Here is a 144,179-nt window from a genome sequence, read left to right on the forward strand (position 1 = left end):
TCTGTCCTCTGTTGATTTTCCTGTTCCAACAGAGTAAAATGTGGGTCTGCTCTCAGCTCTGCTGGATTTCTGCTGAAGCTTTGACCCCACCCCCACCCCTTTACACCTTCTGGAACAATAAAACATTCAGTGAATTGAGACCCAACCCACAATCTCCCAGTCTCTCAAACCAATCAGACACAAGAGTGTAGTCATAGCATGGAATCAAACACGAAAAATGAAACAAAGTTAAATATATATAGGTGTTGTGCTTATTTAGATTAGATTCCTATAGTATGGAAACAGGCCCTTCCACCGAAAAAGTCCACACTGACCTTCGAAGAGTAACCCACCCAGACCCATTCCCCTACATTTACCCCTATCTAATGCACCTAACATTATGGGCAATTTAGCATGACCAATTCACCTGACCTGCACAATGTTGGACTGTGGGAGGAAACAGGAGCACCCGGTGGAAACCCACTCAGACCCAGGGAGAATGTGCAAACTCCACACAGAATCAAACCCAGGTCCCTCGTGCTGTGAGGTAGCAGTGCTAACCACTGAGCCATCATGCTGCCCCCAAATGTTTGTTCATTAGGAAGTAAACCAGAAATAGAGCTTTCCCAGGATTCTTATAGTGCCCTACTTGAGGAATACTCTCTCCCTTACATCTATTAGTACCCAGCTATGATTTACAACAATATTTACACCTATGTAAATAAAGCATCTGTTATCAAATAGACATAGAGATATACAGCATGGAAAGAGACTTTTTCTCTCCCTCATGCATGCATGCACACACGTGACTGACAGGAAGTTCTAGGATTTACATATTATTGATACCTGTAACCCATTCTAAACGATGAAAGTCTTAATCCAGGTCTGTTCAATATATCATTTCAGTGGCAGGACACTGTAATGTTTTTCCATGAATTCTGTGCCTTCTGATCTTATTCTCCACAATCACCTGATGAAGGAGCAGCGCTGTTAACACCAGTCCTTCCAAATAAACCTGTTGGGTGTTTGATTTTTAACTTTGTCCAGGTTAGGTTGGATTGGCCAAGCTAAATTACCCGTAGTGCTCAGGGATGTGCATTAGTCAGGGCAATAGGGGAATGGGTGTAGGTGGGTTACCCTTCGGAGGGTCGGTATGGACTCCTTGGGCCGAGTGGCCTGCTTCCACACTCTGGGAATTCTCTGAAAGGAAGGGATTACTCTATTGCAAATTGCAGGGTAGCGCAGGCGCAGTGCGCGGAGCTGTTGTCGGCCTTTCCCCGCCCCCTCACTTCATCTATGACGTCATAACGCGGAAGTGGCCCTGTCCGTTTCAGAGTGAAACTCCCTCCCTCTGGGCAACTCTTCATCCTGGGAGGGAGTGGGGGGAAAATCTGTTCACTTGAAGCAACCGGAGTGATTCCAGGGAGGGGGCAGACTCTGCAAACTCAGGGAGGAGGGACGGAGGGATGGGATGGGATGGGATGGGATGGGATGGGGCTGTTTTCCCTCCCGCGCCAGAGACTTAGGGGTGACCTTATAGACTTCTAGAAAAGCACGAGGGGCATGAATAGGGTAAATATACAAGGTCTTTTCCTTGGGATGGGGGAGTCCAGAACCGGAAGGTAATAGGTTTAAGGTAGGGGGAAGATTTAAAAGGGACCTAAGGGGCAACTTTTTCATGCAGAATGTCTGTAAGGAATGAGCTGCCAGAAGAAATGGTGGATGCTGGCATCTGGATGGGTGTTTGATTAGGAAGGGTTTGGAGGGATATGGGCCAAGTACTGACAAATGGGACTAGATTGATTTTGGGTATCTGGTTGGCACGGAAGAGATTGACCGAAGGGTCTGTTTCTGTGCTGTGTATCTCTATGACTCTGACTTTCTACGTACATATATACAGTTTCTGTCTGGTGTTGGTGTTAATGCTTTGATGTCTCCTTTCCCCCTCACTTCCCAGGGACGTTAATGTGAGAACAGATGGGGAGAGTGAGATGGTGCTTTCAATTTTGTGGAATAACTAAAGAAAAGAACGTTCCCCCAAAAGTAGAAATGCTTGTTCTGAACTTCCACCCTGGACTGACACTGATGACTTTTGTAATCTCTTTTTACAGAGTATTTGGCGATCTGAGGACGGAAGTTTCAAAATTAACAGATGAAGGGCTTATGCCTGAAATGTCGACTTTCCTGCTCCTCAGATGCTGCCTGACCAGATGTGCTTTTCCAGCACTGCACGTTTCGGCACTGACTGTCCAGTAACTACAGTCCTCACTTTGTTGTCAATGTCTGACAGTCATTCAATCCATCAAGACTGCAACAATTTTTGACTGTGATTCTGTGAGAAGGAGCAAAGCTTTTCGGTTCCTGTTTGAGTACGTTTTCAGCATCAGTGGGACTGGATAAAAGTCCCTACTGTTGCAGCGCACTGAGTGTGGAGCCAGAAACAGTTATACAGCCTGGAAAGAGGAATTCGCAGTGAGGAGGGGCTCTACACGCATTTGTGTACAGCTGAAGTTTCGGCCATGGAGAAACCTGAGGAATCCCATCCCGTGGAGGAATCGTGGAAGTGTGGCGACTGTGGCAAAGGCTTCCGTGTTCCATCTGCCCTGGAGATTCATCGGCGCAGTCACACCGGAGAGTGGCCATTCATCTGCCCCAGGTGTGGGAAGGCCTTCAGCAATTCCTCCGCCCTACTGAGGCACCGATGGGTCCACACGGGGGAGAGGCCCTTCAGCTGCCCCGATTGCGGGAAGGACTTCAGCTATTCTTCTGACCTGAAGACCCACAGGCGGGTCCACACGGGGGTGAGGCCGTTCTCCTGCACTGTGTGTGGGAAGGCCTTCAGCACCTCCTCCACCCTACTGACCCACTGGCGGGTCCACACTGGGGAGAGACCATTCACTTGTTCCGAGTGCAGGATGGGATTCTCTCAGGTGGGCAAGTTGCAGACGCACCAGCGGGTCCACACTGGGGAGAAGCCTTTCAGCTGCCCCGAGTGTGGGAAGGCCTTCAACGATTCCTCTGCCCTTCAGACCCACAAGTGGATCCACACACAGGAGAGGCCTTTCCCCTGCACAGATTGCGGCAAGATCTTCAGCAATTCCTCCACCCTGCTGAAGCACCAGCGGGTCCACACAGGGGAGAGGCCCTTCAGCTGCCCCGAGTGTGGGAAGGGCTTTACCCAGAAGTCGGTCCTGCTGATCCACCAGCGGATCCACACGGGGGAGAAGCCTTTCTGCTGCCCTGAGTGTGGGAAGGGATTCACTCAGATGGGCAACTTGCGCACGCACGAGTGGGTCCACACCGGGGAGAAGCCCTTCATCTGTCCCAAGTGCAGGAATGCCTTCAGCGATTCCTCCACCCTACTGAAGCACCAGCGGGTCCACACGGGGAAGAGGCCATTCCCCTGCCCCGAGTGTGGGAAGGCCTTTAGCAATTCCTCTGACCTACTGAAGCACCAGCGTGTCCACACAAGGGAGAGGCCCTTCAGCTGTCCCAAATGTGGTAAGGCCTTCAGCGATTCCTCCGCCCTGGTGAAACATCGGCGTGTCCACACGGGGGAGAGGCCCTTCAGCTGTCCCGAATGTGGGAAGGGCTTTACCCGGGCAGCCACCCTGCGGAGGCACCAAGGAGTTCACGTGCCATTGCAGGGGGATTGAAGGAATGACTGTCGAGTGCCATTATGGACTGGGCTATCAACCCAGTTCTGGAACTCCCAGGTTTGAATCCCACCGCAGCAGATAGCGGATTTGGAATTCAGTCAGAATCTAACAATGAAACCATCGGGCGGGGTGGGGGGAAGCCCCATTCTGATTCAGTCATGTCCTTTTTAGGGAAGGAAACTGCTGTTGTGGCAAAGGATTCACTCAGTCGTCCAAGCTGCATCCTTTCCCTGGTCTGGCCTACACGTGACTGAGACCTACAGCAGTGTAGTTGACTCCACCTGTTTCCCCCCACTTCTTTCCCTCCCGGCAGATGGGGGGGGGGAGAAACTTACTTGGAGACAGGGTATGGGTTGAAATCGCTGAGTGAGGCAATACTTCCTCCGGATTAAGGCTGTATAAAGGATCCAGTTACAAAGGGACAAGTCAGTGGTGACCAATAGTAAAGAAAGTAGGGGGTGTGGGGAGAGGGCTTTGACCTTGAGCTGTTTAAAAATCAGCTACGTTTTCAACTCCTTTTTGCTGAGGTGATCTGGAGCTGTAACAAAGTTGGGTTGCAATCAAGGTAACCTGAACTTACTGCTGGGCTCAGACTTTGAAAGCTTTGAGCTCCAACAGGTTTTTGTTTTAAAGCTGCTCATTTCTTTCAGCCTCCTGCACTAAGTTTCCAATGTCATGTATCAGATGGAGTCGTGAATGAGTAGGTGGTATCGTTAGAAATTGTAAATTTTTCAGGAGTGCAGAGTGCGTCGTTTCATCGGCATTGTAAAGTTTACTGGCAGCACCGGGAGATGTGGTCTGTGTTCACGAGATATGATGTGGAGATGCCAGCATTGGACTGGGGTGGATAAAGTTAAAAATGACACAACACCAGGTTGTAGTCCAACTGGTTTCTTTGGAAGCACTAACTTTCGGAGCGCTGCTCCTTCATCAGGTAGCTGTGGAGGAGGATCATAAGACCCATGTTTTATAACAAAAATCACAGTGTCATGCAACTAATAGGATATATTGAACAAACCTAGAGTGCTGTTAAGCCATTCATCTTTTAGAATGGGTTGCAGGTTTTAGTTCGTTAATACGTAAATCCCAGAACTACTTTTAAGTCATGGTCTTGAAATGACTTAAGGTTTTTTTATTTAAAAAGTGATATCTTAGCTCAGACAATGCATTACAGGTGTGAGCTTCGAGTCTGTCAGTATCCCAATCTTGAATCAGACTGGTTCTATTTCCAAAGTAGGAATTTATAAAATATTACATGCATTGACTGCCTGCAGATTCTGTGCTTTTTGAGCAAAATTGAATGTGTCTGCAAATATAATTCTGCCAATACAAATTCACCCCATAGAATTGTGTGTGCATGAGAGAGTGTGATTGTGTGCATGTCAGTTTGTGCATGCGAGTGTGCGTAAGACTGTGTGAACATTTGGTAAAGTGTGAGTGTGATGGAGTATAAGCCAGTGAGTGTGTTCGGGGGGGGGGGGGTATGTACATGTATATGACTGAGAGAGAGCGTGTGTGTATGAGAGAGGTATGAATAAAAGCGAGTAGTTGCGTTTTGCTAAAGGGCAGGACTTGTACAGTTAATGGTAGGGCCCAGGTCATGTTGTAAAACAGAGACATGGGGGGAGTTAAGGTACATAGTTCTTTGAAAGTTGTATCACTGCTAGACAGGGTGGTTAAGAAGGCATTCAGCAGCATTGCCTCCACTGTTCACACCATTGATTTGGGACATCTTGTTGAGGTTGTACAGAATGTTGTTGAGGCCACTTTCCGGGTACTGAGTACAGCTCTGGGTGACCCTGTAAGAGGAAGAATACTTCAAAGTTTGTGAGAATATTTGTAGCTCGGGTGCTCGTTGTTGTGGTTCTGTTCGCCAAGCTGGGAATTTGTGTTGCAGACGTTTCGTCCCCTGTCTAGGTGACATCCTCAGTGCTTGGGAGCCTCCTGTGAAGCGCTTCTGTGATGTTTCCTCCGGCATTTATAGTGGTTTGTACCTGCCGCTTCTGGTTGTCAGTTCCATTTCTAACCTTGGATAACCCAACGGAGACATTTTTATTGATAGCTCCATAATTATTTTACTGCTGGATTTTTTTTTTCAGGGCAAATAATTTCTGGGAGAAAATTTCTATCCTGGGAAGGCAGGGAAATTTAAAGAAAAGGCTGTTAAAAGCATTTTAACTGGCCCCACGAGCTCTCGTGGGACAGTGCATTTGCCATAAACATTTCAGAGAAATTCTGTCTAACTGTTGGACTGAAAACAGTTTCCCCATTGAATGTTAAACAGCTATTGAGAACATTGCACATTATAAAGTGCGTTCTTGAGGAACGGAGGAGGATTGAACTTGCCAACGTGAACCACATTTTGCAGAGAGAGGAAATTTCTCAGGATTGAAGAGGTTGGTAGATGTCAACAATTGTCAAATTATTTCATGAAAAGTACAGCTGGTATGGGGAGATGACTGTGGATCACAGAAGAGGAGTATCTGTAATGAGCACATAGAAACAAACCCTTCAGTCCAGGCCAACCAGATATCCTAAAGTAATCTAGTGATCCATTTGCCAGCATTTGGCCCATATCCCTCTGATTCCTTCCTTATTCATCTCCCCATCCAGATGCATTTTTTTCTTCTTTGGAGAATACTTGGGTGAGAGCCAAGATATTGCTATTGCTCATCCTTTCCGCACTGTGCCTAACCTTCCCTTCGTGCTAATTGTAGCTGGAGAAGCCTGAAATCTGAAAAGGATTTCCTGGAAAAAAAACATTGATTCGAGGTTGGGCTCAGTGATGGATTTTCTACAGCTTTAGTATTGTAGTTTTCAATTTGACAAAAGAATTTTCAGTCATTGTTGTCCAAGACAGAGTAGATATTCATTTGAGATATATATGTTCTTTACAATGTTTTTCCTTCATTACCAGTGATTGTCTGTCATTTGGTACATTGAGCATCATCTTTTTGTGATTCAACAGATATGATTTCAAATTAATTCTGTAAGATGGTTTTGTATTTTATTTAACTTTGTGTTAAAGATTTCCTTTTCATGACTTTATTAAAATATCTTAATGTATTATAATGAAGCAGCTAATTTATTCTGAAATTATTTCAATTAGTTGGTCAATTGCCAAATAATAGCTGCATAACTGTTGTAAATATTGACACCCAGGAAAGCTATTTTGTTTAATATATTTGTAAAGATCTTATCAAAACTATAAAATTGTTTTTCATAGGAAATAAAATTTGCAGTCTTTTACTAAATGGTTGAAAGTAACTTTGCATTTAATTGCTCTGTTTGGGATTAAACATTGTGACTTTGATAAAAATAATCTTTCAGAGTTTATGGTGAGTGTATTAACAAACAAATGTTGCCATTTGCTCTTGAATTACCTCAAGCTCAATTTGAAATTCTTGAATGAGTTGAATAAGGGGTACACAGTGAATATTTATTGCACTTTGCTGAAATTCTCTGCACTGCCAATGTATTTGGTTAAACAAGATATGTATCTCTCCTGATAACTTTGTAATTCTTTGATATTTTATTTGTCAGTGCTCGTGCCCAAACATCCTAAAAAAAAATGTTTTGGCATTTGGTGAATTTGTGAATTTTCAGTCTGTTTCACAATTAAATGACACAACCAATCTAAAGATTAAATACATATAACAACGTCAAAGAGATTGTGATAATAGAAAGTCAACATGTCGAATTGCCAATGAAACATAAACCGTGGCTGCTCTTAATTTGGTAAGACTGAATATCAATTGAAATGATCAGAATTAGTAGACATGATGGCATTGTGCACAAACTGTGAGTAGTGTGAGTTCAGAATTTTTCTGATCACTTAATTCTGACATATGCAGTGATGGCAGCATCATAATCTGTTTTATTTGTTCATGGAATGAGAGGATCACTGGTAAAACCAGTATTTTTCATCATCCCTTAATTTCCCTTGAATATTGGGTGAGGACAAGATGAGGTTGAGTTGCAAGGCCTACTGGCTTACATTGTCCCCTGACAAAACAGAGACTTTGGGATGAAGTTTACTTAAATATTGATGCTCCCATTTATATCTCTCAACAGGCACTTGTTTGGTCCATCACATTTGTAATGGCTCTTCTTATAGAGTCATGGAGATATACAGCACAGTATTCTTCCAATAACAGAGTGACCAGACCTGTACTGAGTACTCTAGAAGTGGCCTCACCAACATCCTGTACAACCTCAACATGATGTCCCAACTCCTATACGCAGTGGTGTGAACAATAAAGGCAATGGTGCTAAATACCTTCTTAACCATCCTGTCCACCAATGATGCAACTTTCAAGGAACGATGTATCTGAATGCCCCCTCCACACCAACATTTCTCTGTTTCACAACATGATCCAGCCCCGACCATTAACTGTACAAGTCCTGCCTTTCCTTGTTTTAGGAAAATGCAAGCCCTCACCTTTATTCATACCTCTCTCACAGCTAACCGATGAAGCAGCAGTGTTCCGAAAGCAAGTGCTTCCAAATAAACCTGTTGGATTATAACCTGGTGTTGTGTGAATTTTAACTTTGTCCACCCCAGTCCAATACCAGCTCCTCCATATCGTTTCTAGTGAATACAGCCCACCCCTCCCGGTGCTGCCAGTAAGCTTTACAACGCTGATGTAACAACACAGTACCTGCACTCCTGAAAAGTTTACAATTTCTAACGATACGAGCTCCTCATTCACTGCTCCATCTGATACACGACATTGGAAACTTAGTGCAGGAGGCTGAAAGAAATGAGGAGCTTTAAAACAAAAACCTCCTGGAGCTCAAAGCTTTTAATGAGAGCTTGAGCCTGGCGGTAAGTTCAGGTAACCTTTATTGTGACACAACTTTGTTACAGCTTCCGATTCCCCAGTAAAGAGGCATGGAAAACGTAGCTGCTTTTTAAACAACTCTGGGTCAAAGTGCGCATACACCACCCCACCTCACTTCCTTTACTACTGGTAACCACCAAGTTGTCCCTTTGTAATTGGAACCTTGGTACAACCTTAATCCAGAGGAAGTATTACCTCACTCAGCAATTTCAACCCTGACCCTATCTCCATGTAAGACTCTCCCAGCCCATCTGCTGGGGGAGGGTAGTTGGAGATTTGGGAGAGTGTAGAGTCAACAAGACTGCTGTGGGTCTGGAGTCACCTGTCGGTGAGACCAGGTAAAGGATACAGCTAGGGTGACTGAGTGAATCCTTTCCTCAAAAGGATGTGAGTGAATGAGATGGGATTCACCGCACCGCCCCCCCCTCCACCCCCCACCCCCCACCCCCAACCATGAAAATGGTTTCATTTATAGATTCTGAACTCAAGATTTCCGACAGAATTCCAATTCCACCAACTGCCACAGCAGAATTCATACCTGGGAGTCCCCGGAACTGGGTTGATAGTCCAGTCAATAATGGCACTCGGCCATAACTCCTTCCCGAGTGCGGGAAGGGCTTTACTCGGGCCTCCACCCTGCTGACCCACCAGCGGGTCCTCACTGGGGAGAGGCCCTTCAGCCGCTCAGAGTGTGGGAAGGGTTTCACCCACTCCTGCCACCTGTGGAGGCACCAGCGAGTTCACGTGCCATTGCAGGGTGCAGGGGGTGTCAAAAATAGCTATGGGGGAAGGCAAGAAATTTTTTTTAAAAATATTTTTATTCGAAACTGTTTCAAATCTCTCACAACACCTCTATATACAAAAGAGAACAATACCAAAATACAAAAAATAGCAGAATGACAATATCATATTGTGATACTATTGATAATGAGCTACCTATTATTTTACTAGAACAAACTTAGCTTAAAACTAAACTACAATCAAATTGAATAAAAATAAAATGAAAAATAATTTAAGTTAATTTGAATTCTATCACATTACTTTATTCTATTTTGCTCACCACATCTCTATTAAGGCTCCCATCCATTGGAGCACCAGTTATTGTACCCGTATTCTTTTCACCCAGCCTTGCCCTCCCAGGGCCCCATGAGCGCCCAGAATGATTCCCACAGCTATACCACAGCTCTAATTAATTCTGCTGATCAGTCTGCATCAATATAATTTAGAAAGGGCTGCCACGTCTTGTTAAACTACTGTTTTGTGGTGCACCATATTTGTGAGGTCATCTTGGGGGGGATGCTTCATCACCAGCATATGCCACCACATAAGCCCTGGAGGTTTTTCCAACGTCCAATTCATTAAAATGTTCTTCCTTGCACAGTGCGTAAGAATGTTACACAGTCTGTTCCTTTGTTCTCTGACAGAAGGCAAATTTGGCAACCCCAGAAGAAGAAACACCGGATTCACTTTAACTTCAATCCCCCAGGACGTCCTTCAGCTCCCTTACTGTAGCACTCCAGCATCTCTGGATCTTACAACATGACCAATAGCAGTGAGTGAGTGACTATACTAATTTTACATTTGGGACACCCTGGTGATGCTCCTCTCTTGAACTTAGCTAGCCTCTCTGGCTCCACATAAGCCCTGTGTAAAATCTTCAATTGCATGCCCTGTGCTTTGTTACATATTGAAATTTTCCTTACATTTTCCCATATATCTTGCCATACTTCTAATGAAATATCCTATCCTAGCTCCCGACTCCACATCCCCTTCTGTAAATGACAACATACTAACTGAAAGAGCGCCTGTACACCAGAGTACTCTTTACTCCACATTTGACCTGTAATGCTGAGCCAGGAGTGTGATCTTCCTCTGTATTTAATCCCTTTGCTGAAAGTACCGGAAAAGGTCCCTATTAGACAATGCATATTTCTGACTTAGATGGCTAAATGACATCAAGACCTAACCCTCGAATAAATCTTCCCTACAGGAGATTCCCTTATTCTCCCATGACTGAAAGCCAGAGTCCATTGCCCCAGGTTTAAATCCTTGGGCTGCCACCAGTGGGGTAATCAGCGAGGTCTTCAGCCAATTGCCCTTGTCTTGCCTCATTACCCTCCAGGCTTTCACTGTATTTAAAATGATTGTACTCTTACACTGCTCAGTCTCGGATTTCATCTTATCAATGAATATTAGATTAATGAGGGGACATCTCGACTGCAATGCTTCAACGTCAAGAAAAATCGACCCCGAGTCCCCCCGTGCACAGTCACCCACATATGCTAAGAAAGCGCTTATTTGATATCTCTTCAAGTCCAAAAGGTCCACTCCGCCTCACCCTGTGAGAGCTGCAATTTGGTAAACTTAATTAGGGGGCACATGTGACACCAAATAAAAGAACCTAGCCAACCATTGAGCCTCAGTAAGACTCATCTGGGGAGCAACAACAGGAGCATTCTCATGGGGTACAACAGGCGAGGAAGAACATTCATTTTAATCAGAGCTATTCGGCCTAACCATGATAATGGTAATCCGTCCCATCGCTGCAAATCCCGCTTTATCCTCTGCAGTATTTGTACAGTCATGAACTGTTTTACTTTTTATGCAGGAGGCGCACTAGGACCACGCGGGTCTGCGGGTCCGACCTGGACCTGCACATTTCGATCCGGTGGGCCCGCTCCACACTCAACAGGCCAGACTTCAACTTCAACCCCAGGAATCCAATAAGGTCTTTGCCTTCATCGCATTCCGGAAGACCCACGAGCTGGAAGATTGTTCTTCTATTTTAGTTTTCCAGGTCGTCCACTTGCTCCTGAAGGACCCGAACCTGGTCTTCTTACGTTTGGTTCCTTCCTCCTGAGACCTCCTCCATGGTCCTCTCCTCTGCTACCTATTCTCTTCGGGCCAACATTTGAATTTCCTGTTTATGCTTTTCCAGCGTGGCAGATAGTGGTTCCACTGCTGCTTCAATCTTTTCTCAGAGTTTGGCAAACTCAGAGAGTAACTGCTGCTGCCCCATTAAACCCAAATTGTCTGCCCTGGGAGTTTGAGTAATGGCTCCAGGCACCCCCGATGCAGTAGGGGAGTGCCCTGCCTGCTGCACCCCTGTCAGCCTCTTTCCTTCATTTGCTTTCATTCTGGTCCTAAAGCTGTCAAACCACAATGATAGCAGCTCCAGACGTTCACTAAGTTCATGTTAGCAATTCTTTTCTCCTACAGATGGTTAATGAGGTGGGGGGGAGGGGGTAAAGGTCCACCTTGCCGGGGGTATGGCACAGAGCCCACCACAGCAGACCACTTAAACCACCGCCATCTTGGATTTCCAAGAAAATGGTTTTAAGACCAGTACAGAACAGCTACAGGGTCATACAGCACAGAAATTGACCCTTCGGTCCAACTCGTCTATGCTGACTATGTTCTCAAACCCAACCAGCCCCATCTGCCAGTAATTTGCCCATATACCTTCGAAACTTTCCTATTCATGTACTTTTCCAAATGTCTTTTAAACATTGTCACTGTACATGCATCCACTTTCCTCTGGACACCCATTCCACACACAAACCACTCTCTGTGAGAAAAAAATGGAGCTCTTCATGTCTTTTTAAAATCTTTCTCTTCTCCCCTTCAAACTTTGCTCCCTAATCTTGAAAGCCCCACCATAGGGAAAGGACACCTGCCTTTCACCTCATCTGTAACCCTCATGATATTATAATCCTCTTTCAGGTCAGCTCTCAATTTCCTCTGCTCCAGTGAAAGAAATCCTAATCTATCCATCGGGCTGTAGGTATATTCATATCCACTTATGATCTGTTCAATGCTGGTGCAGGCTCAAATGGCCAACTCTTGCTCCCAATTCGCTCACTCTGTCCAGGACAGCATTGGGAGATTGGGAAAGGGGAGGGATAGATATCATGTTTGTTTGTAATTTTAAAATGCACTTGATTCCCACAAATAAAATCAACAGGTACAAGTACAGCACATGCAGTATTCCTCATTGCAGCTTCAAGGTTTTGTGTCCTCTTCTTCTGCATTGGCTCCAGCACATTCGGCTTCTTTCCCCTCCCCTCCCATCCCTGCCCTGAGCCGTTGATGCTTTCATTGTTTATAAAATCAAGAGAGGGATGGATAGGGTAAATAAACAAGGTCTTTTCTCTGGGAGTGTAGAACTATAGAGTAATAGGTTTAGGGTGAGGTGGCCCGACGAGGGTGCAAGGGATTTAAAAGGAACCTAAGGGGCAATTCATGCAGAAGATGGCACGTGTAAGGAAAGAGCTGCCAGAGGAAGTAGTAGATGCTGGTATAATTATGACACATTGAAAGGGCATCTGGATAGGTTTATGAATAGGAAGGGTTTAGAGGGTTATGGGCCAAATGCTGGCAAATGAGACCAGATTCGGTGAGGACATCTGGTCAGCACAGACCAGTTGGACCAAAGGGCCTGTTTCTATGCTGTATATCTAGATGACACTGGTTTGCCACGCCAGTCTGTTCAATTTCTCTCTGGTGTCATTGCCTTGATGTCTCATTCCAAAACTCCCCCACCCCCGTGGGGGCACGTTAACCATTTTGTGTCTGATTGGTTGTCAAGAAGCTGCATTGCAGGTTCATCCTGAATTTACACATTATATTTTTGCTTCCAAAAATCAGACTTGCTCACTCTCAACAGTATCCCAATGTCGACGAAGATATTAATTTTCAGGTGGAGGTATCCAAAATTCAAAGAGGTGTCAGTTGTGACTGTTTTGGTCTTCTGTCCCTGTCAGATCCTGAATCAGCACTGAACAGAGAGAGAGAGAGAGAGAGAGAATGTTCTGCAGAAAGTAGAATTGCTTGTTCTGAATTTCTACCCTGGACTGATAGTGATGACTTTTGTAATCTCTTTTCAGAGTATTTGATCTGAAGATGAAGTTTCAAAATCAACAGATGAAGGGCTTATGCCTGAACCATTGACTCTCCTGCTCCTCAGATGCTGCCTGACCCACAGTTTTCGACTCTGATTCTCCAGCATTTGTGAGTCACTCAATCCATCGGGACTGCAACAATTTTCAACTATGATCCAATTGGTTCCTGTTTCAGTACGTTTTCAACATTAGTGGGACTGGAAGAGAGACCCTACTGTTACAGCAACGCACTGAGTGTGGAGCCTGAATCAGTTATCTGTGACAGCTGCAACATTCCAACTCCTGTACTCAGTGCTCTGACTGATGAAAGCAAGCATGCCGAAAAAGTCTTCTTCACCGCCCTGTCTACCCATGACTCCACTTTCTAGGAGCTATGAACCTGTACCCCGACATCTCTTGGTTTGAAATACTGCATATGAAACAGATTTGGTGCTTGTTGGTATGTGTGCTTATCTCGACTCTAATTCGGTAATTTATACTGAATGCCATGACTGATGAAGGCCAGTGTGCCAAAACATTTCTACCTGTGACTCCACTTTCAGAGAACTGTGAACCTGTACTCCAAGAACCCTCTGTTCCACTACATTCCTTAAGGTCCAACCATTCACGATGAAATTCCTACATTGATTTGACTATACAAAATGTAAGACCTCACACTTATCTATATTAAACTCCATTTGCCATTAACCTTAAACCTATGCCCTCTAATTTTGGACTCCCCCACCCCAAGGGAAAAGACCTTGCCTATTTACCCCACCCATGCCCCTCATGATTTTATAAAATGTCTTTAAAGTCACCCCTCAGCCTCCAAAGCTCCAGGAAAAATAGCCCCAGTCTATTCAGCCTCTTCCTGTAGCTCAAACCTTCCAACCCTGGCAGCATCCTTGTAAATGCTTTCTGAACCCTTTCAAGTTTCACAACACCCTTCCTGTGGCAGAAAGTACAGAATTGCATGTAGTATTGCAACAATGATGGAACCAATGTCCTCTCTGAAGAGAATTTTAAAACAATATTTAGAACTACAAGCAAATCAGGTTAGTTGGGCATGACTTTCCCATAGCAGTTTTTTTTTGGCTGTCCTTCATTAATCTATCCTTTATAATATATATGAAAATATTTTGAGGGTTGGGATTGTTGCTAGCCCGTCCAACATTTGCTCACCATCCCTCATGGCCTTTGGACTGAGCAACTGGTTACATGCTAGAAGGCAGTTGAGAGTAAACCAGGATCAATTTGAAACTCCAGATGTAAAATCCAGTAACAATGCCCAAATGTCACCAACTCCCTACAATTTCTAAGCTTCCCAACACTGACTGGTCTGTAATTGCCAGTTGTATCCTTTTCTATTACTATTTACTATTCAATTCAGCCCATTGAGTTGATTAGATTAGATTAGATTACTTACAGTGTGGAAACAGGCCCTTCGGCCCGACAAGTCCACACCGCCCCGCCGAAGCGCAATCCACCCATACCCCGACATCTACCCCTCACCTAACACTACGGGCAATTTAGCATGGCCCATTCACCTGACCTGCACATCTTTGGACTGTGGGAGGAAACCGGAGCACCCAGAGGAAACCCACGCAGACACGCGGAGAAAGTGCAAACTCCACACAGTCAGTCGCCTGAGGCGGGAATTGAACCCGGGTCTCTCGCGCTGTGAGGCAGCAGTGCTAACCACTGCCACCGTGCCGCCCACAAACTGCTATTTATTCAGAAGACGATTATTCTAGTAAACATTTACTCCACTTTCCTGCCATTGTCCCATAATCCTCAATTCACTTACTGATTTAAAAAAAAACCAACAATCTCTGCCTTGAATGCAAACAACAACCCAGGCTCAACAGCCCTGTGTAGTATCAAGTTCCACAGATTTACTGCCCTCAGGAGAAATTCCTATCTGTCCTAAACATGCAATCTCTTATTTGGAGGTTCCTTCCTCTGGTCCCAGACTTACCCACGTTTCCACATCTAGCCTGTCAAGTCTCCTCAGAATCTTGTACATGACAATAAGGTTACCTCTAATTCTTCTAACTTCTAATAAGCACAGACCCAACCAATTCAGTTCTCCTCATAAGACATTCTTTCCATCCCTGGTATCGTCATGGTCAACCTTCTCTGGACTGCCTCCAATGCCAATATATCTTTCCTCAGGCAAAGGGCCCTAAACTGTTCACAGTATTCAGTTGTGGCCTGGCTAATGCCTTACATAGGTTCACTATAACTTTCCTACATTTATACTCTATTGAAAAAGCCAACCTCCCATTTGCTTCCCTATTACTCACTGAAATTGGATGAAGAGATTAGTGGGTGTGATTCCAAATCCCTCTATTCTCAAGCTTTCTCCATTTAATATTCAGTTCTTAAACTCCTGACAAACCGCATTACCTCATTTTCCCATCTGCCAAGCTTTCACTCATTTGCTTAACCTGTAGATATCTGGAGAGGGATATAGAATGTCATGCTCACTACCTGCTTTCACATCAACTGTCTCTTCTGCAAATTTAGCAATAGTACATTCACTTTACTTATCCAAGTAATTCATATATATATATATTGTCAATAATGTTGGCCCCAGGGCTGATCCCTGTGGTACACCACTAGTTAGAAGTTGCCATCCTGATCATGCCCCTTACCACAACTGTGGTAGTTAGCCAATCCTCTATCTATGCTAACATACAGCCTCCCAACACCGTGGGCTCTTTGATTATTTCATGAGATGTGAATATCATTGACTGTGCCAATAACTCTTCCCAAATTGTCCTTGAAAATGTGGTGTTGAGCTGCCTCTTAAATTGCATCACAAATATGAAGTCGACTACAACAACGTTCAGGAGTGAGTTCCAGCATTTTGGTCAATAACAAAGAAACAATGCGATATATCTTGCAGTCGGAATCCTGTGTTCACACTTGTCTGTTCTTGGTGGTTGAGGCCATGGCTTGGAAGGTGCTTTTGAAGAACCACCACTCATGCAATCAAGTCAGACTGATAAGATTGTGGCCCCAGACTCTGCCATTTGATTTTCCTCATCAATCTACATTCTTTTCAGCCATGTTTCAGTCTCAAACTGCCACGCAATGCCTTCTGTTATGGCTTAAAGGTAAGAATACACAAGACAATCAATCGTATTTTGGGTTGTATAAATCTTAGCCTGCCAGAATTATTTTCTTAGACTTTAATTAAACTTTAATTGGCTGCATGAAATGGTTTGTTGGTCAGACTTGAATCATCATGCTCAAAGGAGACAATGCCAATAATATCATTAAACTCCTCTTTTTGTTAAAAAAGGACAAGCTCTTGATTAATTTTTACAACTTACTGGTATTCACACCTGCACATTCAATGTCAAACTCAGATATAATAAATGAAATTACACCATTAATTTTGTTTTACAACAATCCAACAGATTAATTAATAATACAGTGAACACCAAGGCTGATTATTGTGAAATTAAATTTGACTGAAAATGTAAAATCAAGATGTGAGATAACAAATGGAGGAAGGGCAGAAGGTAAGAAATGCAGCATCACAGAAGGTGCTCCTCCAGGGAGTGTATTTTACCAACTACAACTGCTCAATATAAACAAACACTCTGACATGATCCTCCGGTTTTAATGTAAACCATAGCCCCATACAGTAGGTACCATTTAAATAAGTTAATAGATACAAGCCTTGAGCAAATCCAGCCTCCAGCCGGACCCCCCGCTTCTTGGAGCTCGGACCTTCCTCCAGCTCCGGGGGGTTGTTGAGCTCCTGGGCTCCGGCCGCCGCCGAAGAAGCCGCGGGCGCCGGCTCTCTCTCCTCCACCGCCGACATTTTTAATTTGTTTTCTCGTTCACCCGGTAACCGTCACCTCCCCCTTCCCGGGCCCCGGAAATTATACAAAAATAAACAATAAACCCCACCGGGGACTGTCTCCTTTTCTTCACAACTTTTGTTTGAAAAGTTCCGACTTTAATTTGAAATGTATTTTAAAGGTATTTTCTGAGGTAAACGATGCCTGTCTGCCCCCGTCCGTCCGTCAGAAACCGCCCGCTGAGTCGATGAGAAAACCGCAGCCTCGCGCCGCCATCTTTGTTTTTCTTCTTCTTTCCGTCTCCTCCTTCAGTGACGCGCGTCATCCACGCTCCCTCCAATCAGAGCGCACCTCACTCCACCTGACCAATGGCGGCCGGCTTTGCTGTTAAAAAGGAAGCCACAACCCGGAATGTCGCTCTCCGATTCGTCCGCACCGACCGCAGCCTTTGGGATTGGTGGAGAGGTTCGCAGGCCCCTCACTGTCCCCGCCCCTTTACTACAATGGGCTCGAGGGGTTCAGGAGGAAGGTGTTCTCACTCATTCATTCAACAGGAGATGGGCTCAATTTACTGTAATGGGCTGTGGGGGTACAGTGGTCATGTCTCATGTTGAGGAGGAAGGTGTTTCCTCTAATTCAACAGAAGAGGATCGATTTACTACAGAAGGTTTTTTCGTGATGCAGCTGTAGTCTCCCATAGAGCCCTGAGGCTCAGGTTTAAATCCCACTGCTCCAGTATGTGTAATAACATACTCAATGTTTTTCAGTCATAAGTCACACAACTATAGTCCAACCCGTCTATTTGAAATCGCACCCGCTTGGAGTGTAGCCTCTTCATCAGGTGAAGACATGGAAAACAAAACGTGCAGGAAAGAGAATTCAGATAAATGATCAGCCATGGATGGTGATGAAAGACAGAGCATCTCAACAGTCAATTACCTATTCCCATTCCTATTTCTGATCTTCTTCATACATGACAGGTTGTATATTTTCCAAACATTATTTAAATGAATAAATAATGAATATTTAATGAATATTTAAGAATGGTCAGTTTATTCTTCCTCACTTGAGCACATTGTGACCCACAACTATTTAGATACCACTGTTAATATCATAGCCCTTGTCATGAGATATCAGAGGAACAATTCATAAACAAAATTTGACACTGAGTCACTCGAGTAGACACTTGAACAGAGAAAGCGCCCGACAGATATTGGGAATCTGAAGGTTATTGAAGTGAAATGTTAAGAAGAGCAGGTGCACACCCCCAATAAGGGAACTCACCTGACTGACCTAATTATAATCACCACAGTATCCAGTGCTCCTCTTCACCGAACACTGATTACTTTCCTTTTCAGTTTAATGATCCAACTATCTTTTGAATGCCATAATTGAATCTGACTCCAACACACTCTCTCGCAGACCATTCCAAAGGTCAAAGATTTTCAATCATGAATGAAATATGTTCTGGATCTCTCCCAAAACACAATTCATATGGATCTTGCTTCAAATCATTTGCAGTAAGTTCTTCACATGGACAAATTTGCAGCTTAGAGCATTTGTTTAAATTTCATATCATATTGGGGTGGCACAGTGCTTGGCATTGCTACCTCAGCACTAGGGACCCAGGTTCAATTCCAGCCTCAGGTGAGTGTCTGTGTGGAGTTTGCATGTTCTCCCTGTCTGCATGGGTTTCCTTCCACAGTCCAAAGATGTGCAGATTAGGTGGATTGACCATGCTAAATTGCTCTGTGATGTGTAGGTTATGTGGATTAGTCATACTAAATGCAGGAGAACGGGATGATCCTGGGTGGGATGGTCTTTGGTGTGTCAGTGCAGGCTCAATGGGACAAATGGCCTCTTTCTGCACTGTCAGGATTTTATGTATCTCTGTCTGATTTCTTGCACATGCTACTTTCTGAAAGGGACATTTTACTGTCATGTTCAGTCCTGCAGTCTCTATAATTTCATACATACCTCTAAACTCGGTTTGAATGAAATCCTCCCATTTCACTGTATTTTAGCTACCATTCCCCCCCACCCTTTCCATTCCTTATTCATTTTTCCATTACCTGTGTTATGATCCCCTCCTCTTTATATATATATTATTGTAGACAGGCTAAATCTAGTTACCATGTCTCTAAAATATGAGATGAAATATGATCGCATACTTTGAGTCCATTACTTCAGCTTGTTAAGGTCTCTTGCCAAAGAGAACTCTTAATCCGGCATCCTTCGGTAGGATTATATTAGGATATCTGGTCAGCATGGATGAGTTGGATTAAATGGTTTGTTTCCGTCCTGTGCATCTCTATGACTATGACGATCGAATAAGGGCCAGGAGCAGGCAGGTGGGACTAGTTTAGTTGGGGATCATGTACTGAACGGTCTGTTTCCAGGCTGTATGACAGCACAGCCTCAAATGAATGGGGATCAATCCCAAAGAGATATTAAAGGTCTCAAGCACCACCTGAGGCACATGTGAGGACAACTTCCAGAAAACTGAGAGCAGTGGGGCACTGTGAAGTTCAGTACATCAGTTAGCCAGCATGTTCTCTTCGGGAGACTTGTCTCGAGAAAGAGGAAGCGGCTTCCTGACCCATCAACTGGACTGTGGATCAGTTTGGAGCAGGTCCTATATCTCTGACAACATCGGTGGACAGAGTCGAGAGTGTGGTGCTGGAAAAGCACAGCAGGTCAGGCAGCATCCAAGGAGCAGGAGAATTGACGTGAGGCTTGTGGGCCGGGAGCGCTGAGAGATAAATGGAATGGGGGGGGGTTGGAGTTGGGGAGAAGGTAGCTGAGAATGCGATAAGCAGATGACGATGATTGGTCGGAGAGGAGGGTGGGGGCGGATAGATGGGAAAGGTGATGGACAGGTAAGGAGGGCGAGTGGAGGCTTGGGGCGGTCATGAGGTGGGGGGGAAACGAGGAGGAGGAGGAGGAGGATACATGAGGAAACTTTTGAATTCCACATTGATCCCATGTGGTTGCAGGGTCCCAAGGTGGAATAAGAGGTGTTCTTCCTCCAGGCGTCAGGTGGTAAGGGTTTGGCGATGGAGACAGCCCAGGACCTCAATGATCTTGATGGAATGGGAGGGGGAGTTGAAGTGTTCAGCCACAGGGTGGTGGGGTTTGTGGGTGTCCCAGAGTGGTTCTCTGAAACAATCCACAAGTTGGTGTCCTGTCTCCCCGACGTAGAGAAGACCACATTGGATGCAGTGGATGACAGTGGTGGAGTTACAGGGAAATTTCTGTCAGATGTGGAAGGATCCTTTGGGGCCTTGGATGGAGGTGAGAGGAGTGGTATGGACACATGTTTTACACTTCCTGTGGTGGCGGGGATGGGGCCGGGACTAGGGTGTGGACTGGTTGTGGGCGCATGAACCTGACGAGGGAGTCGCGGAGGAAATGGCCTCTCTGGAATGCTGGTAGGGGTGGGGAGAGAAAAATATACCTGGTGGTGGGGTCCGTTTGTAGGTAGCAGAGGCTGATGTGTTGTATCCTGAGGTTGGTGGGGTGGAAGGTGAGGACGGTTGGGGGTTCCGAAATCCTGGCGTTTAAAGCCCTTCCCACACTCAGGGCAGAGGAACGGCCTCTCCCCAGTGTGGACCCGCCGGTGGGCCAGCAGGTTGGAGGATTTGCTGAAGGCCTTCCCGCACTCAGGTCAGGGGAAGGATCTCACACCAGAGTGGACCTGCTGGTGTGCCACGAGGGTAGAGGCCTGGGCAAAGCTCTTCTCACACTCGGGGCAGGAGAATGGATGCTCCGCTGTGTGGACCCGCAAGTGGACCATCAAGTTGGAGGAGTGGGTAAAGCCCTTGCTGCACTGTGGGCAGGTGAATGGCCTCTCCCCAGTATGGATCCACTGGTGGGCCAGCAGGTTGGAGGAGCTGGTAAAGCCCTTCCTGCACTCGGGGCAGGGGAACGGTCTCTCCCCGGTGTGACTGCGCTGATGAGTCTCCAGGGCAGACGGGAAACTGAAGCCTTTCCCACAGTCGCCACACTTCCACGGTTTCTCCATGGGGCAGGATTCCTCGGGTTTCTCCATGGCTGAAGCTTCAGCCGCACACAAACGTGTGTACAGCCCCTCCCCGGTGTGAATTCCTCTTTCCAGGCCGTATAACTGTTTCTGGCTCCACACTCTGTGCACTGCAACAGTTGGGTCTCTCATCCAGTCCCACTGATGCTGAAAACGTTATGAAACAGGAACCAAAAAGCATTGCTCCATCTCACAGAATCATACTTGAAAATCTTTGCTGTCCCGATGGATTGAGTGACTGTCAGACATTGATGTGAAAATGATGACTGCAGACGCTGGAGATCAGAGTCGAAAAGTGTAGTGCTGGAAAAACACAGCAGGTCAGGCAGCATCCAAGGAGCAGGAGAGTCAAGCATAAGCTGCTGATTTTGAAACTTCCATCTTCATATAATCTGTAAAAAGCGATTACAAAAGTCATCATTGTCAATCCGGGGGGAGGTGGGGTCGGAATGAGACAACAAGGTATTGACACAGACACCAGAAAGAAACTGAACATAGAGACGTGGCAAACATGAGTGGCAAGCCAGAGTCAGAGAGAGACACAGCACAGAAACATACCCTTTGGTCCAACTCATCCATGTCGACCAGATATCCAAAATTAATCTAGTTCCATTTGCCAGCATTTGGCCAATAACCCTCTAAACTCCTCCTATTCATATACCTATCCAGGTGCCTTTTAAATGTCATAATTGTACCAGCAACCACCACTTCCTCTGGCAGCTTTGTGCACACACCACCTTCTGCATGAAAACTTGCCCCTTAGGTCCGTTTCTAACAAATTGCTCTCAATCTAAACCCGTAGTACTATGGTAATCCCAGTGTATATTTGAAAAGTTAAAATCCCTAACAATAACCATCCTATTACTCTTACAGGTAACTCAAATCTCCATACAAATTTGTTTCTCAATTTCCCACTGACCATGAGGATGTCTACAACACAATCCCAAAAAGGTGATCATCCCTTCCTTATTTCTCAGTTCCAACCAAATAACCTTCCTGGATGTATTCCTAGGAATATCCTCCTTAAGTCCAACAGGAATACTATCCCTTATCAAAAACACCATTCCCCCTCATCTCTTGCCTCCTTTTCTATCCTTCCTGTAGCATTTGTATCCTGAAACATTAAGCTGCCAGTCCTGCCCATCCCTGAGCCACGTTTCTGTAATTGCTATGATACCATATCCCATCTTCCTAATTATGCCCTGAGTTCAACTGCCTTCCCTGTTCGGCCTCTTGCAATGAAGTAAATGCAGTTTAATTTGTTAGTCCTACCTTGCTCTCTGCTTTGTCCCTTCTTGACCTGACTGCTTGACTCACTCCCTTTCCCAACTGTACCAGTCTCAGATTGATCTCTTTCCTCACTATTTCCCTGGGTACCTCCCCACGCACCCACCTTGCTAGTTTAATTCCTCCCGAGCAGCTCTTGCAAATTTCCCAGCCAGTATATTAGCTCACTTTCAATATTCAGGTGCAATCTATCCTTCTTGTACAGGTCACATCTACTCCAGAAGAGATTCCAATGATCCAAAAATGTGAACCCTTCTCCCATGCACCAGCTCCTCAGCCAAGCATTCATCTGCTCTATCCTCTCTATTCCAACCCTCACTAGCTCATAGCACTGGAAGTAATCCAGATTTTTCTTGACTCTAGGACCTCTTTTTTAAAAAATTTGTGCCTGACTTTCTACACTTTCCCTTCAGAATCGCATCCTTTTCCCTTCCTTTGTCATTGGTTCCAATGTGTACAATGACCTCCAACCGGTCCCTCTCCCTTTTGAGAACATTCTGCACCCTCTCGGAGACATCCTTGATCCTGGTACCAGGGAGGCGACACACCATTCTGATCGTTCGCTGCTAACCACAGAAGCGTCAGTTTGTACCTCTGACTAGAGAGCCCCTTATCACAATTGATCACTTGGAACCCGACGTACCCCTCATTGCATGAGAGCATGTCTCCAGACCAGAAACTTGGCTGTTCGTGCTACATTCCCTGAGAGACCATCACCCGCTACATTTTCCAAAACAGCAGACTTGTTTGAAATGGGGACAGCCACAGAAGACTCCTGCACTACCTGCCCACCCCTCCTACCTTTCCTGGAGTTAACCCATCTCCCTGACAGTAACTGCGGCTTTTCTCCCTTCCTATCATTGCCAAACCATCATAGCCCCAGATCTTGTAAATTCCTCATTACCTCGAACTGTCGCTGCAACTTATCCACGCAATCCCATAGGATTTGCAAGCAAACACATTTACTGCAGACAGAATCATCAGTAACATGGATACTCTCCCTAATCTCCCACATCTGACAGGAAGAGCATATCACTCTCATAAAGGCCATCGTTGCTCCTTCACAATCTACAGACCCAGAAAATAGCACCGTCTTTTTGCTGTCTCTGGGACAGACAGGCTGAGGGAGCAAAAATGGTTCATTTTTAACCGTCCCTTCCGTGTTGGACTGCCTGCAGTCCCTCAGCTCAGGGCCGTGGGGATGACTCTCAGTGAGTGAAGGTTTCACACGGATTCTCTTCATCTGGGACACTTGGGGCTCAGATGTTAACTGCTGCGCGGTCGCAGCAAAGAAAGCGATGCCCACTTTGCAAAAGACTTTCCGTAAGATTGCTGCGTGAAGACGATTTCTGAACACCAAGCAGGCTGCACAACAATGTGAATTTACCTGGGCGAAGAGTCCTCGGTGTTCATTTCTCTCTGTCCTGCCAGCACAGCATCTTTCTGTCTCTCCGATAACAGACCTTTGGAGAAAGTTCACAATCAAAGTTGTTCATGTTCCCCGCATTAATGTAACTGACACCTCTCACCCCAAGAGTTTCAGAGAGAGAGAGAGAGAGAGAGAGGGAGAGAGAGCAGAAGAGCGAATGGACTCTTACCCTCCCCCAACCCTACATTCCCCCACCACCCTCCCCCCAGAACAACGTGCAAGTAGAAATAAAATGGTTTAATTATCCGCCGGTGGAGATAGTCCAGTTCCTGGGGATGAGACAAACATCAGCCCCACGGGGACAGAATGACAAGCAGATGTTCTGGAAAGGCTTTGCTGCTTGCAATTCTTGCAGCAATGTGGAATGTACTTCACACTGAGCAAGTTTCAGCTGGCTCAGAGTCTCCAATGTTCATTGCTGTGTTTGCCACCAGATCAGAGAAAGAACAATATGAAGGACGTAGGAGTGAATAACGATCCGCGTGACAGGGCGAATAACTGTTAATGGAGACTGTTAGTGGCTAACAATACGTCGTGTGTCATTGCAGACGAGGTGATAAACAGGAGTCTTTCGTGTGGTAGGGGTCAAGGACATGGGGGAGTTCAGGCCCTATAGTTATAGAACTCGATATTGAAGACCGGCGGGCTGTCAGGTCTCCAAGTGGAAAATGAGATGTTGTTCTTTCATCTGGAGCTAGAACACTGCTGCAAGCCTGAGACAGGGATGTTGGCCAGGGAACAGGGTGATGTGTTAAAGTGGCAGGCAACCGCAAGGTCAGGGCCTTTAGTTTCTGCGGGCAGAAGCGGGATGTTCTGCGAAGCAGTCACCCAGTTTATGCTTCATGCTACGCTGGGGAAACGACACTGTGAGCAGCGAATGCGGTGGAATGAAATAGCAGCAGGGAGACTGGATGAGAAGCAGCTGTTCGGGAAAGTCTTTGCCGCTTGCAATTCTGAGAGCAATCTCAAATGTATTTCACACTGAGCATGTCTCAGGTCGCTCAAGAGGTCTGGGGCATTACCCGCGTGCGTGCTTTCTGGCTCGTTGGTCTAGGCGTATGATTCTCGCTTTGGGTCTGTTACTACGCTGACTTGCGAGAGGTCCCGGGTTGAAATCCCGGATAAGCCCGTGTTTTTTTTTTAAACTTGACTTGTGCAAAACTGCCTGATTGACTTTCTCAAAAAGCACCTTCGTGAAACCAGCGTGGGCTGCCTGGAGTACGAATGAGGCAGAAAACAGAGAAATGAAATGGTTGGAGATCGTGTTCAACAAGCTACTTGGATGCTGCCTGAACTGCTGTGCTCTTCCAGCACCACTAATCCAGAATCTGGTTTCCAGCATCTGCAGTCATTGTTTTTACCATAGTGCTCAACAGGTTGACGTGAGTGGTGCGGTGTTTGAGGAATGTCAGCAATCAAGGTAGATTGGAAAATTGGGACAGCTCTCCTCGGAGAACCGAACTTTTCCAAGTCATGAGGGACCTAGAAACAGGAAATAATGTTGTGAAAATGCTCCCACGCCTGAAAGGATCCATAACGATTCGGCAGAATTTTAGAGTCACGAGGAAAAGAAGTAAAAGTGACATTAGGAAGAACGTTTTCGTACAGGGAGTGGTGAGGGTCAGTAAGTCCCTGTCTGACATTGACAAAGAGGAAGATTCAATGGACCCAAAAGGGAATTCGGTGGTCACGTTCAGATGTGCAGATTTCCGCTGAGAAGGCGAGAGAATGAAACGACTAGAGTCACACGTTTACTTAAGTGTAGAACCAGCAGAGCGAAGGTGGGCCGCATGGCCGCCGTCTGCGCTGTGACACATGTTGTGATTCAGTGTGAAATCACAGTTCGACCGACAGAATGTGGGAATTTAGAAAAAAGTTTATATTGACACAGCCTCCATACGTCTGCGAAACAGCATATCACACGACAGCAGTGGAGGTCTTTGACATCAGGCTCGAAGGTGCCTGCCGCGTGCCAGACAAAAACCTGAAGTGTTCTGTGCAACCAGCTCACCACGCGGCAGCAGAGTGGCGCAGCGGGAGCGTGCTGGGCCCATGACCCAGAGGTCGATGGATCAAAACCATCCTCTGCTATCGTTCACTGTCACCTTGATCTGCTTTTCTTCAGCAAGCTGCCTTTGCATCTACTTGCCGATGTTCATGTCGATCCACTCCATTCAAACGGCATGGTTTTTAGAGGTCTCAGTGGTATTCTGTTCTTGGTCGGTTTCCTCTGAACTGAATCGCAAAACCAATTCTCTACGATGCTAATGAGCTGGTAAAGTTGAAACCCATGCCTTGCGGTTTCGGCCATTCCCTGCAGTAATTCGCCACCCTGGTTCAGACGTGAATGACAAGCATGTCCGAAACCGCATCACGACTCAGACATCGTCCCCCACTATGAGGACGGATACCACCGATTGGGAATAACCTCAGAGAGAGAGAGAGACAAGTGATAGACTATCGCCGTGGAATCGATGGGCTGAACGGCTTCTGTCTGCACGAGAATGATGCTACGTGTTTATGCCGTCCCACTGCCTGGCTCTGGGACCGGAGGGCTGTAAGGTCTCCAAGTGGAAAATGAGGTGTTATTGTTTCATCTGGAGCTGGAACACTGCTTCAAGCCTGAGACGGAGATGTTGGCCAGGGAACAGGGTGGTGTGTTAAAGTAGCAGGCAACCGCAAGTTCAGGGCCTTTTTAGTGAAATTGACACCTCTCACCCAAGGGATTCAGAGAGAGGGAGACAGCAGAAGTGCAAAAGTGCTAGATCACTTTTCCACATAAGCATCTTCGTTAAACGAGATCGGATTGCCAGAAGTAGGGGATGGGGCTGAGCTACCATTGCAGCGAACACAGCGAAGGGCAACACTTGTTCAAAGTTAGAACATGTTTTGCAGATTGTTCGCCCACACAATCCGAGTCTGAATGAATTCTCCAGCTGCGTTATTGCTCAAATCTGAGAGTGAAATTTCAGGAAGCGGGGAATTGAAGTGATTGGAGACAGCGCTGAACAGGTTGTCGTGAATTGTGCCGTGTATGAGGAATGTCAATAATGAAGGCAGATCGGAAAGTTGGGACAGTTCTCCTTGGAGAACAGAAATTTGAAATCTGGCCCAGTTGACGTTTTCCAAGACATGAGGGGTCCAGACAGAGAAAATAATACAATGAAAATGGTACCACGCCTGAAAGGATCGCTAACAATTAGGCAGAGTCTTGAGCAAAGCAAGTAAAAATGACATTATGAAGAACGTTTTCGTGCAGAGAGTGGTTAGGGTCAGATTTACACAGTTGCACTGTCACCCTTGTAGAGCTCTGAGTTGTCTTGTCCTCTTCTGTCGCTGTGTTCTGATCTCAAGTGTGAAACCTCTTCCCTCAGATGGTAATGAACTGGTGAAGTAGAAACACATGACTTGCTGTTTTTGTCCATTTCCTGCAGACGCCCTTGTAACAAAATACTTTCTGCAGGATTGCTGTGTCATTTCAAATTCTGAACACCAAACAGGAATTTGTTGCAATGTGGGGTTGAAGTGTTTTAAGTAAAGTGTTCTGAGCAGGAAGCCTAGTGAAGGGTTAGGTGGGTTTTTGTTTTAAACTGCTCATTTCTTTCAGCCCCCAACAATGTACTTCCAATGCTGTTCGAAGGAGCGGTGAATCAGTAACTGGTATCATCAGAAGTCTTACGATTTTCAGTACTGCAGGTATTGCATTGTTGTATCAGCATTGTAAAGGTCACTGGCAGCAGCGGGAGGTGTGGGTTCTATTCACTGGAAGCGATGAAGCAGTTAGATAACACATATATGAGAGGGCAGAGTGGGACTTGTCTTTCAATTTGCAGAAGTTGGGAGGTTGTGGGAGCTGTGGTTCTGGGCAAACACAACTGCAGTAAATCATAGAAGCCCTACAGTGTGGAAGGAGGCCATTCAACCCATCAAGTCCACAATGACCCATCGAACAGCATGCCACCCAGACCCACCCTATCTCGTCGTTTCTGCTGGTGGGTTAGACTAGGTAAAAGAATTAGGGGTAGGTTTAAGGCAGAGGAGGAGGGACTACATTTCCTGCAGAGTGGTGAATCTATGGAATTCTTTGCCCGATGAAGCAATAGAAGCAGGCATATTCAAGACACAGTTCGATGGGATTTTGGATGGTAGGTGAATTTAGGGTAGTCAGGATAATGCAGGTAAGAGGAGCTGAGATGATGGATAGATCAGCCATGACCTTAAAGAATGGCGGAGTAGGTTCGATGGGCCAAATGGCCTCTTTCTGCACTGCAGGGATTTTATGATTGCTTCATATGGTGTATATCTGATATTCACTGTTGTACACGCTGCATGGCTATGATTTTTCACCTTCTAATATAGTAATGGAATTACATCCTGTATTTCTTGTATTCATTTTTATTTAACAGGTCAGCAGGAAGTCTTTCAGCAACTTTACTGGCTTTCTTTCCTGAAGCAGCCTTGACATTTCATTTTCATATCCTTGATTCAGCTCCATTTCCAGCACCTTTGTAGGAAGGTTGTTCCAGGTCATTGTCACCTAAATGAAGTTTTCCTCTTTATATACCTAATGCTACCTTGCTGAATGAGGGCTTTCAGTTTTCTGTGTCATGGATAATATATGATTAGCAGGTATCTGGCAATCGAAGGAATTGTCACCGATGTTATGTTCATTTGACTGTACTGACCGTGACTTATTTCGTGATTTCTTTTGCAGGAAGACATGGGGAAAGAAATCTGAAACCAAAAGATACATCAGCTTCTGACAGAGCCACTTGATTCATTGGGACTTGAATATCAGCAGCCATTCCAGTGGAGAAGAAATGATTGCTTTTGTCTGCTTGGACACTGGTGTGGCAGGAAGAATACTGATACACCCGAATGAGGGAGATTCAGTGCAGTGACTGTGAAAAGTACAGTACTTCACACCACTTACTCACCTTGGAGGATCAAAGAGACCGTTCACTTGCTCTCTGTGCGGGAAGGGCTTCACCCGCTCCTCCCACCTGCAGAGACATCAGTGAGTTCACCTACCATCGCAGGGGGATTGAAGGAGCTTCGGCCGAGTGCCGTTATCGACTCCATTAATAACCCAGTTCTGGGGACTCCCGGGTTTGAATCTCACCAAAACAGATGGCGGATTTGGAGTTCAGTCAGAAATCTGGAGTTCAGAATCTCATTATGATCTTCGGGGAACAAACACCCCAATCTGATTCACTCATGCTTTAGGGGAGGAAACTGCCGTTGTGGGAAAGGATTCACTCAGTCGTCCCAGCTGCATCCTTTCCCTGGTCTGGCCTATATGTGACTCCAGACCCACAGCAGTGTGGTTGACTCTTGACAGCCCATCTGCAAATGCACGGGGAGAATCTTACTTGGATACAGACTTATGGGTTGCAATTGCTGAGTGAAGCAATACTTCCTCCAGGCTTAGGCTGCACCAAGGATCGAATTACAAAGGGACAACTCAGCTGACCAATAGTGAAGAAAGTGTGATGCAGGGGAGTGTGTGTGTGTGTGTGTGTGTGTGTTTATAAAAAAGCTACTTTGTGTGCACCTTTTTGCTGGGACGATCTGAAGCTGCAACAAAGTTGGGTCCCAACAAAAGTTACCTGAACCTACCGTCGGACGCTGACTTTACCAAGCATGCACACATGCAAACACACACTCTCGCAGCCAGACTCAAGTGTATGCACACAGTCACTCACTCTCATTCATGCACACATAGATAAGACTATGGGGTGAATTTGCATTTTCAGAATTATGTTTGAAGATACATTCTATTTTGCTCAAAGTGAGAGTGCGCAGGATAAGTCTGTGAGAGGATGTGTGTGTGGGTGAGAGTGTGGGTGGGTACATGTGTGTGCATCTGAGAGAGCGCATATATCTGAGAGAGTGCCTGCGTGAGTATGTGAGAATGTATGGCTGTGTGTGAGAGACAGAGAGACAGAATGTGTACAGTGTAGTGGGGTCACCTGTAATGTAACATGAACCCAAGGTCCTGGTGGAGGCCATCCTCATGGGTTCCAAACTTGGCTATCAGTCTCTGCTCGGCCACTAGAAATGATTAAGCAGTTACACAATAGACACGGGAGGGGGCAGGGTGAGACTTGTCTTTCGATTTGCCAAAGGTGGAAGGCTCTGGATGATGTGATCGAGGGCAAACACAACTTGGAGGACCTTCGGCTCAGAGAGGTAGAGCTGGAAGCCAGGTTGCTGACACGCTGGGAGGGCAAGGAGGAAAGTTAATCAGATGCTTTTTATTCCGAGAGATGGTCTTTCCATCCGGACAGAGCCTTCTGATGGGATCTGTGGACAGGGTCAGGAGGGTGTGAGCCTGGGTCAGGCAGGTAAAGTGGACCTGAGAGAAGGCTGCAGGGGAGAGGAGCTAACTGTGGGGTGGTGGGAGTAAGAACAACGTTAGGGAGGGGGAGATAACGGACAGAATAGTGACGGGGATTGCCTCCGTTCTCTGCAGTTGGCAGCAGAAGCACAGATGGCATCAGAATCTGATGCCAGGATTCAAGAACCGCTGTGCTCTGGGCTGCAGAAGTGGGAAAGGGAAGTGCAATGGGTGTGGTCCAACAACGTCAGCAGGACACAGCCTCTGCTGAGGCTGCATGAGAAGATAAAAGCTGCAAAGACAAAGCAGAACCTCAAAGCACTGGGTGGGATGGTGGCTCAGTGGTTAGCAATGCTGCTTAATAACGCCAGGAGCCTGGGTTTGATTCCACCATTGGGTGACTGTCTGTGTGAAGTTTGGCATGTTCTCCCCCTTGTGTCTGTGTTGGTTACCTCTGGGTGTTCTGGCACTTTAGGGTGGATCAGCTGTGCTAAAGTGTGCAGGTGAGCTTGCATCTTGGATGACCATGTTAGTTTTGGTTCCTTCATTTGTAAATCCCAGAACTTTTTTAAACTTACATTCTCAGGATAGCTTTTAACAATAGTTGTCATCTCAGCTCAGATAATGGATTGAAGGTGAGACATTAAAGTCTGTCTGTGTCCCAATGTTAGGTCAGACTGATTCTATTTCTAAAGTGGGAGCTACAGAATCCTACATGGATTTATGCAGTTTTTGAGTAATTCGGAATAAATGGAATTCTGCAAGGAAGTGTACAAACAACTGACCAGGAACACGATAGGCAATTACCAGCTGATCTGACCAAAGAGCACAACCGTGAACTGACAGCATTCATCAAGACTTCTGATCCAATCCTTCCAGAAGCTCAGCATCCACGGACTAGTTGAATCCGTGGGTGTGTCAGTACTTTGCACCAGCATTCCTCATGACGATGGCATCACGGTAACAGCTTCAGTACTCAATACCAACAACTGCCAATCTCTGAGCACTGTCCTACAACTCATCTGCTTCATTCTCAACAACCACATTTTCACCTTTGGCAACCAGTTCTTCATCCAGACACATAGAACAGCCATGGGGACCAAATTTACACCCCAGTATGCCAACATTTTCACGCAGAGGTTCGAACAAGGCTTCTTTTCTGCACAGGACCTCCAACCAACACTATACACCAGATATATTGATGACATTTCTTCCTCTAGACCCATGGTGAGGAGTCACTGAAACAACGATACTGTGATATTAACAAGTTTCATCCCACCATCACACTCGCAACACTCTTTAGTATCTGTCTCATTTTTGAACACATGCAGCTCTATCAAGGATGGATATCTCAGCACTTCTCTGTACTGCAAACCCACGGATAACCTGATAGTGCTACACTTCTCTAGTGAAACATATTAAAACAGCCACCCCCTCTGGACAAGCCCTTCACATACATAGGATCTGTTCAGGTGAGGAGGAACATGGCAGACACTTGGAAGTACACAAGCATGCTCTCATAAGAACGGGGTACAATGTTCAACTCATCAACTGCCAGTTCCAATGTGTCACAGCAAGAAACTGTAATGACTTCCTTTGGGAGACAGACACGAGCTGCAACCAAAATGGTACCATTTGTTGCCCAGTACTTCTCAGGAGCCGAAACACTACGCCATGTTCTTCACAGCCTGCAACACATTATTGATGAGGATGAGCACCTCGCCAAGACCTTCCCCACGCCTCCACTTCTCGCCTTCAAACAACCGCCAAACTTTAAACAGATCATTGTTCTCAGAAAACTGCCTGGCCTTCAGGACAACATAATACAACTCTGTCACGGCAGATGATGAAAGACGTATCAGAATGTTGACACGATTACCACCATTACACGTGGGGACACCACCCACCATGAGTGCAGCAGGTACTCATGTGACTCAGCCAACATTGTTTATCTCATACGCTGCAGGCAATGATGCCCTGACTCTTGGTATATTGGCGAGACCGAGCAGAGGCTACAGCAACAGATGAATGGATACTGCACAACAATCACCAGCGAGGAGTGTTCCCTCACAGTCGGGGAACACTACAGCGGTCCGGGACATTCAGCCTTGGACCTTCGAATGACCATCCTTCAAGGTAGACTTCAGGATAGGCAACAACGGAAAGTGGCTGGGCAGAGGCTGATAGCCAAGTTCAATACCCATGGAGATGGCCTCAACCAGGACCTTGTGTTCATGTCACACTACAGGTGACCCCACGATAATATACATTCTCTCTCTCTCTCTCTCTCTGTCTGTCTGTCTCTCTCCGTCTCTCACACACACACAAGCATGCATTTAGACAAATAAGTGCTCCTCCAAACCAACACACTCACACAGACTCTCTCTCATACACATGCGCTCTCTCAAATGCTCTCTCTCACACACACACACCCTCTCACAGACTTGTACCCCATTACACTCTCTCACACACACATGATCACTCAGTTTCTCCTGCACACACTCACACACATAAAAGTTTGTGGGTTGAATTTGTACTTGCAGAATCGCATTGTATTTTGCTCAAAAGCTCAGACTCGTAAGATTCTGTAATACCACGATAGAAATAGAATCCGTCTGACCTAACATTGGGACACAGACAGACTTTAACTTAACACCTTCAATGCATTATCTGATTGAGATGACACCTATTGTTAAAAGCTATTTTGAGAACGTAACTTTTGAAAAGTTCTAGAATTTACATGTGAAGGAATCAAAACTAACATGGTCATTCTAAAAGATGGTAGAGGTCAGCTAAAGTTGTTTGATATTCCATTCCATGACACTGCAATCCTGTTGCTATAAAGTCTGTGTGTTATGATTCTGCTCCACAACCAACCGATGAAGAAGCAGCGCTTCGAAAACTAGTGATTCCAAATAAACCTGTTGGGCAACAACGTGGCATTGTGTGATTTTTAACTTTGAAAATCTGTCAGTAATGCCAACATTTCCATACTGCGCATGTGTCACGGTGTCAGCAAAGCACTACGCATGCTCACGCAACAAGGGGAAACACTCCGTGACCTTGTTTTGATGGACCAATGAGAAGCTCTGGAGGACCGGATGGAGACTGGTCCTCCTGCCAATCACAGCAAACCCATCGTCTGGATGCGGAAGTAGGACCATGAACTTCTGAAATTGCTGCTGCTGCTCCTCTCTCTCTGAATGAAGATTGAGCTTCACCCCAGACTGCAACTTCCTTCCTCTGTCCAACATCTGTGAGTACAACACACTCTTTTCTCAACCCCTTTTCTATTCTGGGGTTGAGCTGTTGACTTGCAGGAACTGAAGGGAAACGGAGTGAATCCAGGGAGAGGACAGACTCTTGGAAAGTTAGTTCAGGTATTTTTTCAATGGCAAATACAGGAGAATTGACATTTCAGGCTCGAGCCTTTCATCAGCAATGATGTGTGGATGAACAAAGGGGCCTCTGCGTCCTTCTAATCCAGTCAGTGCAAGTTGTCAGACAGGTGAAGCAAGTAGTGAGCAAGGCAAGTGGTATATTAGCAAGAGGAATTGAGTTCAGAAGTGGGGCGCCTTCCTGCAGTTAGGGCGTAACTGAATATATCCAAGGTTGAGTTCATCTGATTTTTGAACAAAGAAGTGATGGTTATGGGGGAAGGCAAGACCAATACAGATCAGTTATAGAAACAGACCCTTCACTCCAACTAGTCCATGCTGACTATGTTCTCAAACTAAACTGGACCCACCTGCCTGTGTTTAATCTATATCCCTTTGAACCTTATATATTGGAGTCCTAGAGAGGTACAGCACTGAAACAGACCCTTCGGTCCAATTTGTCCATGCCTACCAGTTATCCTAATCTAGTCTATTTGCCAGCCCTGGGCCCATATCCCTCGAACCCCTTCTATTATATACCAATCCAAATGCCTTTTAAATTCTGTAATTATACCAGTCTCCACCACTTCCTCTGGCTGGTCATTTCATACATGCACTACTGTGTGAAAAGGCTTCCCTTAGATCTCTTTTATGTCTCTCCCAGTTCGCCCAAAACCTTTAGTTCTGCACTCCCCCACCCCAGGAGAAGACTTTGTCTATTTACTCTATCCATGCCTCTCATGATTTTATAAACCTCAGCCTCAGCCTCCGACGCTCCAGGGAAAACAGCCCCAGCCTATTCAGCCTTTCCCGAGAGCTAATTTTTTCAAATCTGGCAACATGCTGGTAAATCTTTTCTGAACCCTTTCAAGTTTCACACCGTCCTTCTGATGGGCAGGAGACCAGAGTTGCACGCAATATTCCAAATGTGGCCTCACCAATCTCCTGTAGAGCTGCAACATCACCTACCTCCCAACTCCTTTACTCAGTGCTGTAACCGATAAAGGAAAGCATACCAAATGCTGCCTTCACTATCCTATCTACCTGGGACTCTACCTTCAAGGAACTATGAACCTGCACTCCAAGGTCTCTTTGTTCAGCAACACTCCCCAGGACCTTAACATAAAGTGTTTGCGTCCTGCTTTGATTTGTTTTTCCAAAATCCAGCACTTCACACTTATTTAAATTAAACTTCATCATTCATGTACTAATTCAAATGTCTTTTAAATGTTCTAACTGTATCTGCATCCACCCCATTGTCTGGAAATTCATTCCACACGCAAACCACTCTCGGTGGGGGGGGTGGGGGGGGATGGCGACCGTCATGTCCATTCAAAATCTTTCTCCTCTCTCTCTTTCAAAATTTGCTCCGTTGTCTTGAACCCCCAGCCTAGAGAAAGGATTTTGGCCATTCACCTCATCTATACCCCTCACGATTTTATAATCCTCCTCTGCTCCAGTGGAAAAATTTCCAGCTTATTGACCTGAATGTAGGTATATTCATGGCAGGTCAGGCAGAATCCGAGGAGCTGCCTGACCTGCTGTGCTTTTCCAGCACCACTCTAATCTAGACTCTGGTTTCCAGCATCTGTAGTTTTTACCTTTTACGTCAGTATTCTCAGATCTACTTATGATCTGTTCAATGCTGGTGCAAGCTCGACAGGCTAAATGGCCTATTCCTGCTCCCAATTTGCGCACACCTAGTCCAGGACAGCAAGAGACCATAAAACACAGGAGCAGAAATTAGGCCTCTCAGCCTATCAGGGCTGCTCCACTATTAAGTTCTGGCTGATAAGTTTCTCAATCCCATTCTCCCACTTTCTCCCTGTAACCCTCGATCCCCTTGATACTCAAGAACCTATCTATCTCCATCTTAAATCTACTCAGTGACCTGGCCTCCACAGCCTTCTGTAGCAATAAATTCCACATATTCACCACTCACCGGCTGAAAACATTTCACCTTATCTTTGTTCTAAAAGATATTCCTTTTACTCTGATGCTGTGCCCTCGGGTCCTAGACTCTCCGACCAATAGGAACATCTTCCCCATGTGCACTCTCTCCAGGCCATTCAGAATTCTGTCTGTTTGAATTAGATCTCACCCCTCCCCGAGTGTGGGCCTGTTAATCAGCATGAACCACACCCTTCAGGATGAGTTACAGCAGGAATTAGGTTCAGCAAAGTCAGAATGGAGGAAGTGTGTGTGGGATGGAGATTCTCAGCTTTTGGGGGATGAGAGAGGAAACGAAGTTCAATATAAATTAGAATTGATCGGATGGGCTGATGGGCCCAGGAATGGCAAAATGAGTTAATTTAGATAAATGTGAGGTGTTACGCTTTTTAAGGCAAATCAGGGCACGACTTACATGGTTAATGGGAAGTGTTGCTAAACAAAGTGTCCTTGCAGGTTCATCATTCCTTGAAAGTGGAATTGCAGAGAGACAGGATTGTGAAAAACGCATTTGGTACACTTTCCTTTATTGATCAGAGCATTGAGTACAGGGGTTGGGAGGTCATGTTAGGCCACTTTTGGAAAACTGTGTGCAATTCCAGTTGCCCTCCTCTGGAAGAATGTTGTGAAACTTAAAAGGGTTCAGAAAAGATTTACAAAGATATAGGCAGAGTTGGAGGGTTTGAGCGATAGAAAAATGCTGAATACGCCAGGGATAATTTCCCTGGAGCATTGGAGGCTGATGGGTGACCTTACAAAAGTTTATAAGGGGTATAGATAGGTTGGATAGCCAAAATCTTTTCCCCATGGTAGGCGACTCCAAACCTAGAGGGCATAGGTTTCACCGTGAAAGGGGAAAGATTTAAAATGGACCTGAGGGGCAACTTTTTCACACAGAGGGTTGTGCATGTTTGGAATGAGCTGCCAGAGGATGTGGTGGAGGCTGCTACAATTACAACATTTAAAAGGCATCTGGATGGGTAAATGAATAAGAAGGATTTAGAGGGATACAGGCCAAATGCTGGCAAATGGGATTAGATGAGTTTAGGATATCTGGTCGGCATGGATGAGTTGGACCGAAGGCTGTGTTTCTGTACTGTATGACTTTAATCATCTTGCATGAAAGCAGAAGTGTTGTGAAGACTGGACTTTCAGAGCAGCTTTCAAAGATGTTTTGCCTTTACTGGAAGCAGAAGAAGTGACAATGAAGTATTTCATTGGTGAGACAGCAACTGAGTATGTGAGTACATCTAGGATTTTGGTGGAAAGTGGGAATTCATTGCACTGTGGGGGTGAAGTGCTTTAAGGCTTCCCAGCAGGAAGGACAGTGTGCTGATTGGGGTGCCCAGTGAAGGGTGAGGTGGATTTTTGAGTTAAACTGCTCATTTCGGCCAGCCTCCAACATTGTATTTCCAATGCTGTCCATCAGAAGGAGCTGTGTGTACCTGGTATTGTTAGAAGCCTTACGGTTTTCAGTACTGCAGGAATGGCATTGTTTCATCGGCATTGTTTCATCAGCATTGTAAAGGTGACTGGCAGCAGAGGGAGGTGTGGGCTGTGTTCACTAGAAACGATTAAGTATTTAGATAACATACAAATGAGAGGGCAGGGTGGGATTTGTCTTTCGATTTGCAGAAGGTGGGAGATTCGGGGAGCTGTGATCTGAGCTGTGAACTGCGGTAAATCATAGAAGCCCTACAGTGTGGAAGCAGGCTATTCAGCCCATCAAGTCCATTCTGACCCCTCCGAAGAGCATCCTGCTCATACACCCCTCCCACCCTCACCCCTTAGGGAATCAGGGGTTCGGGATAATGCAAGTAAGAAGAGCTGAGATGATGGATAGATCAAATGGCCTACTCCTGCTTCTATTACTACAAAACTATAACCCTGCATTTCCCATTGGCTAACCCACCTAACCTGTACATCCCTGGCCACTGTGGGCAATTTAGTATGGCCAATCCAAATCAAGGCAGGTGAGCAATGTAGTGATGTGGAAAATGGACGTCAGAGAACAATAGAAAGGAACAACGAGAATAAACGTACCAGCAATTAAAACTGGATTCAAAAGATTACAAACAATAAAACTAAAAGGTCAGTATCTGAATGTGTGCTTGTTATGAAGGGGTAGAGGTACTGTACCTTTAAGAGAGTTAAAAAAGCGAGCAGAACAAAGTGTTCTAAACAAGATGAGATTGTATTATTTGGTCAACACAAATAGAGCAACTGGGTTGCCATGAGGCACAAACTAATTCAAATTTGGCCAATCAGTTTAAATTTTGCACCAAAATACCAAAGTCCAATCAAGTTTGAATTAAGTATTTTGATAATATTAACACCAATAAAATGATCCGATGTTTTGGAGTATAAAACCAGGCATTTTTGTGAGTTTTAACACTCTGTGTTGGACATAAAGAGTAAAGTTGTTAATTTTTACTTTAAATATTTATATTACTGCATGGGGTGAATAATTTCTGTGTTGATGGTCTAATTTAGCAGAGGGGGTTACCCTGTGTCGTAACAGTGCTGCAACGTAACAAAAGTGAATGAATTGACTGCACACATTGAAGAGAATGATTTTGATCTGGGACTCCTTACAGAGACATGACTTCAGGATGACAAGGATTGGATCCTAAATATTGAGGGGATTTGTGGCATTCAAGTCGAATGGGAAGCTAGGTAAAGGTAGAGGGTTGACACTGCTAATCAAAGCACTGATCACAGGGTCGTCTGGTGTCAGCTCGGATTTCAGGTCCTGGTTTCTTTGTCCTCTATTGATCTCCCTGTTCCCACACAGTTGTTGTCCGTTCTCAGCTCTGCTTCATTTCTGCTGAAGCTTTAACCTCCTTTGACACCTTCCGGAACAATAAATCATTCAGTCAAAGTCCAACCCACAATCTCCCAGCCTGTCAACCATCCAGACACAGAGTATCATACCAGAAAATATAACAAAAAAGATGAAAAGTTAGAATTAAATAGGTGCTTGTGTCTGTTCATTGGCAAGTAAACTAGAAATAGGGGTCTGCCAAAAATCTTATAGTGCCCTAATTGAAGAATTGTCTCTCCCTTACATCTAGGTATTAGTACCCAGCTATGATTTATAACAATATTTACATCAACAGAAATAAAGCATCTGTTATGCAATAGACATAGAGATATACAGTATGGAACTAGACTTTTTCTCTCGTGTGTGTGTGTGTGTTCACACACACCAAGGTCTATGGGGTGAATTTGTATTTGCAGATACATTCCATTTTGCTCAAAAAATGCACAATCTGCAAGCAGACAATACATAGAATATTTTATAAATTCCACTTTGGATATAGAACCAGTCTGACTCAAAAACTGGGATACAGATAGACTCTGGCCTCACACCTTTCATGCATTGTCTGAGCTGAGTTGTCATCTTTTCTTATAAAGCCTTAAGTTATCTCGAGTAGGTGTCTTATAAGAAGTTCTGGGATTTACATATTAATGACACCAGCAATTCATTCTAAAAGATGAAAGACTTTACAATCCAGGTTTCTTCAATGTATCATTTCAGTGGCATGACTCTGTAATGTTTTGCTGTAAACTCAGTGTCTTATGATCTTATACTCCACAACCACCTGATGAAGGAGCAGTGCTCCGAAAGCTAGTGCTTCCAAATAAACCTGTTGGATTGGCGTCATGTGATTTTTATCTTTGCCCAGGTTAGGGTGGATTGGCCCTGCTAAATTACCCATAGTGCTCAGGGTTTTGCAGGTGTGGGAGAATTGTTAGAAGCGATTTGATTCCACCTTCTCGTGACTGTCTATGTGAGCTTTGGTATGTTCTCCCCCTTCTGTTTGCGTGGGTTACCTCTGGGTGCTCCGGTTTCCTCCCACAGTCCAAGGATCTGCGGTTTCGGATGGATCGGCTGTGCTAAAGTGTCCAGGGATGTGCAGGTTAGAGTGGGTTAGCCATGGGGAATTGCAGGGCTGTAGAGTAAGTTGATGAGTCTGGGTGGGATGCTGTGTGGAAGGTTGGTGTGAATTTGATAGGTGAAATGGCCTGCAGGGATTATATAATTCTCCTGCTTTAGCCATATGTGGATTGAGAAATGACTGCTGTGGGAGGAGTAGGTTCCAGTTCATGGGACACTGCCCCAGTCCTGGGGAAGGTGGGAATTGTGCTGTCTCTCTCCCCACCCACTGCCCCCATCCATTCTCTCTCGCCCCGCAACTCTCTGCCCCCCATTTTCTCTCTCTCCCCCTCATTCTCCTCCTCCACCCTTTGACCCCCGAGTCTTTCTTTTCTGCCCCCACCACCCTCTGTTCCCCCCAGTCTCTCAATGGCCCCCACACTCTGTCACCCTGTCCATTCTGTATCTCTTCCAACTCCCACTAAACTTTCTCATGCCTCGAGCTCTCTTTGATCGCTGTATCAAGCTCATCTCAGAAGAGAGAGAGAGAATGGTTGGTGATGACACTGCCTGGGAGATAGGGGTGCACGAGAAATGGCTGATCTTTCAAATTGAGAATAGATAAAATAATATATTCAGAAACAGCATTAAAGTTTGAACGCATGTTCAATTGTATATTAAGACAAAGCTGCAGCCATCTTTCTCAAACTTGCTTTGAACTATGTGCAGTTGAGGACAGGCTGTTCGGGGTGAATGAGGCTTTTGCCCGAAATGTCAATTTTCCTGCTCCTTGGATGTTGCCTGACCTGCTGTGCTTTTCCAGCACCACATTCTTGACTCTAATCTTCAGCATGTGCAGTACTCACTTTCGCCTGTTAGGGGTGAATGGCCGATTCCTAGTCTTGAATAATTGGTTCTGTTAGAAGGTGTATTGGTGTATTCTACGTGCAAGAGTTGAAAAGTGAGCAGAACCACCTGACATAGCACCAAGCGTTCTGAACAAGGTAATAATTTAACATTTGGTGGAACAGCTGGGTTGCCTGGAGACAAAAACATACTCAATTTTGGCCAATCGATTTAGATCTTGCCCTAAAATACTGAATTCCAATCAAGTTTGAATTTAGTATTTTGAGAATATTGGTTAGCACTGTTGCCTCACACCACCAGGGTCGATTCCAGCCTTGGGTGACTGTCTGTGTGGAGTTTGCACATTCTCCCCGTGTCTGCATGGGTTTCCTCTGGGTGCTCCAATTTCCTCCCACAGTTCAAAGATGTGCAGGTCAGGTGAAGTGGCTATGCTATATTGCACGTAGTGTGCGGTGCATTCGTCAAAGGGAAATGGGTCTGGGTGGGTTACTCTTCGGAGGGTCGGTGTGGACTGGTTGGGCCGAAGGGCCTGGTGCCACACTGTAGGGAATTTAATCTAATCTAATATTAACACCAATGAAATGATTTGATGCTTTGGAGTACAAAATCAAAAAATACAGTTGAACAGTTACAGGAGAACTGCCAAAAGACCAACAAATGTAGGCTGCTAGTGAGAACTCTGAGAGGTACCTGTCCAGACAAGGAGTCTGCACAGAGAAAAAACATCGACACCGACCTGGAGAGCAAATCTACAGAGGAAGATACAAAGAGAAGATTTAACAGCTGGCTGGTTTTGAAGTTTGAATCTTTCGGTAAATCTTAATCAGGGGTTTTTATTGATCTGGTATCATACAGGGGAAGTTAGAAGATAGGTTAGAGAAAGGAGTTGTAAATAGTTGTTAATTAATTATTCTCCGTTAGACTTTAATAAATAAAGTTGTTAATTTTTACTTTAAATACTGACCTTTGGAAATAGTTTCTTGGTTCTTGAATTTTCACAGATTACTGCATGGATTAAACCTTCTCTATGTTACTGGTTTAAATTAGGTGGGGGAGGTTGCACCCAGTGTTGTAAAATTTGGGGGCTTTCGTCAGAGATTTGAACTGGTTTAGACAGATTTGAATAGATTTGGGGGTATTAAAAATCCCAGCAGATTTAAACACTTGCAAGTTAGTGTGCTAGATCATTAAATAAAACTTTAAATAGTGACTTTTAGAAACAGTTCCTTACCTCTTGAATTTTCACAATACCACATGGGGTAAATCTTTTATGGGTTTAAATTAGTGGGGGGTGCAGTCCATGTCATAACATTTCTGACTATGTAGAAATAGAGTCATAGAGTAGTGGAGCATGGAAACAAACTGTTTGTTCCATGCCAATCGGATATCCTAAATTAATCTAGGCCCATTTGCCAGCTCTTGGCCAATATCCCTCCAAACCTTCCTGTCCAAACCTTCCTGCCGTGGATGGCACAGTGGCATAGTCGTTAGCACTGTTGTCTCACAGTGCCAGAGACCCGGGTTCAATTCCTGCCTAAGGCAACTGACTGTGTGGAGTTTGCACATTCTCCCTGTGTCTGCGTGGGTTTCCTCCGGGTGCTCCGGTTTCCTCCCACAGTCCAAAAATATGAAGGTCAGGTGAATTGGCCATGCTAAATTGCCCGCAGTGTTAGGTGTAGGGGAATGGGTCGGTGTGGACTTGTTGGGCCGAAGGGCCTGTTTCCACGCTGTAAGTAATCTAATATACCCATCCAGATGCCTTTTGAATATTGTAATTGTACCAGCCTCCACCACTTCCTCTGGGAGCTCATTCAATCCACGCACCACCCGCTGCGTGAAATAGTTGCCCTTTAGGTCCCTTTTAATCCTTTCCCCTCTCACCCTAATATAAATCAATTGCTGCTTTTTCTGAACAGACTCAGTGGCTGGCACTGCTGCCTTATAGCGCTAGGGACCCGGGTTTGATCTCAGTCTCTGGTAACTGTCTGAGTGGAGTTTGCACCTTCTCTGTGTAGGATTCCTTTGGGTGCTCCGGTTTCTTCCCACAATCCAAAGATGTGCAGGTTTGGAGAGGGCACTTCTTGAGGGGAATTAACTTTCACACTTTTTTTCTACTCCTTAGGTCCCTTTTAAATCTTTCCCCTCTCACCTTCAACCTATGCCCTCCAGTTTGGGAGTCCCCTATCCTGAGGAAAAGATGAGTAGTCAAATAAAATGCAAAAGGAATAAAATGTCGAGCCGCAGGATAAATATAAAATGTGACTCCAGCCTTTCTTGTCTCCGATTGTCATTTGGGCACAAATCCTGTCAGTAACACCAGCAACTTCACACAGCATCTTGCGCATGCTCCTCGGTGACAACACACACTGCGCATGTTCGCCGGTGTCAGCAAAACCTGCGCGTTGGGCCAATAGAAAGCCCTGGAGGACCGGAAGGAGCGTGGTCCTCCTGCTAATCAGAGACACCCCTATTGTGTGTGTGTGTCTCTCTCTCTCTCTCTCACTCAATCTCAATTTATGGAGGGGACAGATTCTGGAAAAGTTGGGCCAAGTCTGTGTCTCAGTTGGCAAACTCATGGAAAATGCAGTACCACGATGTGAAGTGATAGCATTCCCTGTTGGGGGGTAAACAGCAGAAAGGAGATGCATTGTTTAAATGGTGATATATTGGGATGTGGAGAAAATGAGGACTGCAAATGTTGGAGATCAGAGTCAAAAAGTGTGGTGCTCGAAACGCACAGCAGATGAGGTAGCATCCGAGGAGCCGGAGAGTCCGCGTTACAGGCACGAGCCCTTCATCATAAATGTGTATAAAGGGGCCTCAGTGTCCTTCCATACCAGTCAATGCCAGTTGTCAGATAGGTAGGAGCAGCAAGCAATGAGCAAAGCAGGTGTTATGTTAGCAAGAGGAATTGAGTCCAGAAGTGGGGATGTCTTCCTGCAGTTATGGGATCATTGAATATATTCAAGGCTGAGTTCATCTGATTTTGGATCAACAAAGAAGTGGTTGTTTATGGGGGAAGGCAAGAAAATGGTTTTCAGACCATTGCAGAACAGTTACCGAGTCAAACAGCACAGAAACAGTCCCTTCAGTCCAACTACTCTATGCTGTGTTCTCAAACTAATCTAATCCCACCTGCCAGTGTTTGGCCTATATCCCTCTGTCACAAAGCTGGTCCTTTTACTAAAAGCTGGTCCTTCTCAAGGATGCTGTGTCCTTAGTTTTTATTATCAGAGGGGTGATTAAAACGATCCGGGCTCCAAAGCGACTGGTTTAGTACAGAGATGAAAAACGGTATTGGGAGGCATTTTTGGTTATATGTGAACAGATGAGACTTGAGGCCCAAGTTTTTGTTTTAGAAGTGACCTGTACAATGAAAGGGGAGTGGTCAGTCCTGAAAGCTGAAGTCTCGTTTGGGTGAGTTAAGCAGTGGACTATGTGGAGAAAGGCTGCTAACACTGTCTCCTTCTGGCCTTCTAACTTCAACTGTAAGCCTCTGTTTCAGTTTTACTTTGTTTAAGGGGTTTGTTTTTTGGTACTGTTGTGTACCATTGCGAAGAGTGTTAAGAGTTTCTCGACAGCTTGTACTGTACTTAATAAAGTTTGGTTGTTCACAGAAGTTGGCGTATTGCAGTGTAAGAAGCTCAAGCAAAAGAACTTAACAAAGGAACCTAAGGGATAAGTCTTTCATGCAGAAAGTGGCGTGTTTAAGGAAAGAGCTGTCAGAGGAAGTGGTGGGTGCTGGTACAATTATGACATTAAAAGGCATCTGGATGGGTATACGATTCGGAAGGGTTTAGACGATGTGGGCCAAATGCTGGCAAATCGGCCGAGATGAGGTTAGGTTATCTAGTTGGCATGGATGAATTAGACTAAAGGGTCTGTTTCTGTGCCTAATATCTCTATCACTCTGGCTTGCCACTAACATTTGCCACATCTAGATGTACAGTTTCTCTCTGGTGTCAGTGTCAATGCCTTGATATCTCATTCTTAACCGGACTGGCAGTGATGACTTTTGTAATCTTTTCTTACAGACTATCTGAAGACAGAAGTTTCAAAGTCAACAGATAAAGGGCTCATGGCCAAAATGTTGATTCTCCTGCTTCTCTGATGCTGCTTGCCGTGCTGCACTTTTCCAGCGACGCAGTTTTTGACTCTGACTCTCCAGCGTCTCCAGTCCTCACTTTCACGTCAGTGTCTGACAGTTACTCAATCCATCAGGACCGCAACAATTTTCAACTATGATTCTGTGAGAAGGAGCAAAGCTTTCTTTTTGGTTCCTGTTTGAGTACGGGGGCACTGGTTGAAAGACCCTACTGTTGCAGCGCACTGGGTGTGGAGCCTGAAACAACTCTGCTGCCTGGAAAGAAGAATTCATGGCGGGGTTGTACACGTGTGTGTGCAGGTGAAGCTTCGGCCATGGAGAAACCCGAGGAAACACAACCTGTTGAGAAACCATGGAAGTGTGGCGACTGTGGGAAGGGCTTCCGTGTCCCATCTGTCCTGGCGGCTCATCAGTGCAATCACACTGGGAAGAGGCCGTTCTCCAGCCCCGAGCGGGCAAAGGGCTTTACCTGCTCTTGTGTCCTGCTGGCCCACCAGCATATACACACTGGTGAGAGGACGTCTTACTGCTCCGTATGCGGGAAAGGGTTCACTTGGGTGGACAACCTCCAGACCCACCAGCAATTCCACACAGGGGAGAGGCTCTTCAGTTGCCACGAGTGCGGGAAAGCCTTCAGCAATTCCTCCGACCTGCTGAAGCACCGGCGAGTCCACACGGGGGAGAGGCCATTCAGCTGCCCCGAATGCGGGAAGGCCTTCAGCGACTCCTCCAACCTGCTGAGGCACCGGCGGGTCCACACGGGGGAGAGGCCCTTCAGCTGCCCAGAGTGTGGGAAGGCCTTCAGCAATTCCTCCAACCTGCTGGCCCATCAGCAGGTCCACACGGGGGAGAGGCCCTTCAGCTGCCCAGAGTGTGGGAAGGCCTTCAGTAAATCCTCCAACCTGCTGGCCCATCAGCGGGTCCACACGGGGGAGAGGCCCTTCAGCTGCCCAGAGTGCGGGAAGGCCTTCAGCAATTCCTCCGACCTGCTGAGACACCGGCGAATCCACACAGGGGAGAGGCCATTCGCCTGCCCTGAGTGTGGTAAGGCCTTCAGCAATTCCTCTGACCTGTTGTCCCACCGGCAGGTCCACACCAGGGAAAGGCCATTCAGCTGCCCCGAGTGTGGGAAGGGGTTCACCCGCTCCTCCAAACTGCTGGCCCACCAATGGGTCCACACCGGGGAGAAGCCGTTTGCCTGCCCCGACTGTGGGCGGAGGTTCACATTGTCCTGCAACTTGCAGAGGCACCAGCGGGGGCACCAGTGCATCCAACAATCAGATTCCACCAGTGACGCTGCAGTGGGTCACCCACAGGGCTGAACCTCCTGCCCATTCTGACAGTGGGTGTAGTGGGTTTTTTTGTTTTGTGCTGGACTCACCATCCCCCCCTCCTCCCCACCCCCCGCACCCCCCGCAAGCCCACCTATGTGGCTCAGGGGTGGCATGGTGACTCAGTGGTTAGTACCATTGCCTCACGATGCTGACCTGGGTTCAAATCCACCCTCGGGATGACAATCTGTGTGTAGCTTTCACGATGCCCCCCCCACATCTGTATGGGTTACCTCTGAGTGCTCCGGTTTCCTTCCCCGATCTAAAGGTGTGCAGGTTAGTTTGGATTGGCCCATCTAAATTGTCCCATAGTGTTCAGGGATGTGTAGGTATGGTGCATTAGTTGGGGTAAATGTAGAGGAATAGGGATAAGGGAATGGGTCTGGCTGGGTTACTCTGCGAGGGCCAGTGTGAACTTGTTGGGCCAAAGGAACTGTTTCCATACTGTAGGGAATCTAATCTTAAAAAAAAGATTTCCTTCAAGCGATACTGTCCATCAACACTAAGCCCATTTCCCTGCACTTGGCCCATTTCCTTCCATACCTTTCCTATCCACGTATTTGTCCAATGCCTTTTAAATGTTGTTAATGTACCCACCTCAACCACTTCCGCTGGCATCTTATTCCATATGTCTACCACCGTCTGCATAAATAAAGTTGCCCCTCACGTTCCCTTTTATACTTTTTCCTCTAACCTTAAACTGATGCCCTCTAGCCCTCACATCCCCAACCCTGGGGTAAAAGTCTGAGTGCATTCACCCTCTCACGATCTCTTCATTTCTCTAAGGGCCTTTCTCAGTCTCTAATGCTCTAAATAAAAATATCTTAGCTTGTCCAACCTCTCCCTTTTACACAGACCCTTGAGTCCTGGCAACATCCTTGTATATGTCTTCAGCACTCTTCCAAGTTGAATAACATATTTGTTATAGACACTGCCCTGACTACATATTTTGTTGGAGAAAGAGGACCAAATATTATCCAAACTGGATAATCTGGCTGATGGGACAGGAAACCACTTCCTTTCTTGAGACAAGTCTCCTGGAGAGAACTAGCTGGCTGACTGATCTACTGACCCTCACAGTGCCCCACTGCCCTCAGTTATCTGGAGGGAGTCCACACATTTGCCTAAGGTGGTGCTTGAAACCTTTATCATCTTTGGGATGGATCCCCATTCATTCCGTGCTATGGAGTCATGCAGCCTGGAAACAGACCCTTCAGACCAACCAGTCCATGATCCCCAACTAAACTAGTGCCACCCATCTCCTCCTGGCCTGTATCCAGTTTGTTAATAGTTTTATTCATTTGTTCACCGTGACAGTTGGATAAATAAATTGCTGATTGTTGATTTTAAAGTGTTGGGGATTTATTCTTATCACTAGAGCAGGTTACACCACTTTTCATGCTAATTTTACAGATTATTGGGCGACACGCTCCTCTGGGTGTTTCTGTTTGAGAAAGGCGGTGCTGTCAGCCTTCGCTTTATAAGAGTATTGACGTGATGTACTGCTGAATACAATGGAGTCAACATGAATCGCAGCCTCTCACTGTGGTTGTGGGTGAATCACCTTAATTTGGCTCTTAACTCAGAAACTGCACACAATTAACTGCTGAAACAATGATTTACACTTTGTTGTATGTAACAACACAAATAAAACTCCTCAAGTAACCAAGTTCAACCTCACTCACAACTTGGCTATCTCCCAATTGATGGCTGAATTTAACTGAGTTTCCACCAACAGTTTATGTCTCTGGAAGTGGTCAGGGATTCAATGCAGCATTCTTCTTCCAAGTACTGCTGCTACATCATTCTGAGGTTGAATTCTGGTGGAGATTCCTCACTTTCAAATCTGTGATGTGATGTTTCTTTCGATTCTAACACCACCTCCCCACACTTCTGGAGATCTCTGGTCTGTAGCTTACCTTCTTATCCTCGAGGTTTAGTGCTTTGTTTGATACAGCCTTTCCTGCAAAAAACCCTTTTATGTCAGGGCCTTCCTTCCACAGACAAACTTAATTGTCCTTTTGTCATGAGGTTATTAAACACTTAGCTCATCTGTCCCAGGAAACAGTTTGTTGTTTTGCGTCCTTCTTCCCAGGGATGGTTAACTAGCAGAAATTAGGCCATTCAGTCTGTTCCACTATTCAATCATTGCAGATACGTTCCTCAACCCAATTCTCCCCGTAACCCTTGATACTTAAGAATGATTAAGTCAGCTCCACCATTCAATGAGCTGAATGGCCTAATTTCTGCCTCTGAGATCTTCTGATGTAGCAGTTTCTCAGTGGCCCTTTTGTTTCTTGGTCCAGAAAGAGTTCCTGCTGACTCAGGGAGTTTGGAAAGTTCTGCAGTTTAAAGGACCACACCACATTCCCCTCTGCCTCCTCTTGCGATAGTGGCAATTCCCAAGATCCCTTGGTATCCCTGAAAACAATCGAGGTGTCTGGAAATCTCTGCTGCTACTCTGGAACAGAAGGATTATGGGGAGAAAATTCAGAAATCTGATGTGCAAAGAGACTATGGAGTTCTACTCCAGGATTCTCTCAAGGTAAACTTGCAGGTTGAGTCAGTGGTTAGGAAGGCAAATGCAATGAAGGCATTTATTTTGATCAGACTTGAATATAAAAGCAGGGATGTACTTCTGAGGCTCTGTAAGGCTCCAGTCAGGCCACAATTGGAGTACTGTATGTAGATTTGGGCCCCATATCTCAGGAAGAATGTACTGGCCCTGGAACGTGTTCAGAGGTGGTTCAAAAGAATGGTCCAGGAATGAAAAATTTAACATAAGAACATTAGAGGACTCTAGGTTTATACTTCATGGAGTTCAGAAGGAGGGGGTTGGGGTGGGATCTAATTGAAACCTACAGAATAATGAACGGTGTGGATGTTGGGAAGATGTTTCCATTGGTAGGACAAACTAGAACCTGAGGGCTCAGCTTTCCTGTCAAGGGAAGACCCTTTAGAACAGAGGGGACAGAAACTTCTTCAGCCAGAGTATGGTGAATCTATGAAATTCACTGCCACAGAAAGCTGCGGAGGCCAAGTTACTGAGTATATTTAAGACTGAGATAGCTAGGCTCTTGAGTATCAAGGGGATCAAGGAGTTCGGGGAGAATGGAGTTGAGAAACGTATCAGCCGTGATTGAATGGCGAAGTAGACTCAATGGGCTGAATGGCCTAATTTCTGCTCCTGTGGTCTTATGGTATGCTGATTTGAGGAGGGGGGAAAAGAGATGAAGAGAGAAAGACAGTTAAAGTGAAGCTCGATAGAGATGAAGGAAATATGAGAATTGTATGATAAATGGCAGAACACACAGGAGCACTGGCATACAGAGGGATCTGGGCATAGTGGTAATGCAGGTGGGCACGGTGGTCAAGAAGGTACACAGCACGTGTCCTTGAGTGTAAGAGTTACATTACAGCTGTTTATTCTGGCCACATTCGGAATATTGTGTGCAGTTCTGGTCACTGTGCTACTGGAAGGATGTGGGTGCTCTGGCTGAGGATACAGACAAGGTTCACCAGGACATTGCCTAGTCTGGAGGGCTCTCGTTACGAGCAGAGGAGGCATAAACCTGGATTGTTTTCTTTGGAAAAACAGAAGCTGAAAAGAGACCTCGACAAAATGATGAGAGACACAGATTGGCTGGACAGGGGTGGCAGGGTAGCTCAGCGGTTCGCACTGACACCTCACAGTGCCAGGGACCTGCGTTAGATTTTAGTGTCAGGCAACTAGCTGTGTGGAGTTGGCACATTATCCCTGCACCCCACCTCCCGTGTCTGCGTGGGCTTCCTCTGGCTGCTCCGGCTTCCTCCTAAAATCCAAACATGTATAGGTTAGGGTGGATTAGCGATGCTATGTTACCCATATTGTCCAGGGAGAGGCAGGTTAAGTTGGATTGTCTGTGTGTAAATTGCCCCAGTGTTCAGGGATGTGTAAGTTCGGTGCATTAGTCAGGAGTAAATGTAGCTAATAGGGGTAAGGAACGGGTCTCCCTGTGTTAATCTTTAGAGGGCCGGTGTTGACTTGTTGGGCTGAATGGTCTGTTTCCACGCTGGAGGGATTCTGTGATAGTCAGAGGCGTTTTTTTTCCCCTCCAAAGTGGAAAGGTCAACTAAAAGAGGGCCCAGGTTCAAGGTGAGCGGGGGACTGTTTGGGGGAGAGGTGGTGAGGGTGGGGAAATCACACAGAAGGGTGGTGGGGGTTCCTGGAACGCACTGCCAGTGCAGGTAGTGGAAGCAGGCACCTTAACAATGTTTAAGGTGTATCTTGATAAACACATGAACGGGAGGTGAACAGAGGAACAGAACCCACACATGGGCAATAAATAGCAGGTCTAAGTAAGGATTAAGAATTAGCACAGGCTTGAGGGTGTGTGTGTGCCTAAACCAAGTGAGACGGGCCTGAGATTGTGCTGTATTGTATTGATGCAGCTTTCCCCCACTTTTTGAAAGTAGAGTGTTCCTTTCATAAGCCGAAATGGCCTAAATCGAAGAAGCAATTACCATGAGTTAATTTGTATTATGCCTTTCTTTGTAAAAACGACAATCCTCTTCAGATTTCTTTCGGTTTGTGGGAGTAGGTATTAATGTAGGTCTTTTGTAAAAGTGAAGTAGTGTAAAGCGAACTTTGGAAAAGTGGGGGATACCTTTATGCTGATGGAGGGGAGATGGGGGAGCAATGAAGAGGGGTGGATGGAGGCTCAGGTGGAGAATAAACACAGAGACCAATTGAGCAGCTTGGCCTGGCCCTGTGCTGGAGACTCAATGGGACAGAGACAAATGTATCTATTTCAGGTATACCTGCAGAATGCTCCATCCAGGATAAAAAATGTCCTACATCTGCTTCAGCATACAGGGCAGATGAGCAGTTTCTCCCCGGTGCGGACCAAGAGGTGATGCGACTGAGTGAAGCCTTTCCCGTGCTGAATGCAGGTGAATGGCCGCTGCCTGGTGTATAAATGCTGATGAATATCGGGCAGGCGAGGAAGGGAAACCGTTCCTACATTTTCATGATTTCTCCATGGTGCAGGTGTCCTTGTATTTCTCCAGGTTCAACAATCAGTTGAAACTCGCTCACTCTTACAGCATGTGTGTGGTGTTACTGGTGAACCCGCTGATAATTGGAGGACTCTCATTCAGTCTGTAAAGCATATTCCAGTCACTGCTCTGGTGTGTGGGTGTGTGAGACTCTGAGTTTCCAGTCACACTGACGTTTAAAACCTAACAAAGCAGGCAGACCTTCTCCCCTTTGTTTTCAAGGCCATCAATATCCAAGTCCTGGTGAATCAAGCGACTGTCAGACTTCGATGTGATGTTTGGTCTGAGATTTCTGCCTCCAAATTCTTCTCTTGTAATATTCCTGTGGAAAGAGATTGCAAAGGTCATCGCTGTCAGTCCACAATAGAAAATCAAAACACACAATTCTAGTTTCTGTGGAACATTCTTTCCTCTCTTAATACCCAAGATCTTTGTGCTGATCTATATGTAAATGTATACAGCAGGGTAATGTGGTGGATTGCATACTCCATGAAGAGTTCACTCAAGTTGCTGAATGAACATCTATCATGCAGTATTGACGTTCTTACTGAAGATATACAATATTCTGCAGTACAATATTATGAGCTCAGAAACAACTGCAAATCAGGCTTTTAGAGCCATAAACATTCCATCAAATACGTAACATATACCCCAGACTTATCTGTCTTATATTAACGCACGATTGTCTTACATTTCCAGAAGACTCAGATTTAAGTTTTAAGTGTGACTTTTTGTAAAAGAAGCCGTCTTTTGGACTCCTTCCATGCCACACTGACTCTATTACTGGAAATACATCCATACTACACCAGGATTCATGGATCAATAACGTGAGGCTTATCTTTACCCTCTTATAATTTTCTGTTGCATAAATGTTTCGACGAATGCCAACGCTTTTCACCAGTCATAGAGTCAGAGACATAAAGCACAGAAACAGACCCTTCAATCTAACTTGTCCATGCCGACCAGATATCCAAAATTAGTCTAGTTCCATTTGCCATCACTTGGTCCATATCCCTCTAAACCCTTCCTATTCATATACCCATCCAGATGCCTTCACCACTTCCTCTGGCAGCTCATTCCATACACTCATCACCCTCTGCAAAAAAAGGTTGACTGCAAGGTCCCTTTTAAATTTTTCCCCTCTTGCCCTAAACCTATGCCCTCTAGTTCTGCACTCCACCTATCCCAGGGGAAAGACCTTGTCTATTCACCCCATCCACACCCAAGTTTTTATAAACCTCTTTAAAAAACACACACTCAGCCTGCGATGCTGTAGGGAAAACAGCCCCATCTTATTCAGCCTCTCCTTGTGGTTCAAACCCTCCTACCCTGGCAACAGCCTTGTGAATCTTTTCTGAATCCTTTCAAGTTTCACAACATCCTTCCGATAGGAGGCAGACCAGAATTGCACACAATTTTCCAGAAGAAGCCAACTGAAGCTGACTGCAGTGTCTGCTCCCTGCTTGGATTCATACTCTCTGCCTCCTGTTGCTGCAAGTGAACAGTGCTTCCCCCCTTCTCTCTCCCTCCCAGGATAAGGAATGGAAAGGGGGAGACATTGCTTCACTCCCAGATTTTGCCCAGAAGAGCCCCCCTATTGTCTGAATGCACAAGTTGGACAATGAGCTTCTGAAGCTACTGCTGCTCCTCTCTCTCTCTGAATGAAGATTGAGCTTCACCCCAGACTGCAATTCCCTTTCTCTGTTCAAACATCTGTGAGCTCAGCACATCTTTGTTGAAGTAAGGCATCTTTCCTGAATATTACAATTAAAGGGATGGTCAGTCAGAGAAGGACCATGCCTTGTGTTGTGTGACATGTGTGACGTGTGTGACAGTTGCAACAGGATATCCCAACTCCTATGCTCAATTCAAAGTTTGTGAGAAGATTTGTAGCTCGGGTGCTCATTGTTGTGGTTCTGTTCGCTGAGCTGGGAATTTGTGTTGCAGACGTTTCATCTCCTGTCTAGGTGATATCCTCAGTGCTTGGGAGCCTCCTGTGAAGTGCTTCTGCATTGTTTCCTCCAGCATTTATAGTGGTTTGTCTCTGCCGCTTCCGGTTGTCAGTTCCAACTGTCCACTGCAGTGGCCGGTATATTGGGTCCAGGTCAATGTGTTTGTTGATAGAATCTGTGGATGAGTGCCATGCCAGAGAACAGCCAGGGAATTCCTAGAGGTATGGCCTCTCGGCATTTTTCCAGCACCACATTTTTCAACTCTGGATCTGGGACAAGGTGTGTGGTGTGGGGGTGGGTGGAGGGGGGGGGGGGGGTGGAAATAAGGAAACTGGTGAAATCTACATTGATCCTATGCAGTTAGTGCGTCCCAAGGCAGAAGACGAGGTGTTCTTCCTAAAAGCGTCAGGTAGCTAGAGCTTGGAGGGGGAGGCAGCAGAGCACTTGCATGTCCTTGATGGATTGGGAGGGGGAGTTAAAGCGTTCAGCCACAAGGCGGTGGGGTCGTTTAGTTTTGGCGTCCCACAGCTGTTCCCTGAAATGTTCTGCAAATTGGCGTCCAGTCTCCCCAATGTGGCAGAGACCACATCGAGAGCAATGGACGTATAAATAAATCTTATAAACAAATTGTACAAATCTTAGAATGCCAGAGTTATTTTCTTTAATTAAGTTAAAGAAAATTTTAATTAAATTGGGTGACTACATGAAACGGTTTGTTAGTCAGACTCGTCATCATCCTCAAATGAGACAATGCCATTAATATCAGTGTGGGATATAGGTAAATTAATGTTACTTCTGCAATTCCATTTTACAAAGTAAAATGAACTCACACCAGTGTGTAATTGTTTTAGCCACGAGCTGAGTCAACAGAATGGAAACAATGTGGAGGAAATATATAATTGTTTCAGTCTTAGCTAAAATTGTATGTCAGAATGAGATGTGCCAGTAAAACAATGGCAGACATTACGGGCAAATAGATAAGATGTGGTGAGGGGATGAAGTTAAGCTAGATATGCCTGTACAAACAGTAGGTATAAACATCTGCTTCCCACTTTTACAAAAACACAGGAACAAACCCCAATTAAAAGGGTCATAGGGATCAGAACAGCCTCGGGAAAGGCACAGATGAAGGGGGTAGATAATGATGAAGAAAGAATATGCCTAACAATGACCTACAGCAGGATGAGGTCAAACAGCCTTGTGAAGCCAGGAATAAGCATTTTGTCACAGACAAGGCCGGATAAGGCAAGAGATAAACAGGGGTAATGGGGGCCGGTCTTAGGGAAGTGGAAGATGTAAGCAGGGGAGGAGCAATGTAAAATAAAAGACATCAAATCATATAAATATTATGTATAAATTGAACTTGGTGTGTGTATGTCCTCTGCCTTATAGGCACTGGACATCTCACCCACTTGCAAGTGTAAAATAAAGGACACTGCTGATTCAGATTTTGTCTCAGACTGAAATTATTGAGGTGTGTGAGCTTTGTTTCTCACAATTGGGGGCTGTCCAGGATTTTATTTTCCATTACCGGGGGGTGTGGCTGGCCTTGGACACTGGGAAGACACGTCCTGTTCCCCATTGAGGAGCGGTCTCGTGTCCTGGTTTGGTCTGCTCCCTTGGGCGACTGGTACGAATCCCATAAGAGAGACATCTGAATCAGACAGGGATAGGCGTTCGATAGTAAACACGGCGACAAGGGGCCAGGCAACTCTGTGGACAGACCAAGGTAAGAAACCTGACTTTTAAGTATTGCCTTGGTGGCCGGGATTGAGTTTTAGTAGTTAATAAGGGACTAACGAAGGAACTCAATATGGGTTGTGCCGTGGGTAAGGAAAAAGCCTCCGGGAAAACAAAAGAAGGAAAAAGCAATGGGAATGGAGGCGGGGTCCCTTACAACATACCTCCAGAAAGTCCTTTGGGGAGGATGTTGTGGAATTGGCAAAATAATACTTGTACAAGGGAAAAAGATGATTAAATATTGTTGCTTCGTATGGACTAAGGAATCCATTCTTCGTCCCGCCTCTTCTGGCCAAAATACAGGTTGGACAAAGACTGGGTTTGTAAATATCTGAATTTATTTGTCAATGAGTGAGAGAGAGAGAGAGAGAGAGAATGAAAAGAGCTGTACAGCTGGTAGAAAGTTTAACCCTTTGTGATTTGGTTTGAATACACATTTGTTTGTTGGTGATTGAATGTTTGCGTTTTATTCCCTGGAGTTTGAGTTCCGGGACTGTTTTGAATCTGATTTTTATTATGGAAACTTAACATGATTTCTTTAAAGGTTAAGGATTCTATAGAGATTATGAAAAAAAAGAATGTTCTTCTTACAGGTCATGACTGCCTTACTATCAGTTTCTAACTAATCTCTTTTATCTTTACATGAAAGCGATTTATGGAGGACAGTTGAAGTTTCAGTTCAACATTAGATTGTAGTAAAAACAAAATTCTTTGGTTAATATCTGTGACCTTGGATTCGGCCATTGTTCATGCATTAGAAGTTTTTTTTTTAACGTGAATAGACAAATTCTTTTAAGGCAGCTCTGATTATTTCACGACCTATAGTATTGTACTTGAGCAATGATTGGTCAGCACTACTTAAGAAAACTAATTTTGGATTTAAATTAAGGGACTAAAACTGGGTGATTACAGTGGATTTCAAAATTGAGAACTGTATGCATTTTACAATTTGAATATTAAATACTGAATAAATGAATGTAAATATATAAATATATTTACAAGTTTGGAACAGGCTTTAAAGTTAGTCAAGCATGAATTGATGAATTGGTGTTTGAAGTTATGGGGAGCTATAAATATTGCAATATTTCTTTAAAAAAGAAAAAGGGGAAGAACGTAATGACTTATCCCCTTCGGGAGGTACCAATAGGGGACAAAGAGATTGGGTTTGTAAGTGTCCCCCTCAGCAGTGGGGAAGTCAGAACATTTAAAAAAGAAATGAAGGTCCTGGTTGAGGATCCGGTAGGGTTGTCTGAACAAATTGATCAATTTTTGGGGCCCAGTCTGTATACCTGGGCTGAGTTAATGTCTACTTTGAATATACTATTTACTGGGGAAGAAAGGGGACTTATATGGGGAGCAGCCATTAAAATATGGGACAGGGAACACCCCATTGGAGATGGAGATGCTGGACAGGGAGAGGTGAAGTTTCCCCTCAGAGACCCCCAGTGGGAAAATCAAAATCCGGAGCAGAGAGAAGAAATGAGGGAATTGAAAGACCTGATTCTAAAAGGAATAAGAGAGGCAGTTCCGAAGTCACAGAATTTGACTAAAGCCTTTGAAGTTAGACAGGAGAAAGGTGAGACTCCCTCAGCTTTCTTCAAAGATTAAGAGACTCAATGCAGAAATATTCTGGAATGAACCCTGAGGACCCAGTGGCACAGGGTCTTTTGAAAGTACATTTTGTGACAAAGGAATGGCCAGACATACAGAGAAAGATACAGCAGATAGAAGGGTGGAGTGAAAAGCCATTAGATGAATTGTTAAGAGAGGCACAGAAAGTGTTTGTAAAGAGAGAGGATGAGAGACAGAAACAGAAGGTGAAAATGATGGTAGCTGCGGTTGATGAGGTAGTTAAGAAAAGAGTGGAACCAATAGTGACCAACCGGAGCGGTGGGTGGCGGCATGTCCGACAGAAAGGACAAGGGGGAGCGTTTGATAGAGGGTTCGAGCGACAGGGGCAGAGCTGGAGGTCTCCACAGGCAGGATGCTATTATTGCGGAAAGATAGGGCACTTTAAGCGGGAGTGTCCTGCTCTGAAAAGGGAAGAGAGGGCAATTCCACTTATGAATTTTGATGAAGAATAGGGGTGTCAGGGGTTCCTGCCCTCGGGGGCCCACCAGGAACCCTTGATAAACCTGAAGGTGGGACCCTGTAGGGAAGAGGTAGTCTTCCTAGTAGATACGGGGCAGCACAGTCATCGCTGAATTTTAAACCAAAGAAAGTAGGAATGTCAACACAGTCAATTACTGTTTCGGGGGTAAAAGGGGAAGGATTTACTGTTCCAGTATTTGAACCTATGATGACAGAAGGTCCTAAGGATAGGATCACAGGGGAACTGTTGTATATCTCTGATATAGGAAGTAACTTATTAGGGAGAGACTTAATTATCCTCTTAGGACTGGGGATTGGAATTCAGGAAAAAGAATTAGTTGTACAAAGGCAATGTTGACAGAGGATGTGGAGAGAGAGATAGACCCTATTGTATGGGCTAGGGAAGGGAATTGTGGAAAACTACAGATCCCTCCCCTTGAAGTAAATTTTAAAAAAAGGAAAAGGGGACGTTGTCTGTGAGCGACAATATCCCATTTCCATAGAAGGTAAACGAGGACTGCTGCCAGTAATTGAAGGATTGATTAGAGATGGACTGTTGGAGCCATGTATGTCTCCTTATAATATCCCAATTCTACCAGTGCGGACATCCGATGGAACTTATCAATTGGTGCAGGATTTGAGAACATTAAATTGAACAGTACAGATCAGGCACCCAGTGGTGCCAAACCCCTATACCTTATTAAGTGAGATCCCTCATGACCACAAATGGTTTAGTGTGATAGATTTAAAGGATGCCTTTTGGGCTTGTCCCTTGGCAGAGGAAGGTAGGAATTTGTTTGCCTTTGAGTGGGATGACCCTAAGACAGGACAGAAACAGCAATACCGGTGTACTGTGCTTCCCCAGGGGTTTACGGAATCCCCGAATTTATTTGGACAGATGTTAGAACAAATTTTGGAGAAATTTAGCAGCCCCAAGGGGACTACCCTGTTGCAGTATGTAGACGACCTCTTAGTAACAGGAAAAAAAAGAGAAAGAGTAGTAGAAGCCACTAACAAATTATCGAATTTCCTGGGTCAGCAGGGACTGCGAGTATCTAAAAACAAACTACAATATGTGGAGCAAGAAGTGAAATACTTGGGACATTTAGTTAGTGAGGGAAAGCGAAAGATAAGCCCGGAACGGACAGAGGGAATAGTGGGGATGCTACTGCCCCGCACTAAACGGAAGTTACGCAAATTTTTTGGGTCTAACGGGTTATTGCAGATTGTGGATTGATTCCTATGCACAGAAGACTAAGAAATTACATCTCAAACTATTAAAGGGGGAACCAAAATGTCTAAGTTGGGATGATGAGGAAAAAGACCTAGTTGAGAAACTCAAAAGAGATCTGATCCATGCCTTACCTTCTCTAGATAAACCTTTCCACCTCTTTGCTACCGTGGATAAGGGAGCGGCTTTGGGAGTATTGACCCAGAGGTGGGGAGGAATGAGATAACCAGTAGCATATCTTTCGAAGCTACTGGATCCAGTATCCCGGGGGTGGCCTGAGTGTGTGCAGGCCATGGCTGCCACTGCACTGTTGGTGGAGGAAAGCAGAAAGCTTACATTTGGGGCAGCCCTAATAGTAAGCACTCCACACCAAGTGAGAACAATCCTAAACCAAAAAGCTGGACGATGGTTGACAGACTCGCGGATTCTGAAATATGAGGCAATATTAATAGAAAAGGATGATCTACTGTTGGTCACTGACAGTTGTTTAAATCCAGCTGCCTTTCTTTGGAAAGGGGAAGGAGACTCTCCTCAGAATCCAGGGTACGATTGCTTTGACATTATAGAATACCAAACTAAGGTCCGCATGGACCTGAGAGATGTTCCACTTCATGCAGGGGCTAGACTTTTTATAGACGGATCATCCCGGGTGACTGAAGGGAAAAGACATAATGGGTATGCAGTCGTAGACGGGACAAACAGTAGTGTGGTGGAGGCAAGACAGTTGCCAAATGGGTGGTCAGCTCAGACTTGTGAACTCTATGCATTGGAAAGAGCCCTTAGGGCATTAGAGAATAAAGAGGGAACAGTATACACTGACTCTAAATATGCATTTGGTGTTGTGCACACTTTCGGTAAGATATGGCAGGAACGACGGCTGATCAATAGCCGAGGGAAAGAATTAGTACATGAAGAATTGATTAAACGGGTCTTGGAGTCCCTATTACTTCCCTGAGAAATAGCAGTAGTGCATGTAAATGGTCATCAGAAAGGAAATGAACTAGAAGTTAGGGGAAATAGATTAGCCGAGGAAGTGGCTAAGGAAGCAGCCCTGAACCCACAAGAAGTGGTGATTCATTCCCTAATACCTATTGTCCCAAGTCCTAGGGAAGCTCCTATATTTACTGAAAGCAAAGAAAATGAATTGAGAGATTTAGGGGCTGTAAAAACAGCAGACGGGCATTGGAGGTTACCTGATGGAAGGGAAATGTTAAACAAAATGATGATGCAAGAGATTATGGCTGTCCTACATCAAGGCAGCCATTGGGGAGTACAAGCAATGTGTGATTTAGTTCTTAGGGAATATGGATGTAAAGAAATATATACAATTGCTAAACAAATATGTGAGGGATGTATAATATGCAGAAAGGTAAATAAGAAAGTTTTGAGAAAACAGACCCCGGGAGGAAGAGACCCAGGATTGAGACCTTTCCAGAGTATACAAGTAGATTGTACTGAACTCCCCAGGGTAGGAAGACTAAAATATATGCTAGTCATAGTAGATCATCTATCTGGTTGGGTTGAGGCATACCCCCTAGCTACTGCCACTGCGAGTGGAGTGTCTAAAACAATATTGGACCACATAATTCCCCGATATGGGCTCGTGAACCATATTGCTTCCGACCAAGGAACTCACTTTACCTCTAAAGTGTTACAGGGGGTAATGAAATGGTTGGGAATTTCCTGGGAGTTCCATAATCCATGGCACCCGCCATCATCGGGAAGGGTTGAGAGAATGAACCAAACACTCAAACGACAGCTCTCTAAATTGATAATAGAAACCAGACTCCCTTGGACCAAATGTTTACCTATAGCTCTCTTGCGAGTACGAACAGCCCCAAGGAAAGATTTGGGACTATCCCCCTATGAAATCTTATTTGGTTTACCTTACTTGGGAACGAATGGAGAATTGCCAATTCCCGAAACTAAAGATTTGTTTTTAAAGAAGGACATACTGGTCTTGTCCTCCTCTTTGTTTTTCCTCAGGAAACAGGTTTTATTGGCACAGACTCCACCCCTTGAATTCACCGTTCATCCCATCCAGCCGGATGATTGAATCTTAGTAAAACCATGGACAGAGACTAAATCGCAGCCGGACTGGGAAGGGCCGTACCAGGCTCTTTTGACTACCGAAACGGCAATAAGGACAGCGGAGAAAGGCTGGACTCATTACACTCGGATCAAAGGGCCAGTGGAATCTCCAGTTGAGGAAGAAGTCTGGACAGCCGAATCAACGCAAGGTCCGCTGAAACTCAGACGAAAGAGACTTTGAGGAACTAATTATACAGTGGCGACGCGAGCGCGGGATTATTTCTGTAAGATTGTATATTAAGTCTTTTTGTGCTTCAGCATGATGTTTAGAATACTGGGAATGCTGCTACAATTATGATGCTAGCCCTTTTAGTATTGGGATTTTGTCAAATATCATTTTCATATGTATTATTAATGGTTCCTGAATCTGATAATCCACAAGTAATAGACGCTGATGTATGCAGCTTAGTAAATTGTGGGGATGTAGATAATCAGAGACAGTACCGCAGCTCTGAGATACATCTTAAGTCCTATGGGGATGACCTTGGGGATGGTACTTAGTATAATGGTCTCGTCACAGTACACCGGGCCCCCTTCCGACCAGCTCGTGATTGTCCTGATAAAAAGTGTAACCCAATATACCTAACGATAAGGAAAACTACATGGCACGAAACAATCCTGGCGGGGGTGGGGTGGGGGGGGAGCACCTGTGAGATACAATGAAATGAAACGTTTGGGATAGAAATGAAAGCAAATGGGAAGGATTTCTTGGGCTATTGTTCTTCAAATAGTGTAGGACAGGGAAAACGGGTAGAACTACTGGGTAATAAGATACAATCTTTCACCCCTCCCAATGATCCTAAAGTCGTAAAATTTATAGAGGTAAAGGACTTGAAACAGACCATTGAAATAGAAACTGGGTACGGGGATGCAAATGCCTGGGTTGAATGGGTAAAGTATACTGTGAAAAGTCTGAACAAAAGCAATTGCTATGCACGTGCCTCCGGTAGGCCAGTGGCCCAGGTGGTTCCCTTTCCACTCGGGTGGAAGTGAGACAGGAAGGGCATGAAATGTATGATAGCCCTGTATCAGGATGAGACTGCATGGAATGATAGGAATTGTACCTCCCTATCTCTGATGTTCCCTCCCTTGGAGAAGAAAGATGCAAAAGGTCCCCCCCTGTTTTCTGCAGCAGTTGGAAATCACACATCATGTGTGCGTAGACGAGGTACAAGTCGGTCGTAAGATTTGGGGGAGCTGAAATTATGTACAGAGATTAAGAATGTTACCGAAACGGAGAAGGGAGGGTACTACTCAGCACTAAAGGTTCCCCGAGCGGATCTGTGGTGGGACTGTGGAGGCAAAATATTGAGACCCACGCTACCTCCAGATTGGAGAGGGATATGTGCAATTGTACAATTGGCAATTCCATTTACCCTGGCATTTGAGAAGGAAAACATAGGAGGGAAAAAGGGAAGGGGTAAGAGATTACTGTTCGACACTTCTTTCGATGACAGGATTTATCTCGATTCTGTAGGAGTCCCGAGGGGGGTACCTGATGAATTCAAGGCTCGTAACCAGATTGCAGCAGGCTTTGTGTCAGCTCTCTTTTGGTGGGTAACAATTAATAAAAATGTAGATTGGATAAATTACATTTTCTATAATCAACAGCGATTTATAAATTATACAAGAGATGTGGTTAAAGGAATATCAGACCAGCTTGATGTGACAAGTAGGATGGTATGGGAAAACAGAATGGCCCTTGATAGGATTTTAGCAGAAAAAGGGGGTGTGTGTGTGTGATGTTAGGAGGAAGCTGTTGTACCTTTATTCCTAATAACATTGCACCTGATTGTTCAATTACTCGGGTCTTAAGTGGATTGACTACCTTAGCAGAGGAACTGGCTGAGAATTCAGGAGTAGATACATCTCTCACAGGATGGCTTGAATCCTGGTTTGGAAGGTAGAAGGGGATGGTGGTTTCTATCCTTACTTCCCTGATAGTAGTAGTCGGGGTATTAGTGGCCATTGGCTGTTGTATCATACCCTGTATGCGAGGGCTCACCCAAAGACTGATTGAAACAGCCTTGATGAAACAGGTGCCCCTAAAACAAAAATGCAGAAGATAACAAATGGTAATTAAAGAAAAGGGGGAAATTGTGGGATATAGGTAAATTAATGTTACTTCTGCAATTCCATTTTACAAAGTAAAATGAACTCACACCAGTGTGTAATTGTTTTAGCCACGAGCTGAGTCAACAAGAATGGAAACGATGTGGAGGAAATATATAATTGTTTCTGTCTTAGCTAAAATTGTATGTCAGAATGAGATGTGCCAGTAAAACAATGGCAGACATTACAGACAAATAGATAAGATGTTGTGAGGGGATGAAGTTAAGCTAGATATGCCTGTACAAACAGTAGGTATAAACATCTGCTTCCCACTTTTACAAAAACACAGGAACAAACCCCAATTAAAAGGGTCATAGGGATCAGAACAGCCTCGGGAAAGGCACAGATGAAGGGGGTAGATAATGATGAAGAAAGAATATGCCTAACCATGACCTACAGCAGGATGAGGTCAAACAGCCTTGTGAGGCCAGGAATAAGCATTTTGTCACAGACAAGGCCGGATAAGGCAAGAGATAAACAGGGGTAATGGGGGCCGGTCTTAGGGAAGTGGATGATGTAAGCAGGGGAGGAGCGATGTAAAGCAAAAGACATCAAATCATATAAATATTATGTATGAATTGAACTTGGTGTGTGTATGTCCTCTGCCTTATAGGCACTGGACATCTCACCCACTTGCAAGTGTAAAATAAAGGACACTGCTGATTCAGATTTTGTCTCGGACTGCAATTATTGAGGTGTGTGAGCTTTGTTTCTCACAATCAGTGAACTGCTTTTTTGTTAGAACCACAAGTTCTTGATTTATTTTCACAACTTACTGATATTCACATCTGCACATTCAATGTCAAACTCTGACATCAGAAATGACATGACACCATTATTTTTTTCTTACAATAATCCAACAAACAAATTAATAACACCGTGAATACCGAGTCTCATTAATATAAAATTAAATTTGACCAAATAAAATGTAAAATCGAGATGTGAGATAACAAATGGGGGAAGGGCAGGAGGCAAGAAATGCAGCATCACAGAAGGTGCTCCTCCAGGGAGTGTATTTTACCAACTACAACTGCTCAATATAAACAAACACTCTGACATGATCCTCCGGTTTTAATGTAAACCATAGCCCCATACAGTAGGTACCATTTAAATAAGTTAATAGATACAAGCCTTGAGCAAATCCAGCCTCCAGCCGGACCCCCCGCTTCTTGGAGCTCGGACCTTCCTCCAGCTCCGGGGGGTTGTTGAGCTCCTGGGCTCCGGCCGCCGCCGAAGAAGCCGCGGGCGCCGGCTCTCTCTCCTCCACCGCCGACATTTTTAATTTGTTTTCTCGTTCACCCGGTAACCGTCACCTCCCCCTTCCCGGGCCCCGGAAATTATACAAAAATAAACAATAAACCCCACCGGGGACTGTCTCCTTTTCTTCACAACTTTTGTTTGAAAAGTTCCGACTTTAATTTGAAATGTATTTTAAAGGTATTTTCTGAGGTAAACGATGCCTGTCTGCCCCCGTCCGTCCGTCAGAAACCGCCCGCTGAGTCGATGAGAAAACCGCAGCCTCGCGCCGCCATCTTTGTTTTTCTTCTTCTTTCCGTCTCCTCCTTCAGTGACGCGCGTCATCCACGCTCCCTCCAATCAGAGCGCACCTCACTCCACCTGACCAATGGCGGCCGGCTTTGCTTGTCGTGTTGGCCCCACCCTCTGCAATATCCATCTCTGAGTCGTCGGTACCGACCACAAGCTTTGTGATTGGTGGGGAATTTCACAATCACGTCAGTGTATCCGCCCTTTTCATTCCCATTCATTCATTGAACAGCAGATGACCCAGTTTACTGCAACGGGCTCTGGTGCTATAGTGGTAGTGTCAGATATTCAGGGGGAAGATGTGATTTTTAACGTTATCAACCAATTCAACTCTGGCACCTTCACATCCACTCATTCAACCGAAGAGGGCTCAATTTAGTGTAATGGCTCTGAAGGTATATTATTTGTATCCCATGTTGAAAAGAAACCTCTTCCCCTTCATTCAATAGAAGAGGGCCTATTTGCTGCAGAAGATTTTCTTTAAGGCGCAGTGGTAGTGTCCCTATCTTCGAGCCCTGAAATCCCACAGCTATGAGGATGCGTAATAACAAATTTTGTAGTCATAAGTCACATGACACCAGGTTTATAGTCCAGCAGGTGTGTTTGGATGGGATCTTAGAGAAATATATTAAATTATGAAAGAAATAGAAATAGGATTTTCTACTGGTAGGTGAGACTAGGATAAGGGCGCATGGCCTCAAAGATTAGAGGTAGCAGGTTTAAAACTGAATGGGGAAGAAACTTCTTCACGGGAGGGTTGTCAATCTGTGGAATTCCTTGCCCAGGGAAGTATTTGACACTACTTCAGTAACCACGAGAAGATAATTCTTTTATTTTTCAAAAACGTAAGGGATATGGTGAAAACGCAGGTAAGTGGAGCATAGTCCACGAAAAGATTAGTCATGATTTTAAGGGCCGGAAGGCCGACTCTTGCTCCGAGTTCTTATGCTCTTATGTTGAAATCACAAGCTTTTGGAGTGTAGTCACTTCAGCAGATGAAGTCATGAGAAAACAAGTACAGGAAAGAGAATTTAGATAAATGAAAGACAGAGCATCTCAATGGTCAATTACTTACTCCCATTCCTATTTCTGATGATCTTACCACACAGCAAGTTGTGTTTTCCAAACATTAATTTTATTTCCATCATTTAAAAAACAAATATTTAAGGTGAACAGTTTGTGTCCAAGTGGAGGAAAAACATTGTGACCCACAACAATTTATACAGCACTGTGAATGTCATAAACCCTCTCATGAGATATCATAGGAACAATTAATAAACTAGATTTGTCACTCAGTCACTCAAGTAGATACTAGAAAGGAGAAAAAATCCCAACATGTGCAGGATGCTAATGAAAAGTTAGCAACCTGAAATGGTAACAGGAACAACCCCAATCAGGAAACTCATTCTGACGTCCACTACAGTACCTTGTACTATTCTTCACTGAAGACTGCAATTGCTTTCCTTTTCAGTTTAATGATCCACCTCTACTTTGAACGCCATAATCGAATCTGACTCCAACACACTCTCTGGCAGACAGTTCCAGAGGTCAAAGTATTTTCAAACATTAACGAAATAAGTTTTGGATCCGCCCCCAAAGACAATTCCGATGGACTTTTGTTTCCAAACATTTACAGTATGTTCTTGGTATGGACACATTTCCAATTTAGTGTGTTTATTCAAATTTTATAACATATTGGGGTGGCACACTGCTTAGCATTGCTACCTCTCAGCGCAAGGGACCCAGGTTCAATTCCAGCCTCAGTTAACGGTGTCTGTGTGGAGTTTGCATGTTTTTCCTGTCTGCACAGGTTTCCTTCCACAGTCCAAAGAGGGGCTTTGGTACATCTGTGTGGACCTCCTCCAGATAACAGAGGGCACTGTAAGGATCAATAGATCAGACAATCAAATCAGTCAGCAAGTTCTCTCCGGGAGACTTGTCTCAAGAAAGGCAGCGGTTTCTTATCTCATCCATTCTCCTCCCCTCCACAAACTCCACAGACAGTCACCCCAAGGGTGGAATTGATCCTTGGTTCCTGGTGTCATGAGGCAGCAGTGCTAATCACTGAGTCACCATGCCCCCCCCTGAGCCACCGTGGGGTTGCAGTCCAACGGAAAACAAATAGAGTGCACCAACTCTCCCACTGCACCCACTGTCAGGAGAATCAGTCCTGGGGGGGAATCATGGCAGCACCAGCGGCAGAATCTGATTGTTGTGAGCGCTGGTGCCCCCGCTGGTGCTTCCGCAAGTTGCGGGAAAATGTAAACCTCTTCCCGCACTCAGGGCAGCTGAAGGGCCTCTCCCCAGTGTGGACTCGCTGGTGCTTCAGCAGGGCAGAGGAATCACTGAAGGCCTTCCTGCACTCAGGGCAGCTGAATGGCCTCTCCCCCGTGTGGACCCGCCGGTGGGTCAGCAGTGTGGAGGAGCGTGTAAAGCCCTTCCCGCACTCGGGGCAGGAGAATGGCTTCTCTCCGGTGTGGACGCGCTGGTGCCTAAGCAGGGCAGAGGAATTGCTGAAGGCCTTCCTGCACTCGGGACAACTGAAAGGCCTCTCCCCTGTGTGGAACCGCAGGTGGGCCACGAGGTTAGAGGAAACAGCAAAGCCCTTCCCGCACTTGGGGCAGGAGAACGGTTTCTCACAGGTGTGGATCCGCTGGTGGGTCAGCAGGTTGGAGGGCTGGGTAAAGCACTTTCCACACTGGAGGCAGGAGAATGGCCTCTCCCCAGTGTGGACCCGCTGGTGCCTCAGCAGGTGGGAAGACCTGCTGAAGGCCATCCCACACTCGGGGCAGCTGAAGGGCTTCTCACCCGTGTGGACCCGCAGATGGGTCAGCAGAGCAGAAGAGCGGGTAAAGCCCTTCCTGCACTCGGGGCAGGAGAACGGCCTTTCCCCGGTGTGGACCCACTGGTGTCTCTGCAGGGTAGAGGAATCACTGAAGGCCTTCCTGCACTCAGGGCAGCTGAATGGCCTCTCACCTCTGTGGACCCGTTGGTGCTTCAGGAGGTCCGAGGATTTGCTGAAGGCCTTCCCACACTCGGAGCAGGGGAAGGGCCTCTCCCCGGCGTGGACGCGCTGGTGGGCCAGCAGGTGGGAGGAGTAGGTGAAGCCCTTCCCACACTCAGGGCAGGAGAATGGCTTCTCCCTGGTGTGGACTCGGCGGTGGTCCAGCAGGTGGGAGGAGCAGGTAAAGCCTTTCCCGCACTCGCGGCAGGAGAATGGCCTTTCCCCAGTGTGACTTCGCCGATGAATCTCCAGGACAGATGGGGCATGGAAGCCTCTCCCGCAGTCGCAACACTTCCACGGTTTCTCCACGGTGTGGGATTCCTCTGGTTTCACCATGGCCGCAGCTACAGCCGCATGTACGGCCCCTGCCCGCAGTAAATTCCTCTTTCCTGGTCGTATAACTGTTTCAGGCTTTACACACAGTGCGCTGTAACAGAAGAGACTCTCATTCAGTCCCACTAATGCTGAAAATGGTCTGAAAAAGGAACCAAAATGTTTTGCTCCTTCTCACAGAATCATAGTTGAAAATCGTTGAGGTCCCGATGGATTGAGTGACTGTCAGACATTGATGTGAAAGTGGGGACTGCAGACACTGGAGAGGAGTTGAAAAGTGAGGTGCTGGAACAGCATGGCAGGTCAGGCAGCTTCCAAAGAGCAGGAGAATCGACGATTTAGACATAGGCCCTTCATCTGTTGATTTTTAAACTTCAGTCTTCAGATCTTCAAATACTCTGGAAAAAGAGATTACAAAAGTCATCACGGTCAGTCCAGGGTAGAAATTCAGAACAAGCTGCTCCAGTTTCTGCAGAACATGTTTTTTCTTTCAGGATATTGGGATATTGCTGAGAGTGAGCAAGTCTGATTTTGGGAGCAAAAGAAGTGTAAATTCAGGTTGAACCTGCAATACAGCTTCTTGATAAAAAAAACAGACATGAATTGGTTATCGTCCCTGTGGTGGGTGGGGGTGGTGGTGATGATATGTGGTGGGTGGAATGAGACATCAAGGCATTGACACAGACAACCAGAGAGAAACTGAACATACAGACATGGCAAACGATCGTGGCAAGCCAGAGTCAGATCTACAGCACAGAAACAGCCCCTTCGGGCCAACCAGATATCCTAGCCTAATCTAGTCCCATTTGCCAGTACTTGGCCCATATCCCTCTAACCCTTTCCTATTCATATACCTATCCAGGTGCCTTTTAAATGTCATAGCTGTATCAACAACCACCACTTCCTCTGGCAGCTCATTCCTTACACACACCACCCTCTGCATGAAAAGGTTACTCCTTAAGACCCTTTTAAATCTTGCCCTCCTCCACCCTAAACCTATTACCCTCTAGTTCTGGTCTCCCTCACCCCAGGGAAATGTCCTTGTCTATTTACCCTATCCATGCCTCTCATGATTTTATTAATGACTCTCAATCACCCCTCAGCCTCTGGTGCACGAGGAAAAACAGCCCAGCCCATTCAGCTCAAACCCTGGCAACATCCTTTTAAATGTGTTCTGAACCCTTTCAAGTTTCACAACAACATTCTGATAGGTGGGAGACCAGAACTGCACACAATATTCCAGAAGTGGTCTACCCAATGTCCTATCAGCCACAACACAACTTCCCAACTCTTATCCTCAGTCAGAGGATTGGGAAAAAGTTTTAAAAACCCACAAAAGACAACCAGGAAAGAATGCAGGGACAAACCAAATTTGAGGGTCAGCTTGGAAGCATCAATGAGAAATTGGCGGACTGGGTTTATTGGGGATCCGTACTTCTTGAGTACATATACGTATTTCTCTTCTGCTCTTCGCAGTTCCTCTGGGCTGCAATGTGTGGTGGCTCGCTAAATAATCTCCTGATGCAGCTTCGTTTGTGGGTGTTGTGATGATTGCTTCTGTAGTTAGGTATTTGGTTTGTGTGTATTGTTTTTTGTAGACACTAGTTTGAAGTTCCCCTTGACTGTTCGCTCTACTGTGACATCTAGGAATGGCACTTTGTTGTTGTGCCCTTCCTCTTCAAACCAGGAGCACCCCTCAGGCCCATAGTCTCACTACCTGGAACACCAGTATACAGACTAGTCAAAGGCCTCCACTGAGGACTAAAACACTGAGTAGAAGATTCATGCCACTCCATTCACTCAACCCAAGAATTCCTGAACACCAAAGACACCAAGATAGAAGAGGATGAAGTAATGCTGTCCTTTGACATAACAGCCCCGTTCACATCCATTATCATCAACGTGGCCAAAGACACACTGACTACACTACAAGAACCACCAAAGACACAAACACCAAACAGCACCAACTTCATCAGCAAAGGTAACATTGTCAAGCTTGTGGACCCGTATCTTATCACCCACTTCACATTCAATAACAAGCCCTACAAACAAATCAACAGAACACCCATGAGACCACCAATATCAAGGTTCCTAGCAGAAACAATAATGCAGAGACTCGAACAAACAGCCCTCCCAACGCTCCAGCCCAAACTTTGGGTCCGCAACAGTGATGACACCTTTGTCATCACAAAATGAAATAAATTAGAGGAAACCTACAACACCATCAACAATATCCTTACTGGCATAAAATTCACAAAAGAGAACAACAACAAAGTGCCATTCCAAGATGTCAGTAGAGCAAACAGTCAATAGGGAACTTCAGACTAACGTCTACAGGAAAACAACACACACAGACCCAAGTACCTAATGCAGAAGCAAATCATCCCAAACAAATCTGCATCAGGACACTATTTCAACGAGTCACTACACACTGCACCACCCAGGAACTACAAAGAGCAGAAGATAAATACTTATACAACATATTCAAGAAGAACGGGTACCCAATAAACCCTGTCCGCTGATTTCTCAACAACAAACTCAAACAAGCAGACACATGCGCAGAAACCCTAGCCACATTACCTTCCATCAAAGGTATCTGTGAAATCATGTCCAGACAACCCAAACCTCTCCGCATCATGGTAGCCCATAAACCTACCAACACACTTAAGCAGCAGCTAACGAACCTGAAAAAACAAATGTTATTTACAAATTACCATGCAAGGAAGTGTAGACATGGACTCTGCCCTCATAGTTCTCTGTGGCAAGAAATGCTGGGATGAGATAAGAAAGGTTTTTTTCAGTCAGAAAGAGGTGACTCTGTGGAACTCATTGCCACTGAAACGAGGCAAGTAACTGAGTGCTTTTAAAACAGATAAAGATAGGCTCTTGATTAGTAAGGGAATCAAGGGTTACAGGGAGGAGGCAGGAGAATGGGGTTGAGAAACATTGGCCATGATCAAATGGTGGAGCAGACTCAACAAGTCGAATGGACTGATTCTGCTTCTGTATCTTATGGATCTGTGACCACAAAGATCTGACTTAATTTTCACTACTTTTTCTGTGTTCCTGTCGTATTTATGGCAAGCGTGTGGCAATATGTTGTAGATTTCTCAAGCTAGATCTTCTAATTTCATATCAAATATTGATAATTGGAGCTAATATTAGAGAGAGTAAAGGTGTTTATTTCTTGGATAAATAAACCTGTCATGCATTTTAAGCTTAAACCTTGCATACTTGTGAAATTAGAGTTGCCATTTTGCCCGCTGTCATTAAATCTCCAATAATACTTCCCTTTTACTTGATAACCCATTTTGGGAAACAAACATAACTGAGGTTTCGTGTTTTATGCAAGTGCTTTAAGCCTTTGATATAATGATTTTAAGCCATCTACACAGAGTGTGATTGAATTTCTAAACGCAAGTAACAGCCTTAAAGTATTGTTATTTGTGTCACTCACATAACTTTAATGTAAATATTGAATTAAACTTATTGAAAAGAACATACTTGCTGAATTAGAGTCAGCATTGTTTTCATTGCTTTGTCCATTATTCCCTTTCACCTCATTACCTATTTTAGAGAAAGGAAAAGATTGCATATGCTGGAACATTTACTTTGTTTTGGCAATATTATAAAATGAAGAAAGCAGTTCAGTCAACTTCAATCTTCATCCAGTCACTTTTTAGAAAAGGTTTTGAGCACAGTTATAAAATAATAATGCAAGGTTACCTAATTTGCAGCATTGCTTGAGACAGATTTAATAGTACAAGAAGTTATGATCTCCATTCAGTAATGTCTTGATTTGAAAATAGTTTAAGTTAAGCTAAGGGTGTTGCAGAAATTGAAGTCATTGTGAAAATGTTACCAGGGAAAACATTGGATATATAAAAAAAAATTCTGGTTTGAGTTTCTTCTTTGGGTATAAACAGATGCTGGATCCAAGTATCCTCCCAATATTCTAAAAATATGCCCACAAAATATACACAATGCAACCTAAATAAATCAGGCCCAAAAGAAATTCAGAACCCACACTAATATGGCAAGGAGGAAAGTTTTAGACTACAGGACAATAAAGATGGGTTGGTCAGATGAGCAGAACAATGACAGATGGAGTTCAATCCTGAAAAGATTGAGATGATACATTTCAGGAGGATCAACATGTTAAATCACAAGAACTTAGAATGTACTGAAGATCAGAGTAAGGTATATGTGTTCATAGATTCTTGAAGGCAACAGGACATGTGGATGAAATGATTAAGGCAGCATATGAAATACTTGCCCTTAATAGTTTTTTTTAGATTACTTACAGTGTAGAAACAGGCCCTTCGGCCCAACAAGTCCACACCGCCCCGCCGAAGCGCAACCCACCCATACCCCTAATTTACCCCTTACCTAACACTACGGGCAATTTAGAATGGCCAATTCACCTGACCTGCACATCTTTGGACTGTGGGAGGAAACCGGAGCACCCGGAGGAAACCCACGCAGACACGGAGAGAACGTGCAAACTCCACACAGACAGTCGCCTGAGGTGGGAATTGAACCCAGGTCTCTGGCGCTGTGAGGCAGCAGTGCTAACCACTGTGCCACCGTGTTGTCCCCAAATGCATTGAACATGAGAGCCAGGAGATCGTGATGGAACTGTACAAGACATTAGTTGGGCCACAGCTGGAGTACTGGATCTGGTCGTCACATTATTAGAAGGATGTGATGGCACTAGAAAGGGTGCAGAAGGGAATACTAACCCAGGGTGGTACATGTTGGTGGGTTTCAGCTATGAGAGTGATTAGATCAGCTGAAGGTATTTTCCTTAGAGCAGAGAAGGCTGGGTGAGGACCTGTTTGGAGTGTACAAATAAGACACTTAGGGTCTAGATAGGAAGAAACTTTTCCCCTTGGTGGACGGCTTCAGCAACTAGGGGGCATAGATTTAAGGAAAGAGATAGGACATTTTAATGGAATTTAAGGAAAAATATCACCTAGAATGTGCTGGAGATGGATGAATTTATTTATGGGAAGAATTGGTTTGTTTGAAGGGATGGATATAATGAAATAAAACTAGTTCAGAAGATCATTATAATGTGCTAAGAAAAAGAACTGGAGGGAGACCTCGAATAGTGGAAACAATCTAAAGAAGTTTCATTGTCCCATCTGAGAAAAACAATTCTGCTAAACTTCTCAAACGAACCCGAACATGTGTCAAAACTTGTTTGTTTAAAATCAATTGAACCTATTCCAAGTATTTAGGAAACTGAGAATCATCTTTAATCCTGGCCCTATTGTCTACAACCGAAAGTGATAGAAGCTTTTTCAGTTTTATTGAAATGGAGCTGTCAGAGATATTGGCTCATTAGAAGAACAGAAGAGGGTTGTTTGAGCTTATTGAGCAGTTTGTAGACTCAAACAAGGATCCAGAAAACAATTTTCTGTGGTACAGAAGCAAGGACAATTAACAAGGATTGATGTTGGTATTGTGTGTCCAAGTGTCTCAGTCTTCAAAGTTCTAGATAAGTTAAACTTCTGAAAAATTGAAGGTGTCAAAGGAAGATCAGTAGGGAATCAAGGGTTTTGGGGAAGAGACAGGAAAATGGAATTGAGGGTTATCAGATCAGACATGATCTCACTGAATGGTGGAGCAGAATGGCCAATCCTGCTATACCTTGCGGTAAATCGATCTGGGAGTTGATAAAAGCTTTTGTCTGATTTTTCTTTGTAGTCAGCAACATTTTGTATTTGGAAGAAGTTGGCTTTTGTGTTGGATTTCAAATAACGCTCGAGGCTCCACTGAGGGTTGTTTAGCAACTGAGGTTACATATTATCAAGTTAAATCAAAATAAGCAGCAAAATATATGGTAAAAGTGTAGGTGTGACTGCTGAAGGCCAAATAAAACATTTTCAGTAGCAAAAATGTCTTTACTCCATAATGTTTCGTTTTACATGCAGTCAGCGACAACTCAAGCCAATCAAGGTGTCGCAGAGTAAAGTTAGGTCTCATCATGACAGCTGACATGTCTGTACAATACTGTTGTAGCGCTCTTTAACCACAGGGTATATACTAGTGATTCATTTATTTTGCACTTTCCCCAACACCCCAAATTAGGTTGAGGTTTGTTACAGCATCCTGATGGGAAGCCCGATGTAACGTGCTCAGATTCTGCTGCAGTAGTGTAATGTGTTAAATTCCCATGATTTCCAAAAAAAAAGAGTGAAAGGAAGTGGTTGCATGTGTTGACCCCACAGGTATTATTGATATTGGCTTTGAGATAGGGAACAACCATCACCTCCCAAATTGTGTTTTGTTTGCACAGTATGAAAAGCATTCTATTTTTAGACGGCCTAAATGCCTACATAGTTTCTTATCAGCGTACCTTAAAATCAACATTAAAAAGCACAAACAATTCATTTTCACTGTAAATTACATATTTTAAAATCAAATATTGCAAGACATACAAACACATCAAGAAGTCAAAATTTGTGAAGAAAGCACATCTTTTCTGACAGTTCAGACAGGGAAAAACTTTGTGCTTGTGGTGGTCAATGGAGACTTACTCGATCAAATATTAACGACCAGTGTATCTCACATAGATGCTGTATAAAACCAAGATCTTATTGATCACTGTTGACAAAATTAAACCTATTGACCTGACTCTTTACAAAATAAGAACATATTTTAGTACATAACATTTCCCCATAATACAGACATTTGCAGTCGTGCAGTTATGTGAAAAGAAACTGCGTTGTTAATTTAGTTTGTTGCTCCACTTCAGGAATGTTGTTTTCATTTATTTTGAAAAATCAACCCTTCCACTCTTTCTAAAGGTACATGACACTTTAATTTTTTTTTTCTTTGCCAATTTTTTTTCACCAATAAAAGCACTCACTTTTTTGGCATTGGGTGGGGGAGCTCTGCCAGATGCCAATTTCTTGCTGAAATTGTTTCACTTGACATGAGTCTTGCCAATAAATGACAGCAACAACAACAGCTAATACTGATGATAACATTTCGACAAGAGTATACCAAGGTGCTTCACATTATGTATCAACCAAGTTGGAGAAATGTGAGGATCTCCTTCTCGGCCTTTCCCCTCAGCTAAGGTGTGGTGACCCTCAAGATAAACCACCACCAGCCATCTCTAATGAGAGAGAACAGTCTAATCCTCTGGGAAGACTGTGATGAACGTGTTTAAAGTTGAAAGACTGTTGAAATATAAGGGGGTGGTACGGTGGCTCAGTGGTTAGCACTGCTGCCTCACAACACCAGGGACCCGGGTTCAATCCCATCCTGGGGCGACTGTCTGTATGGAGTGTGCACAATCTCCCAGTGTCTGTGCTGGTTTCCTCCGGGTGCTCTGGTTTCCTCCCACAATCCAAAGATACACAGGCTAAGTGAATTGACCATGCTAAAAATGCCCATAGTGGTACATAAGTCAGGGGTAATTGTAGAGGAATGGGCTTGGCTGGCATAATCTCGACAGGGTCAGTATGGAGCTGTTGGGCCGAAGGGCATATTTCCACACATAGGGATTCTTTGACTGTAACAAACACTACATCTGACAAACAGGTATAAAACTAGCCACCAGGATATATGAACATCAACGAGCCACAAAAATACACGATCCACTACCACTAGTATCTTTACGCACAGACAAAGGAGGACACCATGTTGACTGGGACCATACATCCATCCTATGGCAAGCCACCGTCCTATAAGCCAACGAGAAACACACACAAGAATTCCTTGGAACATGTCATTCCAACTGGAAATCTATTGATTTGGACCCCATCTACCATGCTCTGAGAAAAAGAACGGAAATGATATCACCCACCCTAAGAAACCAAAAGACATAAATAGAAAGCAGGACATAATACCAGCGCTTCACTCAACTCACTGATGATGTTACCTGGTACGGTGATGAAACATCTGAAAATGACCTTCCAGCTCAGCGAGCAAACTTACATCCAGAATGAGAAAATTCTAGTTGACACAAAGGCGACCACAAAGTTGGAATTCTCTCCCAGAAATGACAGTTGATGGTGCCCTCACCAAGATGGATGCTCGCGCTCCCCGCCCCAAGACAACTTGCGTCTTGCCCTCACGAATATGACGTCCGGTTGCCCCCAAGAGGTCCTTCCCCAAACAAAGTAAACACTGGGCCTGTGGAGCTTTTATTCGTGGCCTCAGGCCTCCCCTTGAAGTTTATAAACTCCCCAGTCTCCCTCCTCCCACGGTTTCCAATCCTCCCCATAAAAACAATGACTGCAGATGCTGGTCACCAGTCTAGATTAGACTGGTGCTGGAAAAGCACAGCCGTTCAGGCAGCACCCGAGGAGCAGTAAAATCGACATTTTGGGCAAAAGCCCTTCATCAGGAATAGAAACAGGGTACCTACAGTGTGGAGAGATAGATGAGAGGAGGGTGGGGATGGGGAGAAAGTAGCAGAGAGTACAATAGGTGAGTGGGGGTGGGAAGAAGGTGATAGGTATGGGGGGAGGGGGTGGTGGAGTGGATAGGTGGAAAAGAAGATAGGCAGGTAGGACAAGTCATGGGGACAGTGCTGAGCTGGAAGTTTGGAACTGGGGTGAGGTGGGAGAAGGGGAAATGAAGAAATTGTTGAAGTCCACATTAATGCCCTGGGGTTGAAGTGTTCCGAGACGGAAGATGAGGTGTTCTTCCTCCAGGCGTCTGGTGGTGAGGAAGCAGCGGTGAAGGAGGCCCAGGACCTCCATGTCCTCGGCAGAGTGGGAGGGGGAGTTGAAATGTTGAGCCACAGGGCGGTGTGGTTGATTGGTGCAGGTGCCCCAGAGGTGTTCCCTAAAGCGTTCTGCTAGGAGGCGTCCAGTCTCCCCAATGTACAGGAGACCGCATTTGGAGCAATGGACACAATACAATGATATTGGCGGATGGGCAGCTAAAACTTTGATGGGTGTGGAAGGCTCCTTTAGGGCCTTGGATGGAGGTGAGGGAGGAGGTGTGGGCGCAGGTTTTGCAATTCCTGCCGTGGCAGGGGAAGGTGCCAGGGTGGGACGGTGAGTTGTAGGGGGGCATGGACCTGACCAGGTAGTCACAGAGGGAACGGTCTTTGCGGAAGGTGGAAAGGGATGGGGAGGGAAATATATCCCTAGTGGTGGGGTCTGTTTGGAGGTGGCGGAAATGTCAGCGGATGATTTGGTTTATGCGAAGGTTGGGAGGGTGGAAGGTGAGCACCGGGGCATTCTGTCCTTGTTACGGTTGGAGGGGTTGGGTCTGAGGGCGGAGGTGCGGAATGTGGACAAGATAGGTTGGAGGGCATCTTTAACCACGTGGGAAGGGAAATTGTGGTATCTGAAGAAGGAGGCCACCTGGTGTGTTCTGTGGTGGAACTGGTCCTCCTGGGAGCTGATATGGCAGAGGCGAAGGAATTGGGAATACGGGATGGCATTTTTGCAGGAGGTAGGGTGGGAAGAGGTGTAATCCTGGTAGCTGTGGGAGTCGGTGGGTTTATAAAATGCTGGTGTCAAGGCGGTGTTTATTAATGGAGATGGAGAGGTCCAGGAAGGGGATGGAGGTGTCAGATGGTCCAGGTAAATTTAAGGTCAGGGTGGAATGTGTCGGTGAAGTTTGCTCAACCTCCTTGCAGGAGCACGAGATAGCACCAATGCAGTCATGAATGTAGCAGAGGAAGAGGTGGGGAGTGGTGCCGGTTTAATTACTGAAGATTACGTAGCCAACGTAATACGTTCTACGTAGCCAATAAAGAGACAGGCATAGCTGGGGCCTACATGGGTGCCCATGGTTGTCCCTTTGGTCTGGAGGAAGTGGGAGGATTCGAAGGAGAAATTGTTAAGGGTGTTCGGCCAGATGAATGAGTGTGTCGGTGGAAGGGTACTGTTGGGGACGTCGGGAGAGGAAGAAACGGAGGGCTTGGAGATCCTGGTCATGGCGGATGGAGGTGTAGAGGGATTGGGTATCCATGGTGAAGATGAGGCGTTGGGGGCTGGGGAAACGGAAGTCTTGGAGGAGGTGGAGGGTGTGGGTGGTGTCTCGAACGTATGTGGGGAGTTCCTGGACTCGGGGGGATAGGACAGTGTCGAAGTAGGTACTCACTGTCTCCTCTCCCCGGGCGCTCAGGCCTGGCGACCTCTCCGGGATGTTTCCGTTCTGAAGGAGGATCACTGGACCCGTAACGATTCCTCGGATTCTCTTGACACATGCAGCCAGGGATGCTCAGCTTTTCCAGCGGGTCCTGTTCTTGTTCCTTAAGCCGCCGGCGCCATTCCTCTCCCACACTCAGTAACACTGCCTTTGTCCCACTACATGGCCTACACTGCACATGCGCCAGCTCACAAGGGGCTGGGTGACCAGACCGTGACGTCACCCCGCGGGTAGTGGGCGCGGTTCGACGAGGCATCCAACCAATCGGAGACAATGGGGGCGGGGCGAATGTGTTCCCTGCTCCCCTCGCCAGCCACCTGAAAGGTGGGGTTTTTTAAAAAACTACCCAAGTTTTAACGTAGTTTTTAAAAAATTTTCAGTCTTTTCCGAAATGTTATTGCAGCCCTCGAAGGCTAAAACATTGGAAAACTTGCAAACGTAAACGAAGGGGTACTAAAAAAATGAATAAAGATAAATTACGAAAGAAACCTAGCGCAAAATATCAAAAAGAATAGCAAAAGCTTCTGTTGGCATGCTCAAGGGAACAGAGTCGCTAAGGCCCCATGGAAGATGAAATCGGTGAGTTAATAGGAGGAACACTGAAATGGCAGAGATGCTAAGTCAATCCTTTTCCTCAGTTTTCAAGCTGGAGGACAATAGTGTCATTCCTATTGGAACGGGCAAGTCAGAGGTGATAGAAAGGATAGAACTTAATCAACGTTGAGAGGGAAAAGGTACACAGCAAACTATTAGGATTGAGGACAGACAAGTCCCCTGGGCCTGACGGCCTACATGCCAGGGTACTATATAGACTTTAGTAAGGCTTTTGACAAGATTCCCCAAGGGAGACAGGCTCGCAAGGTTAGATATCATGGAATACAGGGAGAACTAGCCATTTGGATACAGAACCAGCTCACAGGTAGGAAGACAGAGGGTGGTGGTGGAGAGTTGCTTTTCAGACTGGAGGCTTGTGACCAGTAGTATACCACAAGGATGGGTGCTGGGTCCACTACTTTTCATCATTTATATAAATGCTGTGGATGTCAATATATGAGGTATAGTTACTCAGTTTGCAGATGACACCAAAATTAGAGGTGTAGTGGACAGTGAAGATGCTTATTCTGGATTTGTGGTGCTGGAAGAGCACAGCAGTTCAGGCAGCATCCAAGAAGCTTTGAAATCGACGTTTCGGGCAAAAGATGCTTAGCTCAAAGGATAACAGGATCTTAATCAGATGGGCCAATGGGCTGAGAAGAGGCAGATGGAGTTTAATTTAGATACATATGAGGCACTGCATTTTGGAAAAGCATATCAGAGGAGGACTTATACACTTAATGGTAAGATCCAAGGGAGTGTTGTTGAACAAAGAAACATTGGAGTGCAGGTTCATAGCTTCTTGAAAGTGGAGTCACAGGTAGATAGGATAACGAAGGCGGCATTTGGAATGCTTTCCTTTATTGGTCAGAGTATCAAGTATTGAAGTTGGGAGGTGATGTTGCAGCTGTACAGGGCATTGGTTAGACCACTTTTGGAATATTGTATGCAGTTCTGGTCTCCTTACTGTTTGTTGTGAAACTTGAACGAGTTCAGAAAAGATTTAGAAGGACGTTGCCAGGGTTGGAGGATTTGAGCTATTGGGAGAAGCTGAATAGGTTGGTGCTGTTTTCCCTGGAGCGGAGGCTGAGAGGCGACCTTATAGAGGTTTATAAAATCATGAGGGACATTGATAGGATAAACAGACAAAGTCTTTTCCCTGAGTTGGGAGGAGTCTAGAACTTGATGGCATACATTTAGGGTGAGAGGGCAAAGAAATAAAAGGGACTTAAGGGACAACCTTTTAACGCAAAGGGTGATGTGGGTATGGAATTAGCTGCTTGAGGAAGTCGTGAAGGCTGGTATAATTACAACATTTGAATGGAATCTGGATGGAAGGGTTTAGAGGGTTATGGGCCAAGTGCTAGCAAATGAGACTAGACTGTTTAAGCTAACTGGTCAACATGGATGAGTTGGAGTGTTAAAGTAGGGATTTGAGACGGCCCAGGGAATCCTTTGTGGAGTCAGACCTGCAGTCACTCACGATTCGTCCCGGCGTTCGTACTCTTTGAGAGTCTGGAATAAAAGAAAATCCTCTTACAGGCAGTTTAGTTTAATTTTAGTTCACCCCTTTATTTACCAATAGCTCCACTGATACCGATAAGCTAAACTAGCTAGGTTCTAGTAACCTAGGAGAGTAGGGGACCTAACTCTTCAAGTACCCTGGCAGGTTACTCTGATGTATTGCTACAAAGCGGTTTCCTTTTCACAAAGGTTTACAAAAACATTGCATGTTCTTAATTCGTAAGGAAGAAAAGTTAATTGACAGGTCTCTGTACGCTTGACTAATCACTCCTACAGGCCCTAAGCCATTCATCAGGTGGGAAAAACATATCCAGCCGAGTTAGGTGTCTGCTAGCGAGATAAACTCCTACCATAAAGAGGTACCAGTCTGAGCTAATTGGAGAGTTCCTAACCTTGCACAGGTCACAAGTCAGATACAACTGTTTTCCAAAATGGCTTCTTAGCAGGAGGGCAAACTTTTGACCATAAAATGGCTTCCTGACACATTGTGCCTGAATCTCTTCAATGTTAGGCCGAGAATAATTTCTAAGTAGGAGCAGACTCCTGCTTTTTAGGCACTGAATCATACTGTACCTGAGGCTGAGATGTTACCAAAAGGTTGCATTTAAAATTATTCATTAGTCTTCGAATTAAACATGCTCTCTTTTCAGGGTTGTGATTCAAATAAGACATAAGATCTGATTAGTTGGAATCGACAGTGGGGTAGTCTGAAAGGTCTGTAGAGTGGTCTGCAAGAACAGCAAGTAAATTAAAGCTTCGTCAACATTACCTTTTTACAGAGTTCATATTTAATAACCGGTAATGGCTACTCAATACCATCATAAAGTGTCAAAAATGCAATTACGTCCAATCCAAAGCAGGTAATTTTTTAATAGCTTCGGGAGCCCCAGCACTATAATGGTTTCTCTCTCTCTTGTCCTTTTGAACTCTCAAGTCAGGGACTTGTAACAGCAAAGATGTTTTTCCCTCTGTTTGAATCTATTATAATTAACAGGATCTGACTGTCAAATACAAGGCTTTTGACAGTACCACGTTTCATTTCAGGGTCAGAATCAAACGCTGTCATTAATTTCATAAGGGAACAACCATGAATGTTATCATTGTGTCCTATTTACACAGATTCACTGTTAAGGCAAATGTACTTAATTGCCTTAGGGTATCCTGTTATCACTTGGTTATCTTCTGCATACCTCGAGTTCTCCCCTTTTACCAAGCCTCCCTGCCTGTCTATTTTCTAGTGTGCAGCAAATGTGCTCTATAATTCAATATTATATTTTAGTTTCAATGTTTAAAGACAAGTTTTATGTCTATAGACTTTCTTATTCCCTCCTTTTGTTATTTCATGACAACTACTTGGCTTTTAACTATCATTAATCCATTCAGTTAACTTGTATTTTCAAATAAGTCAAGTGCCTCCTCTGCCAGGTCATCATCCAGAGAAGCAGAGTCTGAAAGATACTGGATTTCAGCATAGAAGTTCAGGCATGGAGGTAGAGGGGTAGACAAGGGTCAATTAAGCAGACTCTTCTTTGGCTTAGGTGAAGAACAATGTACAGTCCAATTCACGCATAAGCGGACGACAGTGTATATTCCTAGGATGAGACCAAGAACTCTCAGTACAATCCACATGATCCATCTACACAGCGATCATAGCCAACAAGTAAGATTCCATCCACATGAATCAGATGACAGTTGGGCAGGTATCTTCCCTGTATCTTGACTCATTTTATTGATCACATCTGTGTCGTCCATAAGATCAGGACATGGTTTAGTCACAAGTTCATTTATGAGAACACAATCATGGTGAGGACCAGGCAGTTCAAGTGGTTCTTCCTGCAGGAATGTAGGGGGTTAATGTTAGAGCAGTATTTAAAGGAGAGAAATTGATTCAGAAGTAATGAAATCTCACAGTGACTGAGACAAACCATAACAAGGTGTTGAGTATATTTACAAATCAGCAAGAATACTGTAGAATGCGAGGTACAGACTTCTACATTTTGATGTAAAATTATATTAGAGGCAGCCACTACCATAGTATGGGTGGCAAAGAGAATCTGGGTGCAGGAAGGCATACCTCGAGCAACGGGGTCAAGCTTAGTAGAAAAATAGCAATAGGGCGTCAAGAGGAACCATGTTGCTGGGTGAGAACAGCTGAAGCACAGGTATCAAGGATGGCAACATAAAGATGAAAGTGGCAGTCATACAAACATCGGCCTAGCGTGGGTGCTGAAGAGAGGGTAGTTTTAAGCTCCGTAAAGACATGTAGTTGTTATGGGGGTGAGTCCATACCGTTAAGGCTCATTAGACGAGGACAGGGGAGATAATGTTTGGGTCAGAAGGGCACAATTAGGAATCCATTGTCGGCAATAATTGATGAGGTCAAGAAACTACTGTGTCTGTTTAGGAGTGGTTGGAGGGGCAATACAAAGAATAGGATCAATACGGTCAGGTGTCAAGCACCGATCGAATTCAGAAATGAGAGTACCTCGGAACTTAACTTCTTTCTGATTAGTCTTAACTTTGCTAGGGGGGTACAATATAGCCACATTGATGTGGATGGTTGAGAAAGGTAGTGGAGTCAGTGTGATTGGACACTTTGTCAGGGCTAGCGAGGAGGTCATCGATGTATTGAACTAGGCTAGTGTCTCCAGGAAATTCAAATAATTCAAGCTGGGTGTGAAGAGTCTCTGAAAAGGGGGTCGGCGACTGAATAAACCCTTGAGGTAGGCAAGTCCACATATATTGGTGGCCCTTAAAAGAAGGCAAAAATGTATTGGGCTATCTGGATGCAAAGGAAGACAAAAGAATGCATGTTGGAGGTCAACGATAGTGAAGAGTTTGGCATCAACTGGAACTTGGCTAAGGATAGTAGCAGGACTGAGCCTCAATGATTTTAATTTACTTCACGAAGGTCGTGAACGACATTCAGGACATCCGGTTTAGGGATTGGAAAGGTAGGTGTATTGACAGAAGAATGGCATGGGACTAGAAGGCCTTGCTGTACAAATGAATCAATGACAGGTTGAATGCCAGCTTCACCTTCTGGTTTCAGGTGGTATTGAAGTATAGACAGGAGGACAGAATTAAGTTTGATCAGAATGGAGATGGGTGGGACCTTAGCAAGGCCCACTTGTGTTTTAGAGTCCACCCAGACTCCAGGATATACTGTGTCCTGCGGGTGAGGGTGGGCATGATAATGATGAAGGCTGCCATGAATTGACGAAGGCTGTGCATAAAATAGGATTGATATCTCAGTGAGCAGCTGAATTTCATGGCAAGTTTGATCAGCATGGTCAAAAAGAGTCTTAGTGTCAAAACCTACTTCTTAGTCTTTATGTTCTGGGATCAAGTGAGTGGTGGCACAGGGGAAAACGAGAGGGCCAGTTTTCCAGCTATGAAGAGGAACTGACACGAAAAGAACGCCACCAGCTGGTGACCTGATCTCACCAATCACCCAAGCGTGCGGAGTAGTGCCCGGTCAGGGATTATAGTATGTGTTCAAGCCTGAGATCATTCCCGGATGAGTCATAAGCTAAAGTAATGTGGGGGTGAGGGACATTATGTAAAATACAATCGAAAGCATAAGGATCCAAATCAAATGACCACCATCGAGGCAGCTTTGGTTTGGTATTGATGCATTGAACAAAATGAGGTGGATCCTGAATCAGGATACCATTATCTTGACATTTAAAGTAATATTTAGAGGACAGAGGTGATCTCTAGCAAGTAGAGGGATACATAATCCGTTAGTAACAACAAAGCAAAAAGGGAACGTGACACAATTTTTCCATACCACTGTCAGAGGGACAGCGTATGCGTGTGTATTAGAGGAACCATCAAAACATTGCAGGATTTCATCATCATCCGAGATTTGAAAATCAAAAGCATCAGCGAGATGGACGGGAAGTGATGAAACAGTGGCTCCTGCGTCAAACATAAATTCAATATCATGGCCAATACGGTTAAGAATTAGCATAGGTCCATCCTCTGGGCTAGCGGTAAGTATGGGAAAATTCAAAACAGGAAGCTGCCCTATATCCGGGAGTCAGTTTTGAAAAGGGTTTTGTGTCGTAAAAAGGGGCAACCTGCTGAGGTCACTGGGGAGGGAGACCAGGAGATTGTCTGTTGTTTTTACTGCAGTGATGAACCAGGGACTGCTATGGAAAGGACAGTTCTTGGGCCAATGTCCTAGTTCACTGCAATTGAAACAAAGGTGTAGTTGTTGGGGGACTCTAGGGGGTGGGGGAGGCAGTGAAGAGTAATGAGAGGATGTATAGGGGCATCATGGACAGTTGGGGAAGGATACATAGGAGGACCACAAGGTCCATTGGGATGTTGTGAATACACAGTACCATTTCGACTGTCCTGCCATACTGGACGATAGTATGAGGGTTTCACTTGCTAGCTTGACTGACCTTGCAGACGGAAAGGTCTACTTTGAATTCTGGGTTGAACTTTAGCCACTGTAGTTTGGACAAGTTCTGTCTTGATCATGCCGATGGTAGCCTTACTGTTGGGATCCTTTAGTTCTCAGAAGTAACAAACCTCTCGGCTGAATTGTGCAACCTCAGCATGTTGCCAGTGGATATTGTGGGTTTTAATAGCTTTCTGTACCTGATCAGGTAAGAGTCATACATATGGCATTAAATTGGGATGATCACCCTTGTAGGTAGTTAGTGTCATCAGAGGAAGCGCCATAGCATTCCTTAAAACGGGCAAGGAACTCCTCAGTCTCTTCGCCCGAGCTGGGTTTACATGTTAAGACTTTACCCAAATCAACTACACGATGCACTGCTTGTTGGAGACAGGTAATAATCCAATCTGATAGTTTCAGCCGGGTGCCGGACTACAGGCTGGGTATGATTATTACCTTGTAAAATTTCTCAGAACTCGCCCATTTTTCAGGCAAAAAGCTGCATTCTGAGGTGAATTCGGTCTTGGGAGGCAGCGTTATAAATGGTCTTGGTCCTATTAATGTAATTAACAGATCCCTCAGGATTCCTTCCATAATCTGCAGCCTTATTGATAATGCTTGAGAGTCATGAGGTTTCCATGGTTGATAAAGATCCATAAACTGGGCTTGTTCCAGATTCAGAGCCTGTGGGTTATGAACCTCTTCTATTCGGGAAATTTCTTTTTTGCCCTCCCACATCATGGTGAGTGCAAGGTCTGATATTAAGGTCCCGAGACTTTGATTGCAAATCATCGGTGTCTTCGGGACTTATTAGTTTAGGGGCAGTGGAAATCAAAAGGAGTCTCATCAGTGTTTCTTCCAGATTTTAATTTTAATTGACTCCTAGTACAGTAGGCACCGGGTTTGTGGTAAGCCAAATTCTTATTCGGCAGAACAGCTGGGGAAAAGGCAGGAGCCTTGGCACATTCGTCATCAGAGTAAGGGGGAGGGTTCAGGCAGGGAACCAGAGGTGGTCAGCTGACAGGATTAGAGGCATAAAATATTTCCTCCTCCGAATCAGTATCCCACCAACCATCTATGAACAGATCAGGATTCTTTAGTAATGGGTCTTTGGAAGAGGGGAGGGTGGGGTATAAGGAACAGTCCTTGTCAGCTTCGTCCTGTGCAGCTGCAATTGCAGTCTGTTGTTTATTCACCAGTTTCCTTTTTCTTTGGTGCCCTTGACGTTTCAACGTAGATTCTGAATCTTTGCGTTTTTTAAAAATTTTCTCCCTTGCCTATTCCAATTCTGCTTCTAAATCATGTGCTTCACATTTATGTTTTAGTTCTGTCCAATTTAGTTCACATCTTTCCTCAGTTAATGGACTAACTCCCCTTTTAATACAGTTTTATCTCCATGATGATTTTTCCCATTTTTTCCCGAGCTACCCTTTTCCACTCTGATAAGACTTCTTTCTGCTTACTTCCCTCTCTTTTTTCCCAAATCCCTTGTTCAATTTTAGTGAATAGAGTTAAATCATGTGCGCATCCTAGAGACCAATACTTATTCTGTTGAGCATCTGCAGCTGATATTCTCCTTAATTGTTTCTCATAATTAATAATAGACTTGTTATTTCTGTTGGGGACATTTGTCTTCAATCTTATCTCGGAGCACACTCAGTTATCCTACCTACTTTAAATCTTCACAAAACTACTGATCAACAAGGGCTCCAACCCCACAAAATACAAACACAAGCATTCACTCGTCAACAAGCAAATGTGCAGCCAAACCAAATCTCACAGGATTAATCTTTCTGCAAGCTGCAGGGAATCAGTGCTGAGTCTCTGTCTGTCTCACATAGGTGCTTTCTTGTACATACACATGATCATTTTAAGAGAAATGAGGCACTCACATTCCAGATGTCTCATAAATCCTGGATGTGGCACATAGTTGCTTAACCAAGTATGCAAGAATTGTATCACTGGCCAACTTTTTTTTAATATACATGACAAAAGCAGCATCCACCCTCTATATTACATAAACGAAGAACACCCAACAGAACAAAACCATAACTAACAAACAAGCCAAAACAGCAAAGCAAGACAAGCCAAGTTGAACAGATACAACAGAGAAGATAATCTCGCCTTAAAACTTTCACGAATCAACAACCCGACAATGAACAACAAGACTAAAGATTTCTGCAAAACATTCTTAACATTGTAAAATCCTGACAGTTTCTATTTTTAGGCCTATTTAAACGATTTCATTTAGGGTTCCGTCAGGGCACCGAGAGAGTGAAACGGAGGAAACACCACACAGATGTAAACAGAGAGTAATCAAGATACAACTTTACCTTATGGGCCCATTGGTCTTGAGCCCAACCCTTCGATGGAACTCCTCTTTTCCAATTTCACTCAGATGTAGCCCTTGTTGGAACCCTGCTTGCAGCGCCAAATTGAGACAGCCCAAGGAGTCCCTTGTGGACTCAGACCTGTCAGCCTATCTTGGTTCATTCCCGGAGACCGTACTCTTTGGAAGTCTGGAATAAAAATAAAACTCTTAGACAGTTTAGTTTAATTTTAAAATTATCCCCTTCATTAATACCATCACTGTTACAAAATAACACTGATACCTATAAGACAAGGTAACTGGATTCTATTAACCCAGAAGAGTAGCAATCGCTCTTCTTCCAAGAGCCCGGTCGGGCTACTCTGTATACTATCTTTATACACAAGTTTTTTTACAAAGGCGGTGCTGTCGCAAACAAGCTTTCTTTATATGAATTTTTTTTTACAAAAGCACTGCATGTTCTGAACTAGACAGATAACAATGAAGGGCAATAATTCGGGAGAGAAGTAATTGATATAGAATTTCATTTTGAGGTCAGAATCAAACACATTCATTTCACAAAGGAACAGCCATGAATGTGATCACTCAATATCGTGTTTATACAAATTCACTAATGTTAAGGCAAATGTTCTTAATTGCCTTACCCTCCCTGCCTGTCTATTTTCTAGTGTGGAGAAAATGTGTTCTATAATTCAACATTACATTTTAGTCTAAATGCTTAAGGACAAGTTTTCGTTACAAACATTCTCACGACCCCTTTCAAAGTTTCATAAGTTCTATCCTATATCAGGGGGAGCAAAACTTAACGTAGTATTCCAAAAATGCCCTAACCAACATTCAGCCACAATATGACCTCACAACTCCTTTATTCAATGCTTTGACCAACAAAGGAAATCATACCAAACGCCTTCTTCACTAGTCTATCTACCTGCGACCCCAAGGTCTCTTTGTTCAGCAACACTCCCCTTTAACTGTCAGTCCTGCCTGGATTGCTCAACCAAAATGCAATACCTCATTTCTCTAAATTAAATTCTATCTGACACTCCTCAGCTTGTTGCCCATCCCAAAAATTCTAATTTATAGCAAACTCTCTTTGCTCTCTTATTCCCTAGAAGCTAAAAATCTCCATACCACACACTCCCCCTCTGTTTTCACTTTGCTGAACCGAACCCCTGCTGTACCTCATTCTGAAGGGTTAAAATACTGACCAGCCATGACAAATGGATGTTGGGAAGATGTTTCCATTGGTAGGAGAGACAAGGAGCTGAGGGCACAGCCTTAGAGTAAAGGAAAGACCTTTTAGAATGCAGAGACAGAGAAACGTCTTCAGCCAGACAGTGGTGAATCTATGGAATTCATTGCCATAGACAGCTATGGAGGCCAGGTCACTGAGGGTATTTAAGACTGAGGTTCTTGAGTATCAAGGGGATTGAGGGTTACAGTGAGAAAGTGAAAGAATGGGATTGAGAAATTTATCAGCCACGATTGTGCGGTATGAACAGACCTGCTGGGCTGAAAGGCCTAATTTCTGCACCTATTTCTGTCTTTTGCTGTCCTGGGCACAGAGTGTCAGAATTGGGAGCAGGAGTAGACCATTTGGTCTTTCGAGCCTGCACCAGCATTGAACACATCATAACTGGGTATTAATCTACCTACATCTTGGTTGATAGACTGTGACTTATCTCACTGGAGCACAGAAGGTTGAGAGATAACCCTACAGAGGTTGTATAAAATCATGAGGGGAATAGAGGAGATGAATCACAGGTGTCATTGCCCTTGGGTGGCGTTTTTAAGATTAGGCAGCAAATTTTGAAGGTGAGAGGAGAAAGATTTTAGAAAGACTTGAGGGGCAGCATTTTTTTTAAAAACAGAGTGGTTTGTGTGTGGAATGAATGTCCAGACATTTTCTCACCTTCCCTCCATAAACAACATTCTTTGTTGTTGAAAAATCACATGAACTCAGCCTTGAATATATTCAATGGCCCCTTAACTGCAGGAAGAAATCCCCACTTCTGAACTCCATTCCTCTTGCTAATATACCACTTGCACTACTCATTGCTCACTGCACCTGACAACTGGCATTGACTGGTGAGGAAGGATGCTGAGGCCCCTTTGTACATCCACATGTCATTCCTGATGAAGAGTTCATGCCTGAAATGTCAACTCTCCTGCTCCTGGAATGCTGTCTGACCTGCTGTGCTTTTCCAGCACCACACTTTTCGACTCTGATCTCCAGCAACTGCTGTCCTGACTTTCTCCATATACCAAAACAGTATATCAACATTTAAACAATGCACCTCCTTTCTGCTTTTTTTTTTACACAGCAAAAGCTCCAACTTCAGATTGGCCACGTGTTTGCCAATTGTGGTCTTTGCTACACTGGGGAAACTGAGCATAAATTTGGGGAACAGTCCGCAGCCAGGGCCGCAGAGGCTGACCAGACCTCCCAGTCGCCACCCATTTTAATTCCCCTTCCCACTCCATTTCTGACATGACCATCTTTGGCCTCCTTCATTACCACAACGATCCAAACCGCAAATTGGAGGAACAACACATCTTCCACCTGGGCAGCCTACAGCCTGTTGGACTCAACATGGAGTTCACCAATTTCAAATAACCTCCCTCGCCACCCCTTGAATTCCTTCCTAGCCCCTCCCCGCCGCCACCAACCAGTTTCCTTCCTACCAGTGACCAACCAGTTTGTACCTCTACCTGTCCCCACCTATCCCCAATTCACCACCCTGCCCCCAGCACATCCTTGTTCTGCAGCTCTCCCTACACCCATCCCCAGTCCTCAACAAGGGTGACACCCAAAACATTGACTTGACCTCCTGATGCTGCCTGGCTTGCTGCGTTCTTCCAGCCTCCTGCATGTCTATTTTGCCAATTGAGTCACAGACCTGGCCCAACTTTTCCCAAGTCTGTCCCCTCCCTGGATTCACCCACTTTCCTTTCAGTTGCAGCAAGTCAACAATTGAACATCGCAATGAAAAATAAATGGAAAAGGGGATGAGAAACGAGAGTGTCGTACTCTTGGTCAATCAAAAGAAGGTCTCACACTTTTTCTGTTGACAGTGAGGAACACGTGCAATGTTTTGGTGACACTGGTGAACACGTGCCCTGCTTCTTGACACAGGAATGCAAACAATATGGTCAGTGGCGCTGCTGGTATTATTGACACATTAAGTGTCCAAATGCCAATAGGAGAAAAAACGGGTAGACGATTGTTTTCCCCATATGGCACAATATTTTATTGCTTTTCCATCTTGTCTGGCTGCTCAACGTTTTTGACTTTTCCCCAGTGTAGGGGTGAAGTTCAGAACTAGAGGGCATAGGTTTAGGGTGAGAGCGGAAAGATATAAAAGGTACTTAAGAGGCAACTTTTCCATGCAGAGGGTGGGGTGGTGTGTGTATTAGATTAGATTTCATTACAGTGTGCAAACAGGCCCTTCGGCCCAACAAGACCACACTGGCCCGCCGAAGCGCAACCCACCCATACCCCTACACTTACCCCTTACCTAACACTACGGGCAAGTTTGCATGGCCAATTTACCTGACCTGCACATCTTTGGACTGTGGGAGGAAACCGGAGCACCCGGAGGAAACCCACACAGACACGGGGAGAATGTGCAAACTCCACACAGTCAGTCGCCTGAGGCAGGAATTGAACCCCGATCTCCAGAGCTGAGAGGCAGCAGTGCTAACCACTGTGCCACCCCGTATGGAATGGGCTGCCAGAGGAAGTGGTGGAGGCTGGTACAATTACAGCACTTAAAAGGCATCTGGATGGGTAGATGAATGGGAAGGGTTGAGGGATATGAGCCAAGTGCTGGCAAATGGGATGAGATTAATTTAGAATATCTGGTCAGCATGGACGGGTTGGACCAAAGGTGTCTGTTTCTGTCCTGTCCATCTCTGACGACTCTAAATAATAAAAAGTACAATTTGACAAATAACAAACTATATCCATGTTAACAAGGCTTAGCTCACCACATGCTTTACTAACCATTCTCCACAGGTCCTATCCCTTCAATGACTGAGGAACATATGCTGGTGCATAATCTCCTTCACGAGTATTTACACACTAGTCTAAGGAACTGCACAAGTAACAGAGAGGGTAAAAAGCACAAGGATTAATAAAAAAGTGAAGGTAAAAATCACAAGAAGCACAAGCCCCAGTAAAAGCAGATGGAAAGTGAGTGTAAAATGTCACTATGACAGGACAGGCCCCACATTCCTTCCCCTCCGTCCCCCCCCCCCAACCTGCCTCACCTTTCACCTCCCGGGCCCAGTACCTTCCAGGTGGCCCCAGAGTTGACACAGGGGCCGCCCCACGACCAGTAGAACTCCACCACCCAGGCGGCCGACGGGTTCCCAAACAGGCCCTTAACCCCATCCGCCTCCAGAATGGTCACCGGCTCCTACCTGCTGTACAGCCGGGCGGTGTGGCCGTGACACAGCAGCTGCACCAGGAAGGCGGCGGTGCCCAGTGACGGGTGTCTGCCCCCGGGGCCGCACGGCGCCATTTTCCTAACGGCCGCCCCTTCCCCGCTCGAGCGACTTCTCCTCCCAACCGCCTTCACCCCCGCGTGACGTCAGCTCAGGGGGATGGGCGGGGCCGGGGGAGCCTCACCGTCACCAAGTAACAGACACCTCGCGCTACAACTGCTCATTCACAAAAACAAACTCTCCTGTCTCGCTCTGCAGCTGCAGGGGGGACACTGCCACGTTTCGAGGAGCCCTGTCTACATTGGGAAAGCTCACGGCTCAATTTAAACAGATATCCCGACATATAACGGAACGGCGTCATATCTAAAGGGGGCAATCTGCATTTTAAACGGACGTGGACATTTTAACGGGTATTTCTGCAAATAAAGAGATTTAAATAAACGAGATTACATTTCAAAGGGATGTGGGCACATTCAAAGGGATATCTTAATATGTAAAATGACGCAGTTATATCTAAGTGAATCTACCATTGGTGGGTCCACATGGGGGAGATGTCGTTCAGTTGCCCGAAGTGCTGGAAGGCCTTCAGCAATTCCTCAGCCCTGCTGAGGTACCAGTCCGTTCACACCGGGGAGAAGACGTTCTCCTGCCCGAGTGTGGGAAGTGCTTTACCCGCTCCTCCACACTGCTGAAGCACCAGCTGGTCCACACGGGTGGGGGAGGTGGAGGCCATTCTGCTGCCCTGAGTGCGGGAAGGCCTTCAGCACCTGCTGAAGCACCAGTGTGTCCACACTGGGGAGAGACCCTTCAGCTGGCCCGAGTGTGGGAAGAGGTTCATGTTTTCCTGCAACTTGCGGAAGCACCAGCGGGGGCACCAGCGCTCCCAGCAATCGTATCCCACCAGTGACGCTGCCTTCGGTCACCCCCCAGGACTGAATCTGCTGCCAGTTCTGACAGTGGGTGCTCACGGTCAGATCCACCGACGTCAAGCCGGTGTTCTTCTCTGACCACTGCCTCCTGCTGGCCGACTGTCACCTACAGGACGAACAGCGGGCGGGCAAGGGAACGTGGAAACTGAACACTAAGCTGTTGACCCCGGGAAACATCGAAGAGCTCAAGAGGGATTACGCAGGTTGGAGAACCGTGAAGCCCCTCTTTGAGTCCCCAACGGACTGGTGGGAAACGGTAAAAGGGAACATCAAGAGGTTCTTTATCCACAAAGGTGTCCAGGAGGCGAGAGAGAGGCGGGGAAAACTGTCCCAGCTCCAGGAAAGTATGCAGAACCTGCTCCTGCTGCAGACGATGGGGGTCGATGTCACGGAGGACCTCAAGGAGGTGAAGGGCCAGCAAGCCTCGCTCTTTGCCTCGGAGGCCTCCAGGATAATCTTCCGGTCCAGGGTCCGCTCGGTGGAGCAGGACGAGACGTGCTCACGTTTCTTCTTCCAGAAGGTGCACAAAGAGAGCTCCGTGCTCAGCAGCCTGAAGAAAGAAGATGGCTCGGTAACGTCATCTCAGGCTGACGTCATGAGGATCAGCAAATCCTTCTACGCCAGCCTGTATGACTCGAAGCCAACCAACAGCGCGGCCTCCCAGTCGTTCCTGTCCTCTATCACGGAGGTCCTAGATGACGGAACACGAGAGAGGCTGGACCAGCCGCTATCTCTGGATGAGCTGACCAAGGCCCTCGAGTCCTTCGAAAAGAATAAAACTCCCGGAAGCGACGGCTTACCGGTCGAGGTTTATTCCGCTCTTTGGGACTTGATCGGCCAGGACCTGCTGGAGTTGTATGTCAGTATGCTTCGGGCAGGTACCATGAGTGAATCCATGAGGAAAGGCATCATCACCCTCGTCTACAAGCGGAAGGGGGAGAGGGAGGAAATTAGAAATTGGAGACCGATCTCACTGTTAAATGCAGACTACAAAATCTTGTCAAAGGTCATCGCCAACCGGGTCAGGTCTGCTCTGGGATCGGTGATCCACCCGAACCAAACCTGTGCTGTACCGGGCAGGAAGATCTCTGAGAGTCTTGCACTCCTCAGGGATACGATCGCCTACGTGCAGGACAGGGGGGTGGACACCTGCCTTATCAGCCTGGACCAGGAGAAAGCCTTTGACAGGATATCGCATACATATATGAGGGATGTCCTCTCCAAAATGGGCTTTGGGGAGGGAATCGGAAATTGGATCAGACTGCTCTACACCAACATTGTCAGTGCAGTCTCAATCAATGGGTGGGAATCAGATAGCTTCCCTGTAAGATCTGGAGTCAGGCAGGGATGCCCCCTCTCACCCGCCTTGTTTGTGTGTTGCATAGAGCCATTTGCCGACTCCATCAGGAAGGATGCGAGCCTGAGAGGGGTGACTATTCCTGGCAGCGGGGGCCTGCAGGTTAAGGCCTCCCTGTACATGGATGACGTCGCTGTTTTCTGCTTGGATCTGCTGTCCGTGCACAGACTCGTGTGCATCTGTGACCAGTTCGAACGGGCCTCGGGGGCCAAGGTAAACCGAGGCAAGAGCGAGGCCATGCTCTTCGGGAACTGGGCCGACCAATCTTCTATCCCCTTCACCGTCAGGACTGACCACCTGAAGGTGCTGGGTATTTGGTTCGGGGGGGCTGGGGCGTGCGCCAAGACCTGGGAGGAGCGGATCAGGAAGATGAGACAGAAACTAGGCAGATGGGGGCAACGGTCGCTCTCCATCGCGGGAAAAAACCTGGTCATCAGGTGTGAGGTACTCTCAGTATTGCTATATGTGGCACAGGTCTGGCCTATCCCCAGGACCTGTGCCGCCGCAGTCACCCGGGCCATCTTCCAATTCATTTGGAGATCAAAGATGGACCGAGTCCGAAGAGACTCAATGTACAAAGACCGGTGCAATGGGGGAAAAAACATGCCCAATGCCACCCTCACCCTGATGGCCACCTTTGTGTGTGGCTGCATCAAGCTGTGCGTGGATCCCTGGTACACAAACACCAAGTGTCACTACGTACTGAGGTTCTACCTGTCCCCGGTGTTGCGAAGGATGGGCCTGGCCTCGCTGCCGCGGAACGCTCCGAGTAGTTGGACCGTTCCATATCACCTGTCCTTCGTGGAGAAATTTATGAGGAAAAACACCTTTGACCACAAGTCCATCAGGAAGTGGTCAGCACGTAGCGTCCTTGAGACCCTTCCGGAAAAGGAGAGGGCGGATCCTGTCGAGCGGTTCCCTGAGCAGACTGTCAAAGCCATTTGGCAGAATGCCTCATCACCAGAACTTTCCAACAAGCACCAAGACGTGGCTTGGCTGGTGGTGAGAAGGGCTCTGCCTGTGAGATCCTTTATGCACGCCCGGACTCTCAGCCGCACCGCACGCTGCCCTCGAAGCGGCTGCGGGGGGGACGAGACTGTCACACACCTCCTTCTGGAATGTGCCTATGCAGAGGAAGTGTGGAGAGGAATGCAGTGGTGCTTGTCAAGGTTCGTCCTGAGCAGCGCCGTGACGCGGGACTCCGTGCTCTATGGCCTGTTCCCCGGGACTCACACCGAGACGAACATTAACTGCGCCTGGAGGATCATCAACTCGGTGAAGGACGCTCTCTGGGCGGTCCGAAACCTGTTGATCTTCCAGCTGAAGGAGTTGACCCTGACCGAGTGTTGCAGACTGGCACATTCCAAGGTCCAAGACTACGTGTTGAGGGACGCGCTGAAGCTTGGGGCAGCTGCCGCCAAGGCGCGGTGGGGAAAGACCACCGTGTAAGATCGGCCTGCCTAAAGAAGAACAGGGGGCCCATGCGGACGTTTTTTGGGCTCTGCTGATGCCTCAGCCAAATATATGTACAAGATTGAAAAATGCACAGAATTGTAAATGACAAGGATAAATTCGAATCTGTATTTGTAAATGTGGACATATGTATGGCATGATCAAATGTACAGACCATCAAATCATTTTATGAATAAAGTATATTTTTGAAATAAAAAAAAAGAGAAGCTGTTCTCTTGCCCGAGTATGGGAAGTGCTTTACCCGCTCCTCCACACTGCTGAAGCACCAGCTGGTCCACACGGGTGGGGGAGGGGAGGCCATTCTGCTGCCTGAGTGTAGTCGTTCAGTTGCCCAAAGTGCAAGAAGGCCTTCAGCAATTCCTCCGCCCTGCTGAAGTAATAGTGTGTCCACACCGGGAGAGGCCATTCAGCTGGCCCGAGTGTGGGAAGAGGTTCATGTTTTCCTGCAACTTGCGGAAGCACCAGCGTGGGCACCAGCGCTCCCAGCAATCAGATCCTACCAGTGACACTGCCTTCGGTCACCCCCCAGGACTGAACCTCCTGTCAGTTCTGACAGTGGGTGCAGTGGGAGAGTACGTGGGCTGTTTTTGTTTTCTGCTGGACTGCAATTGCCTCCCCCACACCCCACAACCCCAATCCCATAGTAGCTCAGGGTTAGCACTGCTGCCTCATGGCACCAGGAACCCAGGAATAATTCCACCCTTGGGGGTCTGTGCAGTTTATGGAGGGTAGGAAAATGGATCTGAGTGTGTTAGTCTTCGGAAGATCAGTGCAGATGTTTTGGGCTAAAGGACCTGTTTTTCCACATTGTAGGAGCTCTACGATCCTATAAGCTTTGCTTTCAGTGGACACTGCTGCTCATTGAGCCAGGGACTGCACATTGCCAATGAAATGATCCAGAGAAACCTAAGACCGCAAGACCATCAGAGCAGATGTTAGACCAATGGGCCGGACGAGTCTACTCTGCCATTAGATAGAGACAAAAGTCGTGCTGATGCGATTTGCTACAGTGTGGAAACAGGCCATTCATCCCAACAAGTCCACACCGACCCTCCGAAGAGTAACCCATCCAGACCCATTTCCCTCTGACTAATGTACCTAACTCTATATGGGCAATTAAGCATGGCCAATCCACATGACCTGCACATCTTTGGTTTATGGAAGAAAACAGGATCACCCAGAGAAAACCCACGCAGACACTGGGAGAATATGAAAACTCCTCACAGACAGCCACCCAAGGCTGGAATCAAACCTGGGTTCCTGGCGCTGTGAGGCTGAGCCACTACATGTTGCAACCCGAAGTCGGTAAGCAGGAGGTTGGGAGAATGCAGCAAGCCAGGCAGCCCCAGGATGTGGAGTAGTCAGCGTTTTGGGTATTAACCCTTCTTCAGGACTGAAAGGTTGACTTCTCTGTGAGAAACGATTTACGTAAATGTTGGAGGTTTGGAGGATTTGAGCTACAGGGAAAGGCTGAATAGGCTGGGGCTGTTTTCACTGTAGCATCGGAAGCAGAGGAGTAACCTAATAGAGGTTACAAAATCATGAGGGGCATGGACAGGGTAATAGACAAGGTCTTTTCCCTGGGCTGGGGGAGTCCAGAACTAGAGGGCATAGGTTTAGGGTGAGAGGCGAAATATATAAAAAGGGACATCTTCTTCATGCAGAGGGTGGTACATATATGAAATAAGCTGCCAGAGTATATGGGTCAGGTGTTGTCAAATGGGACGAGATTAATTTAGGATATCAGGTCAGCATGGACAAGTTGGACCAAAGGGTCTGTTTCCATGCTGTACGTGTCTCTGACTACTGGTCCTGATGTAAGTTTAAAATAGAGTCCAAGTAACTTTGAATAGTTCAATCTTGTTGAGCTCACCTCCTCAAAAGTTTCAAATGAATCCCTCTGAGAGAAACTGTTTAAACATGCTGAGTTGCACAAAGTATAGTATCCCATCAAGTTCAACATAAACCCAGAGTAGAAGAAGTCAGAACATCAAGGGGGCCAAAACTGATCACAATATTCCAGGTACGGCCTCATCAATGTCCTGTATAACTACAACATAACTTGCCAACATCTATACTCAATTCCCTAACCAATGAAGGTCAGTGTGCTGAAACCTCTCTTCACTGCCTTGTGTACCGATGTTGTCAGAGATATAGGACCTACATTAAACTGATGCAGAATCCAGCTGCTGAGAGCCCAGAAGCAGAGTAGTGCTGCGTGAGTGTGCTGCGCTTTAGATTTTGACACCACCTCCCCACACCTCTCGAGACCTCAGGTCTGTAGCTTGCCTTCTTATCCTTGAGGGTTTTCCACCTGTTTGAAACAGCCTGTCCTGCAATTAACCCCTTTACGCCAAGGCCTTCCTTCTCCAGGCAGAATTAATTGTCCTTCTGTCACACAGTTATTAAACACCATTATCTCACCTGTCCAAAGGAACAGCTCATTGTTTTGCCTCCTCCTTCCCAGCGATAGTTAATGTATGTTATTTGTTAATTCCCTTGGAGCAGTTTCTCATTGGCCCTTTCGTTTCTTGGTCCAGAAAGAGTTATTGCTGACTCATGAAGTTATCAAAGTTCTGGAGCTTACAGGACCACACCACATTCCTCTCTGCCTCCCCCAGCAATAACGATTGCTCCTGAGATACTCACAGTTCCTGACGTTCCTTGATATCCCCAAATACAATCCATATGTCAGGAAATCACTGGTGCTGCCCTGACACCAGACAGTCACTGTTGGAACAGAAGGATTATGGGGAGAAAATGCAGAAATCCGAAATGCAAAGAGACTTGGGAGTTCAAGTCCAGGATTTTCTCAAAGTAAACTTGCAGGTTGAGTTGCACTTTCCCCTGCAACTGCCGAATGTTTGACACCAGCCCATTTACCTATTCCCTCCTCGCTATCCAAGGGGCCAAACTTACCTTCCAGGTGAAGCAGCACTTTACCTGCACTACCCACAACCCAGTCTACTGCATTTGCTGCTGACAATATGGGCTCATCTACATTGGGGAAAACGAACCGTAAACTGGGTGACTGCTGCACAGAACATCTACGTTCTGCCTGCAAAAAAGACCCTGAGCTTCCAGTTGCCTGCCAATTCCACACCCCACCCTGTTCCCTGTCCAACATCTCTGTCTCAGGTTTGCTGTTGTGTTCCAGCGAAGCCCAGCACCAGCAGAACGAAGAGGACTGAATATTTGACTTGGGGACATTGCATCCCTCCGGTCCCAATATCGAATTCAATAATTCTAGGGCCTGAACTCCATGGTATCCTCGTCCCTGCCGCACACGTCAAGCCCTGTTATCACACAGTCTGTCATTCCACACTACTTAACCACGAACAGTGTCCATTAACAGTTATTCACCCTCCCACCCCCCACCCCACTCCACGCAGATCGTTATCAACTCCTTTTTCTGTCCTTCGGTTTGGGCTCTGTCCTGATCTCCGCCTTCCTCCCACAATATCTCCTGCATATAAACGACATTTTCTCAATCACCATCAGTTCTGTGGAAGGGTCACCGGCAACTCCTGTTTTTTGTTCCTGATATACAGCACCCGCAGTTCTTTCAGATTTTTATTGAGAGAGAGCTGGAAATTGTTTCGAGAGACAGAAGGAGAAGGGGGAGAAACAGAACAGACATGAACGTAAAATCATTGTAGTGCGATCACTTCCCTTAAGCATCAATAGAGCACATGGGTCATCTGTGAGCTTGTGGCGCAACGGTAGCGCGTCTGACTCCAGATCAGGAGGTTGCGTGTTCAAATCACGTCAGGCTCACTACAATCAACGTGCGTCGGTTATATCGAAAGTTCTTTGCAGAAGCTTTCGATCACATGTGAAACTTTGCTGTCAGTTTGATTTGTGAACACTGTGTCAGGGAGGTGGTGTGCCCATTGTTTGGGTAAATGCTCAGCTGTCAGTTTGATTTGTGAACACTGTGTCAGGGAGGTGGTGTGCCCATTGTTTGGGTAAATGCTCAGCTCCCCGCAATGTGAGAAGTCGAACACAAACTGTTCATCACGGGATTTAAACACACAGCCGCTTCGTTCAGTTGGTGACAGCGCAGTGTGAATAACATTATACCGATATTTTTACAACATTATCTAGAGATTTCCATCCAGGTTTTAGTCACATCAAACTGCCACGTAATGATGTTATGGCCTCAGTAAACTATAATAACGTGAAGATCGCTGGGATGATTTTCTACATCCGACTGCAATATAAACACAGATCATTGTTTCCAGTTTTGGTGGAACAAAATACATCATATTGATGGAAAATTACAGTTAGTGCAAACACAGCTAGCCATCGATAAATATTAATCCTGTTCACTTCAATGGCCAAATTTCAATTCAGAAACCAAGTGCACTCGGCTGTTTGTAACATAGACAACATGACAAAATGGCTCATAGGAGGAGAAATGGGACATTGAGGAGAAGTGAAATGTTTGCTTTTGGTCACCTCCACAATTGTTAGAAAAACAGGTTGAAAGGATTCTTAAAAGGTGTCTGAAGGAGTGGTGTGGCATAACACTTCAGACAGCACAAAGTGGAAGACCACTTTCTAGTGGAAGAAAAAGACATTCCTTATTTCTGAAAGAACTGGGAAACAGAAGAGGGGATGAAATCTGACTTGGGAGCTATTTCCTATTTGTTGAAGATGTTGCTTCATCACAGTCTTGGTTTAGAGCATAAGCTCTTCATCAGGAATAAAGGGTGGCCCAAGGGGGCTGAGAGATAAATGGGAAGGAAGTGGGGCTGGAGGGAAGGCAGCTGGGAGTGCAATAGGTAGATGGAGGTAGGGATTGATGGTGATAGGTCAGAGATGAGGGTGAAGTAAATAGGTGAGAAGCAAGGTGGACAGGTATGACAGGTCAAGAGGTTGGTGTCGAATTGGAAGGTTGGATTTGGAACAAGGTGGGGGAGAGGAAATAAGGAAACTGATGAAAACTGCATTGATACCATGTAGTTGGAGGGTCCTAAAGCAGAAGTTGAGGTGTTTTTCCTACACGTGTCGGGTAGCAAGAGGTTGGCAGTGGAGGAGGCCCAGGACTTGCATGTCCTTGGTGGAATGGGAGGGGGAGTTAAAGTGGTAAAAAAAATGACTGCAGATGCTGAAAACCAAATACTGGAATAGTGGTGCTGGAAGAGCACAGCAGTTCAGGCAGCTTCCAACGAGCAGCGAAATTGACGTTTCGGGCAAAAGCCCTTCATCAGGAATAAGGCAGTGAGCCTGAAGCGTGGAGAGATAAGCTAGAGGAGGGTGGGATAAAGTGTTCAGCCACAGGGCGGTGTGTCGGTTAGAATTAGAGTCCAAGAGTTGTTCCCTGAAATATTCGGTTAGTTGGCATCCAGTTTCCCCAATGTGGTTGAGACCATATTGCGAGCAATGGACATAATCTTATAAATAGATTGCATAAATCTTAGCCTGCCAGAATTATTTTCTTTTATTAAATTAAAGAAAATTTTTATTCAATTGGATGACTGCATGAAACGGTTTGTTGGTCAGATTTGAATCATCACTCCCAAATGAGACGATGCCATGAATATCAGTGAACTGCTCTTTTTGTTAAAAACCACAAGTTCTTGATTTATTTTCACAACTTACTGGTATTCACACCTGCACATTCAATGTCAAACTCTGACATCAGAAATTAAATTACAGCATTAATGTTGACTTGAAATATTCGAACAAACAAATTAATAGCACACAGTGAATCGCAAGTCTGATTAATCTGAAATTAAATTTGACCAAAAAAATATAAAATCAAGATGGGAGATAAGAAATGGGGGAAGGGCAGAAGGCGAGAAATGCAGCATCATAGAAAGTGCTCCCCCAGAAAGTGCATTTTACCAACGACCACTGCTAAATATAAACACTCTGATATGATCCTTCGGTTTTAATGTAAACCATAGCCCCATACAGTAGGTACCATTTAAATGAGTTAAAAATACAAGCCTTGAGAAAATCCAGCTTTCAGCCTTACCCCTCCCCCCCCCCCCTCGCCTCTTGGAGCTTGGACCTTCCTCCAGCGCTGGGGGGTTGTTGAACTCCTGGGCTCCAGCGGCCACGCCTCCACTGAACAAGCTTTGGGAAGCAGATGCAAAGGCAAGATGCAGAACAGAGAACCTTTGTATATGAAAGCAGCTTACAGAGACATTGAGCAATAGAATCACATGGTTTTTACCCATCGTCCTCTGGGTTATCTACCCAGCACACTCACGCAGCAATTCTCTACTTCTGTGCTCCCAGCTGGACCGTGGATCAGTTTAAAGTAGGTCCTATATCTCTGTTTACATCGGTACACAAGGCAGTGAAGAAAGGTTTCAGCACACTGGCCTTCATCAGTTAGGGAACTGAGTATAGATGTTGGCAAGTTATGTTGTAGTTATACAGGACGTTGATGAGGCTGCACCTGGAATATTGTGATCAGTTTTGGTCCCCTTGGTGTTCTGACTTCTGACTTCTTCAACTCTGGGTTTATGTTGAACTTGATGGGACACTTTGTCCAACTCAGTATGTTTAAACAGTATCTCTCAGAGGGATTCATCTGAAACTTTTCAGGAGGTGAGCTCAACAAGATTGAACTATTCAAAGTTACTTGGACTCTATTTTAAACTTACATCAGGACCAGTAGTCAGAGACACGTACAGCATGGAAACAGACCCTTCGGTCCAACTTGTCCATGCTGACCTAATATCCTATATTAATCTACTCCCATTTGACAGCACCTGACCCATATACTCTGGCAGCGCATTTCAGATATATACCACCCTCTGAATGAAGAGTTGTCCCTTTAATTTGTTTCGCCTCTTACCCTAAACTTATGCCCTCTAGTTCTGGACTCCCCCACCCCAAGGAAAGGACATTGTCTATTACCCTGTCCATACCCCTCATGATTTTATAACCGCTATTAGGTCACTTCTCTGCCTCCGATGCTCCAGTGAAAACAACCCCACGCTATTCAGCCGCTCCCTGCAGCTCAAATCCTCCAACCCCCAGCAACATTCATGTAAATCTTTTCTCATAGATAAGTCACTCTTTCAGTCATGAAGAAGGGTTAATACCCAAAACGCTGACTACTCCACATCCTGGTGCTGCCTGGCTTGCTGTATTCTCCCAACCCCCGGCTTGCCAACTTCGGGTTGCAATATGTAGTGGCTCAGTGATTACCACTGCAGCCTCATAGCGCCAGGGACCCAGGTTTGATTCCAGCCTTGGGTGGCAGTCTGTGAGGAATTTGCACTTTCCCCCAATGTCTGAGTGAATTTTCTCTGGGTGGTCCTGTTTTCTTCCATAAACCAAAGATGTGCAGGTCATGTGGATGGGCCATGCTTAATTGCCCATAGAGTTAGGTACATTAGTCAGAGGGAAATGGGTCTGGATGGGTTACACTTCGGAGGGCCGGTGTGGACTTGTTGGGACAAATGGCCTGTTTCCACACTATAGCGAATCTCATCCAATACTTTTGTTACTAACGAATGGCAGAGTAGGCCAAACTTCTTCTCCGATGGTCTTGCGGTCTTAAGTTTCTCTGGATCATTTCATTGGCAATGGGCAGTCCCGGGCTCAATGAGCAACAGTGTCCACTGAAGGCAAAGCTCATAGAATCATAGAACTCCCACAATGTGGAAACAGGTCCTTCAGCCGAACACATCTGCACTGATCTTCCGAAAACTAACCCACTCAGATCCATTTTCCTCCCCTCCATAATTTGCACACAGACTCCCAAGGGTGGAATTATTCCTGGGTTCCTAGTGCCATGAGGCAGCAGTGCTAACCCTGAGCCACCATGGAGTTGTGATTGTGGGGTGTCGGGAAGGCAATTGCAGTCCAGCAGAAGACTAAAACAGCCCACCTACTCTCCCACTGCACCCACTGTCAGAACTGGCAGGAGGTTCAGTCCTGGGAGGTGACTGAAGGCATCATCACTGGTAGGATCTGATTGCTGGGAGAGCTGGTGCCCCCGCTGGTGCTTCCGCAAGTTGTAGGAAAACATGAACCTCTTCCCACACTCGGTCCAGCTGGAGGGCATCTCCCAGGTGTGGGCACATTGGTGCTTCAGTAGGGCAGAGGAATTGCTGAAGGCCTTCCCGCACTTAGGGCAGCAGAATGGCCTCCCCTCCTCCGCCACTGTCCCCCCCCAAACCCCCGTGTGGTCCAGCTAGTGATTCAGCACTTATGAGGAGCAGGTAAAGACCTTCCCACATTCGGGGCAGGAGAACGGCTTCTCCCCGGTGTGGATAGATTGGTGCCTCATCAGGGCCGAGGAATTGCTGAAGGCCTTCCTGCACATAGGGCAACTGAACGACATCTCCCCCATGTGGATCTACCAATGGGCCAGTACATCGGAGGAAAGAGCAATGCCCCTTCTACAGTTGCGGCAGAAGAACGGTCTCTCAGTGTGGACCCACTGATGTCTCAACAGGTGGGAAGAACTGCTGAAGGCCATCTCGCACTTGGGGCTGGAGAACAGTCTTCCCCGGTGTGGACCAACTGGTCCGTCAGCAGGGCAGAGGAATCACTGAAGGTCTTCCCACACTCTTGGCGGCAGAAGGGCCTCTTCCCCTCTATGGACCCATTGGTACCTCAGAACCCTTTCAAATTTCACAATATCCTTCTGATTGGAGGGACACCAGAATTGCACACAATATTCTAAAAGTGGTCTCACCAATGTCCTGTACAGCCACAACATAACTTCCCAACTCCAAATCAGGCAGCATCCAAGCAGCTTCGAAATCGACGTTTCGGGCAAAAGCCCTTCGTCAGGAATAAAGGCAGTGAGCCTGAAGCATGGAGAGATAAGCTTATCTCTCCATGCTTCAGGCTCACTGCCTTTATTCCTGACGAAGGGCTTTTGCCCGAAACGTCGATTTCGAAGCTACTTGGATGCTGCCTGAATTGCTGTGCTCTTCCAGCACCACTCATCCAGAATCTGGTTTCCAGCACCTGCAGTCATTGTTTTTACCTTCCCAACTCCAATACTCAGTCAGAGGATTGGGAACGCTTTCAAAACCCACAAAAAACAAACAGGAAAGAATGGAGGGACAAACCGAATTTTTGAGAGTGAGCTTGGAAGCATCACTGAGAAATCGGCGGAATAGGTTTATTGGGGACGCGTTCTCCTTAAATACACTATATACGTATTTCTCTTGTGATCTTCGTAGTTTCTCTGTGCTGCAGTGTGTCGTGGCTCGTTGAAATAATGTCCTGATGCAGCTTCGCTTGTGGGTGTTGGGATGATTGCTTCTGTGGTTAAGTATTTGGTTTGTGTGTGTTGTTTTTCTGTAGATGCCAGTTTGAAGTTCCCCATTGACTGTTCGCTCTACTGTGACATCTAAGAATGCAGTTTATTGTTGTTCTCCTCTTTTTCAAACTAGGAGCCCCCCTCAGGCCATAGTCTCACTACTTGGAACACCAATATACAGACTAGTCAAAGGCCTCCACTGAGGACTAAAACACCAAGTCGAAGATTCATGTCACTCCATTTATTCCATCCAAGAATTCCTGAACACCAAAGACACGAAGATAGAAGAGGATGGAATAATGTTGTCCTTTGACATAACAGCCCTGTTCAATCTATTAACATCAACGTGGCCAAAGAAAACTGAAGACACTACTCGAAGAACTAAAGACAAAAACACAGAACCAACTTCAGCAGCAAAGATAACACTGTCAACCTCGTGGAACTGTGCCTTACCACCCACTTCATATTCAGTAACAAGCCCTACAAACAAATCAACGAAACGCCCATGAAACACTTCTGTCATACAAAAATGAAACAAATTAGAGGAAACCTACAACACCATCAACAATCTCCTTCCTGGCATAAAATTCACAAAAGAGGAGAACAACAACAAAGTGCCATTTCTAGTTGTCACAGGAGACCGAACAGTCAATGATAAATTCAAAACAGCCTCTGCAGGAAAGCCACACGCACGAACCAAGTACTTAGCTACAGAAGTAATCATCCCTACACATACAAACAAATCTGAACGAGGACACTGTTCCAACGAACCACAACACAGTGCAGCCACCCAGTGACTCCGAAGACCAATGAGGAACTCTACAGCGCATTTAAGGAGAATGAGCAGCCAAAAAAGCACACTGCAAATTGCTTCCCTGACCGGGAATCGAACCCGGGCCGCAGCGGTGAAAGCGCCGAATCCTAACCACGAGACCACCAGGGAGACGACAGCGAAGTTTGACAGCTCTACTGAAAATTGCTTCCCTGCCCGGAAATCGAACACGGGTCACGGTATTGAGAAGGCTTCCACCAAAGTTGTTTCTTGTATCCATTACTCCCGATGCGGTCTCCTCCACATTGAGGAGACTGAAGACTCCTCGCAGCGTCAAGTCACAGCGTTTGAGGGAACATCTCCAGGACACCCGCAATAATCAACCCCATCGCCCTGTGGCCCAACATTTCAACCTCCCCTCCCACTCTGCCTGGGACATGCAGGACCTGGGCCTCCTCCATCGCCCCTCCCTCCCCACCCGATGCCTGGAGGAAGAACGCCCCAACTTCTGCCTCGGATACATTCAACCCCAGGACATCGATGTGGACTGCACCAGTTTCCTCATTTCCCCTCCCCCCACCTTACCTCAGTTCCAACCTTCCAGCTGAGCGCTGTCCTCAGGACCTGTCAATCTCCCTTCCCACCTATCCGCTCCACCCTCCTCTCTGACCTGTCACCGATGTCCCCACCCCCATTCACCTATTGTACTCTTTGCTACCTTTGGCCCAGCAGCCCCCAATTTATCTCGCCAACCCTGGAAGCGTCCTGCCTCTATTCCTGATGAAGGGCTTTTACACGAAACGTCGATTTTCCTGCTCCTCGGAAGCTGTCTGACCTGCTGTGCTTTTCCAGCACCACTCTGATCTAAACTCTGGTTTCCAGCATCTACAGTCCTCACTTTTGCCTACCCAATAAACCCAGTGTGACGATTTCACATCAACAAACTGACACAAGTAGACACGACGTCTACAGAAACCCTAGCACATTACTTTACATTAAAGACATCTGGGAAATGATGTCCAGACAACTCAACCCTCTCAGCATCATGGTAGCCCACAAACCTACCAACACACTTAAACAGGGGCTAATGAACCTGAAATATCCGATACAATCAACCAGCAAACGAATGTTATTTACAAAATACCATACAAGGAAATATATACATGAACTCTGCCACACAGGTCTCTGTGGCAAGAAATGCTGGGATGAGATAAGGAAGATTTTTTCAGCCAAAACGAATCGGCACTGACTGGACAGCCATTTAAAATCAACGCTGTCAGCCCAGGATGGAAGATCCGAAGGGATGGACAGTTTTCTTATTTCCTGAAGACTTACAAAGCTGAGACTGGGTTTTGGTGTTTGTTTCCTTTCCACTCCGAAGAGCAGCAGTGTTGGGGCGGTGAGTTGGGGAAAGTGAAATGTGCCCGTGAGCAGCGTGTGGGGCTATTTCAGCTTCCCCTCCTCTGACAGCGCTGTGACTTGACTCTGATGTTTCAGGGACACTTACTGACGCGAGACAGTGAAAAGGGTCTCGTTCCTGCAGATCAGGAATTCAAACCATATGCCGGCTTCAGGACAATGAGAAAGATTAATTGGGGTGTGTGAAGAAGCTGTGAGCTGCATTTCAAACAGGTGGGTGGAGTCAGATGCGTCATCCATTGCGCCCCTGGCACTGTGCGGATCTGACGCCGCCATGCTGCAGAGTTCTGACGTTAACACGAACATGCGCAGCAATGGGAACATTCACAATGTGAACAACCAAAGATAATCACCGTCACTGCTTCCCTTCCACAGGCCCAACTTTGTGAAGCAGTATCTTTCACTGGCAAATAAAACACCTTTGTCCTCAGGTACGTGCTTCATTTCGATCACGACTTCACGCCCCTCACTGTTCTCGTCTCATTTCCAAACTCTTGGCTCATCGCGTCAATAGCAGCTCTGTGGGAATCTGCTTGTTCCACCCTGACAGGCAGTGGGCGACAGATTCCCGACCAGTCCCAATGTGATTGAAATATTTCAACCCGTCCACTGATTGCATTTAAAAAAAACCGTGGAGCAATCTCCCTTTTCTTTTGATGTCGTTTCTCAACTGTAGTCGGCAGGGATCACACCTGCGTGTGGAAACCGAAATGGATTTCATGTCCATCGCATTCACCACTCGGCCTATCAATACAGAACCATACTGACAGCTTCATTTCCCAGGTCTGTCTGCCTGTGGAGCTGAGAAAGAGGAAATCATTGCTGAGTTTGTTTGAATCCAATCACTTCACAGGTTTCGAAAGGGTTAAATATCTGCAAATGGCGAGTCTGGGTGTTTCATCCCGAAAGATGAAATGGACGTTCAGTCAAAAACAGAAATTGCAGGAGCAACTCAGCAGGTCAGGCAGGATCCGTGGAAAGAGAATCAGAGACAACATTTCAGAACTCGTTTTTTTCCTCATCCAAGTACAGCCAAACCTGCTGAGTTTTTCCAGCAGTTTCGCTTTCTGTCTCGGATTCTCAGCATCCGCAGTCCTTTACGTTAGAAATTTAGTAAATTCAGAAACTACTTTGGACTGCCTCAGTGGAAAAGATTTCCGTTTGGGAAACATTTTCCTGAAACTATGAAAAAACGTGCACTTTCGCAGCCAATAAAGTTTAGGAACGAGAACAAGCAACACTCCGTCCCTGGGTGGTCTCGAACCACCAACCTTTCGGTTAATAGCCCAATGCGTTGACCAATTGCGCCACAGAGAGAGGTCCCAGAGCTGCAGGCAAAGTGTATTGGAGGAACCTACTATTCAATTCATAATTCAACCCGCCCCGCCCAAAATTACCATTATCTTCTATCAGTTTAACTTTTCCATAATAAAGCCTTGGACATTCATTATGGAGACATGGGGACAGTCTGATCCCACCATCTGCAGGCACAGCCATGTCACGAGGAACGAGCTCTCCTACACCGGGGCCATCGCCCTCCGAGCCTTTCAGTGTTTTGCCTCTTCCCGAATTTTCTCATTGGCCCCGAGCCAAGAATGGGTTTGAATTCCTGATGTGCAGAGAATTTTTTCAATGTCTCGGGTCAGTTCATCTCCCGAGAATATCAGAGTCAATCAGCCTCTTAAACAAGGGGACGGTGTCTGGACTGTCTCTGTCAGTCGGACAGTTCATCCTTCATTCTCCTCTAATTCGACTTCCCAAAGAGTTTCTAAAGGTTCACAAAGCTGGAGACTGGGATTTGTATTTTACTTCCTGAACATTTTTCCACCTGCTAACTGACAATATTTTGCCAAAACCTCTTCCCCATTGTAACATTTGCATCATGTCCAGGGATGAGCAATTTTCATTTTGTGGAGACATTCCCAAGTTTGGGAATGCTCTCTTTGGAGCAAAGAATGTTAACTGGAGATTTCCAGGGGTTTTTGTCAATGATGGGAGAAGACGTGGTGTTTTCGCTGCTCGTTGGATGCTGCCTGAACTGCTGTGCTCTTCCAGCACCACTAATCCAGTATTTGGTTTTCAGCATCTGCAGTCATTGTTTTTACCTTGTTGATTTTAACCCTACTGCGAATCCTCTTGCAAGGATGCCTGCCTTGAAGAAGTTTTCCTCCTCTCTCTCTACAAGAATCTCAGGGAGTCCCTCTCCCACTGCAACTCCCAGGTCATTTCCTCTGCTCTGAAGCTCTTCAACCATGTTGTGAAACAAACTCGGTACCACAGCCACATTTGCCTAGTTTCAAACTTCCAGCTCAGTTACTGTCTCCTTGACTTGTCCGACCTGCCTATCTTCTTTTCCACCTATCCACTCCACACTCTCCTCCTTGACCTATCACCTTCATCTCCTCCCCCACTCACCCATTGTACTCTATGCTACTCTCTCCCCACCCCCACCCTCCTCTAGCTTATCTCTCCACGCTTCAGGCTCGCTGCCTTTATTCCTGATTAAGGGCTTTTGCCCGAAACGTCGATTTCGCTGCTCGTTGGATGCTGCCTGAACTGCTGTGCTCTTCCAGCACCACTAATCCAGTATTTGGTTTTCAGCATCTGCAGTCATTGTTTTTACCTTAATGATCAGAAGAACCTATTGCCACTGACTCGGGTCAGTTACCAGAGGACAGGGATTGCAGTTCTTTAATGGAAAGCAGCATTTGTGTAGAACAAACACAGCGAATACTGCAGAAAGCCAACCGGTCGAGTAGCATCTGTGGAAAGGTAAACAGAGCCGACGTTTTGAGTGTGCTACGGTTTTTGTTCAGAACTCAGTGTTTTGCCTCTTCCCGAAGTTGGTCCAGGTCTGTGTCTCAATTGGCAAACACATGGCAAGTGCAGTGCCGCAATGTGAAGTTATAGCCTTTGCTGTTTAAAAAAAAAGCAGTGCATTGTTGAAATGGTGACATATTGGAATGTGGAGAAAGTGAGGACTGGAGGTGAAAGTCGAAAAATGTGGCACTGGAAAAGCACAACAGGTCAGGTAGCATCTGAGGAGAAGGACAGGGAACGTTTCGGGAACAAGCCCTTCATCAGGAATGATGTATGGATGTACTAAGGGGTCTCAGAGTCCCTCCACACCAGTCAATGCCAGTTGTCGGGCAGATGCAGCAGGCAATGAGCGAGGCAAGTGGTATATTACGAAGAGGAATTGAGTTCAGAAGTGGGGTCATTGAACATATTCAAGGCTAAGTTCATCTGAGTTTTGAACAACAAAGAAGTGGATGCTTATCGGGGGAGGTAAGAAAATGGTTTTAAGACCAGTACAGATCATTCACAGAGTCTGACAGCACTGAACAGATCCTTCATCCAACTAGCCCGTGCTGAGTATATTCTCAAACTAAACTCGGCACACCTACCAGTGTTTGGCCCATAAACCTTCGAAACTTTCGTATTCATGTACTTATCCAAATATCTTTTCAACGTTGTAACTGTACATGTATAAAATCATGAGGGGCATGGATAGGATTAATAGACAAAGTCTTTTCCTGGGATGGGTGAGTCCAGACCGAGAGGGCATGGGTTTCGTGTTAGAGGGGAAAGATACAAAAGAGACCTAAGAGGCAACGCTTTCACGCAGAGGATAGTACGTTTATTGAATGATCTGCCAGAGGAAGTGGTGAAGGCTAGTACGATTGCAACATTTAAAATGCATTTGGGTAGGTGTATGAATAGGAATGGTTTGGAGGGATATGGGGCCGTGTGCTGTCAGGTGGGACAAGATTGGGTTGGGACAGTTGGTCGGCATGGACAAGTTGGACCAAACAGTCTGTTTCTGTGCTGTACATCTCTATCTCAATGTTCAACATACTCAGTGACCTGGCCTCCACAGTTTTCTGTGACAATGAATTCCATAGATTCACCACTCTCTGGCTAAAGAAATTGCTCCTAATCTCCATTCTCCCTTTATGCTTCGGCTATGCCCATGGGTATTAGTCTGTCCTCCCAATGAAACATCTTCCCAATGTCCACTCTGTCCAGGCCGTTCAATGCTCTGTACGTTTCAGTTAGATCCCCCTTGAATGTGGGCCTGTTAATCAGCATGAACGAAACCCTTCAGGATGAGGACATCCGTGATTAGATTCAACAAAGTGAGAATGGAGGGTGAGAGTTTGGGATGGAGATTTTCAGCTTTTAGGGAAGAAGGTAGGAAAGAAAGTTTAATATAAATTATAATTGATCAGATGAGCCGATGGGCCAAGGAGTAGTGCATGGAGTTTAATTTAGACAAATATGAGCTGTTGCATTTTGATGAGGCAACTCAGGGCAGGACCAATATAGTTAATGGTAAATTAATGGAATTCTGTGCTCAAGGAAGCAGTAGAGGCAGCTTCATTAAGACACTGTTGGATGGGTTTTTTGCGTGGTAAGGGATTTAAGGGAAGTTGGGATAATGCAATTAGGAGGAGCTGAGACGATTGATCGATCCGCTATGATTTTAATGAATGGCGGAGCAGGGTCGATGGGCCAAATGGCCTACTCCCTCTAACCTGCACATCCCTGGACACTGGGCGATTTACCACAGCCAATCCAAATCAAGGCCAGTGAGCAATGTAGTGATGTGGAAACCAAACACCAGAGAATGATAGAAAGGGACAAGGAGAATAAATGTACTAGCAATCAAAACTGGATTCTAACTATCACAAAAAATAAGACTAAAAGCTCAGTATGTGAATGTGTGCTGCATTGCAACAAAAGCGAATTAATTGACTGCACACTTTGTAGAGAATAATTATGATCTGAGACTCCTTACAGAGATATGGCTTCAGAATGACAAGGATTGGATCCGGAATATCGAGGGGATACGTGACATTCAAGTCGAGTGAGAGGCTATGTAAAGGTAGAGGGTGGGCACTGCTAATCAAAGCACTGATAGCATGGTAGTCTGGTGTCAGCTTGGATTTCAGGTCCTGATTTCTCTGTCCTCTAATCTCCCTGTTCCCACAGAGTTAAATGTTGTCTGTTCTCTGCTCTGCTCGATTTCTGTTGAAGCTTTGACCCCTTTTACACCTTCTGGAGCAATAAAATATTCTGAGCCTCCTGGGAATGACACATTATCTATACCCCTTCTGATTTTAAAAATCTCTATAAGGTTAACTGTCAACTTCCTCGGCTCAATTGGAAAAATGTCCCAGCTTCTTCTTTACTCAAACCCTCCATTCCCTGCAACACGCTGGTAATGTCGGGAATAGGGAATTGTATCAAATCACATAAATGTACTGTCTGAAACAATCTAGCTGTGTTCTGGCCTGAGATATTGTGAGTCCCTGGTGTAAGTAATTACGAATGCAATAATTTTGGTCACAGAATTGAACAATCATTTTGCAACAAAGGGATCTACTTTGATAAGGAGGTTTGGTCATTTCTAGGGTAAGTGAACAGTTTGTAGATCAGGGAGATGAAGTTCCAGACACTTGGGAAGGGCAAGAAATGAATTTGATAAATAAGACACAGAACTGTGGATGCTGGAAATCTGAAACAAAAACTGAGAACACTGGAAAAACTCAGCAGGACTGGAAGCATCTGTGGAGAGAAAGCAGAGTTAAAGTTTCGAGTCCAACAACTCCTCTTCAGGATTCTGAAATAGTTTGTGAGAACCCCTTAAGTCACCTGGCCAGCTTTAAGACCACAATACACAGGAGCAGGATGAGGTCATTTGGCCCATCGAGTCTGCTCCACCAGTCGATCATGGCTGATATGTTTCTCTATCCCATTCTGCTGCCCTCTCCTCATAACCCTTGACCCCTTATTAATCAAGAACCTATCTCTGTCTTAAATGCCCTCAATGACTTGGCATCCTCAACCCTTCTCGTAGTGGAAACATCATCTCCACGTCCACACTGTCCAGGCATAGAGTAGCACAGTGCTGCCTGACCCACTGTGATCTCCAGCATTTGTTGTTTTCAGAAAGGATTCCAGCATCCACAACAACGCACATCTAAATTTTGTGCCCAGTTGGTTAGCTCTCCCTGGAACCCGTGAGATTTAACCTTACTCAACAATCCACTGTGTGGTACAATTAACAAAGTTCCCAGCCCCCACCTCTTTCTGCACACATGGGCAGCACGATGGATCAGCGGTTCGCACTGCTGCCTTCCAGCGCCAGGGATCCACTTTCGATTCCAGCCTTGGGGCGACTCTCTGCGTGGAGTTTGCACATTCTCCCTGCCGTGTCTGCTGGGTTTCCTCCGGGTGCTCTGGTTTCCTCCCAACATCTAAAGGTGTTCAGTTTCGGGAGAAGTGGCCATACTAAATGGGCCCAGAGTGTGCAGTAAGTGTAGTGGAATGGGAGAGGGGAATGTGTCCACATGAGTTACGCTTTGGATGGTCGATGTGGACTTGTTGGGCTGAATGGCGTGTTTCCACATTGCAGGAATTCTACGTGGCATTCCCCCAACTCCAGAGTCTCAGCAGTCTTGGCTTTTCCCATGGACGGTGTGGAGGAGGGAAACAATATTTTACACGGGAGTAAGGTTCTGTGAGTGTGAAGCTAAAAGGAAACGCAGTGCATTGCTTGAGCTGTTTTCCCCGGTATACCAGAGGCTGAGGTGTGATCTTACAGACGTTTATAGAATCATAAGAGGCATAGACAGGGTAAATAGACAAGGTCATTTCCCTGGGATGTGAGAACTCTAGAACAGGAGGATAATATGTTTGAGGTGAGGGAGGCAAGTGTAAGGAATGATCTGCCGGAGGAAGTGATGGATGTAGGTCCAATTATAACATTTAAAAGGCATCTGGATGGGTATATGAATAGGAAGAGTTCAGAGGGATATGGGCCAAGTGCTGGTAAGTGAGACGAGATTAATTTAGGCTATCTGGTCGGCACGGATGAGTTGGACTGAAGGACCTGTCTCTGTGCAGTGTATCTCTGTGACTCTGGCTTGCCCGTAATGTTTGCCATGCCTGTATGTTCAGTTTCTGTCTGGTGTCGGTGTCAATGCCTTGATATCTCATTTCCTCCATCTCCCCACTTCCACCTCCCCAGATGTTAACCATTTCGTGTCTGGTTGTTTCTCAAGAAGCTGCATTGAAGGTTCATCCTGAGTTAACACTTTTTTTTGCTTCCCAAAATCAGACTTACTCACTCCTAGATGTCGTGAAAGATACTAACTTTCAGGTGGAAGTATCCAAAATTCTATGGTGTCTGTCTTGATGTTTTCACTTTTCGGTCTCTGTAAGATCCTGTATCAGTACCGTCGGGAGGATTAGTTTGAGCGGAGTGAGAATAGAGGGGTGAGAGGGGGTGGGATGGTGCTTTCAATTTTGTGGGAAAAGAAAAGAATGTTCTGCGGAAAGTAGAATTGCTTGTTTGGAATTTCTAACCTGGACTGACAGTAATGTCTTTTGTCATCTCTTTTTACAGATTATTTGAAGATCTGAAGACGGACGTTTCAATATCAATAGATGAAGAGCGTTGCCTGAAACATTGACTCTGCTGCTCCTCAGATGCTGCCTGATCTGCTGTGCTTTGACTCTGACTCTCCAGCATTTGCGGCCCTCAATTTCACGTCAATGTCTGGCAGTCACTGAATCCATCGGGAATATAACAATTTTCGACTATGATTCTGTGAGAAGGAACCAAGCTTTTTGGTTCCTCTTTCAGTACGTTTTCAGCATCAGTGAGAGTGGAAGAGAGACCCGACTGTTGCAGCACTCTGATTGTGGAGCCAGTAAAAGTTATACAGACTGGGAAAAGGAATTCACGGCAGGGAGGTGCTGTACACGCGTTTGTGTGCAGCTGAAGCTTCGGTCATGGAGAAAGCCAAGGAATCCCGTCCCGTGGAGAAACCATGAAAATGTGGCAACTGTGGGAAAGACATCAGTTTCCCATCTGACCTGGAGATTCATGGGCGCAGTCACACCGGGGTGAGACTGTCCTCCTGCTCTGAGTGCGGGAAGACCTTCAGCAATTCCTCTGTACTGCAGAGGCACCAGGGGGTCCACACAGGCGAGAGGCCATTCTCCTGCCCCGAATGCGGGAAGGCCTTCAGCTATTCCTCCGTCCTACTGACCCACCACCGGGTCCACATATTAGAGAAGTCCTTCAGCTGCTCCAAGTACGGGAAGGCCTTCAATGATACCACTGCCCTGCTGAGGCACCAGCGGTTCCACACCGGGCAGAGCCCGTTCTCCTGCCTCAAGTGCGGGAAGGGATTTACCCAGGCATCCCACCTTCGGGTCCATACGGGGGAGAGGCCCTTCCCCTGCCCAGAGTGCGCGAAGGCCTTCAGCAATTCCTCCCAACTGCTGAGGCACAGGTGGGGCCATACCGGGGAAAGGCCGTTCACCTGCCCCGAGAGGAAGCGGAGGTTCTCATCATCCTGCACCTTGCAGAAGCACCAGCGGGCACACCAGTGCTCCCAACAATCCGATTCTGCTGGTGAAGCTGCTGTGGGTCACTGAAAGGACTGAACCCCTGCACATTCTGACAGTGCTTATAGTGGGAGAGTCGGTCGGTTTTTTTTTGTTTTATGCCGTCGTGCTCCCCCATCCCTGCAAATTTGCTTCCATTAGGCACTGCTGCTCGTTGAGACCAAGAGCTGTCCAGTTAAAGAATTGTTGGCTCTTTCTGGGAATGAGTCCCAGCCTGTAAGAAATGGCTGAATACTGGGGTGTCTATTCACATTCAGCAGTGACTTTTAAATTAGATTTACAGTTACGTGTCTGTGAAACAGTCATAGTCCAAAGATTGCACAAAGGCTTGGCAATCCATTGTTGGAAACTGTTTGCTTGAATTGGTAAGTTTAAAAAAAAAATCTTTCTTAATTTGCCGCTTAAGTTTCAGTCTCTGAGATGATGGGGGGCTTGATCAAAGGGTTTAAATCATTGCTATTAATTAGATTATCTTCGTTAACTTTGCCCTAGAAAATTTGCCATATTTATAATTTGGTTGTTGTTTAAATTATAATGTTGATGTGCAAGATCTGTTCTTCATCAAGTCTGGTTCGGGACAGTTGAGAAATTGACGGACATTGCATGATTAAATTTCACTGTGTTGTGAATCTGGTGACAGTGACATTCATTTGTATTGGGTTACATACCCTTAGTTGTAGTGTCTTCCACCCCAACTATTCACTATGGTAGTGAGTTCCGCAGTCTCACCACACTCTGAAGTTTTTCATGAAATCCTTAGGAGAGAATTGTTAGGGAAAATGTTGACAAGGGCAGAATATAGGGTCTTAACTGCAAATGTCAGGAAGACATTCGACAAAGTAAAACCATGACAATGTCGGGATAAATCAGGAACTTTGACAGTAATGAAGAGGTCACACGTCAGAGTTCAAGATATTGGTCGTGACAAAAAGAAAAAGTACTCAGCAGATATTGGATATTGTAATTAAGCAAGTTTCTAGATGCTGTAGTTGGTTGAATACGATAATAAGAGATGAAATAACCAAAACCACTCATGTAATTTGATGTCGGTAACCATAAAGCAACTGCATACTATTGATTGATATAGGCCAATTGCATGCAAGTCGGCCATTCAGCCCATCGAGTCAACATTGACTGACCGTCCCACCCAGACCCAGTTCGTTACCCACCACCACATGCTGCTCTCTAAAGAAGTGAATTTCAAAGACTCGAGAACACTTGAGAGAAAAACAAAACTCTCCCATCTTAAATGAGAGACTAGTCTCTGGCTAGAATTGAGTTGAAATTACATTTACATTAAGTCCTCTCCAGATGTTATACAGCTCCATCGGATCATCTGTTTCTTCTAAACTCAAACTGACACCAGCCCAGCCTGACATCCCCTTGTCCCCGATTATAAGTTGAGTAAATGAGCCACCCTCGACCTCACTGGCATGACAAAGGATGCCCTCAATCCAAGTTGACCTTAACTGTCCAACCTCTTGACCTCCACGCCACAATGTGGTCAGCCGCAACTCAGCCCTGAACGAGAGCAGAGGAACTGAATAGACAGCAGTGAGGTGGACATTGCATTCTCATAGAATATTGTTCAAGTGTGACATTTATTCAGCTCACATTTGGATCACTGCAGAGACTATGTCTCCTGTCATTTAAATGTCTTTGATTCCAATAACAGTCTAGTTTTGTTGTACATTGTGTGTGTTTTATCTGTGTGTCACGACATGATTTTCTGTTGCTGTCATTCCCATTAGGATGTGTGAATTCAGTACCAGATAATAGTCTCAGTTCTGAATTTTCCTTGAGGATTGGTACAGTACGGACTAAGTGTCAGTCAGAATGGAAGAAGCTCTACTGTTTATTTAACCCTTTGCTGTTCTTCCCCTGGGACTGTATGAATGGGGAAGTGTAGAGGAAATTTTACTCTGTATCTAACCCAATGCTGTGTCTGTCTTGGCAGTGTTTGTTGGGGACAGTGTTGAGGTAGCTTCACTTGCAATTGAAGAGTAGAGAAGCTTTATTCTGATTGTCATCCCATGCTGTCCTTGTCTTGGGAGGTTTAGATGGCATCTATAATTGAAGTGAATGCAGACTTGGCTGTTGGAGTGGAGGAACTTCTGCCTGAGCACACCCATCTTTGAGATTGCTGTGCTGATCAAGACAATCTCAGACACATTCATGCACTTTTCCAACCAACCACAGGGTGGTTAAGGATGGGTATAAATGCTGGCATTGCCAGCGATGCACACACCCCATGCATGAATAAATACTTTCTGTTCAAAAGTTTACATTCACATTCCAAACCCTCTAATGTATGATTACTTACATGGAAAATTCTTGTCTGTTTGTAATTTCATTTTAAAACATAGGAATGTGTCAACCATGTAGAAATATAACAAGAACAACAAATAGAAAATTTAACAGGTAATGAACAGGACCAGAATGCTGAGTCAGCCTGACCTCCAAGGCTGAGAGAGTTCTCCCAGATGTTGAAGTTACACCTGTGCCTTTTACTCTTGCAGCTTCCCCAAAAGTTTGTCCCTGATGTAAGATCATTCAATGACCCGAAGTACGAACTGTTTTTATCTCGATAGCTGGTGCCAGACCTGCTGAGTAATTCCAGCCCTTCTGCTCGACCCTTTTATGGGATTTGAGCTTCCCTAAGTCAGTGTAATGAAGAACTGCAGATGATGGAGATCTGAAACACAAAAATGCATCAAATGCTGGAGAAACTCAATAGGACTGGCAGCACATGTGGAGAGAGAAGCAGAGTTAGCATTTCAAGTGCTGTGACCCTTCTTCACAACTGTTCTGGACTCAAGCCAGGATATTGTCTCTGTTTCTTTCTCTCTCTCTCCACCAGTGTTGCCAGACTGGCTGAGTTTCTCCAGCAATTTCTGTTATGACACTTTCACAAGCTTGATATTTGTTATCCATCCCTAAGTGCAAGGTGCCTTGCTTGTGCCAATTCAGAGGGCAGTTTAAGAGTCAACCACATTGCTGTGGGTCTGGAGTCATATGTTAGACTGACCATGCAAGGATGGCAGTTTCCCTCCTGAAAGGACATAGGTGAAAATGGGTTTTTAGGACAATTGACGTCAGTGCCATCGATACCATACTGAGGCTTACTTTGTGTTCCCCATTTATGATTTGAATTATTCACATCTTACCTCTTGCTGTGGTGGGATTTGAACTCATGTTCCCTGGATTACTCATTCTGTGACGTTATGACTACACTGTTGTTTCCCATTCTTTGCTATTTTGTGTTTGTTGTTCACGTATTGGTCTTCTGATGTTTGGGAAATTGAAAATGTTTAAAAGATTGCCCTAAACTTGTCCCTTTGACCAAGTATTTGGTCACCTGTCTCATCTGTGCTCCGGTCTTGTGATTTTTAAAGGAATTCTCATAATGTTCATGTGAAGCACTTTGAGATAGTTAACTGTACCACAGTTATTATTTGAATGCGGCATGTGTCCCTATCTTAATATCTGAAAGTACAGGGTCATATTTTAAATGTAGAAGACAAAACTGAGGATGATTGATTTTCTTTCTGAGGGTTGTGTGTCTTCTTCAAAAGGCAGTGGATTCAAAATCTTTAAGGCAGAGGTAGATAGGTTCTTGATAATCAAGTGGATGGAAGATTGTCGGGGATGTGTTGGAATGTAGAGTTGAGGTTGAATTCAGATCTGCCATGATCTTATTGAATGTTGCAGCAGGCTCGAAGTGCCGAGTGGCCTACTCCCGCCCATTATATGTTTGTATCAAGCAGTCTGTGTCTCCCCTCTTCGAGCTATGAACTGGGTAATTCCTTTCCAATATTGCCCCTTGTAGACAGTTAATTTCACACCGATGGCCCCCTATTGGGAGCAGGCACATTGTAGCAATTGCAGTATTTCTTGTGTTAATTTTGTTGCTTCTTACTCAGTGTTGCTGAGAATCTTCGAAATGAAAACCAAAACACTTCTATTATTATCGCACGAATAGAAGTGTAGGTTTAGATGTAACATTGTTGAATTAGCCATTCCCATCTTTTCCAGAATTCTGTGTTTAAAGCCCTCGAGTCTGGTTTCTACCCCTGAAACAGTTCATATCAAGGTCATATTTGACATCCCTTGTAACGGTGACAGGGATGAACATTCCCTCGTCGACCTGCGGACAGCCTTGATCAGGGTTAATGACAGTACTGACCCTCTCCAGCATCACTCTATCCTCTGGGAGGGTATGATTTTAGCGTCTTCCGTTCTGATTTGTTTAACCGTAGCTGCTGGTGTTGGCATCTATACTGATGATATCCAAATGTGCCTGAACACCACTTCTCTCCCGACTCCTCTGTCATTCATAATTTACCAATAATTTTATCTGAATGCCTGCCCAATTTCCAGCATTGGATAACCATAAACATTCCCTTAGTTAAATATTGTGAAGTGTGAAGCCATTGTTTTAGTCCCCAAGTTCGACCTGAGCCCCCGTCCCCACCCCACACCCCCACCCCAGTAACTCTGTTGACAGCCTTCATGTAACATTAAAACTAGGATCGATAGATTTGTGAAGAGTCGGGGGATGAACCGTTGCAGGAAAAGGGCAGGAAAGTGAATGTGGGGAATGCCAGATCACCCAGAATCCTACTGAATGGAGAAGCAGGCTCAAGGGGCTGAATGGCATATTGCTGTTCCTATTTCTTATGGTTCCCGAGCCCTTACCTCTGATACAGGACACTGACTTCAGTATGTGCCATTACTGAGAGTGCTGATGTTCCCTTGTGTAATATCAACAACTTAGCAGCTGCTAAAACCTCTTGCTCCTCTGTTACCTCTGAACACAATAAGCCAATGTGTTCAGTGGAGGCGATGGCCGACTTTATTGTCACCAGACGATTCACCCAGGTAATGTTCTAGGGACTTGTGTTCAAAACCTGCCACGGCAGATGGTGGAATCTGAATTCAATATAAATCCGGAATTAAGAGTCTAATGATGACCTCGTTGTGGTTTGTTGTAAAAACCTATTTGGTTTCCTGCTGTCCGAACCTGGTCTGATCTACATGTGATTGAGATCCACTGTCAGCTGGTTGAATCTTCACTGCCCTTTCAATCAAAACCTCCACTATAACTTCCCTACTTTTATACTCCATTTAAAGGTCAATCTCCCTTTTGCCTTCCCTATTAGTCACTGTGTTCCCAGAAGCAGGATTGTGGATCAGTTTAAAGTAGGTCCTATATCTCTGATTACATCGATACACAAGGCAGTGAAGAAAGGTTTAGGCACACAAGCCTTCAGCAGTTCGGGAATTGAGTTTAGATATAGTTATGTTGTCGTTATACAGGACGTTGATGAGGCTGCACCTGGAATATTATGATCAGTTTTGGTCCCCTTGGTGTTCTGACTTCTGACTTCTTCAACTCTGGGTTTGTGTTGAACTTGATGGGATACTTTGTCCAACTCAGCATGTTTAAACAGTATCTCTCAGAGGGATTCATCTGAAACTTTTCAGGAGGTGAGCTCAACAAGATTGAACTATTCAAAGTGACTTGGACTCGATTTTAAACTTACATCAGGACCAGTAGTCAGAGACACATACAACATCGAAACAGACCCTTTCGTCCAACTTGTCCATGCTGACCTGATATCCTAAACTAATCTAGTCCCATTTGACAGCACCTGACCCAAATCCTGTGGCAGCTCATTTCATATAAGTACCACCCTCTGCATGAAGAAGTTGTCCCTTTAATATATTTCGCCTCTCACCCTAAACCTATGCCCTCTAGTTCTGGACTCCCCCATCCCAGGGAAAATACCTTGTCTATTAACCTGTCCATGCCACTCATGATTTTGTAACCTCTATTAGGTCACTCCTCTGCCTCTGATGGTCCAGTGAAAACAGTCCCAGCCTATTCAGCCTCTCCCTGTAGCTCAAATCCTCCAACCCCCAGCAACATTCCCATAAATCATTTCTCACAGAGAAGTCAACGTTTCAATCATGAAGAAGTGTTAATTCCCAAACCGCTGACTACTCCACATCCTGGTGCTGCCGGCTTGCTGCATTCTCCCAACCTCCTGCTTGCCTACTTCGGGTTGCAATATGTAGTGGCTCAGTGTTTTCCACTGCAGGCTTACCGTGCTAGGGACCCAGATTTGATTCCAGCCTTGGGTGGCTGTCTGTGAGGAGTTTTCATATTCTCCCGGTGTCTGCGTGGGTTTTCTCTGGGTGGTCCTGTTTTCTTCCATCGTCCAAAGATGTTCAGGTCATGTGGATTGGCCATGCTTAACTGCCCACAGAGTTCGGTACATTCGTCAGAGGGAAATGGGTCTGGATGGGTTACTCTTCGGAGGGTCGCTGTGGACTTGTTGGGACAAATGGCCTGTTTCCACACTGTAGCTAATCTCATCTGCACTACTTTTGTCACTAATGTATTGCTGAGTAGACTCGATGGGCCGAATGGCCTAACTTCTGCTCCGATGGTCTTGCGGTCTTACGTTTCTCTGGATCATTTCATTTGGCAATGTGCAGTCCCTGGCTCAATGAGCAGCAGTTTCCAATGAAAGCAAATCTCATATGTTGGTTGAACTCCTTCAGTGTGGAAACAGGTCCTTCAGCCCAACACATCTGCACAGATTCTCCGAAGAGTAACCCACTCAGATCCATTTTCCTACCCTCCATAAATTGCACACAGAGCCCCAAGGGTGGAAGTATTCCTGGGTTCCTGGTGCCATGAGGCAGCAGTGCTAACCCTGAGCCACCATGGGGTTGTAGTTGTGGGGCGTGGGGCAGGCAATTGCAGTCCAGCAGAAAACAAAAACAGCCCACCTACTCTCCCACTGCACCCACTGTCAGAACTGGCAGGAGGTTCAGTACTGGGGGGTGACTAAAGGCAGCGTTACCGGTGGGATCTGATTGCTGGGAGCACTGGTGCACCCGCTGGTGCTTCCGCAAGTTGCAGGAAAACATGAACCTCTTCCCACACTCGGGCCAGCTGAAGGGCCTCTCCCGGTGTGGACACACTGGTGCTTCAGCAGGGTGGAGGAATTGCTGAAGGACCTCCCGCACTCAGGGCAGCAAAAAGGCCTCCCCTCTCCACCCCCCCATCCCCCCGTGTGGATCAGCTGGTGCTTCAGCAGTGTGGAGGAGCGGGTAAAGCCCTTCTCACACTCGGGCAGGAGAATGGCATCTCCCCGGTGTGGACGGACTGGTGCCTCAGTAAGACAGAGGAATTGATGAAGGCTTTCCTTCACTTAGGCAACTGAACGGCCTCTCCCCCATGTGGACCCACCAATGGGCCAGCAGGTCGGAGGAAAGTGCAAAGCCCTTCCTGCAATCGGGGCAGAAGAACGGCCTCTCCTCAGTGTGGACCCACTGGTGTCTCAGCAGGTGGGAAGAACTGCTGAAGGCCATCTCGCACTTGGGGCTGGAGAACAGCCTTCCCCGGTGTGGACCAACTGGTGCGTCAGCAGGGCAGCGGAATCACTGAAGGCCTTCCCACACTCAGGGCAGCAGAAGGGCCTCTTCATCTCTGTGGACCCATTGGTGCTTCAGAACCCTTTCAAATTTCACAATATCCGTCTGATACGAGGGAGACTAGAATTGTACACAATATTCCAAAAGTGGCCTAAAAAGTGTCCTGTACAACCACAACACAACCTTCCAACTCCAATACTCAGTCAGAGGATTGGGAAATCTTTCAAAACCCACAAAAAACAGACAGGAAAGAATGGAGGGTCAAACCGAATTTTTGAGAGTCACCTTGAAAGTATCAATGAGAAATCGGCGGAGGGGGTTTATTGGGGACCCGTTCTCCTTTAATACACTATATACGTATTTCTCTTGTGCTCTTCGTAGTTTCTCTGTGCTGCAGTGTGTAGTGGCTCGTTGAAATAATCTCCTGATGCAGCTTCGTTTGTGGGTGTTGGGATGATTGCTTCTGCAGTTAAGTACTTGGTTTGGGTCTGTTGTTTTTCTGTAGATGCCAGTTTGAAGTTCCGCATTGACTGTTCGCTCCACTGTGACATCAAGGAATGGCACTTTGTTGTTCTCCTCCCCGTCAAACCAGGAGCCCCCCTTAGACCATAGTCTCACTACTTGGAACACCAATATACAGACTAGTCAAAGGCCTCCACTGAAGGCTAAAACACCTCCACTGAGGACTAAAACCCCAAGTCGAAGATTCACTCCACTCCATTTACTCCATCCAAGAATTCCTGAACACCAAAGACACTGAGATAGAAGAGGATGGATTAATGTTGTCCTTTGACATAACAGCCCTGTTCACATCCATTAACATCAACGTGGCCAAAGAAAACTGAAGACACTACTCGAAGAACCAAAGACACAAACACAGCATCAACTTCATCAGCAAAGATAGCACTGTCAAGTGGAACTGTGCCTTACCATCCACTTCATATTCAATAACAAGCCCTACAAACAAATCAACGAAATACGCACGAAACCTCCAGCATCAGGATTCCTCGCAGAAGCAATAATGCAGAGACTCGAACAGACAGCCCTTCCAACGATCCAACCCAAACTTTGGGTCCACTACAGCGATGACACTTTTCTCATTAAAAAATGAAACAAATTAGAGGAAACCTACAACACCATCAACAATCTCCTTTCTGGCATAAGATTCACAAAAGAGGAGAACAACAACAAAGTGCCATTTCTTGATGTCACAGTGGAGCGAACAGTCAATGGTAAATTCAAAACAGCGTCTACAGGAAAACAATGCACGCGAACCAAGAACTTAACTACAGAAGCAATCACCCCTACACAATCAAACACATCTGAATCAGGACACTATTTCAGCGAGCCACGACATCTTCAGGACACCCGCACCAATCAACCCCATCGCCCTCTGGCCCAACAGTTCAAACCCCTCCCACTCTGCCGAGGACATGCAGGTCCTGGGCCTCCTCCATCGCCGCTCCCTCCCCACTCGATGCCTGGAGGATGAACGCCTCATCTTCCGCTTGGGTTAAATTCAACCCCAGGCCATCAATGTGGACTTCATCAGTTTCCTCATTTCCCCTCCCCCACCTTACCTCAATTCTAGCCTTCCAGCTCAGCGCTGTCCTCATGATCTGTCCTACCTGCCAATCTCCCTCCCCACCTATCCACTCCACCCTCCTCTCTGATCTGTCACCTCCATCCCCACCCCCGTTCACCTATTGTACTTTTTGCTACCTTTGGCCCAGCACACCTCAGCCCCAATTTATCTCTCCACCCTGGAGGGGTCCTGCCTCTATTCCTGATGAAGGGCTTTTGCCCGAAACGTCGATGTTCCTGCTCCTCGGAAGCTGTCTGACCTGCTGTGCTTTTCTAGCACCACTCTGATCTAAGCTCTGGTTTCCAGCATCTGCAGTCCTCATTTTTGCCGACCCAATAAGCTCAGTGTGCCAATTTCACACCAACAAACTGACACAAGTAGACACAATGTCTGCAGAAACCCTAGCCACATTGCTTTACATTAAAGACATCTGGGAAATGATGTCCGGAAAACTCAATCCTCTCAGCATCATGGTAGCCCACAAACCTACCAACACAACTTAAACAGCGGCTAATGAACCTGAAATACCCGATACAAACAACCAGAAAACGAATGTAATTTACAAAATACCATACAAGGAAATATATACATGAACTCTGCCGCACAGTTCTCTGTGGCAAGAAATGCTGGGATGAGATAAGGAAGATTTTTTCAGCCAAAACGAATCGACACTGACTGGACAGCCATTTAAAATCAACGCTGTCAGCCCAGGATGGAAGACCCGAAGGGATGGACAGTTTTCTTATTTCCTGAAGATTTACAAAGCTGAGACCGGGTTTTGGTGTTCGTTCCCTTTCCACTCCCAGGAGCCGCAGTGTTGGGGCGGTGAGTTGGGGAAAGTGAAATGTGCCCATGAGCAGCATGTGGGTTTCTTTCAGCTTCCCCTCCTCTGACAGCGCTGTGACTTGACTCTGATGTTCTCAGGGACATTTACTGACGCGAGACAGTGAAAAGTTTCTCATTCCTGCAGATTAGGAATTGCACCCATACGCCGGTTTCATGACAATGAGAAAGATTAATTGGGACGTGTGAAGAAGCTGTGAGCTGCAGTGGAAACAAGTAGGTGGAGTCAGATACGTCATCCATTGCCCCCATGGTCCTGAAGAAATGTTTGCTTTTGTCTGCTTGAGAGATTTTGGACACTGGTGTGGCAGGGAGAATACTGAGATACCGAGTGAGGCAGATTCAGTGCGCTGACTGTGAAAAGTGCTTCAAACCATTTACTCAGATTGGGGAATTAAAATCACACCCCTCGCGGTGGAAAAGACGATGTCCCCGCTCTGTTTGTAATTTCAAACCCAGAGCAACACAAGGAAAGCTCCACCCAATGGGGAAACCGTGGAAATGTGGGGACTGTGGGAAAGGATTCCCTTCCCCATCAGTGCTGGAAACCCACAGACGGATTCAGAATGGGGTGAGGACGTTCACCTGCTCAGTGTGCAGGAAGGGGTTCAGTCAGAGAGAAGCCATTCACGTGCCCCATGTGCAGGGGAGAGTTCACTCAGTCAGCTGCACTGCTGACCCACCAGTGGGTCCACACTGGAGAGAGACCATTCACCTGGTGTAAGTTCCAAAAGGGCTTCACCTGCTTCTCCCACGTTCGGAGGCGCCATCGAGTTCACGAGCCAGCAGAAGGGGATTGAAGGAGCGATGGCCAAGTGCTCCAATCAACCCAGCACTGGGGCGTCCCAGGTTCGAATCCCACTGCGGTAGATTGCAGAATTGGAGTTCGGTCAGTAATCTGGACTTCAGAATCTAAGGACGAAGCCACTTTTAGAGGGAAAAAACACCATCTGATTCACTCATGTCCTTTTAAGTGAAGGAAACTGCCGTTGCGGGAAAGGGTTCACTCAGTCATCCCAGCTGCATGTTTTACCCGGCTGTACCAGGGATCCAGTTACAAACGGACAACTCAGCTGACCAACAAAGAAAGTGGGGTGGGGGGACTGGGTGCACTTTGACCTGGAGGTGTTTTCTTTAAAAACTACTTTTTGTATGCCTTTTTTCCTGGGGAAATCTGAAGCTGTAACAAAATAGGTTCGTAGTAAAGGTTACCTGAACTTCCCGCCCGGCTTAGACTCTGTGAGGTCCAACAGGTTTTTGTTTTAAAGCTGCTCATTTCTTTCAGCCTCCAGCACTAATGTCATGTCTCAGAAGGACCAGTGAATGAGGAGCTAATATTGTTACAAATTGTATATTTTTTCAGGACTTCTGGTTCCTTGTTTCATTGGAATTGGAAAGTTTACTGGCAACAGTGGGAGGTGTGGGCTGTATTCACTGGAAACAAAGTTTTAAAATCTCACAAACACCAGGGTATATTCTAACAGGTTTATTTGGAAGCACGAGGTTTCGAAGTGCTGCTCCTTCTTCAGGTAGCTGTGGTGTAGAATCACAAGACACAGAATATATCGCAAAAACATTAGAGTGTCATGTAACATAAGTGACGGATTGAAGAAACCGAGATTACTGTTAAAGCTTTCATCTTTTAAAATGGGCTGCAGATTTCGGTTCACTAATATGTACATTCCAGAACTTCTTTTAAGTCACGTTCTCCAGGAAACTTGATGTTTTCTAAAAGGAGGAAACACCTCACATCAAACAAATCATGAAAGCTGTGAGGTGAGAGACTGTCTGTATCCCAATATTGAGTCAGACTGGTTCTATTTCCAAATATATAATCCTGCAAATGCAAATTCACCCCAAATGTGTGAGTGCATGAATGAGAGAGACAGTGTGTATGTGCGCGTGCAGGCTGGGTAAAGTGTGTGTGTGATGGAGTGTAATCATGTGCGAAGATGTATGCGTGGGTGTGAGTGTGGGGAGCGTATTAGTGTGTGTCTGAGAGAGAGCATGTCTATCGGAAAGGCTCTGCACGAGCGTGTGAGTATGTAAGAGTGTGTGTGAGTGAGAGAGTGTGAGAGAGAGAGAGAGCGGAACAGTGAAGTGGGGTTACCTGTCATGTGACATGAACCCATGGTCGCGATTGAGGCCATCCTCATGGTTTCCGAACTTGGTTATCAGCGTTTGCTGGGCCACTAAAAATGATTAAGCCGTTACACAATACACATTAGAGAGGGCCGAGTGGGACTTGTCTTTCGATTTGCAGAAGGTGGGACGTTCTAGGTGCTGGAAACGAAGGAATGCACATACTGGAGGACCTTCGGCACAGAGAGATGGAGCTGGAAGCCAGGCTGCAGACACGTTGGGGGATTCACTGTGGAAACAGGCTGTTTGGCCCACCAAGTCCACACTGACCCTCCGAAGAACATACCTCCACCCCCCAACCCACCCGATAACCCCACAGCTAATCCCTGATTTTAGAACGCCCAATCCACTCTAGCCTGCACAACTTTGGAACATCGGAGAAAACCCGAGCACCCAGAGGAAACCGACGCGGACAGAGGGTGGGGGGAGGGGTAGGAAAGTGCAAAATCCACACAGTCACTGTGAGGGTGGGATTGAACCAAGGTCCCTGGCGCTGCGAGGAATCCCCTCTCCAGCTCTCGGCAATCAATTGGCTTCTCCCCAATCCTGGTGACACTCCAATCAGTTTGAAGAATTTAATTTGCTTCCATAGAGTTTCCACGGGGCAGGGGTCGTTGTTACTCGGCAGATTCAACGATCCAATGAAGGGCTCGTCTATAGCGAGAACACTGGTCCACATTTCGCTGAAAAATTAAAGTTCTCTCCGCAATTAGAATCTTTGAGTACTCCCACGCAGGCTGCGTGTATTCACGGGGATTCTCAATGCATGTTGATATTTGAAATCATTTCCTGCAGACAAACATTTCCCCTCCTGGATTCAAACACTGCTGATATTCAGGCCCTGACTAAATTTCTTGTCCATGCCTGAAAAGCAAATCCTCCTCGGCTGATAACTTGAGAAAACAGATCACTGCTGTCAGTGCAAGATAGAAAATAGGATGAGAAAATTTTGTTTTGTACAGAACAGCCTTCTCTTTCTTCTAACCGAAATCTCTGTCTCTCAATTCCTAAACATTTCAATGTATTCCAACCCAAATTCATCCTTCCATCCTCCTGCCTTTGCCCAGCTCCCCTCTCCTGAAAGTGCTGACCCTCTGTTCAGTTTCTCAGCCACATCTCGCCATCCTTAGTGTATAGCCCACATCTTTATTTAGTTTTTAAAACAGAAAGGCAGTGGTTTGCTGATGCCAGGATGTGAGGGTGACTGCACTCACACAGTGTTCCAGACTCGTCTCTCGTGTCATTCAGAAAAGTCTGCACTGCACATGTGCAGAGAAAGGGATGCTGGGAGTGGGTGGGATGCATTCTCACCTCCCCATCCAATCATCCCCACAGCGTCCCATGTCCATTCCCTCACCGCCACCCATAGCATCCCCTGTCCATTCACTCTCTCTACCCTAACCGACCAGTCCCTTCTCTCTCTCTCCTACACATGCCACTCTCCCCACCCCGTCCATTCTATCTCTGCACCCTCTGCCCTCTGTCCAGTCCCTCATCCACCCTCTGTCCCCATCCATTCCCTTTATCGCTCCACCCTCTGCCTTCCCCAATCCAGTCCCTTTCCTTACACTCATTTTCTCTCACCTCCCACACGCTGCCCCCATCCATTCCTTCTCTCCCCCACCTTCTCCTGCCATTCCTTGTTGCTCTCTTTCTCCACCCTCTACCCCGTCCATTCTCAGCTCAACCTTTGCCCCGTCCATTCTCTCCCCACCCACTATCCCCGTCCATTATCTCCCCAATCATTGACCTCTGTCCATTCTCTTCCCACCGACTGCCCCGTGTCCATTCTGTCCTGATCCACTGCTCCCCGTCCAATCTCTCCCCATCCACTGCCCCATGAATTCTCTCCCCACCCATTGCCCCCCTTCATTCTGTCCCCACCCACTGCCCCGTCCATTCTCTCTCCCCACCCACTGCCCCGTCCATTCTCTCTCCCCACACTCTGCAACCAATTTCTTTCACTTCACACTTTGTAACTCCGCATTCTCTCTCTCCTCCCCAATCCTCTTCACCACATTCTCTCTCTCTGCTCCCACCCTGTGTACCCCCATGCATTCTCTACCCCCGATACTCTGCTCTCCTACCCATTTTCTCTCTTTCTCTTCCCCCAGTCTCTGCGCCCCCGGTCAAATCTCACTCTGAGTACCCTCCCCCGTCCTTTCTCGTGCCTCGAGCCCTCTTTGATCGCTGTATAAAACCCTTCTAATGATAGAGAGAGAATGGATGGTGATGGCGACCTGGGGTGGGCGTGGGGAAGGGAAGCGTGAGAAATGGCTGACCTTTAACATTGAGAATAGCTAAAATGATGTATTCAGAAACATCAGTAATGTCTGAAAGCACATTCAAATGTTTAAAAAAAGCTGCAGACATCTTTCTGAAACCTGCATTGAAATCTGCAGAGTTAGGCCACAATTGAGGACAGCCGGTAAGCTTGGAATGGCCTCTCCCGAGTCTTGTGAAATTGGTTCAGAATATGTAGAAATACAGTCATAGAGTTGCAGAGAACAGAAACAAACCTTTCGGTCCATGCCGACAACATTTCCTAAATTAACCTAGTGATCTATTTGCCAGCATTTGGCCCATGTCTCTCTCAGCCCTTCCTATTCATACCTCCATCCAGAAGCCTTTTAAATGTTGTAATTCTACCAGCCTCGACCACTGCCTCTGGCAGCTTATTCCAAGCGCATACCACGCTCTGTGTGAAAAAGTTACCCCGTTCGGTCCCTTTTAAACCTTTTCCCTCTCAGCCTAAACACCTCTAGTTTTGGACTTCCTCCACCCTGGGGAATAGATATACAAAAGTTGAGCTGCCAGACAAAATCATAGAGTCATAGAGATGTACAGCATGAAACAGACCCTTTAGTCCAACCCATCCATGCCGACCAGCTATCACAACCCAATCTAGTCCCACATGCCAGCACCCAGCCCATATCCTTCCAAACCCTTCCTATTCATATACCCATCCAAAAGCCTTTTAAATGTGGCAATTGTACCAGCCTCCACCGTTTCCTCTGGCAGCTCATTCCATACACGTACCACCCTCTGCGTGATTCAGTTGCTCCTTCGGTCTCATTTCTATCTTTCCCCTCTCACCCTAAACCTATGCCCTCTCGTTCTGAACTCCCCGATCCCAGAGGAAAGCCTTTGCCTATTTATTCTAACCATGCCCCTCATAATTTTGTAAACGTCTATAAGGTCACCCCTCAGCCTCTGATGCGCCAGGGAAAACAGCCTCAGTCTGTTTAGCCTCTCCCTCTAGCTCAGATCCTCCAACCCTGGCAACATCCTTGTAAATCTTTTCTGAACCCTTTCAAGTTTCACAACATCTTTCCGATAGGAAGGAGACCAGAATTGCACGCAATATTCCAACAGTGGCCTAACCAATGTCCTGTACTGCCGCAACATGACCTCCCAAATGCTGTACCCAATAAACTGACCAATAATGGAAAGCATACCAAACGCCTTCTTCACTATCCTATCTACCTGCGACTACAATTTTAAGGAGCTATGAACCTGCACTCCAAGGTCTCTTTATTCAGCAACACTCCCTAGGACCTTACTATTAATTATATAAGTCCTGCGAAGATTTGCTTTCCCAAAATGCAGCACCTCACATTTATCTGAATTAAACTCCATCTGCCACTTCTCAGCTCCTTGGCCCATCTGGTCCAGATCCTGTTGTAATCTGAGGTAACCCTCTTTGCTGTCCACTACAACTCCAATTTTGGTGTCATCTGAAAACTTACTAACCGTACCTTTTATGCTCGCATCCAAAACATTTATGTAAATGACAAAAAGTAGAGGGCCCAGCACTGATCCTTGTTGTACTCCACTGGTCACAGGCCTCCAGCCGGAAAAACAGCCCTCCACCACCACCCTCTGCCTTCTACCTTTGAGCCAGTTCTGTATCCAAATGGCTAGTTCTCCCTGAGATCTAACCTTGCTAATCAATCTCACATGGGGAACCTTGTTGAACGCCTTACTGAAGTCCATATAGATCACATCTACTGCTCTGCCCTTATCAATCTTCTTTGTTGCTTCTTCAAAAAACTCATTCAAGTTTCTGAGACATGAATTCCTATGCACAAAGCCATGTTGACGATCCCGAATCAGTCCTTGCCTTTCCAAATACATGTGCATCCAGCGCCTCAGGATTCCCTCCAACAACTTGGCCACCATCGTGGTCAGGCTCACCGGTCTATAGTTCCCTGGCTTGTCTTTACCGCCCTTCTTAAACAGTGGCACCACATTTGCCAACCTCCTGTCTTCCGGCGCCTCACCTGTGACTATCGATGATACAAATAACTCAGCAAGAGGTGCAGCAATCACTTCTCTAGCTTCCCACAGAGTTCTTGGTTACACCTGATCAGGTCCTGGGGATTTATCCATCTTTAACCGTTTCAAGACATCCAGCACTTCTTCCTCTGTAATCTGAACATTTTGCAAGGTGTCACCATCTATTTCCCTTCAGTCTATATCTTCGATATCCTTTTCCACAGTAAATACTGATGCAAAATATTCATTTAGTATCTCCCCCATTTTCTGTGGCTCCACACAAAGGCCGCCTTTCTGATCTTTGAGGGGCCCTATTCTCTGAGAAGAAAGTGAGGACTGCAAATGCTGGAGATCAGAGCTGAAAATGTGTTGCTGGAAAAGCGCAGCAGGTCAGGAAGCATCCAAGGAACAGGAGAATCGACGTTTCGGGCATAAGCCCTTCTTCAGGATGCACAGTTGGGCCACAACCAAGGATCGGCTGTATGAGTGAATGAGCGAATAAAAGACAAATCCCACCTCGCCCATGAGGAGAAAGTGAGAACTGCAGGTGCTGGAGATCAGAGTCGAGAGTGTGGTGTTGAAAAAGCACAGCAGGTCAGGCAGCATCCAAGGAGCAGGAGAATCAACATTTCAGACATAAGCCCTTCACCTTGCCCTCTCCAGTGTGTGTTGTGAAACTGCTTAACTGCTTAATAATTTCTAGTGGCCGAGCAGAGGCTGATAACAAGTTTGCAACACACGAGGATGACCTCAGCTGAAACCTTGGATTCATGTCTCACTACAGGAGACCCAGCTACACGATACATACAAACCCTATCTCTCTCTCTCTCTCTCTCTCTCTCTGTCTCTCTCTCTCTCTCTCTCTCTCTCTCACACACACACACACACAAGTACTCACACGGTCGTGCAGACCCTCTCTGATAGACAGGGCTCTCTCTCAGACACACATTGATATACCCCTCACACTCTCACCCATGCACTCACCTTCTCACACAGTTATACTCCATCACACGCACACTTTACCCATCATGCACACACACACACACAGACGCTCTGTCTCATGAATGCACTCACACATAGAAGTCTTTGGGGTGAATTGCATTTGTAGGATTATATGTTTGGAAATAGAAAACGTCGAACTCAAGACTGGGATACAGAACGACTCTAACCTCACAGCTCTCATGCGTTATCTGAATTCTGGTGTCACCTCCCTTTATAAAACATTAAGTTACCTGGAGAATGTTACTAAAAAGAAGTTCTGGGATTTACAGATGAATGAACCGAAATCTGCAACCCATTTTAAAAGATGAAAGACTGAACAGGTTTCTTCAATATATCATTTATGTTGCATGACACTATAATCTTTTGCTATATATTCTTTGTCTTACCATTCTACTCAACAGCTACCTGATGAAGGAACAGCGCTCCAAAACCTCGTGCTTCCAAATAAACCTGTTGGACTATACCCTGGTGTTTGTGTCATTTTAAAACTTTGTTTCTCGTGAATACAGCCCGCACCTCCCACTGTTGCCAGTAAACTTTGCAATGCCAATGAAACAATAAACCTGCAGTCCTAAAAAATTTACAATTTCGAACAATACCATCTACTCATTCACTGTTCCTTCTGAGACACGACATTGGAAACTCGGTGCTGGTGGCTGAAAGAAATGAGAAGCTGTAGGATCTCCCAGCTTTCAATGAGAGTTTAAGCCTGACGGTAAGTTCAGGTAACCTTTACTGCGACCCAACTTTGTTGCAGCTTCAGATCTCCACATCACAAGGAGTACAAAAAGTAGCTTTTCTTTTAAAAAAAGCACCTCAAGCTCAAAGTGCACACCCTCACCCACACTCCTCCCACCACACTTCTTTATTATTGGTTAGTTGAGTTGTCCTTTTGTAACTGGATCCTTTGTACAGCCGGGTAAAGCATGCAGCTGGGATGACTGAGTGAATCCTTTCCCGCAACGGCAGTTTCCATCACTGAAAAGGACATGAGTGAATCAGATGGATTTTTGCCCTCTGAAAATGGTTTCATCCTGAGATTCTGAAGTCCAGATTACTGACCGAATCCCAATTTTGCCATCTGCCGCGACGGGATTCGAACCTGAGAGTCCCCAAAGCTGGGTTGTTAGCGGCGCTCGGCCATCGCTCCTTCCATCCCCCCTGCAATGGAACGTCAACGCGCTGGTGCCTCCGCAGGTGGGAGGAGCAGTTGAAGCCCTTCCGGCACTGACAGTAGGTGAACGGCCTCTCTCCGGTGTGGACCCACTGGTGGGTCAGCAGTGCAGTTGACTGAGTGAACCCCCTTCCGTACATGGGGCACGTGAATGGCTTCTCTCACTTGTGGACCCACTGGTGCGTCTCCACATGGCTGATCCGACTGAAGCCCTTCCTGCACACCGAGCAGGTGAATGGCCTCTCCCCGCTGTGAATACGTCTGTGGGTTTCCAACACGGATGGGGAAGGGAATCCTTTCCCTTAGTCCCCATATTTCCACAGTTTCCCCATTGGGGGAGCTTTCCTTGTGTTGGTCTGGGTTTGAAATTACAATCAGAACGGCGACATAGTCTATCCCCACCGTCAGGGATGAGACTTTGATTCCCCCAAGCTGAGTAAATGGTGTGAAGCACTTTTCACAGTCAGCGCACTGAATCTCCCTCACTCGGTGTCTCAGTATTCTTCCTGCCGCACCAGTGTCCAAAATCTCTCAAGCAAACAACAGCAACCATGTCTTCTTGATTGGAATGGCTGCTGATATTCAAGTCCCAATGAATCAAGTGGCTCTGTCAGAAGTTGACGTATCATTTGTTTTCAGATTTCTTGCGGCATGTCTTCCTGCAAAAAAAAATCACAAAATAAGCGATCATTGGCAGTACACTTAAACGAACAGAACATAGATGGCAGTTACTGTAGTTTGCCAGATGCCTGCTGATCACATAATACCCAGCACATAGAAACCTGAAATCCCTCATGCAGCCAGATAGGCTTAGGTGTATTTAGAGGAAAACGTCATTCAAATCTAATCTAATCTTAAGCTAAATACGTGTACATATATATATCAATATGCCAATCCTTTCAATGCGGCTCAGTTCCATGAGAAACTACACTTTTAATTGTGAACATGAGGAAAAAAGCAATCATTTTCCAGGGTGCAAACTGCTGCATACGTGCCAAACTGAGGGAATACACAAGGAAAAGACCTAAAAGAGAGAGAGAAAGTACTTGAGCACCTTTGCAGAATCTGCTCCCTCTCTGGATTCCCTCCAGTTACTACAAGTACACCTCCCTGGGGGTCAGGCAGCCCTGCATCGGGAAGCACTGGGATGATCAACTACGACCAGTTTACATGGAGAACACATCTCCACATTAAACAGCCTCGAGGCAAACTTCCCTTCTTTCCACTTAAAGTTCAAGACCGCTCAAAGCGAAATTCCCCAGGTAAGTTTGGAAGAATTTCTTCCAGGTGTTCACTAATCATTTCTATGAGCACTTTGTTAAAGTTTGAATATTGCGAGTTTTGAAAATTAGTGATTCTGAGCGAAATCACAGTTCGAGAAACAGAATGTGGGAATTTAGACAGAGTTTATTTTTGCACATCGACGATATGTCTGCACAACAACATATGACACGACAGGAGTGAAGATCTTCTGACGTCATTCTCAAACGTGCCTGCCACACGCCAGATGAAAAGCTGAATACTTCTCTGGAAAAACTGCCGAACAATGCAGGAGAATGGCACAACGGGTGCGTGTTGGGACCATAACGCAAAAGACAGACCATTCTCTCCTATTCATTCAACGTCGTCTTTTGCAGCTTTCCCGTATAACGGCGCTCTGTTCTGCACCTTGCCTTCACATCTGCTTCCCAAAAAAAGCTTCGACATAAATATTTCACAATGATATACTGGCCCAATGTGCACAGTTGAGGTGACAACCTGAGGGGTCAGTAAATCCCTAACTGACACTGACAAAGAGGCAGATGCATTAGACGCAAACGGGAATTCGGTGGTCATGTTTAAAGTAACAATGTGCAGAATTACATGGAGAAGGCAAGAGAATGATACGAATAGAGACCCACGTTTACTTACTGTGTCGACCCAGCAGAGCGAAGGTGGGCCGCATGGCGTCTATTCAGAGTGAAATCATAAGAGAATGTGGGAAGTTAGAAGAAGTTGATATTTACACAGCCTCCATACGTCTGCGCAACACCATATAAGACGACAGAAGTGAAGATCTTTGACATCAGTCTCGAACGTGCATGCCACGCGCCAGACGAAAGGCTGAAGGGACCTGTGGAGCGGCCTGTTGTGAATAGGAGCAGAGTGGGGCAGCGGGAGCGTGCTGGGCCCGTAACCTAGAGGTCGATGGATCGAAACCATCCTCTGCTCTTGTTCAGTGTCTCCTTGAGCGACTTACCTTTGCGATGGTACTCTGTTTGTTTAGCACCTTGCCTTTCAAACCGTTCAAGTAAGCTGCTTTTGGAGGGCTGAGTGGCCTTCTCCTGTTCTTCGTCGGTTTCCGATGAACTGAATCGCAAAACCACTTCTCTGAGATGCCAATGAACTGATAACATTGAAACGCATACCTTGTGGTTTCATGCCTTCCCTGCAGGAGTTCGCCAAGTCCGTTCCGACGTGAATGACAAGACGATCCGTATGTCGGAAACCGCAACCCGGGGACAGAATGACAAGCAGATGTTCTGCAAACTCTTTGCTGCTTGCAATTCTTGGAGCAAAGTGGAATGTATTTCACACTGAGCAAGTTTCAGCAGGCTCAGAGTCTCCAGTGTACATTGCTCTCTTTCCCGCCAGCTCAGAGAGAGAACAATAGGAGGGACAAAGGAGTGAATAACGATCCGTGTGGGAGGGTGAATAACTGTTAATGGAGACCGTTAGTGGCTAACAACAAGTAGTGTGTCGTAGCAGACTATGTGATAACAAGGGCTCGTATGTGTGTGGTAGGGGTCAAGGACATGGGGGATTTCAGGCCCAAAAGTCATGGAACTCGATCTTGAAGATCAGAGGGCTGTAGGGTTTTGAAGTGGAATATGAGGCGTTGTTCTTCCATCTGGAGCTGAGCTTTGCTGGAACACTACTGCAAGCCTGAGAGAGAGATGTTGGCCAGGGAACATGGTGGCGTGTTAAAGTGGTAGGAAAGCAGAAGCTCAGGGCCTTTTTTCGCGGGTAGAACCGAGATGTTCTGCGAAGCAGACACCCAGTTTATACTTCATGCTCCGTTGGGAAAACGACGCTGTGAGCAGCGAATGCAGTCGACTAGGTTGCGGCAAATGTGCAGGTAAAGTGCTGCTTCACCTGGAAGGTATGTTCGAGCCTGGAAGGATATCCAGGAGGGAGCAGGTAAATTGTGCTTCTGAGTGAAATCACGGTTCGTAAAAATAGAATGTGGCAATTTAGACAGAGTTAATGTTTGCTCGTCGGCGATATGTCTGCCGGTGCGTGATGGGAGCATAACCCAGAAGGGAAACCATCTTCCCTCTTCACTCAATGTCGTCTTTAGCAGCTTTCCCGTATAACGGCGCACTGTTGTGCACCTCGCCTTCTCATCTGCTTCCCAAAAAACGTCGACGTAAATATTTCACATTGATACACAGGCCCAGTGTGCAGAGTTGAGATGACACACCCGTGGAGGTCTGCGGGGTCTTCTCCTGTTCTCTGTACCCTATGTTGAGGAGGGCAATACTTGTCACTGGTCACTCCGGTGTCAGAGAAAAGTTTAGAAAGAAAACGGGTTAATCTTCTGTCAGTAGAGAGGACCCGGTTCCTGGGGACGGGCAAACGGCAGCAGAGAGACAGAATGAGAAGCAGCTGTTCAGACAGTCATAGAGATGTACAGCATGGAAACAGACCCTTCGGTCCAACCCGTCCATGCCGACCAGATATCCCAGCCCAATCTCGTCCCAGCTGCCAGCACCCGGCCCATATACCTCCAAACCCTTCCTATTCATATATCCATCCAAACGCCTCTTAAATGTTGCAATTGTACCAGTCTCCGCCACTTTCTCTGGCAGCTCATTCCATACACGCACCACCTCCTGCGTGAAAAAGTTGCCCCTTAGATCTTTTTTATATCTTTCCCCTCTCACCCTTAACGTATGCCCTCTAGTTCTTGACTCCCCGACCCCAGGGAAAAGACTTTGCCTATTTATCCTATCCATGCCCCTCATAATTTTGTAAACCTCCATAAAGTCACCCTTCAACCTCCGACGTTCCAGAGAAAACAGCCCCAGCCTGTTCAATGTCAACTGGACTTTACTCTGAGCAAGACTCAGCTGGTTCAAGAGGTAGTGTGGGGGCAGGGGCGCTGGCCCACCAACCGTGTGGCTCGTTGGTCTCGGGGTATGATTCTCGCTTTGGGTCTTCGTCGACGCAGACGTGCGAGAGATCCCGGATTCAAATCCCAGACAAGCCCGCGTTTCATGATTTGTGCGAAAGTGCCTGTTTAATTTCCTCAAAAAGCATCTTCGTAAAACGAGGTTGGGCTCCCTGGAGGACCAATGGGACAGAAAGCAGCGAAGTGAAATGATTGGAGATAGCGTTGAATAAGTTGACGTGAGTGGTGCAGTGTTTGAGGGATGTGTTGGGGCCAGAACCCAAGAGGGAGACCACTCTCTCCTATTCATTCAACGTCGTCTTTAGCTGCTTTCCCGTATAACGGCGCTCTGTTCTGCACCTTGCATTTTCATCCGCTTCCCAAAAAAGCTTCGACATAAATATTTCACAATGATATACTGGCCCAATGTGCACAGTTGAGGTGAAAACCTCTGAGGGGTCACCTGCTCTCTGTATCCTATGTTGAGAAGGGCAATGCTTGTCACTGGTCACTCCGGTGTCAGAGAAAACTTTAGAAAGAAAACAATTTAATTTGGTTGACGCAGTGGTGCAGTGTTTGAGGGATGTCAGCGATGAGGGTCGATTGGAAATTTGGGAGAGCTCTCTTCGGAGTACAGAAGTTTGAAATCTGGCCCGATTGAAGCTTTTCAAGTCATGCGAAGTCTCGACAGAGAAAGTAACGTCGTCAAAATGTTCCCACGCCTGAAAGGATCGGCAACGATTCGGCAGAGTTTTAAAGTCATGAGGAAAAAAACCAAAAGTGACATTAGGAAGAATGCTTTCGTTCAGGGTGTGATTGGGGTCAGTAAATCACTAACTGACACCAACAAAGAGGCTGATTCATTGGACGTAAAGGGGAAGATTTGGTTCAACCAATATACGGAGTCAACGTACTCCTTTCGTGATTTGAAATGTAAGGAGCTGCCGTGGTGGAGCTTAACAAGATTCGGACATCCAACTTTCAGAACTCGAGCCAGACGCGCCACCGCTGCGCCACATGCTCACAGATGCCGTACTGGCGAAGCTGTGCGCTTTTAATGGGGTCCGGAAAATGGTCCCCAAACGGAAAGGGACTGCGGATGCTGAGAAGCCGAGACCAAAAGAGAAACTCGGTAGGTTTGACAGTACCTGTCGAAGAAAACAAAATTTTGAAATGTTGTCTCTGATTCTCTTTCCACAGACGTTGCCTGACCTGCTGAGTTACTCCTGCAATTTCTAACTGAAAGTTCATTTCATCTTTTGGGGTGAAACACCTAAAGATCTGCAAACACCATGTGCTGATATTGAACCCTTTCGAATCACTGTGAAGTGATTGGATTCAAACAAACTCTGCGATGATTCACTCTTTCTCAGCTCCATAGGCAGACAGACCTGGGAAGTCAAGCTGTCAGTGTGGTTCTGTATTCGTGGGCCGAGTGGTTGATGCGATGTACATGAAATCCATTGCGGTTTCCCCACGCAGGTGTGAACCCTGCCGAGTACAAAATGAGAAATGTCGTCGAAAAGAAAGGGAGCTTGCTCCCCGGCTTCTTCTTTAAGATTCAAATCAGTGGAGGGGGAAAAATATTTCACTCAAATTGGGACTGGTGGGAATCTGCAACCCACTGCCTGTTCGGGTGGAGCAAGCCGATACCCGCAGAGCTTCTTTGGAGGCTATGAGCAAAGTGTTTGGAAATGAGACTAGAACAGTGAGGTGCTTGAAATCGTGATCGAAATGAAGCAGGCACCTGAGGACAAGGGTGTTTCCTTTGCCAGTGAAAGATACTGCTTCACAAAGTTGTGCCTGTGGAAGGGAATCAGTGACGGTGATTATCTTTGGTTGTTCACCTTGTGAATGAACCCATTGCTGCGCATGTCCGTGTTAACGTCAGAACTCTTCAGCGTGGTGGCGTTAGATACGCACAGGGCCGGGGTGCAATGGATGATGAATCTGACTCCACCTACCTGTTTGAAATGCAGCTCACAGCTTCTTCACACACCCCAATTAATCTTCTCATTGTCCTGAAGCCGGCATACGGTTTGAATTCCCGATCTGCGGGAATGAGAATCCTTTCACTGTCTCGCGTCAGTAAATGTCCCTGAGAACATCTGAGTCAACTCACAGCGCAGTCAGATGAGGGGAAGCTGAAATAGCCCCACATGCTGCTCACGGGCACATTTTATTCTCCCCAACTCAACGCCTCAACCACTGCGGCTCCTGGGAGTGGAAAAGAAACAATCACCAAAACCCAGTCTAAGCTCTGTGAATCTTCAGAAAATCAGCAAACGTTCATCCCTTCGGATTTTCCATCCTGGGCTGACAGGGATGGGTTTTGTCACTCTTTTGTAGGACATTGCAAGTGGATGTTTTGCAAAAAAGCACCACAATGCAATCTGATTAATCAGGACCTGGATGTTTTCGGTCTTTGAATGTAAGTGTTGTGCTCCAGAACTTTGCTGTTCACAGTTTATAATACTTATCTTCCCAGTCCCCTGTATCACTTGTCGAAAATGTTTAATTTGTGTCTTGTAATCCTTTCACTGTCTGCTCATGAGGATAGCGTTTCCGTGTTTTACCTAAATTATCTTGACCTTGCATACCTCAAGCCTCAAGCGAATTTCACGAGAAACCTTGTCCAGTTCAAAAGCCAACTGTTAATGATGGCTCTGTTCCTTGTCACGTGTCCAATTTCAGATCGATGTTGTTAATGTCCCTTCTACTCCTTCAGATCCAGGTTTCGCTCACAGGGCTAGAACAGAACTGTCACCAAATACATTGACCAATCTACGTTCATCCTATCGATTGTATTCGCATCATGAACACTTCTCATCAAAATAACTCGAGAGACTTTCATCACAATTTTCTGTGAACAATCATACATTAGCTTTGCTGAATGAACCCCAAATTTCTTGAAGTGGCTCCTTATTTTCGGCCCTGATTATTAATCTCTCTCCGCATGGGAATGGATCCTTCCCCCCCGCTCTATCTCTCATCAATGTGTTTAGTTCAATTCGATCTCCCATCAGCCTCCTCTGTCCTGATCAAATCCAGGGGAACAGGAACCGTTGGGGCTATGGCGCGGACAGGACAATCCCAATACTCACCTTTCCTGTTAGAACTAATCCATGAGAAAGTTTAGACCACAACTTTGGGCGTGTACTTGTGGCCGAACACTTAAGGTGTTGGCGAAGAGATCCTTTGGGGCACCCCTGCTCAGGGTGGTAACCTGCTGGCTATGCTTTCTTCGCTGGCGATTTTAAATGACTTCCTGTTGGTTGCATTATCGCTCAAACTTCACAAAACACGTCTCAATAAAGACCCGTTTTCTCATGTCTGGGAATTGTTTGCCATGCAGGAAACTCGGGTTCTGAACAAACAACGTACCAGACTCACAACGTCAGCTCTGTTTCCCTTTCCACAGATGCTGCTCGACCCGTTGGCTTTCTGCAGTATTCTCTGTGTTTATTAGGCACAAGTGCTGCTTTTCATTCAAGAACTTCAATCCCTGTCCTCAGGTAACTGACTCTGGTCAGTGGCAATTGGTTCTTCTGATCATTAAACTGCCCATTCCCACCGCTTCTTGTCCCATCATGACCAACAGCCCCAGGAAATCTCCAGTTATTCTTCTTTGCTCCAAAGCGAACATTCTCCACCTTGGGAATGTCTCCCCAAAATGGAAATTCCTCATCCATGGACATGAGGCATGGCGTACAATTGGAAGAGATTTTGGCAAAATATTGTCAGTTAGGAAATGGAAAAATGTTCAAATGTTCATGAAGCAAAACAGAAATCCCAGTCTCCAGCTTTGTGAACCTTTAGAAACACTTTGGGAAGCGGATTTAGAGGAGAATGAAAGATGACCTGTCCGATTGAGCAGAGACAGTCCAGACACCGTCCCCTTGTTGAAGAGGCCGGGAGGTTGACTCTGATGTTCTCGGCACATGAACTGATCTGAGACATTGAAAGAATTGTCGTTCCTGCACATCAGGAATTCAAACCCCTTCTCCCCTGCGAGCCAATGAGAGAACTCGGGAACAGACAAAACACTGAAAGGCTGGAAGGGCGACGGCCCCGGAATAAGAAAGCTAGTTGCTCGTGACATGGATGTGTCTGCAGACTGTCCCCGGTATCTCCACAACACATCTCCAAGGCTTGATTATGGAAAAGTAAAACTGATAGACGACAATTGTAATTCTCGGCGGGAAGGCTGAATTATAAAATCACTAAGCGATGGTGCAGCCCACGACAGTGTCTGTCTCTGTGGTGCAATTGGTCAGCGCGTTCGGCTGTTAACCGAAAGGTTGGTGGTTCGAGCCCACCCAGGGGCGGTGTGTTCGCTGCCCTTCTTTGGCTTCGAAGCTGTGCGCTTTTAATGGGGTCAGGAAAATGTTCCCCAAACGGAAATCTTCTCCACACAGGGGTTTCCGAATTGAATTCATGTCTCACGGAAGGGACTGCGTATGCTGAGAAGACGAGACCAAAAGAGAAACTCGGCAGGTTTGACAGGACCTGTCGGAGAAAACACAATTTTGAAATGTTGCCTCTGATTCTCTTTCCACAGATGTTGCCTGACCTGCTGAGTTCCGCCTGCAATTTCTAACTGAAAGTTCATTTCATCTTTTGGGGTGAAACACCTAAAGGTCTGCAAACACCATGTGCAGATATTTAACCGTTTCGAATCACTGTGAAGTGATTGGATTCAAACAAACTCTGCGATGGTTCACTCTTTCTCAGCTCCACAGGCAGACAGACCTGGGAAGTCAAGCTGTCAGTGTGGTTCTGTATTCGTGGGCCGAGTGGTTAATGCGATGGACTTGAAATCCATTGCGGTTTCCCCACGCAGGTGTGAACCCTTCCGAGTACAAAATGAGAAATGTCGTCGAAAAGAAAGGGAGCTTGCTCCCCGGCTTCTTCTTTAAGATTCAAATCAGTGGAGGGGGAAAAATATTTCACTCAAATTGGGACTGGTGGGAATCTGCAACCCACTGCCTGTTCGGGTGGAACAAGCAGATACCTGCAGAGCTTCTTTTGAGGCTCTGAGCAAAGTGTTTGGAAATGAGACGAGAAGAGTGAGGGGCTTGAAATCGTGATCGAAATGAAGCAGGCACCTGAGGACAAGGGTGTTTCCTTTCCCAGTGAAAGATACTGCTTCACAAAGTTGGGCCTGTGGAAGGGAATCAGTGACGGTGATTATCTTTGGTTGTTCACCTTGTGAATGTTCCCATTGCTGCGCATGTCCGTGTTAACGTCAGAACTCTGCAGCGTGGTGGCGTTCGATACGCACAGGGCCGGGGCGCAATGGATGATGAATCTGACTCCACCTACCTGTTTGAAATGCAGCTCACAGCTTCTTCACACACCCCAATTAATCTTCTCATTGTCCTGAAGCCGGCAAACGGTTTGAATTCCCGATCTGCGGGAATGAGAATCCTTTCACTGTCTCGCGTCAGTAAATGTCCCTGAGAACATCTGAGTCAACTCACAGCGCAGTCAGATGAGGGGAAGCCGAAATAGCCCCACATGCTGCTCACGGGCACATTTTATTCTCCCCAACTGAACGCCTCGACCACTGCGGCTCCTGGGATGGAAAAGAAACAATCACCAAAACCCAGTCTAAGCTCTGTGAATCTTCAGAAAATCAGCAAACGTTCATCCCTTCGGATTTTCCATCCTGGGCTGACAGGGATGGGATTTGTCACTCTTTTGTCGGACATTGCAAGTGGATGTTTTGCAAAAAAAAGCACCACAATGCAATCTAATTAATCAGGACCTGGATGTTTTCGGTCTTTGAATGTAAGTGTTGTGCTCCAGAACTTTGTTGTTCCCAGCTTATAATACTTATCTTCCCAGTCCCCTGTATCACTTGTCGAAAATGTTTAATTTGTGTCTTGTAATCCTTTCACTGTCTGCTCATGAGGATAGCGTTTCCGTGTTTTACCTAAATTATCTTGACCTTGCATGCCTCAAGCCTCAAGCTAATTTCACGAGAAACCTTGTCCAGTTCAAAAGCCAACTGTTAATGATGGCTCTGTTTCTTGTCACGTGTCCAATTTCAGATCGATGTTGTTAATGTCCCTTCTACTCCTTCAGATCCAGGTTTCGCTCACAGGGCTAGAACAGAACTGTCAACAAATACATTTACCAATCTACGTTCATCCTATCGATTGTATTCGCATCATCAACATTTCTCATCAAAATAACTCGAGAGACTTTCATCACAATTTTCTGTGAACAATTCTACATTAGCTTTGCTGAATGAACCCCAAATTTCTTGAAGTGGCTCCTTATTTTCGGCCCTGATTATTCATCTCTCTCCGCATGGGAATGGATCCTTCCCACCCGCTCGATCTCTCATCAATGTGTTTAGTTCAATTCGATCTCATCTCTCCACAATGAATGTCCCAGGCTTTATTATGGAAAAGTAAGTCTTAGAGACGACAAATGTAATTTTAGGCGGTGAGGCTGAATTACGAATTCACTAATAGCCTCCCCTTAGCGATGTTGCTGCCGACGTAGTCACATTTCTCTATCGCATCGTTGGGCTGTGCGTTCAGCAGTTTACCGGGAGGTTGGTGATTCAACCCCGCACATGAGTGGTGTATTTGCTGCTCTCCCTCCAACTGCGAAGTTGTCTGCTTTTCATGGGGTCAGGCAAACAATTTGCAGAACAGTTGCTTCTCATTCTGTTTCGCTGCTGTCGTTTGTCCCGTGTCCAGGAACCGGGCCCTCTCCAATGGCAGAAAATTTAACTTTTTTGTTTCGAAACTTTTCTCTGACACCTGGGTGACCAGTGACAAGCATTGCCCTCCTCAACAGAGAACAGGAGAAGACCACGCAGACCGACACGAGTGTGTCACCTCAACTGTGCACATTGGGCCAGTAGAACAATGTGAAATATTTCTGTTGAGTGTTTTGGGTCGCAAATGAGGAGGCGAGGTGCAGAACAGTGCGCCCCTAGACGGGAAAGCCGCAAAAGACGACATTACGGGAATAGGAGAGAATAGGACATGGCGGATTTCAGGCCCTAAAGACATGGAACTCGATATTGAAGACCGGGGGCGCTGTAGGGTGTTCAAGTGGAAAATGAGACTTTGTTCTTCCATCTGGAGCTGAGCTTTGCTGGAACACTGCTGCATGCCTGATACAGAGATGTTGGCCAGGGAACAGGGTGGCGTGTTAAAGTGGCGGGCAACCAGAAGCTCAGGGCCTCTTTTGCAGGCAGAACCGAGATATTTTGCGAAGCAGTCACCCAGTTTATGCTTCATGCTACGTTGGGGAAACGACACTGTGAGCAGCGAATGCAGTAGACTAGGTTGTGGCAAATGTACAGGTAAAGTGCTGCTTCACCTGGAAGGTATGTTCGAGCCCTTGGATATTCAGGAGGGAGCAGGTAAATGGGCAGGTGTTACACATTCGGCGGTTACAGGGGAAAGTGTCTTGGGACAATGGGAGGTGGGTGTGGGGTGTTTCGAGTGAAGGAAGAGTGGACCCGAGGTGTAACCCTGCCCATTTACCTCCTCTCATATATAAATCCGTGAGGTTGAAAGAACATTCCATCCAATGATTCAGT

The 144,179-nt window shown here is 45.9% G+C and overlaps 3 protein-coding genes and 4 non-coding genes across 23 annotated transcripts in view; 4 read left to right on the forward strand and 3 right to left on the reverse strand.

The window, feature by feature from the left end:
* LOC140460910 (uncharacterized) overlaps positions 1–14,435 on the forward strand; it is a 21,084-nt gene extending 6,649 nt beyond the window's left edge. For 2 of the 3 annotated variants that reach the window (XM_072555616.1, XM_072555615.1), the window contains exon 2: positions 2,091–6,710. In XM_072555616.1, coding sequence (XP_072411717.1) covers positions 2,499–3,635 — 1,137 coding nt within the window. In that variant the 5' untranslated portion in view covers positions 2,091–2,498 and the 3' untranslated portion in view covers positions 3,636–6,710. Of the gene's footprint in view, positions 1–2,090; positions 6,711–9,906; positions 10,039–13,368 lie in introns of those variants that run through there. The other variant, XM_072555618.1, reaches the window with a different exon arrangement.
* Positions 14,436–33,349: 18,914 nt separating this feature from the next.
* Positions 33,350–47,133, forward strand: LOC140460914 (uncharacterized). 5 transcript variants are annotated; one of them, XM_072555630.1, is made up of 2 exons: positions 33,350–33,534; positions 44,387–47,133. In XM_072555630.1, exon 2 carries the CDS (start codon positions 44,772–44,774, stop codon positions 45,777–45,779), a length of 1,008 nt encoding a protein of 335 aa, XP_072411731.1. In that variant the 5' UTR covers positions 33,350–33,534; positions 44,387–44,771; the 3' UTR covers positions 45,780–47,133. The 5 variants fall into 5 exon arrangements, with proteins under 5 accessions (XP_072411731.1, XP_072411732.1, XP_072411729.1 ...); XM_072555631.1 differs by lacking the exon at positions 33,350–33,534 and adding an exon at positions 40,917–41,164; XM_072555628.1 differs by lacking the exon at positions 33,350–33,534 and adding an exon at positions 42,807–43,769.
* Positions 47,126–90,971, reverse strand: LOC140460907 (uncharacterized). 11 transcript variants are annotated; one of them, XR_011954388.1, is made up of 5 exons: positions 90,186–90,727; positions 85,918–86,103; positions 77,005–79,161; positions 50,589–51,147; positions 47,126–48,249 (listed from the first exon to the last, which is right to left on the reverse strand). XR_011954388.1 is itself a non-coding variant. In XM_072555610.1 (5 exons), exon 5 carries the CDS (start codon positions 66,925–66,927, stop codon positions 65,752–65,754), a length of 1,176 nt encoding a protein of 391 aa, XP_072411711.1. In that variant the 5' UTR covers positions 66,928–67,322; positions 70,429–70,491; positions 77,005–79,161; positions 85,918–86,103; positions 90,186–90,483; the 3' UTR covers positions 64,701–65,751. The 11 variants fall into 11 exon arrangements, 9 of the variants coding, with proteins under 9 accessions (XP_072411711.1, XP_072411710.1, XP_072411708.1 ...); XM_072555610.1 differs by lacking the exons at positions 47,126–48,249; positions 50,589–51,147 and adding exons at positions 64,701–67,322; positions 70,429–70,491 and having other exon boundaries at positions 90,186–90,483; XR_011954389.1 differs by lacking the exon at positions 77,005–79,161 and having other exon boundaries at positions 90,186–90,721.
* A 6,855-nt stretch (positions 90,972–97,826) lies between these two features.
* On the forward strand, positions 97,827–97,898 carry trnaw-cca (transfer RNA tryptophan (anticodon CCA)). The gene has a single exon. It is a non-coding gene; the product is annotated as a tRNA-Trp (tRNA).
* Positions 97,899–104,239: 6,341 nt separating this feature from the next.
* Positions 104,240–104,311, reverse strand: trnae-uuc (transfer RNA glutamic acid (anticodon UUC)). The gene has a single exon. It is a non-coding gene; the product is annotated as a tRNA-Glu (tRNA).
* Positions 104,312–106,802: 2,491 nt separating this feature from the next.
* Positions 106,803–106,876, reverse strand: trnan-auu (transfer RNA asparagine (anticodon AUU)). The gene has a single exon. It is a non-coding gene; the product is annotated as a tRNA-Asn (tRNA).
* A 33,987-nt stretch (positions 106,877–140,863) lies between these two features.
* Positions 140,864–140,937, forward strand: trnan-guu (transfer RNA asparagine (anticodon GUU)). The gene has a single exon. It is a non-coding gene; the product is annotated as a tRNA-Asn (tRNA).
* The last annotated feature ends 3,242 nt before the right edge of the window (positions 140,938–144,179 follow it).

The sequence above is a fragment of the Chiloscyllium punctatum genome, chromosome 36 (genome assembly GCF_047496795.1).
Source record: "Chiloscyllium punctatum isolate Juve2018m chromosome 36, sChiPun1.3, whole genome shotgun sequence".
Taxonomy (NCBI): Eukaryota; Metazoa; Chordata; class Chondrichthyes; order Orectolobiformes; family Hemiscylliidae; genus Chiloscyllium; species Chiloscyllium punctatum.

Excerpts from the sequence above, each read along its gene's own strand:
- LOC140460907 (XM_072555609.1), bottom strand. The coding sequence starts at position 66,927 with ATGGTGAAACCAGAGGAATCCCACACCGTGGAGAAACCGTGGAAGTGT.
- LOC140460914 (XM_072555630.1), top strand. The coding sequence starts at position 44,772 with ATGGAGAAACCCGAGGAAACACAACCTGTTGAGAAACCATGGAAGTGT.